General features: G+C 39.3%; 1 protein-coding gene across 1 annotated transcript; it reads right to left on the minus strand.

Annotated features, from left to right (window-relative positions):
• Positions 1-1,291: 1,291 nt before the first annotated feature.
• LOC149233870 (uncharacterized) lies at positions 1,292-2,296 on the minus strand. Its single transcript, XM_089382316.1, has 2 exons — positions 1,925-2,296; positions 1,292-1,753 (listed from the first exon to the last, which is right to left on the minus strand). Exons 1-2 carry the CDS (start codon positions 2,294-2,296, stop codon positions 1,292-1,294), a joined length of 834 nt encoding a protein of 277 aa, XP_089238442.1.
• Positions 2,297-144,179: the final 141,883 nt, after the last annotated feature.

The following is a 144,179-nucleotide window of genomic DNA, read 5'->3' on the forward strand; positions in this document are numbered from 1 at the left end:
TCAAAAACCAAAAAAATAAAGTCTCTTCGCAGAGAGAGTATAGTTCAGCTTAGTTCTGCATATATAGTGACATGAAGAAAACATAAATATTTACATATATTCAAAAAATTATTGGCTCATATTGAGCCCTCCAGTTATGCCTCAAGGTCTATGAATGGTCTATGATAGTGCTAATAGATAACACCATCCTTCTCTTCATGGATCATCCAAGTGCCATCATGCTTGTGCGCTGCCTCCTTAGATAGGAAATCGGAAGTTGTGTTGCGCTCCATGAAAATGTGATGGAAAACAAAAGCGTCAAATGTCAAGATGAGCCTGTGGATTTCATCCAAGATATGCCTCAATGTGTATGCATTGCAATTTGATTTTTTGTTTATCCAATTGTAGACTAATTTTGAGTCCCCGAAGAGTTGGAGGTTCGTGCATTGTTTGCTCAAAGCAAAATGGATGAGGAATTTGGTTGTTATGAGCTCTGCATAATTATTAGTGCCTCTACCCAATCCCAATTGGATTTTAAAGGTATGGGTTTCTGATATATGAAGTATGGCTCCCCCCCACAGCCTATCTCCTGAGCCGATCCATCAAAGTATGCCCACGGAATAGAGGTGTTTATGGTTTCTGGGCTGATGTTCCTATTGTGCTGTTGAGTGGTCTCTTCGGGAATGTAGTGGTAGTCAGCGAGTATTCTTGACAGAATGGAGGGCCAATGAGGAGCCTTATGTTGGAATATGATACGGTTCCTGGCTATCCATATAGCCCAGCATGTAAGTAATGGCAAGTTCCTCTCCTTTCCTGAGGTGGCCTTCCACCAGTTATTCCAGGCTTCTTTTATATTTTCACCATGCCACCGACATAATGTGGGGAACGATGTATGAATATTGTTCCATAGCTCCTGTGTGATAGGGAAATCCAGAAAAAGGTGATTATTGTCTTCACAGCAATTTCTACAGAGGTGGCACCAGAAAGGTCCTAGATAAGATCACTTCATCAGGTTTGCACCAGTCGGGGTTTTGTTGAAAAGTATTGACCACATTAGCAGCCTAGTTCTGGGAGCCGCTTTGAGCTTCCACATCAGGTTCCACCAAGGCTCAATGGTTTGAGGTTTATATGGTTCCATCAATGCCAGATATCCTTCTTTGGGTGAATATGAGCCATGTTTGGCATATGCCCATATGAGTTCGTCATCCCCTTCTATGATCCTGATATGGGCCTCCGTTAGTGCAGTAGTGTAGTCGTGCCAGTGCTGTTGCCAGTGCAGTGGAATATTTAAAGAGTTCCCCGATTTCCAGGCCTATTGTGTCATGGTAGAATGAGAATTGTCGGCTATATGGTAGATGTGGGTGATGCCTTGCTCAACGAGGTGTGTTTTCAACTCCGCGAGTATCCTGTGTGCATTGCCACAGCCAACCCAGGGGTCTTCCCCAATGCGAACTAGTGATCCAGATCGAATTCTCCAGGTCAGACCATTCCGAATAAGACTCATTGCGTTTGTAACAGCCTTCCAAATGATGGAGATGTTTGAGGTGTTCCCTTGTGCTTGTCTGATCCAATCTAGAGTGTTGTAAGGGGCAATGTATTTGGAGACTGCTACCTTTGTCCATATACTGTGAGTGTTGATCAATTGCCATCCTAGCTTTGCCGCCAACGCTTTGGAGAAGACATCTAGTCTTTTAATCCCCCATCCTCCCCACTGTTTGGGCAGAGCAAGGGTCTCCCATCTGGCCCATGCAAATATTCTCCCAGGTTGTTTCCCCTTCCATAAGAACCGACAGCAAATGTTTTGTAATCTTGCCAGTATCCCTCTAGGAATCCAAGCCAACATCATCCAATATACTGGTGTTGCTTCCAAAACAACCTTGATCAGGATCAATCTGCCAGCTCTTGACAAATATTTATGGTACCATACATTGAGTCATTTTTCTACCTTGGTAATTAGCCAGGTCCAATCAACAATTTTGTATCCATGAGGCTTGAGTCGATAACCAAGGTACCGCAGACCTTCTTCCAGGGGAAGGAGAGTGAATGAAAATCTCCTAAGCGCATACTGAATTTCATGTTGAGAGCATCCTGTAGCTGTAATAGTGGACTTTGCTTCATTCAAAACCATTCCCGTGGCCTTTTGAAATATTCCAAAAGCATTGTGCAGTGATGTTAAGTCTCCAATGCCCCCATTGAGGAAAATAAGTACATCATCGACGAAGAGCAGGTGTGTCAAGATACAAGTATCAGTGATCTTTATTCCTGCAATCTGTCCTTGCTTGTGTTCTTCTCCAATAAGTCTGCTAAGACCCTCCATGATAAGGAGAAATAAGAGAGGGGATAGTGGGCATCCCTACCTAAGCCCTCGTTCCGTATGAAAAAAAGGGATGTCGATCCATTGATAAGTACACTATATGTAACATTGGTTATACAGCACATGATCCATTTAGTGAAGGTGTAGGGGAAACCCAAGTGTGTTAACAACATTTAGATATAGAGCCAACTTACTCTGTCAAATGCTTTTGATAAATCAACCTTCATTATCATGCCTTTCAATTTTTTGAACTGTACAGTGTGAAGTAGTTCCTGAGTTGTGCCCACCGCCTCATGAATCTGTCTGTTCTGTAGAAAGGAAAATTGTTCTGGGGAGATATGCGAGGACAGGATTGGCCTTAGATGATTAGCAATAATCTTAGCATTGATTTTGTAGATACAGTTACACAATGATATAGGCCTGAAATCATCAAAGGTAGAGGGTTTATCAGCTTTGGGGATGAGGGTGATGAAGGTAGTGTTAAAGGCTTCAAACATCCTCCCGCGCCTTCAACAGTCTTCTATGATCCTTAATAGGTCTGCCCCTATGATGTCAAAAAATGCAATGTAAAATTCCACTGTCCAGCCATCCGGCCCCAGGCTCTTGTCCTTCTTGAGCCATTTTAAAGTTCCTTCAAGCTCATCTAAAGTGACTTCTCTTGTAAGTTCCAGTTCTGCCTCCTGATCCACAAATCTGGGGAAGAGCTGGGCAGTGCGCATCACTTCTGCCAAGGTGGAAATGGGGGGAGCCTTGTAAATACCCTTAAAATTTGAGTCATCCAATGCTACCAGCTCTTGAAAGGTTTGTACAACTTGTCCATGCTCATTTTTTAATTCCCATATTGTATTGATCGCCTTCCTCTCGTTGGAAAATTTGTGGTAGAATTTGGTATTGTCGTCCCCATCCTTAAGCCAAATTTCCCGACTCTGTAACCTCCAACTTTCTTCTTTGTCCTTCAAGATTTGTGTCCTCTTGTGCATTAGAGAGGTAATCTTATCCTTATGTTCTTGGGTGAAATAAATCCCTCCAATGTTCTCCTCGAATGTGTAGATTTCCTCCTCAGTTGTCCTAAGCATATGGTCTTCCAGCGTTCTTTTCCTGTGAGCCCAGGTTTTGGATAGGGATTTCAGCTCCCTCAGGTTGTGGGCAAAGTCTTCTATAATATTCCCGCCAACACCTGGTGGGTGAGCCTTCCAGTAGTCGGCCACCATCCTCATATAATCTGCATCCCTAAGCCAGGTGGAGTTAAATTTAAATGGGGCCTTTGGCTTATCAATGGCATCCTGCATTTCCAGATAGATGGGTCTGTGATCAGATAGTCCCCCAGATCCCACCCATTGTCTGATACAAGTGCCTCTATTGACCAAAGGTTCTTTGATTAGGAATCTATCAAGCCTTCTGGCAAGGCTAGCCTCGCCAGTTTTGTTGTTCCTCCAGGTGGCTGGATCTTTGCAGAGGGAATGTCAATAAGGTTATGGTCCTCCAAGAGATTTTCGAAAAATGTTGATAGCATATCCACCTATGCTTGATGGCCCCAAGACTCCGCAAACCCTATGGAAAAGTTCAGGTCCCCTCCCAAGATTATGTTGTCTTGCTGGAGTATGGATGAATTTAGTAGTTTTCTCTAGAAATCGGCCCTATCGTGACAGGGGCCGTATACATTGATAATTTTGTAATCAACTTCAAGGGTTGATGAGTATATATCAGCTTCCAAGAATCCATATCCTCCCCATACTCTGTCCAGCTTAATAGATCAATTGTTTATGCCCAAAGCTACCCCTCCTTATCTTCTCGTGGCGTCCAACAAATGAAATGACCATCCTGGTAACCATGTTTCAAGTAGAGGGGTAATAGTGCTAGCAGGGCCTAGGGTTTCTTGGAGAAAGAGTATATCTACGGCTTCAGAGGCAATCAATCTTCTCATGGCTAATTTTTTCCCAGGGCTAGCCAACCCTCGACAGTTAAAGGAGAGCATCTTCATGGGGGGGGGGGGTCAAGGGTTTGCTCTGCTCTAAGAACCCATTCTATAGTTTTTTGTTTTCCAGTGGCAATCTCCTCCCCTGCCAGATGTTTAGCTTTGGAGAGTGAGGAGGGGCGGCCCTGAGGTGGTTTAGGAAGCAAGGGGGTTGTGTCAATTCCAAATCCTATGGCGTCAAGACCTTGTGAGCGAGTCCTCGAGCGCAGGGGGTATCGTGGTTCGGTGCTCATGGGAGGATCAAGGGGAGGATGCAAAGGGGCCTCCAGGATGTGAGGCTGGGAGGTAGAGTAAACAGGAGGGGGGGACCTGATCGGGTAGTGCTGATTATTAGAGGATAACAGGTTGAAGCCAGGGGGCTGGTGAGAGCCAGATGCTCGTGCAATGCAATGAGATGCAGCTGTAGTGAAAACATGGGATATAGCAGGAGAGTGTGTAGAAGTATTACTAAGAGATACAGTAGAAATAAAAGTAGTGGAGAGTGTAGGAGTTGACATACCCATGGAAAATGCATCCCCTATAGCCGCCCAAGCTCTCATCAGAGGTGGAGAGGGTGGCCAGAGTGGTGCTTTCCCATGCTTCTTCTTTGTCTCTTTCTCGTGTACCTTGCCTGCTTCTTCTGATGCCTGTTGTGGCTACTCTTCTGCTTCCATTACAAACTGTTGCTAAGTTTGAGGGTTTGGTGCATCCATTTCCTTTTCATTTGACCTCTGACCCGCCTTATTATTCAGGGGGAAATCCCTGAATATGTGTCCCACCTTATGGCACCTTCGGCATCTGTAAGGTACTCCTTCATAATCCAGAAGTTGTTTCTGGGAGTATGACCTCCATTGTATAGTGATGTGTTCCTGTAATCCCCCTCTGGTATCCATGTGCACCAATATCCTGGCATAGGCCATCATGCCCGTGGATTGATAAGACTTGTCATACTCCATATACATGCCTAGAGAATTCCCAATGCGTCGGAAGATGTCTTCAGACCAGAACTGTAGCGGGAGCCCCGACAGTCTAATCCATATTGGGCCAACCCCAATCTGCTCTGTTTCCGGGTCAAATAATGGAGTCCATCTCTTCAGGAGGATAAGCACCAGGGAAAATTTTAAGAACCCCCCTAAATTTATAAATATAATAAATGGGCGAATCTCCATGGTATATAGGAAAAATGGAAGGCGATTTTATCAATAATATAATATGTATATATAATTTTTTGGCGAATCTCTCACCAGGCATGGCGAATATTTTACTCAATTATAAAATCTTGTAAGATCTTGGCGAGTCTTTCACTAAATAATAAAACTTTGTAAAGTCCTAGTGAATCTTAGCATAGGCTACATGCTGGTTTAATTCCCCCATTTAAATAGGCTACATTCCAGGTGAATACCATGGGTCAATACCATGTGCCATTTTTATTTTTATTAATTCTAATATTAGGGTTAATAATGGTTTTTTGCATGGTATTAATAACAATCTAGTCCATGGTATTTGTCCCATAGTATTTTGGCCATAGGTTTCACCTAAATATAACCCATTTTTTGAGTGTTCGTAAATATAAGGTGACTTATGGAGTAAATATAAAAAAATGTTTTATTTGTTTACCATACCTCTCGTTTATTTATATTTTTATTAATTTACCATACCTCTTTTACAAATATGGTATTTGGCCCATAGGATTCACTTAAATAAAACCTCTTTCTTGAGCCTTCATAAATAGAACGAGGGTTATGGACTAAATATAAAAAGAGGTTTTATTTATTTACGATACGTCTAGTTTATTTATATTTTTATTTATTTACCATACCTTTTGAGTAAGTATAAAAAAAGTTTTATTTATTTACCATACCTCCACTTTACTTATATTTTTATTTGTTTACACCCTTACATGTATATAAGGTGACTTATGGAGTAAATATAAAAAATGTTTTATTTATTTACCATACCTCTCATTTATTTATATTTTTATTAATTTACCATACCTCTTTTATAAATATGGTATTTGGCCCATAGGATTCACTTAAATAAAACCTATTCTTGAAAATGGGCGAATGGATTCACTTAAATAAAACCTATTCTTGAAAATGGGCGAATGGAAGGTTGTAAGTCCTAATTTCAAGGGCTAAATTTACCTTTTTTACCCTCTCCCTTAAAATAAGGTGGGCTATTTGAGGTGATTTCTAAAAACGTACTATGATACAAAATATTCGCCCACTAAAAATTTAAAACCCCTTAATTTCGCCAAAGGGCGAACATTCGCCCCTAAAATTATCCTTGATAGGCACATGCTCGAAGTGCCAAAATGAAGACAATACCCAATTCGTGTGATCAGGTCTGGCGAACCTTAACGCAAACCAGCCCCTCACAAAGGTTTGCACAAATGGTATGACGGTCAGGTGGTGTCCCCATACCTTGGAGTCCCATAACTTTAAACGGGTTGTAGAGTAGTTCTGCCCTCGGATTCTTCCAACCATTACTCTGTCTGCGAAATCCATGGTATCCCCTAGCTGTATGTCCTCCCCAAGCATGAGTATGATGTCTTCAGCTTTTGATCTATAGCATCTGGATTTCTTGCAAGGCCGCATTTCGGCTGTTGTATCCCTGCACCTATCAGAGTTATCCCCAGAGTCGATTGGATCCTCAGGGGGAGGGGGAGGGTTCGAAGGAAGGGCATCTGATAAGGGTGGGATGTTCAAATAGCTGCCAGATGGGGGAGCAGATGAGTGCGGCATGATCAGGGGTTCATAGACAGCAGCAGTAGAGAAGCTAGGTAAAGGGTTGTTGACACCGGAGGACGATGAGTGAGAGGGTAGGTCAGAGTTGTTATTCGCGAGGTTAGGGTTAATGCAACCCGAGGCAAACCCCAGTGAGGATGGTAACTGTGGGGGTTGGAAAGGGTCGGCCAGGTCAGGGGATCGTCCGGCAGGATCACCGAGGCATTTGAAGGGCCCGAAAACAGAGGTAAACCGGCAATGGTTTCTGTCAACATGCAGTTGAACGGGGTCATGCCTTCCATAATAACATGCGGGGTCGACCAAATAGAGCCTTCCATCAGCGGTTCTTACGAGTAGTCAATGAGGTCGAGGTCCATTGTTGTCGATTAGCACAGTTCGCCAGCTGCCTGTGGGTAACCGTCGAGGAAAGCAATGATTAGAGCGGGCAGTAGTTGAAACAAAGACCTGAATACCGGGTGCGGGAGAGGTAGGGTTACAGCACACAACGACTACTGTAAAAAACTCCAGTTACGATAGAAAAACAAGGGGTAAGGTTGGGCGCCCATCGCTTTCGAGAGTCCTACATGTGTTCCTTCTATTCGTTGCTAGCTGTAGTGACCCATACTGTAGACACGAAACCCTAACCGTAATCACCCTCGCGTCCCTTCTCCATCGCTCTGTGTTGTTCAACCAAATAGCAAAATCTCCATCCTATTTGCTGCATTTTACTATTATTTATCTTTAATATCAGCATAAGAAAATAAACACTTAAACAGTATAAACAAGGACATACACCTATTTCAAGTCCTTAATTCTGCATTTGTCAATCTAAGCTAGATCATAAATTTAGTAAGCTTTGGAGTGGGAGGTTCGTGTAAGTATGACAAGATGTTCAACCCCCATTTCAGATCAGTAGTTGATAGACTTACCAAGTATGCACACTTTTGTGCATTATCTCACCCATTTAAAGCGAGTACAGTTTCTACTACATTTATGGAAACAATTGAAAAGCTACATGGAAACCCAAAGATTATTGTAAGGGACAGAGATCCCATTTTCACTGGAAATTTTTGGACAAAATTATTTTCTTATCTTGGTACTCAGTTAGCTCATAGCTCATCTTATCATCCTTAATCAATGGGAAAACTGAGATAGTAAACAAATGTTTGGAAGGATATCTTCTTTGCTTTATATCTGATAAACAGACACAATGGGTCAAACGGTTGCCTCTAGCTTAATGGTGGTATAACACTTCCCTCCATACTGCAACAAAAATGACCCCATTTATGGCGCTTTATGGATATCATCCACCATCCATCACATCATATTTAAGAGAAAATTCTAAGGTTCAAGTAGTGGAAGATCACATCGAGCATCAGCAACAAGTTCTCCAACTCTTAAAGGATAACCTCACCTTGGTGCAGAATAGAATGAAACAGCGGGCAGATCAACATCGCAACAAAAGAAGTTTTGATGTAGGTGATTGGGTATTACTAAGGCTACAACCATATAAACAAATGTCCCTCAAGAAAGCTAAGAAGGATAATAAATTATCACCAAAGTATTATGGTTCGTACAAGGTGTTGCAAACGATAGGTACTATGGCATACAAATTGGAGCTTCCTACAGCTTCCCGAGTGCACCCAATTTTCCATGTTTCATGCTTAAAGAAGATGTTGTGCTGTACAACAACCCCCCATTTCATAAAAATTTTCGTTAAAAATCATAATATGAAATGGGTCCCTTTTAAACATAGATGTGTGAATAAATTGGTATTAACTCATCATTAGAAAAAACCCTCATCAAAAGGTCCAACTGAAATATGATATACCTTTCAAACAATGATAAAATAGGTCTTTTAAATAATCATAAAGCTTTTTATTATTACGATAAAGCGATCGCAAGATCGCATATCGCAATAATAAGAAAAACATATATAAAGATCCATTGAATTACTCCGATCCGAAAAGGGAAATCGCTATCGGATATCGGGGAAAGGTAAAGCACATCATATATATAAGGCACCCCCCCATTCCTCCGATGCGATAAAAGGTATCGCTATCAGCAATCGGTTGTAGCGATCAATTCATTAACTATAACACCTTCACATCTTCCGATGCGACAAGGCGTATCGCCATCGGCGATCGGCGATTTCGTAATAGTGTAAGTAATGTGACCCGAGCCCTTTCCTGATTGTGATACATTAAATCAAGGCGCGTGTTTCTAAGAATATTAAATATTGGCATGCATTATACCACCTTTGGCGAATGAACGATATTTTGGACTATTATTAAAACCCTCCCTTTCACGTCACCAATCATCAAATGTGATTATCCGCCAAAAATCTAAGCCACGCTTGAATCGATTATTCACCATATAGACGTTATGATTGATATTTAAAAGCTTCCTTATCATGATTGATAGGTGAAGCGGCCAATTAATGAAGCAGTTATGCCGAGATTTTCCACTTAGATTCTATTTGCGGCAATTACACTATGATCTTTGATTATTCGCTAATAGATATAACTCTTTCATATTGGCTCATGTTATCTATTGCTCTATATCACGTTGGTTTCATTCCTTGTGCATAATTTCGTCAAAATAACAAGTTTTAAGCAAATGAGAAAGAAATCCAAGAGATCCGCAGCAGCAGCGGCCCCTGCAGTAATAGTCCAGCCCACCAGTGACCCAAGACCAAGTAAAAAGGGCCTAATCTCAGACACTACATGTCTCGGCCTTGGAAATACAAGCTGGCAAAGCATATATAATTTAATTGAGGCAGAAGAACCGGAGGAAGTGTCGAAAGAAGCTACTGCAGGCTCAACCAATAAATCAGAAGCCTCCATGAAAGATTTAGCCGACTCATTTTTGCACAGGATAGCTGCTCGGGAGAAAATTATTCCATACACTGATGTAGTCAGATAGGTGGTCGAACAAATTCCAGGTTCAAATAGAACATTTTGCACAGTTGATGGAAGAGTTTTTGGTTCATTTCAGCCTGATGACTTAAGGAAAATGTATCATTTGCCGGAACCTGAAAAGAAATACAACAAAGCCTTTCTGGAAAAAATCGCAGAGGAGAATGAGACGGAATCAGCCCCGATTAGACAATGGAGACAGAATCCCACAAAGCACAAACATGAATCATCGGGTAAGTACTCCGTGGATTCCTTATCATCTCCTTACTGTTACGTTGGGGCAATGATGTGTGGGATATGGGGAATGCATGATTTAGCAAAATGTACTATCGAAATGGTTCCTTTAATGGAAGCGACTGTTAGTAGTTATGTCATGGATTAGGCGAATATATTGTCTGATAAATTGGCCTCTGCAATTCTTGATTTTTAGATTCAATTCACGCAAAACCACCAGGACTATTCCCCCCTTCTATTACAGTGCTTATGTTATGGATATGCTTTGCTTTAATTACGAATACCCGATACTTGGGTAGAGGTGGATGCCACAGGACCCTAAGCCAATCCACATTTATCATCAGATGTTATGGAAAGCACATTATAAAGACCACTTGTATCAAATTTGTAATGGTTTCATGTTGCCTATCTATTATGCCATTTTTTATAAGCCTGCCCCAAGGATTTCCGAGGAGGCAGAGATTGACTTGACTGTTGTAGAGAATTGGTTCGGGGAAGACAAGTTCACATATATAAGGGTGTATGGCAGCCTCACAAGACCCCATTTCCTCCCATTGTATGTACCTGATAAACTGTTGGCACGAGAGTTAACTTACCAAATAACAACAACTGGGACATCCAAAACTCTTAGGACTTCTAAAAAGCAGTCATGGACTATATTCCCTTTGAGATGCAGTGTTTTTACTCTACTTGATAACAAACATGCTGAGAAGGAGACAGGAAAAATAAATATGCTCAATCTTGCAACCATCCCTAACAGGGAATTCGATCCTCGGAAGGTTGCCTATAATATGCTTGAACAGGCCAAACTTACTAAGTTTGACCATGAAAAAGATGAATTTGACGACCTATTTTCTTCAGCAGAATCATTGTCTCAGGTTAAAACATTCGCCAAGATGAAATATAATGATGAAGGACTGGTGGAATTCAATAGGCTCAGAGAACAGAGGTTGCAAACTCTACCTCTGGACTTATTGGCTACTACACCAACAACTAAGTCAAGCGAGCCTGAACAGAAGATTATTGACGAGCCTCCTGCTACAGAGAAAATTCCCGAAAAGGGAAAAGAGCCAGAGAAAGGAAAAGAGCAGGAAACAGAGCAGGAGAAAGAGAAGAAGCAGGACAGTGAAGTTATTGATCTAGAGGCTCAAATTGATCCCAAACTCCTCAAAGAGTGGCAACAATTTGACTCTATTATAAGCAATCCCGAGACTTCACAAGGATTCGGCACACCCCAAGTAACAGTCGGTCAAGAAACAACCATGACTACGGTTCCAATTGAAGGGACCAGCAGCCTACCCATTAGCAAAGATGCGGAAATAATTCCTAAAGATCCATCCGATCAGATTGTTTTGCAGATAGAAGACATACCACCATTAGATGTCTTTTACAGTCCCAAACACAGGGCTGTGGTGAAAAGACAGAGGAAAAGGAGGAGACTTGATCAATCTTCCTTTTTACCAGACCAAACAAAGATGGCTAATGTGGTGTGGAAGGAGGAATTTAACCCTTCCGATGACCTTACAAAACTTTCTCAGTATGCCGGAGCTTATTCGGCAACCACCATGGATAAAGCCTCGGAAGTAAGCAACCTACTTAAGGAAAAAGATCAAATAATTGTTTCATTGCAGTCACAGGTGTCTGAAGCACAGCGAAAAATAGAACAGTTAGAACAACAACTATCAATACAGTGGCGGACAAACAGTCAATTAAATGAGCAATTGCTCAAAGAGAAATAGAGGATAGACTTGAGCGCAATATAGAAACAAAAGGAATTTTCTGAAGCATTGGCCAAATTAAAGGCGATAAATGAACAAATGAGCAAGACTAAGGATGAGCAAATCGCTCAACTGTCACAAGAAGTAGAAAAGTTCAAGAGTCTTCCTCAAGTAGCAGAGTTCAGAACCAAAGCTCTACAAATCAATAAGGCATTGATTACACAGCTAAAACTGCTATGTCATAACATTTCTCTGGTTGAGCCTCTTTGTGAGATTACTACATCAATAGTTGATAAATTAGTTGAAGCCAGGTAGGATTTGGAACAGGCCGATGAGACCTTAACCAGCTTTCTTTCTTGGCAAGACTCCAGTGAAGGACAAGCCGCGGATCTGCCCAAAATTCTAGAGTCACACAAAGACATCCTTTTCCTAGAATGGCAGTCACAACTGATGAAGGCAGAAAGAGAAACCTCAAGATGTCGATTATCTACTAGCAATTTAATTGAATTGGTCAATAACACTCTTTATTTGTCTAACATGATTTCACAGTGCAATCCAGGTAAATTGACATCGGCCAAAGCCTTGGAACAAACATGCAATCAGGAATTGGAAAAGAATGGAAGACTAATCGCTGGCATCCAAAGTTTAACTTGGGATGCATTTTGGTTTTTCTTAATTAAGCCATACAGTCAGAGGTCCGCACTCAAATGTTTAACTGATGCCATTAGTTGCATGATTCCCAAGATCCAAGATGCCACATATTCAACCCAACTGTATTCTCGTCTAAGTCGCCCTCCAGAATTGCAACCGATGCTAGCTATCTGCTAGCTCAAGCCGAAGGGAGATCATCTGAAACAATGAATCATGCTGCCGACTGAGGACAAGCCGATTTTGAGGAGATATTCATAATATAGTTGTACCAATTAAATAGCACTTTTATTTTGTAATTAGTTAGCTTAATTAGTATTTATAGGCCCTTTCATGCATTTAGAAAGGGTCCTCAGTTTTTGTATAAACTCAAATCAGTAAGTCAGACTATTGTGCTTCTGATCTATTTTTTATGAAGACTGGGCTAGTATTCTGAATTTGGACGAAGAAAGCTTTGATGACATGTGCACTATTGCCTTTTGTGGAAGTGTTTCTAAGTTAGAAGAAGGAATTTGAATGCAATTGATATCGAGAGTGATTCAAATAACATATGGTACTATTATCTATGCTCTTATGTCATTCTTTTATGTGAATCGGCATTTGTTTAAATCTTGCTATCATTGAATATATGTATGTGTTTTAAAAGCAATCCTTGTACTTTTCACTATTGAATGTCTAAGGACTGTTATTCTTTCAATCACATCTATGTCTATGATATATATGAGGAATAGTGTAATAATATTTGCTTGATTGCTTTGTTCAACTATTTGGGCTTAGTAATTATCATATGAATAAATATCTTTGTTTACCAATAGAGTCATCTATATGCCTGTTTGTGGATGAAGACCATCAAAAGTTACACTAAAAGTAGAAATTTCCCGGGATAGAATAGTTGTTTATAATTTTACTTTTAGATTAAATCATTCATCCATTATCATTAGATTAGAGAATCAACCATTTATCCATCCTACTTACCAATCATTGGGAAATTGGTCCCATTATTTCTAGTCGGAGCCACCACACCAAACAGAAAAGGAGCTGCTTTTAAGTTCCGAACCGGGTGGTTATCCCCGATGTTGTTGTAGTGATTTTCGAGGCATCAACATTTATGGCGCTAGAAGGAGGGCATGAACTATGAATGGCGAGCATACCCAAACCTATAACCCATTCTGAGAGTAAATCTCCCTCCACCTCACCTCGTACCTCATGTTTGCATGCTGAACTCCAGTATTCAAGCGAGAAGAAGAGGAGTCAACTACCACTGCTCAAACCCACCATACTTCAGAATGATTAAGTCCTCAGTCCCCTGAAGTTCAGTCTCTCATCCATAAACTTCAAGGCTTTTCGATATCACCACAAAAATCTGAGGTATCTCAAGGCAGTGACACTTCGCAATTCAATCTACCTCACCCTCTCACCAGACTTCAGAGTGGAAAGCTCGGTATTGAACCTACTGAGTTGCCTTTACCTAAAAGGAAAAGGGCAAAAAAGAATATTGAAGGATCTGACAGTGAAACTTTCTCATCATCATCTTCCATCTCATCTTCACCAGTGCGAAGTCAGCCATCCACTTCTCCATTACATATTGTTGTTCAACAGGGATCAGGAACTTCAACATCCCAACCCATTCAATCCCCAATATCAACTCCTTCCCAAACATCTGGAATTTCATCAGCAATATCATCCGCTACTGGTTCTTCAATAGCTCAGAATCCATGGAATAGTCCCGGTGCCGTCACCATGCCTGCACCATTACATCCATTGCCTGATTCTCCTGAAAAATGGTTACCCAAGTTTAATCCAGATGCTGGAACACAAGCCGAAGAACATATTAATAATTTCATGTTATCAGTTAATTTGAAAGGAGTGACAGAGGAAGATGTTGTCGTTAGGATTTTCCCTTATACCTTGCAAGGATCAGCTGGGTCTTGGTATTTTTCCCTGCCCTCTGGATCCATTACTAGTTGGAACATTTTCCAAGAACAGTTTCTTACTAAGTATGGCAATGATAGATCTTTAGCAACATTAATCAATGATCTTTCCAACCTTAGGATAGAGTCTAAAGAACCTATCAAGGAATTCAACTCACGATTTAATAAACTCTTGAATAAGATTCCAACCGCCTCCAAACCAAGTGAGAAAATCAAAAGCGAATGGTATAGAACAGCCCTACCTTCAAATATGGCTATTTTCGTAGACAGGGCTGCAAAACCAACTTTAGCTGAAAACATGAAAGAGGCGCTTTTTGTAGAGAAACGTATTATTGCTTTAGAAAAGAAAGCTGCTCTTGAAGATAGAAAATTCAAAAAAGTTTCTTTCAAGGATGATTCAAAGAAGAAAACCCCTAAAGATCCATATGATATGGAAGGTTTACAAAAATTCCTCAAGACTATGTCAAATGAAACGGACAAAATCAAGAAGCAAGTAGCTGAAACCTTAATAAAAAGGCCATTGAGAAATTTTAAGAAACCTGAATCAAAACCACCAAATGCTATATCCAACGCAGATTCAAATCCTGAAGAAGAAGAAGAATATGAAACAGTCTTGCCATCTGAGGAACCCGAAGAAGAGGAGACTGTCGAATGTCATGGAATGTGGGATTTTATTTTACCTAACTCCGATACAGAAAATGAACAAGAAGCTTTCCCTGTGACTACCAGAAATAAAGGTACTCCTGAACCTGTCCAGACAACTTCGAAGAAAAGGAATGCAGGTTCCACTACTACCAAAGAAAAGGTTCCCACAAAGAAAGCTACAGCGATATCATCCCAAAATCAACCATCATCTTCGAATCTACCTTCAACATCTAAGACATTGGTAGTGTCGGATTCTATGGACTACAATATCGTCGAAGATATGAAGAAGACTAAGGTGAATATTACTATGTTTGAACTTAGCAAACTCAAACATCAACAGAAATTACTTCTTAAGGAGTTAAATGCCATTCCTTCTTCACCTCTTCCTAATGCTGTATTGTCCAAAGCTGCTAATGATTTAGGCCAACCACCTCCTGGTAGAATGGAAGCTACTAATGCAGTCTTAATTGGGGATAGATCAAATTCTCATACTCCTCCTTTCCTCTTAACCTATGAGATCTATAATAGAAATATACACAACTGTTTGATTGACTCAGGGGCTTCCTCTAATATAATGCCAGCTTCAGTTTATTCAAAACTGAACATCGAACCCCAAAATTCTGCAATTCATATTGTATAGTTGGATAGAACTAAGGTCCAAGTTTTAGGGGAGATCAACTCAGTAACTATCAGGTTATCAGCTGATCCTAGAGTGGTTCAAAGGATTGATATTTTGATCGCTAATATACTTGAATTCTATGGGTTGATTTTAAGTAGAGATTGGTCTGAAAGACTACATGGTTATATTTCCACCGATTGGTCCCATATGTGGTTACCTTATAAAGGAAAGCCAAATCAGATCAAGATTGATCGGGAGAAACACATGACCCATACAGTTACCGAGTTTGAACAAGAAAAACAACCATTAGCATTCAATAACAATATTTTGGGGAATTATTCATCTGAATCATTCTTTGGCAATTTCACTGCCCAACCATCTCCTTTCCCAGTTAATAATTTCACATCTCAGATCGAAAACTTTTCACAAACAGATAGGTCAAGATGTGTTAATGTTGCTGAGGAAACTGTAAATAAAATTGTTGATAATTCTTTATTTTGGTCGCTATATTTTGACTGGTCTAAGTCTAGTGAAGGTTCAGGAGTAGGATGTATTTTAGTTAGTCCTCAGGGAGAAAAAACTATGTTATCATGCAGATTGGAATTTGAATGCACAAAAAACACAGCTAAGTATGAGGCCCTAGTTCAAGGACTTTACAAAGCAATTGGTCTCAAGGTTCAATATCTGAAAGTGTTTGGTGATTTAGAAATTGTTATTAAACGGGTTAGAAATTCAATTCATTGCCTTTCTGGTCATCTCAAACACTATCAGTCTCTGGTACAGGAACTCATCTCTCAATTTTTAGCATTCAATATTCTCCCATCCCTAGGTCCCAGAATGCAGCAGCAAACCTGCTAGCTAATGTCGCTTCCACACTCCTACCATCCGAAGATTACAGCCCGGATAGATTTTCAGTAGAGTTAATTTTTAGACCATCAATTCCCGATAATGTCACCAATTGGCGAGTGTTCAACCATGATGAAGACATTTTAAACTTCTTGACTTCTGACAAGTCCTATGATGACCAAATCATTGATGAAAGTGATCATGACCTTTAGATGAAAGAAAAGCAACAAGAAAACTCAATACCAAAACCAGTGGTCAAGCTTGAAGATCTTTATGATATTAAAGACAGGTTTAAACGAGTGACCAATTCAAAACTCCAGAGTTCCACTTTAAGATTTGAATTGATAAACCTAGGTACTGAGGAAAACCCTCAAAACATCAATTTGGGACTAGGACTTTCTTTAGAAGAAAGAACAGCATTCAATAGGCTATTAACAAAAAACAAATATGTCTTCGCTTGGAAATATGATGATTTGAAAACATACGATGCATCAATCATTCAACACACTATTCCAATGCTTTCTGAACAAAAACCAGTGCAACAGAAGTTAAGAAAGATTCATCCTAACCTAGAGAGTCAAATAAAGGCTGAATTAAATAAACTCTTGAAGCCTAAGATAATTTTTCCTGTGAGACATTCAAATTGGGTCTCCAACATGGTGCCTATTAGAAAGAAAAGTGGCGATATCAGGATTTGCATCGATTTCAGAAATCTTAATAAGGCAAGCCAAAATGATAACTTCCCTTTACCTACTATGGAGCAAACACTACATTCGGAAGCTGGTTCAGAACTAATGTCCTTTTTAGATGGTTTTTCAGGATATAACCAAATTCTAGTCCATCCTGATGACAGGCTTAAAACTAGCTTCAGAACTAAGTGGGGAACTTATGCCTACCAAAAAATTCCTTTTGGACTTATCAATGCAGGAGCTACATTTCAGAGAGCCATGGACATAGCATTTAAAGGATTGCTCAATAAATCAGTAGTTGTCTATTTAGATGATATTACTTTATTTTCCAAGAAAAGGTCTAATTGTTTACATGAATTAAAACAAATCTTTAAACGTTGTAGAAGGTATGGTATCTCTCTTAATCCAAAGAAGTCATTTTTTGCTCTTAATTAAGGAAAACTTTTAGGCTTCATTGTTTCAAAAGATGGTATCTATATTGATCCAGACAGAATTAAAGAGATTTCTGAAATTCCATTCCCTCATAATAAAAAATCCATGCAATCATTTTTGGGTCAAATTAACTTTGTTAAACGTTTTGTTCCAGATTTTTCCCAGATTATTTTACCATTGCAAATGATGATTAAGAAAAATTCGGTGTTTAAATGGGGATATGCAAAAAAAGAGGCATTTGATTCCATTAAACAATCAATAATTAATGTCCCTGCTTTAAGCACTCCCAATTTTTCTAGTCATTTCATACTATATACCCTCGCATCCACTTCGTCTTATGCAGCAGTGTTGACTCAAATTAATGATCAAAACTTGGAAGCACCAATTTCGTTTTACAGCTCAAATCTTCAAGGTGCTGAACTAAATTATTTGGAAGTTGAAAAACAAGCCTTTGTTGTGTACAAATCCATTAAACACTACAGGCCCTTCCTCTTAAAAGCTCACACAAAAGTTATAGTTCCTTTTTCAGCAGTAAGACAATTACTAGCTCAAAGGGAATTAGGAGAAAAGAGAGCAAATTGGGTCACAGCATTACAGGAATATGACTTGGAAATCAAGCCGGCAAAGATTGTCAAAGGCCAAGGTTTTTGCAGGTTGTTAGCAGGAGCATCCAACATTCAAGAACCTGAAAGTACAGAGGATACTGAAGAAATCAATCAGATAAGTACCACAGGTCCTGAATCGCAATATACAGATCTGATTTTCTATTTAAAAAATGGGTACGCTCCTTCTAATCTCTCCTATAAAAAAAAACGTGCCATTAGATTGAAAGAAAAAAACTTCACAATTGTAGATGATGTATTGTTTAGGCGAAATTATGATTCAATTTTATTAAGATGCTTAGAAAAACCTGAAGCACAAAAATTTTTGCAGGAACTACATGATGGACCAGCAGGAGGACATTTTGGAGCTGACACAACAGCTCACAAAATCATTCATGCTGGGTATTATTGGCCACCTTGTTCAGAGATACTCATTAATATGTAAGGAAATTCCAAAGTTGTCAAACATCCAGTGGAAGACAAAGAAAGCCAGCTTTCCCTTTGCAACCAGTCAACATTGAACAACCGTTTGAGCAATGGGGATTGGACATCATTGGAGAAATCACTCCACATTCATCCAAACAGTATAAGTATATCCTTACTGCCACTGATTACTTTACTAAGTGGGTTGAAGCAATTCCTTTAAAGACAACGAACTCTGAGGCAATTATGGAATTCGTAGACCAATTCATTATTACCAGGTTTGGTGTCCCGAACGCTCTTGTTTTTTATAATGCATCTTATTTCTCTGGAAATTCTATATTTGAGTTCGCTATCAAAAGGGGATTTAAATTGAGGTATTCTGCAAATTACTACCCTCAGGGTAATGGTTTGGCAGAATCCACCAATAAAAACCTTATTAGAATTATTAAGCGAACTATTGAACAGAATCATAAAAACTGGCATAAATCTTTGATATTTGCACTATGGGCTGATAGAATAACTCAAAAAGCCTCTATAGGCACTTCTCCATTTAATCTAGTGTATGGAAAGGAAGCTGTCATACCAACCAATTTAGTGCTTCCATCCCTAGCTTTAGTGCAATTTATTGAAGAAAGTCCCTCATCTTCTATTCAACTAAGACACAATCAAATTTTGATACTAGAAGAAGAAAGAGAAAAAGCCAGAAATATACATGCAAAACATTAGCAAATTATCAAGTCATCTTTTGATACAACTTCAACCAGTTCAAAACAATTACAAGTTGGTGATCTAGTTTTGAAATGGGACAAAGCCCATGAGGATAAAGGAAAACACACAAAGTTCCAAAAATGTGGCTCGGACCATTTCAAATCAATGAGAAGATAGGCCCTTCTACTTTCATATTGCAAGATCTATCAGGAAAGAGAGATTCTCTTCCTCTTAATGGCCTTATCTTGAAAAAATTCTTCAATTGAGGAGGTAACCCCTTCTCCCTTTGTAAATATTCAATTTTCAGCTATATTTTTGTACATAGCTTAGATTTTTAGGATTTTGGGAAAATAAAGTTAGCCTTCCATTGGTCTTTACTATATTGAAAAAGTTTCTCAAAAGAAATAGTTATGATATTTGCTTTTAAAATGGAAGCCTTAAACGAAAGGAAGATTTCTAAGAAATTAGGTATATTTAGATTCTGAAACCCCATTTTATTTTTGTGAACTCTTCTCAAGGATTAGAAGTACTGTAAACCATTTTAATGTTTTTAAGCAGCCTAAAAACGGTTATCAATACAAAACAGATACTGATTCAATCTTAGCATCTTCAACTCTTATCTTGTCATCCATCTTCTCTTAAGGAGAAAATTGTTCATCCCATTCATCAAGGGTTATAATTACTCAGAGTGTAATTCTAAAATATATTTGATATAAAAGATAAGAGGTCTTATTACAAGCCTTCTTACCATGATCATAGGGAAATAGTTCAACTGACATTACCAATACTGCATATCAAAACAAGGTAATGGCTTATAATTATAAGACAAGGGGTCTCATCACGAGCCAGCTTGTTCAGTTAAATTACAACCAGTGAATGGCATTGTCAAATAGCTGGCTACCAAACCAGGACAATGGATTTTTATCTTACAAAATAAGGAAAAAGAAAAAATGATACAAAAATATGAAAACATATTTCTGGATTCATTCTTTTTAATTATACTCTAAAATGGATGGGATAATGAACGATCAAATGGTTAAAAGGTATCCTTGTCGAGACTATAGACGTTTGTTGGTAGCAGAGGCTCTACCTATGACAGAGGAGTCATTATAAAGCTAAGTTGGAAAAGTTTTTGTTTTATCATTAGCAACCAATTAAGGCTAATTTAAAACATAGAATGTATTTAATTGTAACATGAGAAGAGAATAGCAGAAATAGTTATCATTACATTCAGAATTTATGTTTGCCTAGTTATATTAGAATTTTTCACTCAGATAAGATTTTCAAATAAAAAAAGTTTAAGTATTTTAACATTTCCTAGAGATAATTGTTTCTCCCAGTGAATTGCCAATTGTTGTGCTGTACAACAACCCCCAATTTCATAAATTTTTTCTTTAAAAATCATAATATGAAATGGGTCCCTTTTAAACATAGATGTGTGAATAAATTGGTATTAACTCATCATTAGAAAAAACCCTCATCAAAAGGTCTGACTGAAATATGATATACCTTTCAAACAATGATAAAATAGGTCTTTTAAATAATCATAAAGCTTTTTATTATTACAATAAAGCGGTCGCAAGATCGCATATCGCAATAATAAGAAAAACATATATAAAGACCCATACTCCGATCCGAAAAGGGAAATCGCTATCAGATATCGGGGAAAGGCAAAGAACATCATATATATAAGGCACCCCCCCCATTCCTCCGATGCGATAAAAGGTATCGCTATCGGCAATCGGCTGTAGCAATCAATTCATTAACTGTGACACCTTCAAATCTTCCGATGCGATAAGGCGTATCGCCATCGGCGATCGGCGATTTCGCAATAGCGTAAGTAATGTGACCCGAGCCCTTTCCCGATTGCGATACATTAAATCAAGGCGCGTGTTTCTAAGAATATTAAAGATTGGCATGCATTATACCACCTTTGGCGAATGAACAATATTTTTGACTATTATTAAAACCCTCCCTTTCACGTCACCAATCATCAAATGCGATTATCCGCCAAAAATCTAAGCCACACTTGAATCGATTATTCACCATATAGACGTTATGATGGATATTTAAAAGCTTCCTTATCATGATTGACAGGTGAAGCGGCCAATTAATGAAGCAGTTATGCCGAGATTTTCCACTTAGATTCTATTTGCGGCAATTACACTATGATCTTTGATTATTCGCTAATAGATATAACTCTTTCATATTGGCTCATGTTATCTATTTCTTTGTATCACGCTGGTTTCATTCCTTGTGCAAAATTTCGTCGAAATAACAAGTTTTAAGCAAATGAGAAAGAAATCCAAGAGATCCGCAGCAGCAGCGGCCCCTGCAGTAACAGTCCAGCCCACCAGCGACCCAGGACCAAGTAAAAAGGGCCTAATCTCAGACACTACATGTCTCGGCCTTGGAAATACAAGCTGGCAAAGCATCTATAATTTAATTGAGGCAGAAGAACCGGAGGAAGTGTCGGAAGAAGCTACTGCAGGCTCAACTAATAAATCAGAAGCCTCCTTGAAAGATTTAGCCGACTCATTTTTGCACAGGATAGCAGCTCGGGAGAAAATTCTTCCATACACTGATGTAGTCAGATGGGTGGTCGAACAAATTCCAGTTTCAAATAGAACATTTTGCACAGTTGACGGAAGAGTTTTTGGTTCATTTCAGCCTGATGACTTAAGGAAAATGTATCATTTGCCGGAACCTGAAAAGAAATACAACAAAGCCTTTCTGGAAAAATTCGCAGAGGAGAATGAGACGGAATCAACCCCGATTAGACAATGGAGACAGAATCCCACAAAGCACAAACATGAATCATCGGGTAAGTACTCCGTGGATTCCTTGTCATCTCCTTACTGTTACGTTGGGGCAATGATGTGTGGGATATGGGGAATGCATGATTTAGCAAAATGTACTATCGAAATGGTTCCTTTAATGGAAGCGGCTGTTAGTAGTTATGTCATGGATTGGGCGAATATATTGTCTGATAAATTAGCCTCTGCAATTCTTGATTTTAGATTCAATTCACGCAAAACCACCAGGACTATTCCCCCCTTCTATTACAGTGCTTATGTTATGGATATGCTTTGCTTTAATTCCGAATACCCGATACTTGGGTGGAGGTGGACGCCACAGGACCCTAAGCCAATCCACATTTATCATTAGATGTTATGGAAAGCACATTATAAAGACCACTTGTATCAAATTTGTAATGGTTTCATGTTGCCTATCTATTATGCCATTTTTGATAAGCCTGCCCCAAGGATTCTGAGGAGGCAGAGATTGACTTGACTGTTGTAGGGAATTGGTTCGGGGAAGACATGTTCACATATATAAGGGTGTATGGCAGCCTCACAAGACCCCATGTCCTCCCATTGTACCTGATAAACTGTTGGCATGAGAGTTAGCTTACCAAATAACAATGGTTGGGACATCCAAAACTCTTAGGACTTCTAAAAAGCAGTCATGGCCTATATTCCCTTTGAGATGCGGTGTTTATACTCTACTTGATTACAAACATGCTGAGAAGGAGACTGGAAAAATAAATATGCTCAATCTTGCAACCATCCCTAACAGGCAATTCGATCCCCGGAAGGTTGCCTATAATATGCTTGAACAAGCCAAACTTACTAAGTTTGACCATGAAAAAGATGAATTTGACGACCTATTTTCTTCAGCAGAATCATTGTCTCAGGTTAAAACATTCGCCAAGATGAAATATAATGATGAAGGACTGGTGGAATTCAATAGGCTCAGCGAACAGAGGTTGCAAACTCTGCCTCTGGACTTATTGGCTACTACACCAACAACTAAGTCAAGTGAGCCTAAATAGAAGATTATTGACGAGCCTCCTGCTACAGAGAAAATTCCCGAAAAGGGAAAAGAGCCAGAGAAAGGAAAAGAGCAGGAAACAGAGCAAGAGAAAGAGAAGAAGCGGGACAGTGAAGTTATTGATCTAGAGGCTCAAATTGATCCCAAACTCCTCAAAGAGTGGCAATAATTTGACTCTATTATAAGCAATCCTGAGACTTCACAAGGATTCGGCACACCCCAAGTAACAGTCGGTCAAGAAACAACCACGACTACGGTTCCAATTGAAGGGACTAGCGGCCTACCCATTAGCAAAGATGTGGAAATAATTCCTAAAGATCCATCCGATCAGATTGTTTTGCAGATAGAAGACATACCACCATTAGATGTCTTTTACAGTCCCAAACACAGGGCTATGGTGAAAAGACAGAGGAAAAGGAGGAGACTTGATCAATCTTCCCTTTTACCAGACCAAACAAAGATGGCTAATGTGGTGTGGAAGGAGGAATTTAACCCTTCCGATGACCTTACAAAACTTTCTCAGTATGTCGGAGCTTATTCGGTAGCCACCATGGATAAAGCCTCGGAAGTAAGCAATCTACTTAAGGAAAAAGATCAAATAATTGTTTCATTGCAGTCACAGGTGTCTGAAGCACAGCGAAAAATAGAACAGTTAGAACAACAACTATCAATACAGCGGCAGACAAACAGTCAATTAAATGAGCAATTGCTCAAAGAGAAACAGAGGATAGACTTGAGCGCAGTACAGAAACAAAAGGAATTGTCCGAAGCATTGGCCAGATTAAAGGCGATGAATGAACAAATGAGCAAGACTAAGGATGAGCAAATCGCTCAACTGTCACAAGAAGTAGAAAAGTTCAAGAGTCTTCCTCAAGTAGCAGAGTTCAAAACCGAAGCTCTACAAATCAATAAGGCATTGATTACACAGCTAAAACTGCTATGTCATAACATTTCTCTGGTTGAGCCTCTTTGTGAGATTACTACATCAATAGTTGATAAATCAATTGAAGCCAAGCAGGATTTAGAACAGGCCGATGAGACCTTAACCAGCTTTCTTGCTTGGCAAGACTCCAGTGAAGGACAAGCTGTGGATCTGCCCAAAATTCTAGAGTCACACAAAGACATCCTTTTCCTAGAATGGCAGTCACAACTGATGAAGGCAGAAAGAGAAACCTCAAGATGTCGATTATCTACTAGCAATTTAATTGAATTGGTCAATGACACTCTTTATCTGTCTAACATGATTTCACAGTGCAATCCAGGTAAATTGACATTGGCCAAAGCCTTGGAACAAACATGCAATCAGGAATTGGAAAAGAGTGGAAGACTAATCGCTGGCATCCAAAGTTTAACTTGGGATGCCTTTTGGTTTTTCTTAATTAAGCCATATAGTCAGAGGGCCGCACTTAAATGTTTAACTGATTCCATCAGTTGCATGATTCCCGAGATCCAAGATGCCACATATTCAGCCCAACTGTATTCTCGTCTAAATCGCCCTCCAGAATTGCAACCGATGCTAGCTATCTGCTAGCGCAAGCCAAAGGGAGATCATCTGAAACAATGAATCATGATGCCGATTGAGGACAAGCCGATTTTGAGGAGATATTCATAATATAGTTGTACCAATTAAATAGCACTTTTATTTTGTAATTAGTTAGCTTAATTAGTATTTATAGGCCCTTTCATGCATTTAGAAAGGGTCCTCAGTTTTTGTATAAACTCAAATCAGTAAGTCACACTATTGTGCTTCTGATCTATTTTTTATGAAGACTGGGCCAGTATTCTGAATTTTGACAAAGAAAGCTTTGATGACATGTGCACTATTGCCTTTTGTGGAAGTGTTTCTAAGTTAGAAGAAGGAATTTGAATGCGATTGATATCAGGAGTGATTCAAATAACATATGGTACTATTATCTATGCTCTTGTGTCATTCTTTTATGTGAATCAACATTTGTTTAAATCTTGCTATCATTGAATATATGTATGTGTTTTAACAGCAATCCTTGTACTTTTCACTATTGAATGTCTAAGGACTGTTATTCTTTCAATCATATCTATGTCTATGATATATATGAGGAATAGTGTAATAATATTTGCTTGATTGCTTTGTTCAACTATTTGGGCTTAGTAATTATCATATGAATAAATATCTTTGTTTACCAATAGAGTCATCTATATGCCTGTTTGTGGATGAAGACCATCAAAAGTTACACTAAAAGCAGAAATTTCCCGGGATAGGATAGTTGTTTATAATTTTACTTTTAGATTAAATCATTCATCCATTATCATTAGATATTAGAGAATCAACCATTTATCCATCCTATTTACCAATCATTGGGAAACTGGTCCCATTATTTCCAGTCAGAGCCACCACACCAAACGGAAAAGGAGCTGCTTTTAAGGTCCGGACCGGGTGGTTATCCCCGATGTTGTTGCAACGATTTTCGAGGCATCAACAGAAGGTTATAGGTGACAAGCTTCCAGTTCAAACAATATTTCCAGAACTTGATGAGGAAGGAAAAATCATATTGGAACCTAAAGCAGTCAAAGAAACAAGAACTCGACAGCTATGAAATCGATCAATTTCAGAGTATCTCATCAAGTGGAAGAACTTACCCGTCGAAGATTCCACATGGGAAGATGAGAATTTTATCCAGAAGCATCCAGAACTACTCAAGCGTTGAGGACAACACTTTTTTGAAGGAGAGGGGCATGTCAGGTCCCTATAATACTAATGATTCCCCCATTACTGTTGTTGTTGTATCCCTTATTTTTATTGTTGTGCCCCTATTGTCCCCATATTGTTATTATTGTGCCCCATAGAATCCCACTATTGTTATTTTTGTGCCTTTATATTATTATTGTTAGGTCGGCTTGGTTATATTGTGACCCCTTAGACTCCTATATATAGAAAGGACATTTTGTCATTTGAATCATCCAAAAATTGTTCATTTGTGTAATGTAAAGGAGGTTGCCCCCTCGAAGAGGCTAAATTCTAAGGCGTTGATCTATCTTTTCTATCTTTTTGTGAGATGGTTTCATAACACTAAAACAAGGAGTATTTAATTAGAACTCTTAAAGTTTCAAGCTGTTACAAAATACCATAGGTTGTGTTCCCAAAAGCCAACCCTTCTTCATTACAAATGAAACAATATATATAAAATTACAATCCTGAATTTTTTACAAGCTTTCAGCAATAAAATCCTAACAATAAACTAAAAATTAAAAGAATCTAAAATTAATTTGGAAGAAATGTGGAATTGATCTATCAACTATTGATTCTCGAACTTTAAATCTAAAGTTATATGTTGATCTTCCTCCTGAAATCTGGATCTGTTGGAATTATATCCTAAAAAATGGTCAACCTTACTTTAAGTAAGGTAAACTTTGCCACCTACGCTTAAACAACTATGATGCAACAACTCCTTCATACATTGGAAAAAGTATCCTTACTTGAGTAAAAATGACTCAAACTAAGACCTCGAGCATCTTGATTGTTTTCATCATCATTTTCGTTATCCTCACAAACCTATTTAGGAGCAAGTAAAAACCGCGGTTGATTTATTTCCATCCACTACTACCAATGCTTCAAAGTTTTAATAATCTAGAACTATTAATGCACCTTTTAATGTTGTAACCACTAGGTGTAGAAGCATGTCATTGTGAAGCCCTATTTGTGCATTGCAAGCCCATAAATAAAAGATATTTGATAAGTATAATTTGATTTTCTATTGTAGAAAATCATTCACTACTTCTAACAAAAAATCCCTTCCTATTGATGAGCCTATTTTGTCAGTATCTAAACCTCTTAATATATCACAATTCTTGAATTAGACTTTGGTCTTGCAGACTTATATCAATGAACATCATCTTCTTGACATGCCACAACATGAGTTTCTCTTTTAGTGATCCTCTGATGGAATGTTGGAAGATTGGTTACAAATTGTGTAAAAACTGTAACTAGTCATGTGACTGGTTCCATATGTCTAATTCTAATACACATAATGCTCATAATTCCCGACAACTTTTTCAAAATATAGTTCAGATTGCTTCCAACCTAAGGGAGTATATGATTTGTTGAGTTTATAGTTGGTGCCTTCTACAAGCAATGACCAATAAGGTAAGGTGGGGTTGTTTCTTCTGCCAAATGCTCTCGTCCAACTAATCTATGTAATCCAAGAGTTTAAATAAATTGTAGTTCACTTTATGTATGGTTTCAAACGCCTTGCCCCTTTGACTAAAGAGCATCTTGTATGGCAAGGCCCAAAGCACAGGAACAAACCACAATCTGATGGATATGCCAAATTGAAGTGCAAGCTTGAACTCGTCCATGGAAAAGTTTCCTGTAATAAACCATGCTAGATAGTTAATAAATGAGATCATAATAACCATTGTGAAGAATAACTTCGCTATTCTAAGATCAAACTCCTGCACTATCAATCCTTTCTTTACCATAAAATGTTAATATCCTTTACTAGATCCACTAATTTCTTCAAGAATAAACCTTAAAATATGTTTTGAAACTCCTAGATCCATGGTTTTTCTCCTGAAGATAATAACAAAATATGTGTGGACCAGTCAACTAACTTCTGCAAGTTGGCAGTCTATCTTCTTTGCAAAATTCACTTTTCACTATAACTAAGAACACAACACTCTGCTAAAAATTTTCATCAATGTTTTCTTGTTTACTTACGAGTAGGATAATCCCGAAGTTTAATTTGTATTGTACAAATATATTTGCATCTTGACGAGAACATTGCATTTTGCACCAGTGTTGTGATGAATTCAATTTGTGAAAACCTTCATGTCAAATATTCAAGCAATAAGGTTTGCTACAATTGGACAATTTGTCAAACAAATAACATATCTCCATGCATGTGTGATTCTCCTTTTCACAATTTGAATAACCACTTAAATTATTTTCCTGTAACTTGAAATTGAGAACCTGCATAAAAATCCCTTTTAATATATTTAATCACTAGTTCTTCAAATAATCAACCTTAAAGAATGATTGACATGCATATTAATATTTGTGCAAATAATAGAATAGAGGGGCTTTCTATAATTTCATCCTGATCTCTAGAGGAAATAAGAATATAACTAGGAAATCTTCATATGGCCCTTGACATAATGCAAAATTTTGGAAGTTATTGTCTTGCTAAGGATACTACTTTAGTGATGCAACAGATTTGCATTCCATTTCTCCAAATTGGTTGCTTAAGAGTAGAGACCGAATGTTCTTCTACTTTCTCAAAATTGCTTTCAACCAAGAAACTCATACCATATGGATTTCTAAATAGATTTCTAGGCTATTTTCAGCCTTCCATGTCCTGGTGCTATCTTGCATGGGTGTACTTGACCAAGTTGTATGGTCTATTGTAATAAGAATGGCACCAGAGGAAAAAATTGAACCAGCAGGTTCAAATTGAGATCTTTCATGGTCTTGTTTCAAATGTTTGACAATCTTAGTAATTCCATATAAATCAAATAAATTTATATCCAATAGACCTCCACATCGTTTATTCCAAGTTCCAGCATCGGGGGTTTACGTAAATTTGTCGAGGTTCCACAATTAATTATAGGGTTTTTATCTAGTGATCCTGAAATAAAATCGACTAAGGGTAGTGTAGGTTGTTTCCCGCCGAAGCTGTCCATCGCGAGTTCAAGAAATGGCATGAGCATTTTTTACACACTGTGCTCTTCCACTTGCGTTGACATGGAGTTGGTGCATACCCAAGGGTGAATACTTTTGGGTGATTAACATACATGGCCGAACAATAAACTCAGCCATCACAACTAAAAATTCCCTTAGATCTCGGTAGATCCTTTTTTGTCAAGATTCAATGCTTCGACCTTTCAAATTTAAGTTCGATGCACTATAACCTTTGTCAAGTTACTCGTTACCTAAAAAAGGATATTTGTTATAGGTAAAAATAAAGCAATAGCAGTGATGATACCATTACCCATTTTTTCCATAGTTTTCCTAATTATAATACTCAACAATAACTTGGGTCTTTTCATTTGGTCTCAAACAAGGGTAGGTTTCATTCTTTCTTCCTTTAGTTAGTCGTGCTCCAATCTTTGTTTCTAATGCATGAGTGAGAGGTATCAACTCTGGGATCTCATCTATAGCATACGCAAACATGTGGGCTTGATCTCATGCACCAATCTATTCGGGATTCTTAGTAAGATGGCCATGAACACACTGTGCAATGTCAGGGATTTGTTGTTCAATGTTTATTAGAACCTTACAATTATCTGCATCCAAGACAACATTCGCCGACACAAATCCAATTCCTCTACAGGTGTCCCTCATTGGCAGACTTTGATGTGAAGAGAAAGGTCTCTATCTCTAGTATTTGGATCGATTTTCTTCCTTCTATTGGCCTTGACGATCACTGGAAATGAAACAGTCCATTGTAATGTTGACTGGAAAAAACCACAAGTGGAATTGCGGGGAGGGGGTGTATAGCTTTAAGTGGTTTGGAATGAGGGTGGTCCAAATTTGACCTGAGCATACCATTAAACCAAAGGTGGTTTTGTTAAAACAATTGATTTCGGAACCCCCCATTGTTAAACGTCAAACAACCTTGGGGGTGCGAAATTGAATAACATTCATCGATCTTTAATTTTCGATACCCACCATTGCATTAAAATGTGCATCCCTTTGACTTGCCTTTGGACTTTATCCCACATGCACCGGCCAGATGTTTCTTAAATGGTTTATATGCATGAGTATCCACTTAATTTAGTCGTGGATTGTGCACAAAATATGCTCCTCTTCCCCGACCTTCCATCTGTGGCCGCTTTTAGTGTTTCACATGTTTTGTGGCTTCGTTTGACCATGGAGAGGATATAGAATAACATGTTTTATATGCCCTATTTTAAATAAACATTTTTACAAAAATTACATTTATTTAAAAATCAAAAATATTATTTAGTGTTTCACATGTTTTGTGGCTTCGTTTGACCCTGGAGAGGATATGGAATAACATGTTTTATATGCCCTATTTTAAATAAACATTTTTACAAAAATTGCATTTATAAATCAAAAATATTATTTAATGTTAAAACCCAGTCAAAAGTAAATTGGACATAATGAATAACATGTTTTATATGCCCTATTTTAAATAACCAATTTTACAAAACAAAAAAATAATTTTATTTAAAAATCAAAAATATTATTTAATGTTAAAACCCAGTCAAAAGTAAATTGGACATAATGAATAGGAACTTGGTCGATGGGAAAATTTCATCAATTTGCAAAGGCTTAAAATGTGAATAAGAAGGCTTAAAATGTGAATAAGAACGATAAACGGTTAGTACTTATTGGATTAAAGAATTGGACGATTAGCCTGTTGGTACTTATTTGGATCAAAGAATTGGACGATTAGCAAAAGGCTTGACGAGATTGACATAAAAATGATAACATTGTACATGAAATTCCTTTGATAAATACCCATCATGATCCACATTAAGCAATTTATGCAATGTTCTAAAATAACTAGGGGACATCCCTACCTAACCAATGCAAGGTTGATCAATTTTCACATCTTTCTCTTAATATGTTTGGGTTTCATTTTTAGTATAATCCTCATCCACTTGGCCATAAAAATCAATTGACAAAGTTCACAATTTTTGTGTGATATTTTGTCAATAATATGTTACAACATAGGCTCAATTATGGACTACTTCCCCCTGTGGGATGTAAGAGAAATGTAGACCATGTGCCTTGATGATCTGAATGGGAAAATTAGTTTTTGTGCTAAATTCCTCTTTAGAATATGTAAAAGTGCTTAAGGATTCATAAGGTTAATTGCAAGTTTTAGCATGAGTTTTTGAGTGTTTTTATGTAAATTTCATGTACAAATTAACATAAAAAATCACTGAACATCATATAATAGACATTAACATCACCAAAATAGTATCACAACAGCACATGATGAAGGAGTTCACCCCACTTGGGCTACGTCTCCTTGGTCCAGCTTCCAATCACTTGGCCCTCTCTATTATGCTCAAAAGTATGAATACATCATTTTACAATGCTCAAATAGCTCTGAAACTTGTTCCAATGGCTCCAGAATGCCCAAAAATGTCTATCTAAAATCTTTCTTCTCCTCAATTGGATCAAAACTGAAGAATTTATCGCTTCCCCAAGTCTTTCTGCTAGTCGCATCTCAATTTCCCCAAAATGCGGCACCATCCTACAAATTTGCCTCCAATTCTGCTAACCGAGCGTCGATTTCGCCTAATTTCGGGCAAAATTGTCAAATGGATTAAATGCCCTATAAGGCCTCAATCCCAGAGATTTTGAGCCACATGCCTGGGGCTAAGGCAAACAGTTTGCCCCCATCAGCGGGGCCCCCACTCCACTCAGTCGTGGTCGTTTGAATGGCACGTGCCCAAGGGCTGACCCCCGTGGGCTAGCCCTTTTTCTAGATGGCGCCGACTTCCACTTTAATTATATGTCGAACACCATATTCAATAAGAACTATTCATATGGTGTATTGGCAATGGATTGGACTTGGATTTTAGAGGTCGCAGGTTCAACCCCACCTGCTGTTTCTCGAACCTTAACCTGATTTTTGGTGGCCCTCAGGCTACCACGTGGTGGCCCCTGGCTGAGCCACGTGGCAGCTTGTGGTTGGCCACCAACCACCCAATGAAATTCATCCAAAACTCCACCTAGGAACTTGCCACTTGTCAACACACGATTCGTAAAAGGTCAAACAGTCACATGCACAGTCACCCTGCCACGTCAACAATACGAACTGCTGACTGGGATGGCTACATATTTTTAAAATTCGCATGTTTAGGAAAATGAACAGAACATGTTTCTGGGAGAATATGGAGTTTGTTTCGCATGAAACGAGTTGCGCTGGATTCAGGATGATGAGCACTATGCAATCGTTCAGGTTCCACATCGATCCGACAACTTTGAATTTTGAGCAAATTTTTAAGCATCTGATCATTCCTCCCCACTGGAAGCTTTTGGACCCCAAAATATCACTTTCAGTTGTTCAGCAAGTGAGAGTACAGTTCCCTCACCTTTCCAATCTCGATCCATTTGGATTTGGAAGGATTTATTCCTTTGAGCCCCCCTCGAAGGTAGTTCATACTCCCTCATTTTGAAGACCTTGTTCTTTTGTCAAGAATGGTGTCTTGATGTAGTTCATCAAGGTATTCAGGAGAAAAATCTTCAATGGAAGGAATTTGAACAGTCTCTCCTTGATCTTCAATCAAAGGAGGCTCATACAACATTAATTTTTCAACATTAACAATAGCCTAAATTTTCATATTTGAAGGCAAATCCAACCTGAAAGCATTTTCACCAATCTTTTGTAGAATTTTGAATGGACCATATCTAATTTGTTTCAGGTTTTTACCTTCTCCTTGGAGCCTCTCTTTGCTAATGTGAAGTCAAACTTCATCACTGACTTGGAACTTGTGATCTACATGATGCTTTTCGTGCCTTGACTTGTACTTGCCTTGGCTCTTTTCCAGTTGTTCTTGAACTCTTTGGTGTACCAATTGGATTTGTTAAATGAACCTTCTTGCTTTGTCTATATCACTATGACCATCAATAGCAACATCCTTTCCAAAAATGAAACCCAAATGAGATTTAGGCAAGAATGCTTGGCCCAGTTGTAAGCATGTTGAATGTAGTACAAATGTTCATCCCACAACTTAGGATGCTATCATGTTGACCACCTAGGTTTGACCATCTGTTTGCATATGAAATGTTGTACTCTTTTTCAATTTGGTGTCCATGGATCCCCACAAGCTTAACCAAAAGTTCCCAACAAAGCGAGAATCTCAATCAATAACAATGGATGTGAGCAATCCAAAATGCACCCATACATTCTGAAAGAATAACTGAGCATTTTGTTCAGTTGTAATTTTCTTTTTACAGGGCATCAAAATACGCATTTTTTTGAACATATCCACAACTACATACAAATAATCATGACCTCTTTTTGACAATGGAATACCTCCTACAAAATCCATAGAAACACTCTCCCATGGTCATGAAGGTATCGGAAGTGGTGTGTACAATCCTAACTTCCTATTGCTAGGCTTACTGACTTCACATATTGAAAATCCATTAATAAAATGTGACACGCTTTCAAGCATACGTGGCCAATAAAAATACCTTTGTAGATGTACCATTGTCTCACTTACACCGAAATGACCAGCAATAAGAGAAGTATGTGCCTCTCTTATGATGTTGACTCTTTCTCCCTGTGGAATACAAAGCTTACCAAGATGGTACAACAAGTTATCGTGCAAATGATAATCCAATTCCTCTACTTGGTTACCTTGACTCAAGCTTGCATAAACATCCTAAAATTCATTTTCTAATACATACTACTCAATAACTTTCATGCAAAACATAATTGTGCTTGACTAAAGTAGTTTCACTAATAATAGGCCTAGAAATCATATCAAAAACTTTATTGTAGATACCTTTCTTATACCTTATTACCAAGTGGAATTGTTGAAGAAAACCCATCCATCGGAGGTGCCTTGATCGCTGCAAATTAGATTGAGATTGTAAGTATTTCAATGGCTGATGATCAGTGTGAATGATTGCTTCCTTACCCATCAAGTAGTGTTTCCACTTTTTCACACTTTGCATCAATGCATATAATTCCTTGTCATATTTAGGATAATTAATCACTGCACCATTGAAAATTTCCGAATGAAAACTGATAGGCTTACCATGTTGCATGAGGATTGCACCCATGGCGTAGCCACTAGCATCAGTTTGGATCTCAAATGACTTTCTCAAGTCTGGAAGTGCAAGTACTGGGTCTGAACTGATATTTTCCTTTAATGCATCAAAGGCCTTTTGTTGTTTTCCTCCCCACTGAAAAATATTTTTCACACTAGTCAATTCTTGCAAAGGAGCTGCTATACAAGGAAAGTTAGCAATGAATTTCCTCCAATATTGGGCTGCTCCCAAAAAATTCTTACCTCAATAACCATCTTGGGCCTTGGCCAATTCAAAATTACATCAACCTTGGAGGGATCTATTTTCAAGTCACCTCCTCCAACAATATGACCCAAGTAAACTAAAGAACTTTTTCCAAACTCACACTTTGACATCTTTAAATACAAATGTTCTTTCTTTAAGACATCAAGTACTTTTCTCACATGCATGACATTTTCATCACGAGACTTACTGAAAATTAAGATGTCATCTAAGTAGACTATAACAAACTCATCAACAAATGGCCTCAACACATCATTCATCACATGCATGAAGGTAGCGGGAGCATTACATGAACCAAAAGGCATAACTAGCCATTCAAACAAGTCCTGTTTTGTCATGAATGTTGCCTTCCAAATGTGTCCTTCAGCAATTCTAATTTGATGGTAGCCACTCCTTAAGTCCAACTTAGTAAAACACTTTGCATATTTCAACTGATCAAGTAAATTATATATTCTAGGTGGTGGGTAATTGTTATTTACCGTAATCTTCTTCAATGCATGGAAGTCCACACACATGCGCCATGTTCCATCCTTCTTTGGCACCAAAACAATAGGTGACCCACATGGAAAAGAACTTGGCCTGATGATCCCTTTATCCAAAAACTCTTGAATTTTCTTTTTAATTTATGAACTTTCCATCACTGACATCATGTACATGCTAATGTTAAGAAGAGGACAATACTGTTGCAACTGTATTTCTTGTTGGATTCTTCTCTTGGGAGGCAATCCTTTTGGTTCCTGAAACATCTCATCATATTGGTTAACAACATCAACAAATTCAGATTTCAATCTTTATTCACAACCTTGAAAAGCTTCATTATCAATATCATTCTTGGGTTTGATCATTAGAAGCACAAAATTCTTGCTATAATTCACTATCCTTTTCATCTGCCCCGCATTTACAAGTGAAAGATTTAGTTTCTTTCTATGAGCTCTTACAATGTATTCTACTCCATCTTTGAAAAAATTGTATTTGCTTTCATGTATATGGAAGATAGCTTTTCTTTCATAGAGATATGAGTTTCCCAAAACTATACAACATATGTCTAATGGCACAACATCAAGTTCCACTTCATCTATGAAATTTGTAGCAATGGCGAATTTCAGTCTACACTTTCTAGTTAATTGCAATTTTGCATTGCCACACACCCATCCTGATGGATATGGATTATAGTGTGGAATGGTTTCCAAGTTTAAAATTTTGACAATGTTTGCAGAGATGAGATTGGATTGAGAGCCATTATCAAAAAGAGTATCAATTTTGCTATGTTTTGAGATTACCCTTATGTGAAAAAGTTCTATCCTCTTATTTCCATTTGGAGTTTCATTGTGTAAATTTGAATTACTAGTGCTAGCAATGGATTCTTTTCCTTTCATACCCATGGATGTAATTTTAGTTTCATCACCCAAATCAGATCCCAAATCCTGTTGATTGGTTGCAGTTGAGTTTTGTTTTCCCTTTTTGTTGAATTTCTTTGGTTTCATCTTAGGATGAAGCTTCCAATAATGAGCTTCATCGTGACCCTCTTTGGAACAATTCTTGCATGTTGGTTTTTCTTCTTCCTTATTAATGGATGCATTTTTCTTTCCTTTCCCTTTGAAACCCTTTTCTTTTCCTTTACCCTTAAATGGCTTTTTACTACCCTCTTCTGGAGTATTTTTCCCTCTTGCCTCAAGATGAGTGGCTTGCACACAAACCTCATCTAGATTATTGGGATTAAACATAAGGATAGTATGCCTAAGGTAATTGTGTAAACCCCCTATATACTTTAGCAATGTGTCTTGTGATTGCAAATCTACACCTAACATTAGAGACCTTCTTCTAAATTCTTAGGTGTAATATTGCACATTTTGACCTTTAAGTTGTCTAAAGTTCTGCCAATTCATGATGGCTTTCTACATATATGCTAGAGGGTAAAATTGTCTTTTAATTGCAACAATGAAATCAGACCAAGAAATTGAGATCTTACCATGTTTTTTTTATCTCTTCTTGTGTCTTGGCTTCCCACCATACTAATGTTGCACCCTCCAGTCTCAAGGAAGCTAGTTGAATCTTTATGTCATCATCTTGAAGGTTTTGAATTCTGCAATAGACCTCTAACTGAAAAACCCAACTATCAAGCTTCTCTGCATTCACTTCACCATTATACATGGGCAGTTCAAATTTAATATCAAGTTTTAACATGGGTGTTTTACCAATTCCTTTTGAGGTATGTTGATGAGTATGAGTAAGGGTTGTATTAGTGGAAGAGCGTGAAGATGCCTATGAAGATGAAGCTGAAGATGATGGTGGAGATGATGGAGGTTTACCTCCATTTCCATTACCTCTTCCTCCTGAAGAACCTTCTCCTTTTGGAGGCTTGGAGCTTTCACCTTGCAATATTGTATTCATCTCTTCATAGAGGACTTTCACCATCTTTGTCATGTCAAAGAAAGCCTTCCTAAAAGCCTTCTCATCCTCAGTCATATTCGCAGGCTCTCCTTCATGTGACATGCTTACTGAAGCTTCAACTGCAATTTAAGGTAGAACTGGAGGTGGAGATTGTGGAAATCTTGCACTCCTTCTCCTTGACCCAACTTCAGGACCTTCAACCATATTTCCTTCTCCTCTCTTGAGCTTCAACCTTGTAAGCATCACATTCACTTGTAAACAGTTACATCCTCCTTACACAAAGAAAACCAAGAGCTATGATACCAAACTTGATCTGAATGGGAAAATTAGTTTTGATGTGCTAAATTCGTCTTTAGAATATGTAAAAGTGCTTAAGGATTCATAAGGTTAATTGCAAGTTTTAACATGAGTTTTTGAGCATTTTTATGTAAATTTCATGTACAAATTAACATAAACAAATGACTAAAAAACAGCATATAATAGACATGAACATCACCAAAACAGTATCACAATAGTACATGATGAAGGAGTTCACCCTGCCTGGGCTACATCTCCTTGGTCTAGATTCTAATGGTTTGGCCCTCTCTATTATTCTAAAAAGTGTGAATACTTCATTTTACAATGCTCATATAGATCTAAAACCTATTCCAATGGCTCCAGAATGCCCAAAAATGTATGTCTAACCTCTTTCTACTCCTCAATTGGATCAAAATTGAAGAAGTTATGGCTTCCCCAAGTATTTCTGCTAATTGCACCTCAATTTCCCCAAAATTCGGCACCATCCTACAAATTCGCCTCCAATTCCACTAACCGAGCGTCAATTTCACCTAATTCCATGCGAAATTTTCGGATGGATTAAATGCCCTTTAAGGCCTTAATCTTGAAAATTTTGGGCTAAATGGGGGCCACATGCCCGGGCTAAGGCCAGCGACCCACCCCCACCAATCGGGCCCCCACTCCGCTCCGTCGTGGTCGTTTGAATGGCACACGCCCAAGGGCTGACCCTTTTTTTGAGTGGCGTTGACTTCCACTTTAATTATATGTCGAACACCATAGTTAATAAGAATTATTCGGATTGCGTATTGGCAATGGCTTGGACTTGGAGTTTGGAGATCATGGGTTCAACCCCCACCCTCTTCTTATCGAACCTTAACCAGATTTTTGGTGGCCCTCAAGCTACCATGTGGCAGCCCCTAGCTGGGCCACGTGGCAGCTTGTGGTTGGCCACCAACCACCCAATAAAATTCCTCCAAAACTCCACCTAGGCACCTGCCACTTGTCAACACACGATTTTCCAGAGTTCAACTAGTCACATGCACAGTCAATCATCCACATAGGCATGCCCAGTCAGTGCCACTTCAGCATTACGAACTACTGACCAGGTTGCCTACATATTTTTTTTAAATTCGCATGTTTAGGAAAAAGAATAGAACATGTTTTTGGGAGCATACGAATTCTGTTTCGCGCGAAATGAGTTGTGCCGGATTTAGGATGACGTGCACTACGCAGTCATTTAGGTTCCACATCGATCCAACAACTTTAAATTTTGAGCAAATTTTTGAGCACCTGATCACTTGAAACCTTTGGGTATGGAGTCACGTCATTGAAATAATTCTTATCATTTGATTTCCTCTCGTTTATCATGTAACCTACAAAATATGCTAATCTAAAACCACAATGCAACCTGCAACATGTGACCTACTCAGCTCTTATTAAAACAATCTATACACACACTTCAAACTGAAACTAAAGAATAACTACTCCATTTGAAAAGAAATTAGCAGCAATGTCTAATTCATTGGATTGTGGATTCACATAAATATCCAATAATGAATTCTTCTCCTTTCAATATCCTACAACTTATTGTACTAAAACTAAAGAAATCTAAACACTGGAACTGAAACTGTTGAAAACAAATTGACTTATTGCACACCAGATGCTTAGAAAATAAACTTTTTCAATCACACACCCCTGCCTTATTGAACTTAAACTTTTCACTGTTAAGTATAGTCATAGTTCCAGTGCAACCATGTGAGCATCTTATACTTACAACTGCAGATAAGTATATTGTTGAAAAATATATGAAGAACTCTAAGACCTCCTCCTCTGTTGATGTCTGAAAATTTTAGTCACTACAGAGAGGAAGAAAGATATACTGCTGAAATCAATCATTACCAAGCCTTGAACTATCACCACAACAAATGCATTTGATATTTTGAAAATAGTGGAGTCTTCAACCCATGGAATCGCCAAATAGAAACAAAGTGGAGTTTCTAGGTGAAAGAAATGTAGCCAATACCAAATGTCTAATATATGTTCACCATTAATGAATAGGTCTAGTCTTAATCATTCTCCCAAGGAAAGATCTCTTATTATTGTGCTGCCCATCAACATCGCCTAATGTTGCATCTATTTCTTGAAGGCGGTTTTTGGCTGAGAAACTGCACCAAGAAATTAACTCCACCAACTTTAGGCTCAAGTTAGCCCTTGAATCAAAGCAGGCTCCCCCAAGTGTTATAAGGCTAATGACTAGTCATGGCAATGAAAATCAACATTTTATGCACAGTAGGCAGATTTAGGATTTTTTGAGATGGGGTGGTTGCTAATGAGTCACAATTCCTTGCTTAACAAATATTTCCCTCTCTTTTAGAGGTATAACCAAAGTGCCAACATCTAATTATGATAGACTAATCAATAGCTTGAAGTCCTGGGTAGGAGACTCAAGATATTATCAGTTAACACTTGTACTCAGTATGAATACTTATGTTAGATGATAAGATTAGAACGCATGAATAAGTACCTTACATATCTCAACAAACAAACATATATCAGTTTAATGGATCAAGGCAACAATCAAATGATGCATAGGGGCTAATACAAACAGACAATCTACTTAGCCAGCTCAGTAATGACTATAAATTTGCAAGGGGATTTAAGGGAGGCTAATACTTAGCCTAAAATCTCTTATACGCCCACAAATCTTAATATATTCAAAGGAAAATAAATAATGAAACACAGAAAAAACATACATATGAAACAAAATTTGTCATAAGATAAAACCAAAAGTCTTTAATTAAAACTCTGAATGTTTCAACCAGTTACAAAATACCAAAGTTTGGGTTCCCAAATCCAACCCTTCTTCATTACAAATAGAACAATACAGAGAAAATTACAATCCAGAATATGTTACAAGACTTCAAGAAAAAATTCCTAACAATAAACTAAAAATAAAAAGAATCTCGAACTAATTTGCAAGAAATTTGGAGTTGATCCATTGATTGTTGATTCTCCTCCTTTAAATCTGAAGTTATATGTCAATCTTCCTCCTAAAATCAAGATTTGTTGGAACTATATCCTAAAAATTAGTCAACCTTCCTTTAAGTAAGGTAAACTCTACCACCTATGCTTAAATAATTGAGATACAAGAACTCCTTCATACACTGATAAAGGTATCCTTACTTGAGTAAGGATGACACAAACTAAGACCCCAATCATCTTGCATGTTTTCATCATTATTTCCATTATCCTCACAATCCTATTTAGGAGAAGGTGTTATCGTTGGGCTGGAAAGGGTTGGATTGTATCAACCTTCAACCAAGTGTAACTATTTCGAACCAACTTTTCACCAAAAGTTAATCCTTCCAATCTCAAAGGGCTCTCTCAAAATATTTATAAATGGTTGTGATAAACTCAAAATTCATATGACTAACTCTGATCCCTTTTTATGATTTTGTAGGTGAAGAAAAATGTGATGATTACCACCAATTGGCATGGAGTCAAATTAAAACAAATTGTCATCAATAATAACGTTTAATGGAAGTTGAGGCATCTATGGCTTTGAAAATGATACAAATAAACACCCATGGTCATACACAGTAAATGAAGGAAATTGGAGCAGTTTGATAGATTTCCAAGTAATCAAGATACTATGTAAAACTCCAAACAGTATGATAAAATCCCATAAAGCCATGACATGAATATCAGGTACAAAAACAAAGTTGTTGTAGATTTTCTATTAAAAGATCAAAATATAACATAATGTTTGTTCTTCACGTTCTCCATCCTTTCTCAAAGTCGAAAATCTCATTATTTATAGAGAAAAGATCTCTTTACATATCTTGCCACCTGGGCCAAATTTGATTCATTGTTCTAGAGACTTGTTCTTGCTTTTCTTCTAACTAAGAGAGTTTTCATAGGGATTTTATGTTTTAACAGAGTTTAAATACAAATAGGAGTGACATCTAAATAGAATTTATCTACTTGTTACAATAATTTAAGAAAAAATTGTAACTGTTTGTAATGTTGGCACTATATTTGTGGAAATTCAGAACATCAGGCCTTTCAAATCCTGCAGCGTTGTTTCTGGGCCTTCAAATGTGTAATGTTGTTTGTCCTGCTGGTAAGCATGTTATTTGTTGATTAAAAGGTGTTTGAAAGTGCCTTCGTTGTCCTTTGTGTCTCGTTGTCCTCATTTCTTTGTATTCTATTTGATGACCATGTTGTTGGATATATGCCGAAAAACCCTCGATGTCCCATTGACCGGAAGCGAAATGGATATTTTAATTTTCATTGATCTGGGTTGTTGTTCCGAGTTGATTCAATCCATGTTGTTGATCTGGGCTGTTGTTCCGATTTGATTCAATCCATGTTGTTGATCTGGGCTTGTTGCTATCGCAATCATAATACGAGAGGGTGCCCTGTCACCGTATTCCATAGTGTTCACCGACTGTCGGGACGTGAAACTTTAAGAAAGAATGACACATAGAATATCGCATTCAGAACCAGGACTTTGCATATCTCCATTGGGAAGGAAGAAGGAGTGTTAACATTGATTTGTGGTGATTTCCCAATATGTCGAACCTGAAATTTCACACAACCATAGTGCATAACTTTTTGGGTCCATCACAATCGCAAGTCGGAAAGGAGTTCAATGGAGGAGGGATTTATTACTGTGTGATCCTTGATTGTGACATCACAATCGGTGTGGGGAGGAGTTATCGCAATCGGTGAGCGAGACTTATCACAATCCGCGAGGGGAGATGACGGGACTTATGCGATATCGCAATCGACGAGGGGAGACAAAACTTTGCGATATCGACAGAGGAGTGGTGATGGGGCTTTGTGATATCGCAATCGGCGGGGAACTTTACGATATGAGATATCGCAATCGCAAAAGGGAAGGGGAGATGGGTGGTTGTTTATTGCAAAAAGGGAAGGGTCGATAGCAATATGTTTTGTGGGTCTCAGCCTTTTAAAAAGGACTGCGACATGTTTTTTATAAAAATTTTAAAGTATTTCAAAGGGGAATGGGGATACACAGCTAGAGTTGGAAATGGGTAACTGCGGCTAGAGTGATATACAAAGGGAAAAATGGGGTTTGTGAAAGAAATGTGTTTTTTAGAGAATATGGGAATTTCTCTAAAACAAATTAGACTGGACCTATCCTTCCTTCTTTAATCTCCAATTTGCAAAACACAACAACCTCTTTCGGAAAAGCAGTAGATAGATGCAAATGATTAATCAAACTAACAAATTATTTCTAGGGGTTATCATGGATAACAATGGCTCCAATGGGGATGTTGCGCTCCTGTGGTGCAGCAAAGAACCAGAAGACCATTTTCCTTATTGAAAACTGAAAATTGACGACATAATCTCCAAGTTTTTATGGCCTTCACTTCGAGCTCAAACTTGTCAAATATATCACCCACACCTGCAAATGAGAAAAACAAAAAATGGAATATATACAATGGTATTTCTTTCAAATGGATCAAGAGATATAATGTTTGAGAAACCTGCCATTGACAGGTCCTCCTGCATATAGTTGACCATCCATCTCTTGCAATATAAATGTATTATTTCCATGATAGGCTGAAATCTTATATGGCCCCTTCCAGAGATTTTCAAACTTGTCGTGTTTCCCTTTATCTTCAATCTTAGCCTCCCACTTCAAAACTACATCTTGAGGATTGAAATTTTCTTCTTTGGTCTTTTTGTCAAAAGTATTTTTAATTATGTTATGAGATTGTTGATGATTGTTGTAAACTTCTTCTCTTTTTTCTTGCAGAGAAATTAGTTGGTTGATCCTCCTTTGGATAGCATTTGGTTCTTCTTCTAGTCCCTGCAACAATTTCATGATCGGAACTCCAAGAGAACTAGGAAAAACAACTTCAATTCCATAAACTAACTCATAAGGAGAAACCCCAATAGATATTTTAGTACCAATTATGTCAGCCCATAGAGAAAATTTAAGTTTTAAATGCCATGACCTTTTATTTTCCTGCAAAATATTTTTTATGATTCTAACTAGGCTTTTGTTCGAAGATTCAACTAAGCCATTACCTTGGGGGTACTAAGCTGTAGAATGACCAAGAGTGATATTATACTAGTTACAAAAACTTGTCAGCCTTTTTTATTTGAAAGCCTAAGCATTGTCATTGATGATCTTCATGGGGCAGCCAAATCTTGACATGACGTTATTTTCTAGAAATTGAATAATCACTGCATCCGTAGCTTGTCTTGTCTTGTGGTAATTGCTTCAATCCATTTTGTGAAGTAATAAATGGTTGTTAAGATCCACTGATGTTGGCTTGAAGATGTAGGATGTATTTCGCCAATAAAATCTAACCCCCACTGTTGGAAATGGGCTTCCAATGAGAATAATTTTCTTTTTCCTTCAAATATTTGACATTCATGACAAGCAGCAACCTTTTTGTATATATCTTTGAACATCGAAAACAATAAAATCCTGCTTTGAGTATCTTATTCACTGTTTCTCTCCAGTAATTATGTCCTCCACAATCACCTTTATGAAATTCTTCAATCACTTTTTCAACTTCATCTTCCAATAGACAGTTAAGAAGTATTCCACCTTAATCTTTCCAATACAAACATTTATTCAAAATACAATATCATTTTGATTTCAACTTAACAAATCTAGATTTTGACTTTGTCGGTTCAGGAGGAGCTCTATGATTTTTTTATACAAAATAACATCTTTATACCAATCTGGCATTATAAACTTTTCTTCAACAGGGATCAGCGCTTCATTTTCAATTGTATTTGGATTTTATGATACAAAATTGATATCTAGACAGTCAAAATTTGATTGATTCATCAACTTTTCCAATCCTTGTCCTTTTACCAATTTTGTATGCCTAATTTCCAAATCATACTCCAGCAGCAATCCATTTACTCTTTTTACCATCTGGATCAGTTTGAGTTAATATGTCCTTTACTACAGCATTAGGTACGTAGGCAATAATGTGTGAATGAATGAAATACACCCTTAAATATTTGAGAGCTTTCACCAAAGCATAAGCTTTCTTCTGCATCATGTTATATTTCAATTCATAATTTCCAAGTGTTCTACTGAAAAATGAAATAGGTTGTTCATAACCTTTTTGTATTTTCTGCAACAATACTCCAGCAATTGTGTGTTCTGAAGCAAAAGTAAAAACCAGAAAATGCTTTGAAAAATCAGGATTTATGAGGATTAGAACCTCAGTAAGAGCCTTTTTTATTTCTTCAAATTAACATTTAGCCTTTGTTGTCCATTTAATATCACAATCTTTCCTACGGATCTTTGTGATGTGTTTCACAATTTCTGCAAATTTAGGAACAAATCTTCTCACAAAATTCAGTTTCCCTAAAAAAGATTGGATTTCTTTTGTATTTCTTCGTAGAGAAATTTTCTAGATAGTAGAAGCCCTACTTGGATCAATCTTAATTCCTTCCTTTGATATAATATGACATAAAAACTTTCCCTTTGTCAAAGAAAAAATACTCTTAGTAGGATTTAGAGAAATACCGAATTTTCTACATTTTTGAAAGACTCTCTCCAAGTGTTTGATATGTTCTTCTTCTTTTTTAGAAAACACAGTAACATCACCCAAATATACTACTACAGACCAGTTTATCTCATCTGTAAATTCAATTTCCATACCTCTCTGAAAAGTTGCCCCTGCATTCATATGTCCAAAAGGCATTTTTGCATACATAAATGTTTGCCAAGGTGTGGTAAAAGTTGTCTTCTCTTGGTCATCATGATGTACCAATATCTGATTATAGCCTGAGAAACCATCTAACATTGACATCTTTTGTGATCCTACAATGTTCTGCAAAATATGATCCATTTTGGTGGTAGAGGGAATTACTCCCCTAGGGCTTTTTGAGTGAAACCCTAGCAGACTGAAAGTTGTCTATTCAAAGAAACATGCATTCATACAGCCATTATGCTATTATAAGCAAATTCTATGATAAGGGTACGTACCTTCGGTCCTACGTTTGAGAAGGCCTTTAGGGTCCAAACCCTTCTTGAAGTTCCCTTCTTCTCTTTTGTCCTGCAAAACAAACAATTCAAAGAACACAACAGTACATGGACAAAAACTTATAAAGAAACTATCTTCATGTTATAAAGAAAGGTAGTTAGTTATGAAATCCAAACAACCATTTACACATGAATTCAAAACATGAATATCATTAACATAAAGAAGATTCATTTCGGGAACCAAGACATGTGTTTCTTTTATTATAGACAAATAAAGTACATAAAAAGGAATATGTTCACCTGAGTCACCTTCAGCAGGCTCCAAGCAAAGCTTCCTTCCGGATCCGTTCCAGCCTCAAGCCTCTAACAAAACTCCTTCCATGACTCTCTCCATGATGTCATAAATGGTGGATGAACATCAACACACAAGGAAACAAAGGTTTCCTGTACAAAATGGGGGAAGTGCAGAAGGCACAAGGGACTTCAGAACTGGTCAAGGGAAAAATCTCAGCATAATAACCTTTCTCTCTATTCTCCCCTTAGGCCTTCCCTTTGAGGTCTTTTTATACCATCTCCAAAGTAGTTTTTTAGTTAGGAGTTGGTTGGGAACAGTTGGGCCATGGGCACTAACAGGTGATTAGCAGGTAAAACCCGCGATCTCCGCCCGAAAAGAAGGAATTTTATATTTTTTTAAGTGTTTTAATACATACACGCGGGTTGGATATACACAGACCCGCGTATACACGTGTTTAACTCAGGGAAATGTCGCGTATAAGGGATAAAACACTGTTTTTTAAATTTTAGGACCAGGTCTGGAAGGAGGGGTTGCCCTAGGCCATGAGTACAGCATCACAAACCATAAGAGTGAGATTTGGAGCTATAACAGATGCCCCCTAATATATGAGGTCAGAAGGGGTACATGATGGCCGAAATATATTATGCGAGTACATGGAAAGGAAGTCTATCAAAAACCAAGGAGGACTTCACCAGAATTCAACCTGCCAAGCCACCAAAGGAGATCAGAAAGAAACACTGTCTGAGGCGGGCATACCCATGCTCAGAAAAAGTAAAGCATGTCCGCATATCAAGTACAAGCGGATCCACTAAGTATACAAGTATAAATGACTGAAAGATACATAATGGATCATCTGATCATAATGAACAAGTACATGTCTGAATATCACATATAAGACTGTCAATGATGCTGAAAGATGCAACGGATCACTGATATTAAAAACTTATCCCAAAAGGTACCAACTGAAAATGATGGAATAGGATGGTACTACACTACAAACTCAGGTGCCAGCATATAGAATGTCGCCATGACTGACTGCAACATATAAAGTGGAGTGGTATCAACTAGCAGCAACAGGAGCAACTGTCAAGTGAACCAATGAATGCTGATACAACCTGAGGTCTTCACCGACCGCCGTGGTACATTTCTACACCATGGGAATAAATGATCTGAAGTCGACCATGTGAGAAATCATTTGATTACCGGTCATTGATGTATACCATTAACAAACGTGAGACTACTCACCAATAATGATAATGAGCGTCAAGGTACCCAGTACAATCTAACAAGTGTGAATAGATGAGCTGGAGTCGAACACCTGTAAGAATCTATCGATCAGGAGACAATGATGGTTTCCCACTGTCGATAGCGAAGGATCTGCCACTAATGACTGCAAACCCCAAGGTACTGCCAAATGGACTCTAGATCTTTGCCCCAGAGCAATGAGTCGAAGTCGATAGGGAAAGATCCGCTAGAAGGAAGGCATTAAGGCATCCTTCATCAATTTAGCGCGAGTGTAACCTGTAGGCCAATAATGTGGAAGGAATCGGACGAAAAAGATGTAGTAACCCAACCGAAGTACGTTTCCGGCGTACACAAGATGTGACTAGCGCACGGCAAAAACCCTCTGAACCAACCAATAATGAAAGCTGACACAGAGGCGAGGTATCCACCAATAGGGTCAAATGGAAACCAAGGTACTGCACGAATCCCAATGTGTGATAATGTAAGTTGATGTCGAACACAAGGGAAACCACTCAGTCAAAGACCCATGATACTGATCGATGCTGAGCACAAGGTGACTATCAATAATGAAAATAGGGCCAGGGTGCGACTCTAGGCCTGTCCTCAGAGCAAGGTGTCATCGTCGATAAGGACAAGACCCACCAGCAAGAAGTCAATGGGGACCTTCTCAAACCGGCACGAGTAAAGGACCAATATAACTGATGTGATGATAGACATGATACTGACAACCAGGGATGGCCGACTGAAAAATGAGTCAAGAGACACCGCAGAGAGGCCGACTCAGGCTAACTTCCCTTGAACAAAAGCACGACTCAATGTGACTATGTGGCAGCATATGATGACTCTGTATATGTTCGCCATGCAGGAGGCACGAACGAACCCTCCATATGATTGGAAGAGATAACCAATCGGGGGAGAACTGACTCAATAACAAGGTTATGGCGTACCTAAGTCAAACTAAATCCCACCCATACGGAGGAGACTTTGTTTTGAGTGCTTTGTTCAAGGGCGACACAACTGACTCTAGATGCCAACAATAAATGGAAATAATGTCCCGTTCCCGCTCTTTTTGGAATATTTAATTTTTTTGTCTTTTTCTGTTAAGCCGGAAAAAGAATAAAAGAATGCTATGGTACAGTGGAAAGAACGAGTGTCGGTGAAACAGATGATCTAGTTCCTGGGAAAGGAACGTTCCTATGCTCAATGCAGGGAGGTGAAAACTGGTCAGTGACACTCAAAGGTATGTTCCTTCCACGGGTCAAGGTGTGTCAAGCTGCAGAAGTCAAGGGTATGCAAGGTTGATTTTGCAGATGTCATGGTCAAAAGTTGGCTTAAACACAAGTCCAAGTGAAGCCGGCTCTAGGCCAAAAGGTGCAGGAGGTCAACATGTAATGCAACAGTGCAACTCAACACAAAGGAGCCTCTAGGGTAAAAGGCCAGAACAAAGCGGAGAATCTAAGAGGAATGAGTCTTCAATGCATAAGTCATGGCGGGACTACAGAGGACTCCCGAGCCTAGGGATGAAAAATCAACATGAGTGCCAAGCAACAAAAAGGTACTAACTAGGGCACCCATGATAAGGTAGGCTCTACCACACAAGTCATGATACTTCTAAGCAATGAGAAGGTTCCGCACCATATCTTGGTGGGGTCGATCCTAAGGCAAAATGGAAACTGATAAGTGCACAATGCAGGTGGAAAAACCTAACCTATATGACAGTTTCGAGAACCAATACCCGTCAGAACGGACCAACCATAAACTTCCAAAGGAGACATCTTCCAAGTTCTGTGAACATAAATAGGAACACTAGACGAGAAGTTAATGCATCCCACGTATAAACTTCATATAAAATCTTTGTGTTATAGAATACAAGACTTGAAAATGCATACCTCATATATACAATATGGTACAGGGGACCATGCAGCCTTGCGGCTTACGCATAATAGTTCTTCTGGACAAACCCTTTGCAGGGATCGGACCAAGGACTCCTTTGGTAGTCATAACTCATGGCTTCAAAGAGTTCCTCCTGTGAAGGCAAAACAAGTTCTAAGAAATCATGAGAACTATAAGGATCAAAAGAGGGAATTAAGGGGTCCCATGTCCCTATAGAAAGAATCTCTCGGTCAACTGCCGGGACCAAGTCCCAAGAAGGAGAATAATAGGTCAAAGGATCCTTCTCAGAAGCGATTGAACATTGAGGATTCAATGCCACATAATTAACCCGTGGCGGGGTAGAGTCTACTTGAACACTTGGAACAAACCAAGGGGCATTCTGCAGTAAAGTCGAATTAGGGTGGTGATTATCAGATGCAAGCTGATCAATAGTGACAATATTCTCGTTATGAGGAAAGCACATTACTCGAAAGAGTGAAGACAACACAACATTCATAGCATAGACATAATCACGCCCAAGTAGAATATTAAAGTCTAAAGGGCTATCAACCACCATCATATCGATTAAAACAGTCTTCCCTCCTAAAGTGATAGGCAATTGAGGAAGAACACCCATAGATTCACCAGGTCTCCTATCATAGGCTAACAACTGACTCTGAGCTGTCAAAAACTTTGGGGAACCCAAAGCTTTCCAAGTCAAAGAGGATATAACACTTGCAGAGGATCCTTCATCCACCATACATCGATAGACATTTGTGGAAATAACCCTGACCTTTATTTGGAAAGGTGCAGTGGAAGGAAGACGAGGCTCAACAAGACTATCCCAATCAAAGGAAACACTCTTAGCACTTGGAGGGGGAACATTCGAAGTAACCGGAATGCCCCCTATACTAGAAGACTCTGTACTAGAGATCAAACAAACTCTTTTGTTAGGCACTTCACCCCCCAAAAGAGGAGTGTAATCGGCCAGCGATTGCACTGGCTCTACCACATTATCAACCAATGGGGATTGATGAGAAACCATATCAGGTTTAGGAGTAGAAGTAATTTCAGACTCAGACCATATCCTTTGAACCTCTGGAATACTAGGGCATAAATGAGTAAGATGGTCTCCCTTGCATATCTTACAAGGGAACTTAGGTTTAAAACTTCTACGTCTAGGTGTCTTATCAACATCCATTCCGCCAACATGACTAGCAGTGGTTTGCGGAGAGTCCTGAACATGACTTGCAGAGGTCGATGACTCTTTGCTAGTATGACTCATAGTGACTAGACCTATGCCCCCAGCATGACTTGCAGCGGCTGAAGACTCATCTTCAACATGACTCGCAGAGGTTGATGATGAAGTGCTAGTGTGACTCGCAGTGACTAGACTTGTGCCCCCAGCATGACTTGCAGCGGCTGAAGACTCATCTTCAACATGACTCGCAGAGGTTGATGATGAAGTGCTAGTGTGACTCGCAGTGACTAGACTTGTGCCCCCAGCATGACTTGCAGTGGCTAAAGACTCATCTTCAACATGACTCGCAGAGGTTGATGATGAAGTGCTAGTGTGACTCGCAGTGACTAGACTTGTGCCCCAAGCATGACTTGCAGCGGCTGAAGACTCATCTTCAACATGACTCGCAGAGGTTGATGATGAAGTGCTAGTGTGACTCACAGTGACTAGACTTGTGCCCCTAGCATGACTAGCAATGGCTGAAGGCTCATCTCCAACATGACTTGCAGAGGTTGAAGATGAAGGGATATAATTATTCTTCTTCTTTGACTTCCTCTTTCTCCTCTTTTTAGATTTCTTGTGACAAGAAGGAGCACAAGAAGGAACCCCATATTTCTCTTTGAGAGAAGATGAACAATGAGCACCCATGTGATGCCCTTGAAATAAAGCATTCAACTGAGAAGCTTCAAGAGCATTTGGAATATTCGGAGTGGACCACAGCCAAACGGGTAGTCCAACATTCAACCCAGGAATATTCAAAGTGGCCATCAAGGGAGTACCAACGTTTCCAAAGAAAATAAAAGCACAAGGATCCCCTTTTGGGAGGGCACCTTGGTTGGTTTCCACAGGAATATTGGCCATATCTAACTGTTCCAAAAGACCCTTTCCCTACGGGAATATAGAAATAACTTTTCAAGGAATATGGATAAGCAATCAAAACCTTTTCCCTTGAGGAGGAAACTCCACAACTTCTGAAAGAACGACCAAAAGTCTTTCAAGATCGGTAGAGTGGTAAGCCGGTCACTCAGAACACAAAGTCCAAACATGACTAGACAAAAATACCTAAAGCCAACTATATACAAGGAACAAAGAGCACACACTATAAAGTCCCTAAAGATATCAGCCAGTCAAACAACTTCCAAATATTTCCGCTCCGGGTGATGAGGACCAGACACCAAAATACAAGAAAGTGGAGTCAGGGGCCTTCCGAAGATAGTCTGGGATAATGACGGCCCAGTCCTATCAGCGGAGGTAACAGAGGAAGTTACGCTGACCTCCTAACAACAGCCTGCGCCGGTGCAAGCCCCCGAGCTTCGCAAGGGTGCCCTCCAGTAGTACTGTCGAGAGTGATGCAACGTCAACCTCAGGTGCCACGGGATTCCCCTTCGCAGCCACCTGTGTAGATCCCTAGGAGTAGAAACTATGGATACCAACTCGTCGCAGAAGCCAGGCGGAACAGTCGTGAGGTAAGTTCGGACAAGTAGGAGAGGGGGTATCTCTCTTCCCTGTCTTCACAGACCCTCGTGCTTAACTCCCAGATCCGGAGCTTTCCTGGTCTTCCTAACACTATTGGATTTTCTCTCGTTATTCAGACTCCTACGTTTGACGTTTATATGGCCTTGGAGAGTTAACTCTCCACTCGCCTAATCCAAGGCCCTAAAATCCTAATCTTGTTGGTGTGACTGACTAAAACAAAAGCTCTAGTGAATTTTAGTTAGCGCTTGATTTTATTAGGCTGTTCTTTAAGTCACAAGGTAACGGAAGTGAAACTAGTGGTGTTTTTTGACGCAAAAGAAATTAATAAAAACTTAACTACATGCACATGCACTTGTTTTCGTTTTTCGATGAAAAGTAATCTCTACAGGGTTCAGAGGAACTTCAAATAAACAAATTTTTCTTTTTCTTTTCAAACTCCACACTCACAAAAGTTAACAAAACTATGGATGCCTAAAAAGATATGCAAATCTATCCTAATGCAACAAATATATGTTGATGCAACAAAAAATGAAAGTTGCTTGCTTATCAATCTTTATCTTGCCACTTAAAATGCCTAGATGGAATATGAGATGTTACCATCCATTTCGTCTAAACACTAAAAACAAGTACTAAGACAAACATAAAGCACTTTCACTTCACTAAAAGGAAACCAAATGAAAAGCAAGTTCAAGAAAGCAAAACTAAGATTTTCAAAAGATTTTCTTCAAAGCAACAAACAAAAGAGTCTTTTCAAAAGATTCTCTCAACACTGAAACTTGTGATTGAAGAATAGGAAATCAAACACTTTTGCAAATTGACATCACTCAATGGATGAAAACTCAACAAAAATAAATGTGTTTAAAATCGCTCTTAACAATCAAAAGCAGCAATGAAAGCTTTGGCAATGAAAACCAAAAAGATCAAAAAGACAAATTCCAAGAAAGTGTCAAACAACAACTTTCGCGAAACAAAGAAGTGCATGGTCACAAAAAGCAATCTTGTCAAGCAAACAAAAAGTCACCAAAAGCAAGATTAACACAAAGATTGAATCCAATCTTCCTACCCTGATGAAATAGAGCAGCCAAGATTCCTAGCAAGAAATCTTGCGTGCTTTAGCCAAAAACGATGACGCTTGCAATCAACAAAAAAACAAGACCAATACTCCTCATAATCAGAGAGAATTCAAAACGAGATGCTCGCTGTAAAACAAATAACTGATACTGGAAAATGATTGTTTCAGACTGACTCAAACCACCAGACAAACCTTCAGAGGCCAAAAAGATTTACAAATATTGAAAATTGGAATATATACGCGACTGTACTGTAGTACAGATTGCGTGTATACGCAACTGTGTTTGAGGAAACCTTCGTATACGCGGGTTCACTCAAAGAAACAAGCGTATATACGCCTCTGTATCTAAGAAAAACAACATGTATGAAAAGCTTCAAGAAAAATAAAAAGACAAACTGAAGAAACTGGCAAAGCTTAAAGTTCAAGAACAGACCAGACAGTAACAGCAAGCAGATAAGGCAGCTGAGCCCTGATTGGCTTGAAAAACACCCAAACTAGGAACAACAAGAGTGTTGTCCCCAGTGGAGTCGCCAATTCTGGTAGAGGGAATTACTCCCCTAGGGCTTTTTGGGTGAAACCCTAGCAGACTGAAAGTTGTCTATTCAAAGAAACATGCATTCATACAACCATTATGCTATTATAAGCAAATTCTATGATAAGGGTACGTACCTTCGGTCCTACGTTTGAGAAGGCCTTTAGGTTCCAAACCCTTCTTGAAGTTCCCTTCTTCTCTTTTGTCCTGCAAAACAAACAATTCAAAGAACACAGCAGTACATGGACAAAAACTTATAAAGAAACTATCTTCATGTTATAAATAAAGGTAGTTAGTTATGAAATCCAAACAACCATTTACACATGAATTCAAAACATGAATATCATTAACATAAAGAAGATTCATTTCGGGAACCAAGACATGTTTTTCTTTTATTATAGACAAATAAAGTACATAAAAAGGAATATGTTCACCTGAGTCACCTTCAGCAGGCTCCAAGCAAAGCTTCCTTCCGGATCTGTTCCAGCCTCAAGCCTCTAACAAAACTCCTTCCATGACTCTCTCCATGATGTCATAAATGGTGGATGAACATCAACACACAAGGAAACAAAGGTTTCCTGTACAAAATGGGGGAAGTGCAGAAGGCACAAGGGACTTCAGACCTGGTCAAGGGAAAAATCTCAGCATAATAACCTTTCTCTCTATTCTCCCCTTAGGCCTTCCCTTTGAGGTCTTTTCATACCATCTCCAAAGTAGTTTTTTAGTTAGGAGTTGGTTGGGAACAGTTGGGCCACGGGCACTAACAGGTGATCAGCAGGTAAAACCCGCGATCTCCGCCCTAAAAGAAGGAATTTTATATTTTTTTAAGTGTTTTAATACATACACGCGGGTTGGATATACACAAACCCGCGTATACACGCGTTTAACTCAGGGCAATGTCGCGTATAAGGGATAAAACATTGTTTTTTTAAATTTTAGGACCAGGTCTGGAAGGAGGGGTTGCCCTAGGCCATGAGTACAGCATCACAAACCATAAGAGTGAGATTTGGAGCTATAACATTTGGGAAGTGGATAATTATCTTTTAATGAAGCTTTATTCAAGTTCCTGAAATCAATACATATCCTAATTTCCCCATTCTTCTTTCTCACAGGTACCAGGTTAGCTAGCCACTTGGAAAACATTAATGGCACTATGATATTTTCTTTTCAATCAATGGCAAAAGTAATGGATTTATCCTTCACAGTTTTTGCTTGAAAGGTTTTTCATTTTATTTTATTGGTATGGTATGTTGAATAATATTTGGATCATAGATTTTCAAATCAGCATACCTCCATGCAAGAATATCTATGTATTTCTTCATCAAATCTAGATATTTGTGTTTTTCATCAAGAGAAAGAAATTTGGATAACTTGACATTCTTTGGATTTTCTGCAGTACCAATATTATAAGTCTCAACCTCCTCATCATCAGATTTCATCTTAGGGTTTTTGGCCACATCATTCTGGTCAAATAACTTCTCAAGAGGAATCAGTCCCTTTGGAATACAATTATTTTTAAGCTGGACAACCTCAGTATTGGCTTTTGTTTCAGTAAAAATGTTTTGTTGGTCAACTTGAATAGATTGAAATTCTTCTTTCAATTCCAAGAAATTTCTAACTTGCTGATCATTATCAAACAATTGCCAGTTGATTGTGTTATCAGGTATAGCAGGTCTATGCATAATTTTGACTTCATATTTATTGTTGGAATGAATTGGAATTGTAAATAAACATGTTGAAACAGCCAAATAATCTACAATAATGTTCTGTTCTCTAGGCTTGATGGTGAAATTATACTCTTCAAAATTTTCTAGTAATTCAAGAATCAGATTTTTGTATTCTCTCATTCTAACATCCTTGGTTTGATAGGTGTTGTGAACTTGTTTGATGACCAATTCAAAAACACCAAAAGCAGATATTTTCTTAGCACCTAAATTCTTCAAGACTTCTAAACCCAAAACCAATGCTTCATACTCTACCATATTATTTGTGCAAATGAATTGAGTTTTTAAGAGAAAAACTTACTTTTATCTCCTGGGCTAATTATCCATATGCATGCACCAGCTCCATCTCTTCCTACAACACCATCAAATCTCATGTGCCACCACCCTTTCCTATCAATTTCTTCAACTTGTTGCTCCTTTTCTACATGTTGATTTTATGTGTTGTTGGTGATTTCATTGAAGAGTATAGATGAGCCCAATTCAGTCTCCAGTGCATATACTGGGAATTTTTAAGGTTTTTATTTACTGCTAGCCATATATGCCATCCTAGACTCTCTGAATAATCTCCTTTGTTCACCAAAAATTGGGATAGTAGCATAGGACATATCCATCTAAATGGTTCCTTTGACTTTGGCAGCCCATGATCTTGATAGCAACATGCCAAACTTTGGTGGAATATTAGCCACAATAATATCCATCAATATAGTCTTAGCAGGAATTTGACTTAAAGCAACAACCACATATTTGATTAGACCTATACATTTCACCCTTTTTTAATCAAATGAAAACAAGTCTTTGTATGGCCTGGTTATGTCTAGACCCAATATTTCCATGATGACCTTAGGCTTTAAATTGTGTGATTCCCCTTAACCTAGCATAACGCTATGTATTTTCATGTCATGTATGTTTAAACTCACATAGAAAGGTGGTACCTCTTCATTATGCTCATCTTCTACTCTTGGCCCTAGGAACACAGTAGGATGATCTTCTTGCAAATTTAGAATATCAAATGATCTAGCTTCAGCGTTAAGAATTCTAACATTTTGCTTTTTGTATTCTGTAACCCTTAATATTTCTCCAAAGGGGACAACAATCTTTATCTTTGAGATTTCATTCTCTAAGTTGAAAATTGGTTGTGTCTTCTCAACTTCCTTTGCAGGGGTTTCTTTCTTTTGTTCTGTAACCTTTGGAGAATCTTTCTTAGGTTGATTTTTATTTGCAACTATAGGAACCTTTTTGTTTCTCAAATTATATTGATTTTGCTTCTCTAGAATAGCATGATGATAGCCTTCTAAGTATTTTGATTGTGGTTCAGTTTCATCACCACCCAAGTCATTATTAGACTCATCATGTTCTTCTTTTGTTAAAAACATTCCTTTTTCATCTTCATCGAAAAAATGAATGGTATCTTCTCGGATATCTGGTTTAGGTTGATTTTTATTTGCAAGTATAGGAACCTTTTGTTTCTCAAATTATATTGATTTTTATTCTCTAGAATAGCATGATGATAGCCTTCTAAGTATTTTGATTGTGGTTCAGTTTCATCACCACCCAAGTCATTATTAGACTCATCATGTTCTTCTTTTGTTAAAAACGTTCCTTTTTCATCTTCATCGAAAAAATGAATGGTATCTTCTCGGATATCTGGTTTCATTTCCTCATCATCTACCATGTTTTGATGGAAAGGAGGCCTAACTCGTTGGTCATACGGATTTCTCTGTTCTCTTTGTCTCTTTTGAATTTGAACCCTTCTTAAATGTGGATTTCTAACTTGTGTTTCGGTTTTGCAACAGGAGTATTATTCCCAAGGGCCAGTCTATCCATGAGCCTTTCCATTGTTTTCATGATGGTATCAAATTTAACATCAGAAGATGTAGAAGGTTGTTCTTCCTCTCTTACTTTTCCTTTACCAATTTTAGACCTCTTTGTTGCAGCCATATTAACTTCCACTCTCACAGTATCATTATGCATGTCAACTAAGGTAGCAGACTCTCTCTCTCTCTTAATAGGATGGAAAACTCATAATCAAAGGCATCAGCATAATGTAACTGAGCAGCTTCTGGGGGAGGCTTAATGTGAGCAGGAATGGAATTATAGACTTTATTGAATCTTTTTGAAAAAACTTGTACTGATTCATGGCTTGCTTTCTTCAAATTTTTATATTCGGTGAAAGCTTGTACATGATTAACTTTACTTCCCCATTTCCTTAGGAAAGTGTCTTCTAATTCATTCCAATCATGTAAACTTCTAGGGTTTAAAGCTTTGAACCATTTTTCCACCTCACCAATGAAACTCTGTACAAATGGCCTCATTTTAACATCTTCATAATCTACCTCTTCCGGGTCTATAAAGTCATTGAACTGGTCAACTTGTTGTTCTACAGTTATCCCCTCCTCACTCCCAAAAGTTTTTATTCTAGTAGAGTACCCTTGAGGTAAGTCACGAAGTACAACTGGTAAAACAAGAGGATCATATCTAGCAAGGCCTGCCATAGTGGAAGTACTAACAGAAATTCCAACAGGAGGGATAAAAAGAAACTAGTAGGGGTAGTGATGAAAGTAGATGTGCTTGAATGGGCTTGAGTGACAAAGACTTTTGTTTTCGAAGTAAAGGTATGTTAGAAAATTATATATTACAGAGAAATGGAACACATAAAATATTGCAGAAATATAAACACAGAAAACACATAAAACCAGAGAGACAGAGATATACGTGGTTCACCCAGTTTGGGCTACGTCCACGAAGAAACAACCAGTCCTTTCTTTTATATTATCCAACAAACTGAAGAGATACAACCTACAGCAGATCCGCTGTAACACCCTCTTTGCTCTCAATCTCCTCTCTCTTCCTCACTCAGAATATAGATATGCATAGATGCAATACAATTACCTCATATATAGTGAGGGGTTGCCTTCTAGGGCGAAAAACCCTAAATTAAACATAACTTCTACCGTCAAATCATACGCCTAATGAACGGCCCATATTGACTAGAAATTACTAGACTTTTACAAGGCAATTTTACATCTATTTTTAGCTTCGGGGCCGCTGCCCCCGAACCCCCAGCTGGGGGGGGATTAGCCCCCGCCCACCACCACCCCCCCCACGTGGAGGGGTGTACAGTCTTCCTGGGGTATACATCCGGCGAAAACCTTTGAATACAAAAGATAATCAGGCTCCACACCCAACAATCTTCCACTTGGAGACTGATTATAGAAACTCCACTGCTGCTTCATTTGCTAGACAATAAATCCACTTTGGACCTGGCTGTTTCTCATCCTCTTCATCATACTTGAAGACCAACTGAAACTTAGCAGATTCTCAATTTCTCCCTGGTTACAACTTTTGTTAACATATCTGCAGGATTCTGGCTAGTGTGTATCTTTTCCAGCTTCAACTCTCCATCTTCTAATGTTGACCGTATGAAATGGTATTTGAGCTGTATATGTTTAGTCTTGGAATGAAATGTAGAGTTCTTTGCAAGATGTATGGCACTCTGGTTGTCACTGTATAACCTGCCCAACTCCTGCTTCTTGTCCAATTCATCCAGAAACCTTTGTAACCAAATCATTTCTTTACTAGCCTCTGTAGCAGCAACATACTCTGCTTCTATTGTTGAAAGTGAAACAACACTTTGGATTTTTTAAACCCAACTGACGTTCGTTCCACCTACAGTAAACACATACCCTGTTGTGCTCCTCCTGTTATCTCTATCACCTGCCATATCTGCATCAACATACCCCTATAGAGCAATGTTTGAACCACCAAAGCATAATGCTTGATTTGTGGTACCTCTCAAATACCTGAGAATCCACTTCACTACCATCCAATGTTCTTTTGCTGGATTGTTCATTTACCTGCTTTCAACTCCCATTGCATGTGAAATATCAGGCCTTGTGAAAATCATTGCATACATTAAGCTTCCAACTGCTGATGCATATGGAACTTTAGACATATGAGCCATTTCTTCCTGAGTCTTGGGACACGCCTCCTTACTTAATTTGAAATGGCTAGCCAAAGGTATACTAACTGGTTTTGCATTCTGCATATTAAACCTTTTCAACACCTTTTCTACGTACTCACTTTGAGACAATGTTAATTTGCGATTCTTCCTCTCTCTAGTTATTCTCATACCAAGGATTTGTTTTGCAGCACCCAAATCCTTCATTGCAAATGAGTTTGCCAATTTCCTTTTGAGCACGTTTATTTCCTGCATGTTAGAACCTGCAACAAGCATATCATCTACATGCAATAACAATATAATATAGCTTCCATCATTTTTCCTTTTGAGATAAACACAATGATCAAAGTGACATCTAGTATAACCTTGTTCAGACATAAACCTGTCAAATTTTAGATACCACTGCCTTGGAGCCTGTTTTAAGCCATACAAGCTCTTCTTCAACCTGCATACTAGTTTCTCCTTCCCTTTTACCTCATATCCTTGTGGTTGCATATATATCTCTTCCTCCAAATCCCCATGGAGAAAGGTTGTCTTTACATCTAACTACTCAAGATGAAAATCTTCAGCTGCTACTAGACTTAAAATAGTTCTGATTGAAGTCATTTTAACAACAGGAGAAAATATTTCATCAAAATAAATACCTTTCTTCTGTGCAAACCCCTTCACCACAAGTCTAGTTTTGTACCTTTGTTTTCCTCCATCTTCTTCCATCAGCCTATAAACCCATTTATTCTACAATGTTGTTTTACCTGCAGGCAACCTGACTAAGTCCCAAGTCTGGTTATGTGCTAAGGAGTCCATCTCTTCATTCATGGCTTTCTCCCACTTCTTCCTGGTTTCTACCTACACTGCTTCTTCATAACATTCTCGTTCACCAGAATCAGTCAACAATACATAATATAATGAAGGAGAGTATCGTTCAGGGGATCTACTTATCCTAGTAGATCTTATAACACCACTTTCAGGTGTTTGAAGTGCTTGTTGTTGTTCTGGTTGTTGTTCTGGTTGTTGATCATTATGATTTTCAGGCACCATCACTTTTCCTGTGATATCGTCAAGCACTGTGTATTCCAATTCTTATACAAGACCTTTTCATTGAATATTACATCTCTGCTCCTAATGATTTTGTGATTTTCATAATCATATTAGCGATAACCAAAATCATTAACACCATATCCAATAACGGTACATTTCTTTGATTTTGCCTCAAGATTTGTTCTATTTTCTTTGTTAATGTGGACAAAGGCTTCACAACCAAAAGTCTTTAAAAATGAGTAGTTTACCTTTTTACCTGTCCATGCCTCCTCTGGAATACCACCATCCAAGGAACTTGAAGGCCCTCTGTTTATTAGATAAACAGCAGTATCTACAACATCTACCCAAAATTGTAAAGGCAATCCTGCATGCAATCTCATGCACCTTGCACGCTCCATGATTGTCCTATTCATCCTTTCTAACACACCATTTTCTTGTGGTGTTCCTGGAACTGTCTTCTCTCTACGAATTCTATTCTCTGAATAGTACCTATAAAACTCTTTGCTGCAATATTCACCTCCATTATCTGATCTGAGACACTTCAACCTTTTCCATGTCTCATTTTCAACCAAAGCTTTCCATTTCTTGGAAGTATCAAATACATCAGATTTATTTCGAATACAATAAATCCAGGTTTTTCTGGTTGCATCATCAATAAAAGTAACATAATAACGAGAGCCAGCAAGAGATGATACCTGAGCAGGTCCCCATACATCGGTATGCACAAGCTCTAATATTTCTCTCTTCTTTTCTTTCCCAACTCTAAGGAATCTGACTCTCTTTTGTTTTCCATAAACACAATTCTCGCAGAATTTTAAATCAACATGCTTCAAACCTGGTAACAAATTTCTTGAGTGAAGAATATGCATTCCCTTCTTACTCATGTGCCCGAGCCTATGATGCCACAATGCCATATCTTCTCCTGTAGAGGTTAAAGCATTAACAGAATTAGAAATACCATTGCATAAATACAATGTACCAACCTTTTCTCCTTTCGCTATTACCAGGGATCCTTTAGTGGCGTTCCAGGTTTTATCTATGAAAGTAGTCACGCAACCTTTATCTCCCAACTACCCTATTGAAATCAGATTTTTCTTCAGATCTGGAACATGCCTTACCTTCTTCAATAGCCACTTATTTCCATTTTGTTGTTTTATGAAAACTGTACCCATTCCAACGATTTTACAGGGTTTATCATCACCCAATCGAAATTGTCCAAAATCTCCTTGAACATAATCATGAAAATGTTTCTTATCAAGTGTGGCATGGAATGAGGCCCTGAATCTATCACCCAGGCATCAATAATATTTTCTAATGAAAGAATCAAAGCATTTTGCAACACATAACATGTTACATTCGCTTCATGATTAGTTTCTTGTTGTGCATCTCCTTCTTTTCCCTTCCGAGACTTGTAGTCTTTCTTCAAGTGTCCTTTCGTCCCGCATTTCCAACACACTATCCCCGATCTAGACTTGGATCTACCTTTTCTTGACTTACTACGATATCCTGGGCTCTTTCCTCTTTCCATTTTTCTTACCCTAGTCTCTGTAGTCAAATCATTACCTAATGTCTCACCGGAGCTTTTCCATCGCATTTCCTCGCTAAGGATTGCACCAACAACATCATCAAACTTTAAAGTACTAGATCCAGAGACAGAGTTACTAACTGCCATAACTAAACCATTCCAACTTTCTGGCAATGAGCACAGAAATAATAGAGCCCTAACTTCATCATCAAAATTTACCCTATAGAACTTAACTGACTTGTAACTGTATTAAAATCATTTAAATGATCTGAAATAGATCCACCTTCTGACATCTTCATATTAAATAAATGCTTCATAAGAAATACCTTATTTGAGGCTGAGGGCTTTTCATACAGTTTGGTCAATGCCGACATTAAACCTTGTGTTGTCGTTTCCTTTGAAATATTAAACGCTACCGACGCCGCTAGGCACAGCCGTATTGTTCCAAGTGCCTTTCTGTCCAGAATATCCCATTCTTTGTATATCATACTCGTCGAATTCTTTTTCTTTCTGCTCAATGGTAGGTACAGATCTCTCTAATACAAATAATTTTCCATCTACATCTTCCATAGCTGGTAGTTTGGCTGTTGAATTTTTCGACCCTAAACCTACCATCTTCTGCCATTGCTCCCACTCAAAACAGGAACCCTTCTCTCCTGTGAGTTTATCAGCCAAATAGACCTTCGGCTCTGATACCAGTTGTTAGAAAATTATATATTACAGAGCAATGGAACACATAAAATATTGCATAAATATAAACACATAAAATGCATAAAACAAGAGAGACATAGATATACGTGGTTCGCCCAGTTTGGGCTACGTCCACGGAGAAACAACCAGTCCTTTCTTTTATATTATCCAGCAAACTAAAGAGATACAACCTACAGCAGATCCGCTATAACACCCTCTTTGCTCTCAACCTCCTCTCTCTTCCTCACTCAGAATATAGATATGCATAGACGCAATACAATTCCCTCATATATAGTGAGGGGTTTCCTTCTAGGGCAAAAAACCCTAAATTAAACATAACTTCTACCGTCAGATCATCCGCCTAATGAATGGCCCAGATTGACTAGAAATTACTAGACTTTTATAAGGCAATTTTACATCTATTTTTAGCTTTGGGGGACCACTGGCCCCCGGACCCCCGAGCTGGGTGGGATTAGCCCCCCCGCACCCCCCCTCCCCACGTGGAGGGGTGTACAATCTTCCTGGGGTATACGTCCGGCTGAAACCTTTGAATACAGAAGATAATCAGGCTCCACACCCAACAAGGTACTTCTTCCAGGCAAAGGGAAACCAATTTGTTTTCTTGAGAAAAATTCAAAAGGATCAAATTCTTTTAGTTTTTCTAAAGACTCTTGTTCAAGTGACAACTATGATGCAGCAATTCCCGAAAACCTATATTTAACTTCTTTAGGAACCTAAAAAATAGAATCTAACTCTAGTTTTGGTAAATCAATTTTTCATTTAATATTAGTAATATAGGCTTATGCTCTTCATCAAATCTAATACCTTCAATATCTTGAATATCTCTTCTCTAGAGGGTAATGAGGTAGATCTTAAGAGAAATGAAGTACCTAATTTTGATAAGCTAGCATCTTTTCTGAGATTTTTTTCTGGATCATCAACTATTTCTAGTGGATTAGGGTCTGGATTGCTCCTTGTATGAATCTTCTTGGAAGCCACCTTTAAGTTGAGAATACCAGTGAAGCCGCCAAGGAATAAATGCAGCCTCGAACAATCTAATCTCCTGGTATCTTCAAGAGCTTAGTTGTTGAAATGAAACATCCAGGATGATATAACTTTTGAACTCTCTGCAGATGCACCAAAATGTTATCACTGGGCTGGAAAGGGTTGGGCTATATCAACCTTCAACCAAGTGTAACTATTTCAAACCAACTTTTGACCGGAATTTAGTCCTTCCAATCTGAGAGGGATCTCTCAAAATATATATAAATTATTGTGATAAACTCAAAATTTAGATGACTAACTCTGATCTCTTTTTATGATATTTTAGGTGAAGAAAAATGTGATGATTGCCACCATTGGGCATGGAGTCAAATTAAAACAAATTATGATCAACAACAGGGTTTAATGGAAGCTAAGGCATCTATGGATTTCAAAATAATACAAATAAACACCCACAGTCATACACAGTAAATGAAGGAAATTGGAGCAGTTTGACAGATTTCCAAGTAATCAAGATACTATGTAAAACTCCAAACAATATTATAAAAAACCCATAGAAGCCATGACATGAATCTCAGGTACAAAAATAGATCTGCTTCTGATTTTCTATTAAAATATCAAAAATATAACAGAAGGTTAGTTCTTCACATTCTCCATCCTTTCTCACAGTCGAAAATCTCATTATTTATAGAGAAAATATCTCTCGACATATCTTGCCACCTGAGCCAAATTCAATTCATTGTTCTAGAGACATGTTCCTGCTTTTCTTCTAACTAATAGAGTTTTCATAGGGATTTTATCTTTAACAGAGTTTGAATACAAGTAAAATTCACATCTAAATAGAATTTATCTAACTATTACAGTAATTTAGGGAAAAATTGCAACTGTTTGTAATGTTGACACTATATTTGTGGAAATTCAGAACATTCGGCCTTTCAAATCCTGCAGTGTTGTTTTTGGGCCTTTAAATGAGAAATATTGTTTTTCCTGCTGGTAGGCGTGTTGTTTTCCGATTAAAACGTGTTTGAAAGTGCCTTCACTGTCCTTTGTGTCTCGCTATCCTCTTTTCTTTTCATTCTATTTGATGACCATGTTGTTGGATATATGCCGAAAAACACCCTCGCTGTCCCACTGAGCAGAAGCGAAATGGATATTTTAATTTTCGTTGATCTGGGTCATTGTTCTGAGCTAATTCAATCTGGGTTGTTGATCCGGGCTTGTTGTTATCGCAATCGCAATACAGGTGGGGGGCATGTTACCATATTCCATAGTGTTCACCGATTGTCCGGACGTGAAACTTTAATAAAGCATGACACATAGAATATTGCATCTGGAACTAGGACTTCACATATTGCCATTGCGAAGGAAGAAGAAGTGTTAACACTGATTTATGGTGATTTCCCAATATGTCAGACCTGAAATTTCACACAACCATAATGCATAACTTTTCGGGTCCATCGCAATCGCAAGTCGAAAAGGAGTTTGACAGAGGATGGATTTATGATTGTGCGACCCCCGATTGCGAAATCACAATCGGTGGGGGGAGGAGTTATCGCAATTGGCGAGTGTGACTTATCGCAATCGGAGAGGGGAGATGACGGAACTTATGCGATATCGCAATCGGCGAGGGTAGTCAGAACTTTGCGATATGTGATATCACAATCGCAAAAGTGAAGGAGAGACGGATGGTTGTTTATTGAAAAAAGGGAAGGGTCAATAGCGATATGTTTTGTAGGTCTCAACCCTTTAAAAACGACTTCAACCTTTTTTTATAAATGTTTTAAAGTATTTCAAAGGGCAATGGGGAAAATATTATAAAATTATATATTACAGAGAAATGGAACACATAAAACATATTGCAGAAATATAAACACAGAAAACACATAAAACAAGAGAGACACAGATATACATGGTTCACTCAATTTTGGCTCCGTCCATGGAGAAACAGCGAGTCCTTCCTTTTATATTATCTAGCAAATTGAAGAGATACAACCTATAGCAGATCCGTTGTCATTCCGTCTTCACTCTCAAGCAATCTCCTCTCTCTTTCTCACTCAGAATACATATCTACATAGACGCAATACAGTTCCCTCATATATAGCGAAGGGTTACCTTCTAGGGAAAAAACCCTAAATTAAACATAACTTCTACCGTCAGATCTCCGCCTAATGAACAGCCCAGATTGACTACGAAATTACAACATTTTACAAGGCAATTTTACATCTATTTTTAGCTTCGGGAGTGCTACCCATGATCCCCCACCGGGGGGGGCTCCTAAAGATCACAGTCACCCCCCCTGGACCCCCCTTGCAGTGTACATTTTATGGGCGGTGTCACCGCCACATTACGAACTGGGGTCCAATGTGGCGATACTTCTAAATAAAGAAGATAATCAGGCTCCACACCCAACAATCTCCCACTTGGAGACTGATTATAGCAACTCCACCACTACTTCATTTGTTGGACAATAACTCCACTTTGGACTTGGTTGTTTCTCATCTTCTTCATCATACTTGAATACCAATTAAACTAAGCAGAACCTCAATTTCTCCCTGGTTACAACTTTTGTTAACATATCTGCAGGATTCTAGCTAGTGTGTATCTTTTCCAGCTTCAACTGTCCATCTTCCAATGCTGACCGTATGAAATGGTACTTGAGTTGTATATTTTTAGTCTTGGAATGAAATGCAGAGTTCTTTGCAAGATGTATGGCACTCTGGTTGTCACTGTATATCCTGCCCAACTCTTACTTCTTAGCCAATTCATCCAGAAACCTTTGTAACCAAATCATTTATTTACTAGCCTCTATAGCAGCAATATACTCTTCTTCCATTGTTGAGAGTGCAACAACACTTTGCAGTTTTGAGACCCAACTGACAGTTGTTCCACCTACAGTAAACACATACTCTATGGTGCTCCTCCCGTTATCTCTATCACCCACCATATCTGCATCAGCATATCCCTATAGAGCAATGATTGAACCACCAAAGCATAATGCTTGATTTGTGGTACCTCTCAAATACCTGAGAATCCACTTCATTGCCATCCAATGTTCTTTTGTTGGATCGTTCATGTACCTACTTACAACTCCCATTGCATGTGCAATATCAAGCCTTGTGCAAACCCTTGCATACATTAAGCTTCCAACTGCTGATGCATATGGAACTTTAGACATATATGCCATTTCTTCTTGAGTCTTGGGACACACCTCTTTACTTAGTTTGAAATGGATAGCCAAAGTTATACTAACTGGTTTTTCATTCTGCATATTAAATATTTTCACAACTTTTCTATGTACTCACTCTGAGACAATGTTAATTTTCGATTCTTCGTGTCTCTAGTTATTCTCATACCAAGGATTTGTTTTGCAGCACCCAAATCCTTTATTGAAAATGAGTTTTCCATTTTTATTTTGAGCACATTTATTTCCTGCATGTCAGAACCTGCAACAAGCATGTCATCTATATACAATAACAATATAATATAACTGCTATCATTTTTCCTTTTGAGATAAACATAATGATCAGAGTGACATCTAGTATAACCTTGTTCAGACATAAACTTGTCAAATTTTCGATACCACTGCCTTGGAACCTGTTTTAATCCATACAAGCTCTTCTTCAACCTGCACACTAGTTTCTCCTTCCCTTTTACCTCATATCCTTGTGGTTGTTGCATATATATCTCTTCCTCCAAATCCCCATGGAGAAAGGTTGTCTTTACATCTAGTTGCTCAAGATGCAAATCTTCAGCTGCTAGTAGACTTAAAATAGTTTTGATTGAAGTCATTTTAACAATAGGATAAAATATCTCATCAAATTCTATACCCTTTTTATGTGCAAACCCCTTCACCACAAGTCTAGCTTTATACATTTTTCTACCTCCATCTTCTTCCTTCAACCTGTAAACCCATTTATTCTGCAATTTTGTTTTACCTGCAGGAAACCTGACTAAGTCCCAAGTCTGGTTATGTGCTAAGGAGTCCATCTCTTCTTTCATGGCTTGCTCCCACTTCTTCTTGGTTTCTACCTGCACTGCTTCTTCATAACATTTTGGTTCACCAAAATCAGTCAACAATACATAATATAATGAAGGAGAGTATCGTTCAGGGGGTCTACTTATCCTGGTAGATCTTCTAACACCACTTTCAGGTGTTTGAGGTGCTTGTTTTTGTTGTGGTTGTTGTATTTGTTCTTGTTGTTGATCATTATGATTTTCAGGCACCTTCACTTTTTCTGTGATCTCATCAAGCACTGTGTATTCTCTGTTTTCTTTTTCTTGTTTCTTTTCCTGCAATTGATCCTTATACAAAACCTTTTCATTGAATATGACATCTATGCTCCTAATGATTTTGTGTTTTTCATAATTATAAAAGCAATAACCAAAATTATTAACACCATATCCAATAAAGGTACATTTCTTTGATTTTTCCTCAAGATTTGTTCTGTTTTCTTTATTAGTGTGGACAAAGGCTTCACAACCAAAAGTCTTTAAAAATGAGTAGTTTACCTTTTTACCTGTCCATGCCTCCTCTAGAATACCATCATCCAAGGAACTTGAAGGCCCTCTGTTTATTATATAAACAGTAGTATCTACAGCATCTGCCTACAATTGTAAAGGCAATCCTGCTTGAAATCTCATGCACCTTGCACGCTCCGTGATTGTCATGTTCATCCTTTCTGACACACCATTTTATTGCGGTGTTCCTAGAAATATCTTCTCTCTGTGAATTCCATTCTCTGAACAATACTTATCAAACTCTTTGCTGCAATATTCACCTCCATTGTCTGATCTGAGACACTTCAACCTTTTTCCTGTCTCATTTTCAATCAAATCTTTCCATTTCTTGAAAGTATCAAATACATCAGATTTATTTCGAATACTATAAATCCAGGTTTTTCTGGTTGCATCATCAATAAAAGTAACATAATAGTGAGAGCCACTGAGAGATGATAACTGAGTAGGTCCCCATACATTTGTATGCACAAGTTCTAATTTTTGTCTCTTCTTTTCTTTCCCAACTCTGAGGAATCTGACTCTCTTCTGCTTTCCATAAACACAATTCTCACATAATTTTAAATCAACATGCTTCAAACCTAGCAACAAATTTCTTGAGTGAAGAATCTGCATCCCCTTCTCACTCCTGTGCCCAAGCCTATGATGCCACAATTCTGTATCTTCTCCTGTAGAGGTTAAAGCATTAACAGAGTTAGAAATATCATTGCCTAAATACAATGTACAAACCTTTTCTCCTTTTGCTATTACCAGGGCTCCTTTAGTGACCTTCCAGGTTTTATCTATAAAAGTATTCCAACAACCTTCACCTCCAAACTTCCCTGTTGAAATAAGATTTTTCTTCAGATCTGGAACATGCCTTGTCTCCTTCAATAGCCATTGATTTCCATTCTGCTGTTTTATGAAAACTATACCCATTCCAATGATTTTACAGGGTTTATCATCACCCAATAAAACCTGTCCAAAATCTCCTTGAACATAATCATGAAAATGTTTCCTATCAGGTGTGGCATGGAATGAGGCCCCTAAATCTACCACCCAAGCATCAATAATATTTTCTAATGAAATAATCAAATCATCTTGCAACACATCACCTATCACATTCGCTTCATGATTGTTTTCTTGTTGCACATCTCCTTCTTTTCCCTTCTGAGACTTGTAGTCTTTCTTAAAGTGTCCTTTCTTCCCACATTTCCAGCACATTATCCCCGACCTGAACTTGGATCAGCCTTTCCTTGAATCACTGTGATATCCTGGGCTCTTTCCTCTTGCCATTTTTCTTCCCCTAGTCTATGCAATCAAATCATTACTTGATATCTCATCGAAGCTTTTCCGTCGCATTTCCTCGCTAAGGATTTCACTAACAACATCATCAAATTTTAAAGTACTAGATCCAGAGACAGAGTTACTAATGGCCATATATAAACCATTCAAACTTTCTGGCAATGAGCATAGAAATAATAGAGCCCTAACTTCCTCATCGAAAGTTACCCCTACAGAACTTAACTAACTGGTAATTGTATTAAATTCATTTAAATGATCAGCAACAGATCCACCTTCTGACATCTTCATATTAAATAAATGCTTCATAAGAAATACCTTATTTGAGGTTGAGGGTTTTTTGTATAGTTTGGCCAATGCTGACATTAAACCCTTCGTTGTCGTTTCCTTTGAAATATTAAAAGGTACCGATGCCGCTAGACACAGTCATATTGTTCCAAGTGCCTTTCTGTCGAGAATATCCCATTCTGTGTTTGTCATACTTGTTGCCTTCTTTGTCTTTTCGCTCAATGGTAGGTATAGATCTTTCTGATACAGGTAATCTTCCATTTCTATCTTCCATAGCTGGTAGTTTTGGTCGTTAAATTTTTCAACCCTAAACCTACCATCTTTCGCCATTGCTCCCACTCAAACTAGGAACCCTTATCTCCTGCGATTTTATCAGCCAAATAGACCTTCGGCTCTGATACCAATTGTTAGAAAATTATATATTACAGAGCAATGGAACACATAAAATATATTGTAGAAATATAAACACAAAAAACACATAAAGCAAGAGAGACATAGATATACATGGTTTACCCAATTTGGGCTACGTCCATGGAGAAACAGCGAGTCCTTCCTTTTATATTATCCAGAAAACGAATAGACACAACCTACAACAGATCCGTTGTAATTCCCTCTTCACTCTCACACAATCTCCTCTCTCTTTCTCACTCAGAATATAGATCTACATAGACGCAATACAATTCCCTCATATATAGTGAGGGGTTGCCTTCTAGGTCAAAAAACCCTAAATTAAACATAACTTCTATCGTCATATCTCTGCTTAATGAACGACCCAGATTGACTACGAAATTACAACATTTTACAAGGCAATTTTACATCTATTTTTAGCTTTGGGGGCGCTGCCCCTGATCCCCAGCCAGGGGGGGCTCCCAAAGATCACAGTCGCCCCCCTATACCCCCCTTGCAGCGTACATTTTACGGGCGGCATTTCCGTGGAATTACGAGCTAGGGTCCAATGTGGCGATACCTCTAAATAAAGAAGATAATCAGGCTCCAAACCCAACAAAAACATGGCTAGAGTTGGAAATGGGTAACTGTGGCTAGAGTGATATACAAATGGAAAAATGAGGTTTGTGAAAGAAATGGGTTTTTTAGAGAATATGAGAATTTCTCTAGAACAAATTAGACTGGACCTGTCCTTCCTTATTTAATCTCCAATTTTCAAAACACAAAAACCTCTTTCAGAAAAGCAGCAAATAGATGCAAATGATTAATCAAACTAACAAATTATTTCTAGGTGTTATCATGGATAACAACAGGTAAAATCGATGGTTGATTTATTTGCATCTACTACTACCAATACTTCAAAGGTTTAATAATCTATAACTATTAATGCCCCTTTGAATCATGTAACTACTTGGTGTAGAATAATGTCGTTGTGACGCCCTGTTTGTGCATTTCAAGCCCGCAAAGAAAATAAATTTGATAGGTATATTATGATTTTCTATTGTGGAAAATCATTCACTACTTCTAACAAAAATACCCTTCCTGTTGATGAACATGTTATGTCAGTATCTTAACCTCTTAATATATCACAATTCTTGAATTATAATTTGGTCATGGAGACTTATATCATTGAACAACATATTCTTGATATGCCACGACAGGAGTTTCTCTTTTAGTGATCCTCTGATGGAGTCTTGGAAGATTGGTTACAAATTGTGTAAAAATTGTAAGTAGTCTTGTGAATAGCTCCATATGTGTAATTCTAAGACACAAAATGCGCATAATCCCCAACATATTTTTCAAAACATAGTTCAAATTGCTTCCAGCCTCAGGGAGAAAACGATCTGTTAATGTTATATTTTATGCCTCCTACAAGCAATGACCAAGAAGTTAGGGTGAGATTTTTTCTTCTACTAAATCCTTCAAGCACAGCTACTCTATGTAATCCAAGAGTTTAACAAACCAGGACTTGTGATTTAATCTAAAAGATGATAATAACCCTACTCTCGAAATCCATATGGAGAATCTAGTGTCTCTATCTTATCAAATATATTGTGGTTCACTTTATGTGTGATTTCAAATTTGTTGCCCCTTTTACCGAGAGCATATTTTGCAGCAAGGCCCAAAGCATAGGAACAAAATATAATCAAACATGTTATAGGAAATTTTGTCACATCTTATCACTAATCCTACTAATGGGATCAATCAACATTATATTCCCCCTTGACACCATCTTACACAAATCCCTAAGCATGTACCTTTCATTTCCCAGATTTTGAGCCCTAAACTGCTTCATCTGACCCAATTTAAGGACCAACACTCCCTGTAAGCCTACTGGGGTGCGTTCACGACGAGATTGCTCCATTGTGGCCTGCGTTGGTCACCAGTAGGTTGCTCCCCTTTTCACCTGCGTTGGTTCTATAAATCGAGGAGAATGATTGGGATTCTAGAAGCTTCACCTTCTAGGAGTTTCCAGAAGTTGTTATAACTACTTACCTTGGATAAATCATTCAGATCCTATCCATCCCTACATTAGAGTTCTCACCACTTATCCTTTGATCATATCCCTCCATCAAAGGTGGATCTCTTACCCTAGAATGGTAATTGGATAAGAACTCCTAACTTACCTTGCTTCTCTATATATTTCTAGCCTGCTATGAGGTTGGGGGTTGGCTTTTGGAGAATAATTTTTCCCTTATGTTGTTGTAATGAGTGGTCATCATTCCGTGCATTTAGGGTGATTGGAGGTGCATATTGTGACAAGGAAAGGAGAAGTCAACAAATTGGAGGAGCTCTTCTACAAGATCAACTTCTACTTATGGTTGTAATCTCCTTCCATTTATAGTAATGCATTGAAATCATTGTTTTCTTCTATGTAATATTGTTTCACTTATTTCAAACCATGTTGATCTATTGAATGAATTGCTTAGATGATATTGCATACATCTTGTAGTTTCTTAGCTTGTGTTATCTGACTGTGAAGGTTCTAATTTTGGCAATTGGAGCTGGGATTGGAGCTTCCAACCTGAAGAAGGAGCGAAGCATGCGAGGGATGCCAGGTAGGCCTCACTCCATCATCTATTTACTTTAAGGGAAAAATTTGTGTTCTTTGTCTCTCTGTTGTTCTAGGTTAGCCACCGACCTAGGGGAGATACTTTTGTCTGCAATCGTAAATCTCGTATAACAAATTGGAAACTCTACTAGGGAACGGAGGATTCCCTCGGTGGTATCCTTGTCCATTATGTTTTGTTACCTCCTTGACACACCTTTTTTGTACTATCCAACCAAGAACAGACCTAGGAGGTCCTTTCATTGAGCCATTTTTTCAATTTTTGTTTTGTAAACCTCTTTCCTGGCCCAACTCACCCCTTATGCCTTAGACAGAGAATTGCACCTCACCCTGGCCCACTCTACACCAGAGTTGTAATGCACTGGTGCCTTTTCTGCACTAGCATTGGCCCTTATTTTTGCATGAATTTTGCCTTGTTTCTTGAGCCTCTTTGTGGTCAGCCTACTTCCATCTAAACTTCCCTAAGTTTTCGGTGTCTTGTGGTCTATCTAAAGCCTCCATTTGGTTTTCATTTGTGTTGTTTGCCTTTGATAATAATTTGTGTTGTTTTCCTTGAAAACTGATTTCGTTTGATTGTTAATTGCTTAGATGAATAGTTGTTCTAGTATTCATTCTAAAAAGTGAAATTGAATTAGTAATTGAACATTTGCATCTTAGTTTTCTCAATTTTGAAAATTAAGTGTGGTGAAAAGAAAAATTTTGCATCGACATTTATGGTTTTTCTTGCGCATTAGCATAGGAAGAGTTGCATTGGAAAGGAAATTGCATCATGCATCTTGTTTGCTTCATATTGTGTATTGTATCTTGATTTTTTCTTCCCTTCCTTAGCTAGATTTTCATTAAAAGAGAAAGATTTATATTTTCTCAAGCTAGATTTGCATTTTAGGATATTCAAGTGACATTCACTGTGAGCCCTAAAACTAAAATCTAATCAAAGATAAAGAGCCAAATTTATTGAATCAACCTAAGGAGCATTTGTAACATTAACACAAACATTTATAGGTCTAGGCTAGAGACGTGTTCTAACATCATTAAACGTAGGAGTTATTGTTGTTTGTCATTGTTGCATCCAGCGAGTGAAATATCGTTCCATGTATGTGAGTGTACATGACCGTACTCTACGTGCCTTCAGGTATATTGGTGCTGCTCCATGCACGTAAAGTATATGGGAATGCTCTCATCGAATGGTTATGCATTAGACAACACTACTACGGACTTCACACCCACATATTGTCGCATATATTTTGGGAGTCCCCAATAGGTTGTTATCTATCCATAGGTAACTGAGTTTGTCACCTTGTATACCATGATACACCAAACACGACATTCGGGGAGATTGGTTGTCATACATTAAGCCCTTGGTTCACCAAGGTGTATATTCCAATCCATGATTGCTTGGTAATCCTTTATGCCTAGATTATCCTCTTTTTTATTTATTTCTTTTTGTGTTAATAAAATTTATTTCCCAACGTGGAAGAACAAAATCCCCCTCCCCGTCATTCTCATAGAATGAAAAGCAAGCCTCCACTTCTTCGAGAGGCTACTCCTAACCATCATCCTAGACATAGGTAAACACAAACTACCAAATCAAGAACATCGAGAACTACTTATGGACCTCCAACTGATATTGATTAGTCAGAATCATCTATCCCTTTGAGTTTTGAACCTGAGATTACATCTATTCCTGTTGGTGACACTGACACAATTGAAATAGAAGTCACTGAAACTTTGTTACCTAAGATCATTGAATCTTATCTCCCTGAGTCAAAAACTTTATTTCTTGGGGTTATTAAACCTGGGGAGACTCAACCATATTTACCTGAGTCTTTGGGACCTTCCTCCTATCTTCCTTTTTCTCAGAAAAAACCAATATATCTTGGGCCTAATGGTGAACCTCTTCTATACGGATTTATGAGTATTGAAGATATCCCTCAAGAAGAGCATCATCCTTCTACTTTTGTTCATAGGGAAGGACTTCATTTTTATGAAACCGAGCCTCTTCCACCTCCTCAACCTCAGACATAATCTCCTTTTCTTGATTCTTTGGGATTACCCAGCCTGTGTCCACCATTATGGTTGAGACATCAAGCATCACATCATCATCTATGTTTGTAACATCACCATAAGTGCATTTATATGGTGGCCCGTCTGTCCCACCTGGCTATCAACCATTATCTGGTACCTTTTCTGGTGCAACTTCTAGACCTTGGACCTTTCCCATGACATCCAATTCGGGAATAATGTTTGGTACCTCTCTTGAATGCCACACAATCTAATCCTCTTCCTCCATATACACCTACAATAGAGTAGTAGACTAGCCCTTATGTTAGTGGGAAAAACTACCCTCAACAACCCAACCCTCTTTATGTTGGGTACCCTCCATCTAGATCACAGTTGCCTCCATCATCCTCTTCTCCCATGGTAGGGGGGGACCCTGTTTTTGGTATACCTCAATATGGTAATATGCCTAGTTACATTCCTCCTCATCTTGGAATGGCTTCCATTGTTTGGAAACCTACTTTACCCACACAACCTGGTTCATATTGGGATCAACTGTTAAATTCTCAAATTATGCCATCTTCATCGTAAGTTCCTACCTATCTTTCAGCACCTCAACAAGATCAAATACATGTGAGCCAACCTTTACAACCTATTCCAGTGGTGTTTGGTTCTCCCCAAATCCTGATTTGTCAACATGTACAAGGTCCCTCACCTTCTCAATCACTTACAGAAGGTACTCCTCAAGTTCAAGTAGGCCAAATTATTCAGAATTTCGCGCAATCTCAATCGAACCCGTACCGGGGGCAATGCAAACCCTGGTTAGGCAACAATATGGATCACATAAAGTTCCTTTTCAAGGCCTAAAAATCCAAACCCAACCATTACAGTAGCTTTATCACCATCCTAGGACAAGACAAAAGACTTACTTGTATGTTGATTATTAAAACCCTCCATTTTCTGGTAACCAGGTTCCTTGTTATTAGAACCCTCCTTATCTAGGAATGCAAGTGCCTATTTCCCAAGCTATCCCTTAATATCTCGGTCATATACCTCCATACTTTAACAGGTAGTAGCCTTTTGTGGTTACTCTTGAGTTACTAGATTTAACTCGGCTTACTAACAACCCCATTTCTCATTCGCCATGGTGGTTGATTATTCCCACTAAGTTGCCTTATGATATCCTAAAATACAATGGGAATCCTAGAGAAGACCCATCGATGCATGTCATGACATATCATCTATGGTGTTCATCCAATTCACTTAATGATGATTCCATTTGACTTTGTCTTTTCCAACGAACGCTTATGGGTATCACAACCAAATGGTATATTGAATTGCCTAGAGCATCATTTCACAACTTCTGCACTTAAGCCACTACCTTCCTGACACATTTCTAGTTTCCCATCAAATACGAAAATGGAAAGGAAATATTGACTAACTTTAAACAATCAAACTCCACTCACATTTCAGATCATATTCATGAGTGGAGACGTCATCGTCAGTTGGTTAAGACTTATGTTCCCGATCAGTTGTTAGTAGAATGCTTTGTCAAATCTATGTTAGCCCCCATAACATAAGATGTGGCCAAAGGTGGATTCATGACCGAAGAGAATGTTATTGCTCGTGCTCAAAATTTAGATCTGGTCTACACCCAATCAGGCACACTCTATGATAAGATACCAAACACTTTGAGACCCTCAAATATTTTTCCTCCTCCACCTAGTAAAGAATCTCATGATCCTAATGGAATTATAGGTTCTTCCAGCTCGTAGTCGGTGAGCAAACCATCTGGTATTTCTCTTATTGCTCTTGCACAAAACCCTCCATCTCATTCTCCTGAAGCTTCTGCTTCCAAGATAAATTCCATCTCATCTAATAAAGGCAAGTCCCAATAACAACTTAGAAACAAGAAGAAAGGTAAAGGTAAGAAAAAGAAAGACTCCTCACTATAGGATAAACAAACAAATCAGTCTTCCGATGAGAAATGAAATCCATAATACCCATGTTTGATTTGTAACAAGGATCACTTTACACATGAATTTCCATACCATGCTAAAGTGAATCAGTTCCTTAAATCATCCACTTCTCCAGTTGTGCTGACCGACCCATTTCCCAATCAGGAGAGCCATATGGTTGCCTTGGATGCATCTTCCTCTAACATAGTTTTGATTCTTTCCTCCTCAAAGCAGAAATCCAATGTCATGGTGGCCACTCAGAATAAGGACTATGGTAATGCGAATCCACAGAATATTCAGGCTACTAATCAACCTACTAGTTCAAAACCACCTTCATTTAATCTTGTTCCACCTCTGGTTCCTACGGAATTGACTATTAAGCCTCCAAAGGGTGTTATCCATAAGTCTACTTTCAACCCTCGTTCAAGAGCCACTCAAAATTATAACGTATTTGAAGACTTGGTTCAGTCCCCTTCAGCTATGTCAACTCTTGAGGTGTTGCAAAATTTCCCCACCCAAAAGAAGGCCTTATTATCAGCTATCGGATGTGTGGATCCATTAAATTCCAACCTAGCGGTTTTCTCTCATGAAAACTATACCCCTCGACTTCTGCCTCAGTTATATTTTATGATCCAAGTCATTATCCATGGTAAGAAGATCCATCATTGTAGTGTGGACTAGGGTGCCTCGAAATGCATCGTCTCCTTGTCTTTTTGGAAGGCGATTGGTTCACCCCAACTGAGTCCATCGACCACCACATTAAAAGCTTTTGGTGGAAGGACATACAAACCGTGTTGGATTTTGAACTCCCTCCAAGTGGAATTAAGGGGAAAATTTGTCTCTGTTGAAGTAGAAATTATCAACAGACCTTTGGATTACAATCTTCTACTGGGAAACACATGGGTTTATGCTATAGTTTATGTTGTTTCAACTTACTTTAATATGAATTTATTTCCTCATAAATGCGGGATCATGGCCATAGATCAACTCACCTTTATCACCTCTAATTCCAATGTTATTGGAAGTGTCCCTCTTGTAAGGAAAGCCCTACATTCCTATTAGCATGTTGGAGTTGGTTTATTGAAGGATTCATCACATATGGGAACCTTTTCACTCCCTCCCCCTCCCCTTTCCATCTCCTCCACTTTGGTTGCTTATATCAACATGATATCATCATATACGACCCTGACCGATCCATGCATTGTCCCTGATGAAACTGGCATCAAAAGTTTTGGTGACTAGATGTCGCTTAGCCCCGTTGAGAAATATTACGAAGCCATCTTCTCATCTTGTGCGGCCCATACTATTTCCTCGATTAATTGGGTAGATCGATCATTAGATTATGGTTCACCCTCTAATCCTTTCTCGCGTACATTCTCTACTGACAAAAGCATCATGGAGATCATGATGTGAGATGACGTGTCGTGGGACAAACATCATCACCATTCCTCCTTCCCAGATACCATTAAAGATAACCTTAGTGGTTTATACCTACCTAATTTTGTGAACACCTTATGAATTGTGTTTCCATTCATGAGATCAACTTTGAAAATAACCTTTCAAATATCGAAGAAACCATTCCTCTCGATATTTCTATTAAACTAGGAGAAATCAAAAATTTATACATCGTAGCATCTTGCACTTCGTCTGAAGTTGAGATTTATTGAGCCCTTTTTCATGATTTCAGAGATGTCTTTTCCTGGACATAAAAGAAAATGTCAGGTATTGACCCAACATCGTAGCGCACGAAATGAAAACGTACCCTGATGCCAAACTCATTCGGTAGTGCCTCCGTCCAGTCCATCCCAAGAAGGTTGCTTGTATAAAAGCTAAAATCAAAAAAAAAAATCAATCTAGCTTTATATAACCCATTCCCTTAACCGATTGGGTATCAAAGGTTGTATGTATCACTTATCAGAACATAAATCGAGATTTTCCAAAGGACAACTACCCAACCCCGTTTAATGACCAAATTATTGATGACTACGCTAGTTGCAAGATTTATTCATTTATGGATCGATTCTCAGGCTATAATGAAATCAACATTCTCTTGGCGGACCAACCTAAACTTCCTTTATTTGTCCCTGGGGCACTTTTTCTTATAAAAACACCCTTTCAGTTTAAAGAATGCAGGGGCCATGTTTCAACGTGTTATGGACTACGCTTTCCATGATATCAAGCATATCGTGCAACCCTATTTGGACGATCTTCCTGCTCACCCTAAGTGTCGAGTTGATCAGCCCATGCATTTATGGCCATATTCCTCCATTGTCGAAATTATAATATTCAACTCAACCCACACAAATGTGTGTTCTATTTCAATTATGGTTGACTCCTTGGCTATGTAGCTTTGAAACAAGGAATTCGTATTGATCCTTTAAATGTCCAAGAAATCATCAACTTGCCTGCACCTGCCACTCTTGTTTAGTTACAAAGACTCCAAGGGAAAGACAACTTCCTAAGGAGGTTTGTCCCTAAATAAGTTGAAATGACCAAAGATTTTAATCGCTTGCTGAAAAAGTGGATTCCCTTCCTTTGGGATGACATTGAACAGAAATCGTTTTAATGCCTTGAAAGATGCTTTGGTTCAAGCATCTCTTCTATATCCTCCCGATTATCAGCGCAATTAGTTCTTGTACCTTGTTGCCACCATCTCTACTATATCTATGGTGTTGGTCCAAGAATATGATATGGGGACTAAACATCCCATATATTATCTGATTCAAAACCTTAGCAATACTGAGATCTGATATACTCATTGTTGGGATAGGGTCCCCCAGGTCTAAGTTTTGTCTAAACTTTGAATAAATTTTGATGTAATATTGTAAAGTCTCTGCATTTTGAGGATTGGAGCACGAATATTGCAGAATATTAAGAGTCAAAGGGGATTTTAGGCAGGTCAAAGACCCTTATTTTGTAAAGGGATGGGTTGTTTTCATTAAGTAATGAGCTTCACCCATGGTTCTCAGACCATGGTAATGTAATGTAAAAGCTATAAAAGGAAGTCATTTAGGAGTCATTAGGCAGTTCATGAAGGGGATTTTGAGTCTATTTTATCTTTAATTTTGTATTCAGGCGAAGGGGAAGGCTCCTGCAGCTAAGCATGCGACCTTGGCAAGTCTGTAGCTGAGTGTGCATGCCCCTGCAGTTGTGTGCGCAGGGTCAAAAGAAGTGTATTCATTGAATATCTGAAGTAATAAAGCCTATTTGAAGCAATTTTGTGCATTCTCTGTATATTTATATGCTTCTGTGTTTATGCCCAATTATGATTTGATTCTCTGCAATATTGTTTTAATTGCATCGCGAAGGTCCAGATCTACTTTTGTATGATAACTTATGCATGTTAGAACAATTATGCGAAGCTCATAGATATATTTAAGTAGAAATCGCTTAAGTCTGTGATTTTGAAGATAAGGGTTCGCGAAGGTCGGATCGAGCCCTAGATTAAATAAATTCCTTGTTGCTACATCACATAGCCTTCTGGATGCAGAAACCTAGTTCTAGCATCCCCCAATACTGTCTCGGGTGAGACTGTAGTCTGCGCTAAGCAGACTGTTGCCGAAAGGGCTGGTAGTGTGTGGTTTGTTGGTTAGCATAGCTAACTCTAAACCTAGGTCCAAGCCCCATCAAAACAACAAATGGTTATGTTGTCGGGACTGGGATCTATCTGAGGGATGTGTGATGTGGCGTCCATGGAGACCAACTAAGAAAGAACTCCAGAATTGGGTAGATCGAAAGTTGCACGAGTTTGTAGCTTAGGAAAATCAAAATTTGCGCTGGTCAAAAGATAGGTGGTTACAGAGATATATCTACACAGAAGAGCATGAAGTTTTCTTTGCATCATTCTCTTACGAATTACACGAGTGGATGTCTAAATTAGCAACAATCCAACCTACCTGGAAACACGATGAACATCCGGTGTGGACTCCTGAATTGATCAAGCGTCTTGAAGAGTCTGATCATAAGGTTGCAAGGGTTGTTGACTATTGGATCGATAGTATTTTGGGTGGTTTCATCACTAAATTTGCAATTGACACATTTTTATCCTATAGCGAAGTTGAACATTGCTTCTTTAATATTCCGAGAGGTAAGTACCTAAAATCACTAAAAACTTGGATTAAAATGTTGTTGTATGAAAAGGGTGTTATGCCTTTGAATTAATGATCAAAAGAGGCTAGACAGGATCTACGCGAAGTGGAAAAAGGTTCTGAGTAGATCGTGAAAGATACGTTGAAGGTGAATACAGTCTGTTGTTAGGGGATTTAGAAATTGTTGAAGAGGGAAACCCTAACACACTTGGAGGTGCACAACAGACAGAAGGTCAGGGCACTTATCAGATTATGCATCCATCCACTCCACCTCCACCACCACCTCATACACCTATGCCTACACCTCCACCTTCATTATTTAGTATGGTGAATATAGTGAAAATGTTTGTATTCAAGGGTGAGGGATCATAAGATCCTGATCAGTTTTGGTTCGTAGCAGAAGTTGTGTGGAAGGAACGGTAGGTCAATGATGATGACATGAAGAAAGTGAAACTGGTTACAACGTTACAGGATAGAGCGCTTACATGGTATATCAAATATGTTACAACCAATCTAAATGCTACGTTGGCTGAGAAAAATACTGCGTTGAAAGTAGAATTTAGAAATCCAAAATCACAAGCTCAGTGTGTTACTGAAATAAAGGAGATCAAGCAAACATTTAACGAGTCGGTGTGGGATATAGATCAGAGGTTGAAGTGCCTACAAAGGCAAGCTAATCTTCAGATTTCAGACAAACAACATAAGGAATGGTACATAGCTACATTATTCCCACACTTAAGATTTCCTTTGTCTCAACAGAAGATTGGATCTCGGGCCGAAGCATTCAAAGAAAATAATGATGCTAGAGGCTTCACTGATCCAAGACAAGAATACAGGAGTCCAACAAATCTAGTCACGGTTAGAAATCCTACATATGGAGTTGCAGGATCTAAAGAAGGGAAAGGAGGTTCAGTTGGGAATATGCCTTGAAGTTGGGTGCACGAAGTTCAAGGCTGAAAGCCACTATAAGGATCAGTTACCTGTGTACCGGGACTATATAGCTGCGGGAGGTCCCAACCCGTTGAAACTAGAGTCTCCTGCTAGATCAAGCGTCGGTTCAAATGTCTAGTGTAGTATTTTCCAAGCGTCAGGACTGAATCTAACAAACAATTGTTCTTTGTTGCAAAATTTTGTACAGTCACCAAAGCAACTATTTTAGAAATTTTGTAAATCGATTGGCCATGATGAAAGATATTGTCGAAGCTATGACTTGATGCTAGACAGAACCCCAATGTATAAGATGCAGGTTGAAACCTGTGCATAGAACAATCAAGGCTCACCTACAGCTCGTGGAGGATTCCAAAGATGGGAAAGAGGATGAGGAGGAGGCACTAGAAAAATTCAGGACCAGATCATCTACTACAACTGTGGAGAACCAAGACATTTTGCGCACGGTAGTCAAAATCCAACCCACCCTTCTTGTCAATACTGTAAGAAATTTAATCATGTTATAGAATATTGTCCTATATTAATAGCAAAGATGTAGAAAAAGAATAACCAACAATCAACGAAGAACATTCGAATCATTAGATTTGAGCCACGTGAATACAATCCTAGTGTCAATATAGTCACGTGAAGCGGTATATCCACTGGTGAAGACAAGATAGAAGGCAAGTAGTCTGTATCAGATACATGGGTTTTTAGGGCTGGCGATAAGAATGTTGGATTTTGAATTATAAAGATAAAATGAGACGTTTATGGAGACAAGAAAAAAATTTATGGATCCAGGTGTTTGTACGTCTAAAACTAGATAAAAATAGTCCCACAAAAAGAGAAATCACTGCGACGGAGGACTCTGATCCCACGGTGCTGAAGTTGTTTCTCCAGACATGCATGAAGCTACTTAGGGATCAGAAGGTAGTTGAAGGACTATAAGAACTAATAGATAACTACACTAGAAAGGACAAGTTGTTACCAGAACAACGTGTAGTGAATAAGGTGAACCGAAGCAAGAAGAGGACTGGTAGAGAGATGCGGTTGACAACACAAATTGGTGATTTTGACATGGACCATGTATTATTCTAGACTTAGGATATGATGCTTATGTAATGAAAAAGCAGACTTGGGAACGTATGGTGAAACCTAAGTTGCAATGGTCACCAACCCAGCTACGCATAGAAAACCAACAAAAGATAATTATGATGGGTCGCTTGCATGGAGTGATTGTAGATATTGAGGGATCCAGTTTCCCACAGATTTTGAAGTTATTAAAATAATAGATGACAATAATCCATACCCAACATTGCTTCGGATTGATTGGGCTTTTGACATTAATGCTATTATTAATTTGAATAAGCGAAGCATGGTGTTTGAAAAGAACAGCCTTAGAGTGGTTGCTCCACTGGATCCAGCTGAAGGTGTGCGATACACAGAGCCAGTCAATGATGACTATGATGATGAAGACATTGATCACATATATAAGTTCACTACGCGATACAAAGATTGGATTAATCCCACTGTGAATGGACAAATCATTTGGGAGAAGGATAGTTCATGCCAATCAGACTCAGTTGAAGAAGTAGAAAACTGGAAGAATCAGTTACATGAGGTCTCTGCACTATGATGCGGTAGGGTTACAAAGTCTCTACGTTGTATATCAACTAAGGTACGTAAATTGCCTTATTATCATGGGCTAGATGATTTCAATATTTTTCTTGGCCATTTTGAAAGAGACGTATCAAAGGAGCACAGGTTTCAGGTTCTAGATTTGGCTTTAAGAGATATGCTTGAAAGATGGTGGGGAATCCAAAAGGATAATATGGTTGATTGGAAGGAATATCGTAGACTGATGAGATTAAGATTTGGCTACAAAAAAACGTAGCTAAGTGAAAAGTACACAGGTAAGGATGACCCCCGCGAGCATCTAGATCGATGGACTAAGGCTCTGAGTGAAGTACCTCAACCGAAATGGGTACATATCTTTATTCATATCTTAGACATTATACCAATGAACTGGAATTTGGAGATGGAGCTGCGACACTGGATTGGTGATTGGGATGAAATGAAGAAGATTTTCCTGCTGACATTCAGCTTTGAAGATGGGTTTGAATGCATTGATGAGGCACTTCAAGAGATTATCACCTCTCTAGGATCGAAAACGACGAAGAAACCACTAATATTGATGAAGGGCTACTTGACGCGCAACTCTTCGCTGTCAAAGTTGTTGATGAACATTTTGTATACATTTTTTATTTTCTTTCTACTAGCGTAGCTCCTGAAGGATACACAATGCAGCAAAAGAAGGAACTAGTAGTCAGGGCTGCAGATTTTTCAGTGATTGTAGGACACTTATATAAGATGGGACCAGATGAAGTACTGCGTCGATATGTACCTGAGCATGAACGACACAATATTCTAGCTGAAGCGCATGGTGGTCTCGCGAGAGGAAACTATGCAAGTAAGGAAATTATGCAGAAGATTCTGCGAGAATGATTATGCTGGCCTAAGGTACATAAAGATTCTAAGGAGTACTACAGCACGTGCGATGTGTGTCAGAGGACTCTAAGACCATCGTGAAGGGATGAATTTCCCTTAATCCAGAGGTCATGCTGCAAGCATTTTATAAATGGGCAATTAACTTAGTTGGACCAATTAATCCACCAAGGAAGAAGACAGGTACACGTTATATTATCACTGATACAGATTACTTGACCAGATAGGCCAAGGCACAGCCTGTGAAGGATTGCAGTGTGGAAACTGCTGCGAAGTTTATATTCGAGTATATTTTGCCACGATTTGGATGCCCAAAGATCCTTATGAGTGACCGAGGTTCGCACTTATTGAATGAAACAATTGAGGCATTGACAGAATAGTTCCAAGTGAACCATCAGAATAGTACACCATATCATCCCCAGGTGAATGGAATTGTTGAAGCTTTTAACAAAATATTGGAGAATTCCTTAATGAAGATATGTAATGTTAATAGGAATGATTGGGATGTGCACATACCGGCAGTTCTATGGGCATATAGGACGACTTGTAAGAAAATGACAGGGGCAAACACTGTTTAGAATGGTATACGGACAAGAAGTAGTGATGCCAATGGAGTATATAGTACCCATCCTAAGGATCGCAAAAGTAACTGAGATGGCAGATCACGAATTCATGGAGGAATGCTTAACGCAATTGCTTGCGTTGAAGGAGGACCGATTTTTGGTTGGTTTTCATCAGTAGGTGCGGAAAGCTAGGGAAAAGGCGTGGTATTATCACCACATTAAGCAGTGAACTTTTAAGAATGGAGATTTGGTCTTGATGTATGACAACAAGTTCACAAAATTTCCTAGGAAGTTTTAGATGCATTGGCTAGGACCTGATGTGACTAAGGATATTTCAGATGGTGGCGCAATTCAACTCGCAAAGTTGAATGGGGAGTTGTTTCCTGGAAGGATTAATGGGAGCAAATTGAAGGTATACGGGGACGATCTCGCCTCTGCAAGGATGCAATGTCTATATGATAACAAGAAAGTCTTAGTGCTTCAGGTAGTTGGAAGGAAGCACAGGATTATAAACTAATCCGCCGAGGAAGGGTTTCATTAAATAAGGAGGGTTGTGCAATGTTTAGGCAGATGGTGCAGGTGGAGAAATTTGCGACAATGTAGTTGCACGCTAAGGGAGGGTCCAGCGCAGCCTGCCCAAAATGTGACCATTGGAAAATCTACAGTTGATTTGACAGTGATTTTGTCGTTAAAGGGAGCGGGGGAAGTGCATTTAAGGAGCATATCTATGGAAATATACCGCCAAATTCACATTTATGAGGAGGATCTGAAGGCATTCAAGGCATTCAAATTTAAATTTGGTTATAAATATGGAATCCCACTCTACATTCAGACTCTTTACCTCTTAAAGAAATCTTGTGAGCTTTTACACCTAAGTCTGAGCTAGGAGAAGTGTTTCATGTTTGGTGAGGATTGGTAGGAAGTCTACTGGGAATTTCTGGAACTAGGATTAACAAACATCATGACTAATACACCTTCCACACACACCATTGCTCCTAGATCACCAAGGATTTATCCCACAACTTCAATAGCGGTAGAACTAGCAGAAACAATAGCGGTAAAGAAGAAGAAGAAACCGCAAAAGTCACCACTAAGGTAGTCGCCTAAGAAGGTGCTTGTTGAGCAGAGGAGCAAGGAAAAGATGGAAAAAGGGAAAAAGAAGCAACAAATGAAGCCGGTTGACTTAAAGCATGAAGAACTTGAGGTAGGAATTGAAGACATAAGTGTCGATGAGACCAACCCAATCTCACGGTTACCTCCCTATATGCCTTCGAGAAAGTCAACTGCTAAGGTGACAAAGGACCCTGATGTAGTAAAATTTGTCATTTTTACACCTTTCCTGCTAGAATATGTTCCCTTTGATGGAGAGTTGCTGGCGGAGGTGCCACAACTGCGCATGGAGGATTGGGATTTGGCAAACAGGGCCAAATTCCCTCATTTTGAGTCGAGTAAATACCTGAAGATGGTATACTATGAGGATTCTGATGTAAAGAGAGTAGAACCAATGAAGTGGGTGGCTGGGATTCAGCACGTTGGTTTATTGAACATGTTGTATGTGCCTCATTTTGGGCACAACAACATCAATACAATATGTGTGTGCGAGTTTCCGGCTTTGGTGTACGATTGAGCCTTATGGCTTCGGACGAGGATCCCAATTGATGATATGTTGATCAGGAGGATCACCACATTGCTATGTGTAGGAAAAGACCCTGCCAATCCTTTTGTTGGCAAGTCTCAAGAAAAGAAGCTCGCAAACCAAGTAAAGAAGATTTCAATGTCATCAAGAAGTCACAAAGCTATGTTGTAAGCCCGATTTCTGATAAGGTTGTCACCTTTGTTGCATCCATTCTAGCAAGTTAGATTATCAAGAAGTTTAGGGGTAGACGAGGTGCGAGCCCCAATAATTCAGTTGGATGTGTAGTGCAGCCAAGGGGTGCATTTTAATTGGGCAGGATAACTCTGCCAGGATTTTTTGGATGATATTTGCGAGACCCAAGAAGAGGGGAAACTCTTCCATTATGGATGGTTGTTAATTTTGATTGCTTTGATAGCTTTGACAACCCCCGACGAGTTGTAATTCCCTATTGTCTAACCTGACTTGTGCGAAGCTGTGAGGTACGCTTCATTGTGGGCATCGAAGGATCCAACTTGAGTGGTAGATAATAAATTAGTTTGGGTGTTGTTTGAGATGGATCTACAACCATGATCGGCCAAAAGCCACGGCTCTCACTGGTGTTACTTAATGAATATCATGGAGTTGTGAACTTCAAAGCAGACTTTCACAACATATACATACATGAGAAGAAAGATACAGAGGGCATATGGTATGAGTTTCCCTATTTGGTCACAGAGCGGGACATTTTTTTTGGTAATATCTAACTAGTCAAGCATGTGGTTGGATCCTAGCGAGGAAGCTGAAGGAGATCAGACAGGTACCAGCAAAACAATGAAGGCCATAGGAGGTACGTCGACTGTGAAATTTGTGCTAAAGGAAGACACAAATAAGGTGCCTCAAAAGGTCACTGTGGACCTCGAGAAGAATATCGCACAGGAACTAGAGCGCATAGAAGAAGAGGAGTTAGAAACGGAGGAACCAGAATAGTATGGATCACACCCTTTTGAGGGGACATAATATATTGAGTCTCATTTCATCATAAATAAGAGGAAGAAAACCACCACTGGAGGTACGCAAAAGAAGCCGAAGTCTGACAAAACCTCCAGCACTGAGCTGACAGTCCTCACTAAGGGGGACATCGACAAGATCAGTGACACTATGCGATCAATCACTGAGGACATGTGGGGAAATATAGAGGATCAGTACAAGTCAGTACTAACGTAGGTCTAGCAGGGCCTCAAAGAGCTACAGGTACAAGAGAATGTGATTCAAGCAAGCGTGATTCAGGTGAGCGAGAATCAAGCGAGTGTGGGAACGTCCAGTGTGAAATCAAAATTACCTTCGACGTTGGTGGTAACCACAGAAGTCCGCGCAGTGCCCATTCCAGGAGGGTCGTTGCATTTTACTATCAAGGCAGATCAAGCAGCAACACCATATGGGAGGAATTCAATGCTAAACTTAGTGGCGCTACCCATTCAAGCATTGCATGAACTCCACCAGGGAGTGTTTGAAGAACTGAAAATACGGAAAGACCAAGCGCTCTTCATGATCAAATACATAAAGAGCCACAATGAGAATCTAACTGAGGAAGCTGCGAGGTCCATCCAGGATAGAGACGCAACTGTTGCACATAGGTAGCAGCTAGAGGACGCCATTACCTAGACTTTCATTGAGCTGCCAGAGCTCCTCGTACAGACTAAAGCAACTTCCAAAGAGAAGTCCACAATCTGGAAATTGTGGTAAATGAGTCCAAAGCGAAGGTTGAAAGAGTAAAGTTTAAGATGCAGATGCAGGTCGCAGAGCTGCAGATGAAGCTATAGCCAACAACACCTCCAGAAGTTTGAGAGTGACACGAGGTTGCTATTAAGGCAAACATGGATGTATTAGCTATTGCAATTGAGGACTGCAGCCAGATTTTTAGAACACCATGGAGATGTGGACCTCACTGCAAGAGAACCCACATGTATAGAATATTGAAGCTGACATAAGATAAAAACAACTGCAGTTCAATGAAATTAGGGCAACAGCACGGACCTTAGCACCTATGCAATGGTTCTCCAAACTCCAGGAATGGAAGGCTATTCAGACTTAGATAGATGAGTTGCAACGCAAAGCATCAATCATTTCAACGAGAACGCAGCCTTGGGCCGATGAAGCTAGTCAACTATCTCAGGCTATAGAGAGTAAAATGAAAGGTATGCAACAGACGTAGAGGACCATTGGATTAGCAGTATAGGGACCAACTACTAAGAAATTGGTCCAGGAGGTTCAGCAGGGCGCCGCACAGTGCATAGCAGAGATTCAAGTATTGAAGACAGAGTTTAGTGGCCTTAAAGTGCGTGTCAAGGACGTACTTATAGAGTGACTCAGGACGAGTCACGTCTTTGTATTGGGGGCATGTTGGGATGGGGTCCCCAAGTCTAAGTTTTGTCTAAATTTTGAACCAATTTTGACGTAATACTATAAAGTCTCCACATTTTGAGGAGAAGATCGTGAATAGTGCAGAATTTAAGAGTCAAAGGGGCTTTTAGGCAGGTCAAATCCCCTTATTTTGTAAACAGATGGTCTATTTTGAATAAGTAATGAGCTTTGCCCATGGTTCACGGACCATGGTAATGTAATGTAAAAGCTATAAAAGGAAGTCATTTAGGAGTCATTTGGCAGTTCATGAAGGGGATTTTGAGTCTATTTTGTCTCTAATTTTCTATTTTGACGAAGGGGAAGGCTCCTACAGCTGAATGCATAGAGACCTTGCCAAGTCCGCAATTGAGTGCACATGCCCCTACAGTTGTGTGTGCAAGGTCAGAAGAAGTGTACTCATTGAATACCTGAAGTAATAAAGCCTATTTGAAGCAATTATGTGCATTCTTTGTATTCTCAGTTATAATTCGATTCTCTGTAATATTGTTTTAATTGTATCGTGAAGATCCAGATCTACTTTTGTATGATAACTTATGCATGTTAGAACAATTAGGCGAAGCTCATAGATCTATTTAAGTAGAAATCGCTTTTTGATTCTGAATATAAGGGTTCATGAAGGTCAAATCGGGCTCTGGATTAAAGACACACCTTGTTACTACATCACATAGCCCTCTATATGCAGAAACTTGGTTCTAGCATCCCCCAATATGGCCTCGGGTGAGACTGTGGTCTGTGTTAAGTGGACTGTTTCCGAAAGGTCCGGTAGTGTAGGATTTGTTGGTTAGCATAGCTAACTCGAAACCTAGGTATAAGCCCCCCCAAACCAACACTCATGTGGAAAAGTTAGCTTTGGGAGTTGTTCAATCCGTTAGGATATTTCACCATTACATCTTGCTTCGTAAAACTGCATTCATTTCAAATTGCAACCCTATGACATACATATTGTAGCGTCAATTACTGGGGGGTAAATACTTTAAGTGGACCGTTACTCTCCAAGATTTTGACCTAGGATTCATCAAGTCCAAGTCAAAGAAATCCTTAGTTTTTGTCGAGCTTATGTGCAATCTCCCTTCCCTTGATGTTGAATCCATATATGAATATTCCATCCCAGAAGATTCATTGTGACTGATCTCTTCATCTGAACCATGGTATGGATATTTTCTTCTATCTCCAGACCCAAATTTCTCTCCTAATACCTCTTGCTCAAAGCATTGACGTATTTGGTACCAATCTCGAAACTATGTGATTATCGACGACACCCTTTTTGTCATGGTATCAATACAATTTTATGGAGGTGCCTCACTCTTCAGTAGGTCGAGAAAGTTTGGAATGAATTCTACTCGAGGGCATGTGGTGGAAATTTATCTGGTTATGCCACTGCACAACAAATCTTATACGTCAATTACTTTTGGCCCACCATTTTCCGCTATTATATCCATGCAGTCTAGAAATGTTATGCATGCTAGATCTATGATCAAAAATTTTGTGCTCCACCTACTCCTTTGCATCCCATCATCGTCGTTGGTCCCTTTGCGAAATGGGGCATTGAATTTATTACATCTAACCCTCACTCGTCTGGGGGCATGACTATTTATTTTTGTTGTTGACTGCTTTACTAAGTGGGCTTAAGTGATGCCTACATTCAATAATATCGGTGAAACGACTGCGTAATTTTTCTTTAACCACGTGATTTCTAGGTTTGGTGTTCCACAATAAATAGTAACCGATCACAGGTAGCATTTTCGAAATCATATGATTATCGAATTAGCTGCTAAATTGGGACTTTCACATGAAAATTCCACTCCGTATTATCCTCAAGCTAACGAACAAGTTGAGGTGAATAATAAAATTCTTAAGACTATGCTTCAACGTATGATAGGGGTCCACAAATCAGATTAGCACATGCTTATGTTTGTTTCCTCATGGGTAATATCGAACCTCAGGTAGGACTACTACTAAATTCACACCCTTCTAGTTGGTGTATGGTCTTAAAGCGATCCTCCCCATCGAATGTGAAATTCCATCATTGAAACTATTTATCAAACTTCTTCCTGTTACTTTTGTAGAGGAGGAGCGTCTTTTACATCTAACTCATTTGGATGAAACCCAACGTGATGTCGCATTAGCCAATGAAGCCCATAAAAGATGCATTAAAGTGAAATATGACAAAAGTGTCAAGCCTAGAATCTTCTCAGAAGGAGATATGGTTCTCTTATATGACTAAGAGGTCGACAAGTTAGGTCAAGGAAAGTTCCAGCCTATGTGGTTGGGTCCATACATTGTCAAGAGAGTCCTTACAAAAGGGGTTTACGAGTTTATGGATCTCGATGGAATTCCATAGGCACAGCCTAGAAATGGATTGTACCTCAAAAAATACTATGCTTGATCCCATGCATGGTACATTGTGTACATACTATCTATAGGTGTGTTGAGTGTGTTTGTAGTGTGTTTTTCATAGTTTTGCATGGTTTTTGTTTATTCTATTTACTTTTGGATTGCAGATGTCAACCTCTCTCAAACCATATATTGGTTATGCTAAGGGTGCTAGCTATAGTACTCGGAGCTTATCTTTCACAGCGTGGCCTATTTTTGCTCCGAATGGCGATCTAGTGAGTATGCAAGGGATTTGCATTGGTCGCTCGACTAATAACATCATTGAGTATAGTGCAGTGGTTGAGCTACGTTTTGATGATATTTCACATGGTATCCATTGTATAGTCGTCAAGCTTGATTCGCAACTCATAATACTACAACTCGCGAACATCTATTGAGTGGGAAACCCCACCATCATTCGCATGGTTTTGAGAATGGGTCTTCTGGAAAGACATTTTGAATTCATATGATATGTTTCTAGAAATATGAACACATTAGCAGATGCCCTAGCTAATTTTGTTTTAGATCGACATTTTCAAATAATGTAAATAACTTTCAATTCGCATCACATCATATTGAAAGCAGGATAGGAACTAGGAAAAACTTTATATATATATATACATATATGAAGTTTAGTTTTACAAAATGTGTCCCCTGATACACATACGGCCACATTGTCCATATAAAAACTACATGCAAAACATATAAGTAGACAAACCAATGTTACTAGCTCATGATAAAACGACATTGCATGAGCTATCTTGCACAGTAATCGACCAATACGACTAAGCACTCTGATTGTGTGTCACTGAAGTCAGAATGGAAGTTGATCAACCACGATCTCATCAATCCCATGTGTTAGTCCTTCCATATGTCGCTCTGCCTCTCATAGGATCTCTGCTACATCTGAATCACGTAGTGCATCTCGTCCTATTGCAGCAACCTATATTGGTCCCACTGCCTCCTCCTGTGGTTTTCTATTTGTGCGACGGAGATATGTAGCACCCATTGGTCGAACAATTCCAATGTATGCATGAAAACATCAAATAGTTTAGTCCTAGTAACATCAAAAAACACAACAAAAAAATCGTATAACTTTCAAAAACTTAATGGTCAATGTATCTTCCCTGAAGTATACCATTGTTCACCCTTAGGTAACTTGAGCTCCGAATCATCATGGAAATCCATCCCTACATAAGGATAATCATAAATGATGATGAACTACTTGCGTAGCCACCAAAAGAAGGTTGGTGAAAAGTTGATCGTTCATGGGCCTTCTTGTTGGCTCATATGGTTTATTCACCTCCTCATCCGTGGGGTCCTCAGATCGATGGGCTCAAGTAAAATCTGTTGAGGCTGCAATAGTGGCACCCGCTCTAGAGCAAAAGAGATTGAGATTTCTCCATAACCGAATTTTTTCAACATCCCCTCCTTTGCTTTAGTAAGTTGTTCCTTCAAATTGACCAAGACACCTTTGCTCCAGTTGAATACTATCGGCTCTAGATATTCTATCCCATAGTGCATGTAACATCTGCTCGCTACATGTATTGTTGAGCTACCTGCTAATCTTGTGATGATGAACAAGATCGTTCCCAGAGGTAATTGGGTTACATCCTTTATGTTGATCTTCCCATCTCTAGTAGGAAGGGCTCAATTTCTGCAATAGTTAGCAATATAGTCTTTCACTGTCTCACCGCTAGTTCTTCCACCTATAAGAGAGACGGGGGCACCTAGCTTCGACGATCCTTTCAGAAAGTAAATATCCTCTATCTATATCTCGAGAAGATTCTCCCTAAACCTGAATGTCAATGCCTTTATATCCCATGAACAGACAATGTACTTCAGCAACTGCATTTATTACCTCATACCTGGAAGCCAAAAGAATTTAAATAACCCGCAATTTTTTAGCGCTTGGACGGTAATCCGGTCATTTGCTGCATTCAAATATTGTTCTTTGTGTTCTCTTTCTCGCCAGATGAATGCCATTTTGTACTAATGGGTACCTAAAACATCAACAAGGGGTCCATTAGGATCTTTCCAATGCAAAAAACTTAACAAAAATTAAGGCAAAACTGAGAAACAACTTAGGAAAATGCACCCAACGCACCCCAGCAGTGTCTACCAATGTGTTGCACCTCTTCCTGCAGTGTATCCATGCCTAGGTACAATGCAAGTTTTGACATGGTGGGGGTGCATTGGTCCCAAGTGTTAGTGTGAAAATTCTTGGAAGGTGTACCAAAAATACTTCACTTAAGTAACTAGGTGATAAGTGACCCTAACAACAAGTTGATGGTTGTTGGCATCTTAGATCTGAAACAAAAATAGAAAACCTGCAGTAAAAAAAGATATAATCCAAAACAGAAAGCAGCAAAATAAAGTATCGGGTATAATAACCCAATTGGAAAGACAACTTTAAATGAATAAATCTTTTATTGATAACACCTGATGAAGGAGATCTACATATTGGTCTATAAGTCCACCTCTATGGGATGGGTCCGTTGATATCCTTGATCCTTTAGAAACTGATTTTCTCTCTCAATGTGTGAAAAACCCAAACAAATATGAAGAACTCAAAATGGGAGCTCAAGAAAAATTACGATAATGTTGACGATGATAATTATCGTGGTGAAGAATGAATGAAAAACACTCCTTTATATAGAAAAGTATGGAGTTAATCTCGAAAATGGAGAATAATAAAATATTATTAACCAAATTCAGATCTAACTACTTGGAATACTTAATTATATTTATTGGAGAGGGAAAAGATATTTGAAATGGTTAAATACCTTTATTTAGAAATAATTAACAAATAAAATGATTTATTAATTATTTCATGTGAAACAAGAAAGGTGTGAAATCAAAATAACTATTAAAAAGTGATTTAATAATTATTTTAATAACATAAATAAGGAAATTTAAATAAATAATAATTTATTTAAATATTCCTAAGGGATTTAGTCAAATGTGACAAGGAATAATTATTTAAATAATGATTTAATAATTATTCCTAGAGAAAATTAAAAAAATAATGACTTGTCTAATTATTTCCACGGGGTTTTTTAATTTAAATCAGAAAATAACTTAACAAATGTGGTTTACTAAATTATTTTCCACAATGAAAGTGATTTTACTATGGTAAAATTAAATCTACATGGTGTATTTCGATCCACCTAGTGAGAAATGGCTACGTGATCATTTTTTGGTGACAACACCAAGGCATTTTTTATGAACCCCGGGGCCTCAAAACCATAAAAAATCTTGGAAAATCACAAAAATGGACCATGGAAAGATAGAGAAAGGTTTCAATTCCTAGCTGGAAGCGACGACACTTCAAATGGTTCCTTGGATTAGCCGCAATCAGCTGCAGAAGATCGCGGGAAAAAAGTCTCCAAATACTCACTGTTGAAGATAAAATGTGAATTGGTAAAAATGACAAGTCATTTTGAATATTCATGGTCATTTTCTCATTGTTTTATCATTTTTACTGTTTTGAGCTAGATATGCTTCATTTTGAGAATGAAACAAGTATATTTAACCCTTATTATGGTGTTTTGAGCAGGTCGACAGTGGTTAGCAAGTTTTCATTGTGTTTTGAACAAGTTACTTTCACCACAGAGCATATGTTTATCTCTTTTTCGGGCTCTATAAACCAACAAAAAAGGAACCCCCATGGAGTATTCTTTCAACTCTTTTCAGACTCCCAAAACATGGAATTATTGTCGAGCACTTATCTTTTCAAACACGTAAAAGAAAATGAAAATACTTCTACTCAGTATAAGTCTAACCCTTTTCCAGACTAAGATAGACTAGCTACGAAAAAGGAATACCTTAGTTGAACATGGCTAAGAGGTTCTCTTGGGTATTGTTTTCTACCTTTTCATATCTAAGGGACTATCTACGAAAAGAGACATCTGGAGTTTTATTTTTTGCCTCTTTTTCAAACTCTCTAAACATGAAAAAGATGTCGATTTTTACCTTCGTTGGACTCATTAAAACAACAAATAACGATGGACTTGTCTAACATGACAAGGCCGAACCACTCCTTCTCAGGGTTCGTTAAATATACTCGAAGGGATTTATCTAAAGGATGAACTTAAAAATCAAGCATATCTCGAAGGGATTTATCTAAAGGATGAACTTACAAATCAAGCATATGTTATCCTCCTCATGTTTGTTAAAAGCTAAAGAGGTACTGAATAGTATGTTTTGGAAAATTAGGAAAATAGGGGATTCCATTTTTCTAATGGAAGTGATTCGCTCTTGAACATGACACTATTCCACTTCATCTTCATGGTTTTTGGGTTGGGTAATTTTCTTGTCTTTTGGTTAGCATACCATTTTCAAAACCTCCATCTTGGTTTTGGGGAAATGTTGCCAACTCCATTCAATGTCATCGGTATGTTTAAGAGAAGTCATTCAGTTGATCTCTGCTACAATAATCTTAAGCCTTCATTTCATGTCCATCTTTCCTGATCCAGTTCCATGTTAGCATCATTTTGATCATTCTGTCTCAATCATTATACCAATTTCATGTTGTTGATGGGGGATACATCAAGGCCCTCCTGCGGCGCGTTGCTTCTTGTCGACGTTAGCACATCATCCAGGAAGTTGACCTAGAAACACCCCTTGGTACCTTGGTGCTTGCATACATCAATGGCAAGTTTCCTTGCTCTCGGCGACAGGTTTACTTCAATGATCTTCAACTGAGATATTTTATGTGGTGTTCAACATCAACTCATTCATTCACACCATACAGACTGTATTATAGTACCTTGAGAGCCATTAACATCATCATTGGTTTCTCTCATGTCTATTAACGACTTACATCATTGGCTAATAATCATATGTTGTATGCCATGTTTGACTCCAACTCATTGTTTCACATGGTTAGACTCGTACATTAATTGGTCATGTGAACGAAATAGAAGAATTCAAATCTAGTTTCATCCATCCAAGCTATGATTTTAGGATTATATAAAGATCACAACGTGTGATGGCTATGATCATATTGACAGTCATCCAGTCATGGGTCCACCATTTGCATCTGTGGATGCATCATTTGATCATTGCAAATGTTATGTTAGCTTATGAGCTGAGTATGGGTATGCCTCCCCCAACGTATGAAGATGTCATGTTGTAAATGTATTGTAACAGATGAAGCTTGTTAGTTTTCCTTGATCTCTACTTATCACAAGGTAAATCATTTTAGTCATCATCTTTGACTTTGTGCTTTAGGGGGCATTCTGTTATAGGCCATTTTGTCACATCCGATCAATGAGCCTCCTAATGGTATCAATCAACATCATATTCCCCCTTGTCACCATATTGCACAAAGCCTTAGGCATGTACCTTTCATTTCCCAGAGTTTGAGCCCTAAACTCCTTTATATGACCTAGTTTGAAGGACCAACGCTCCCTGTAAGCCTTCTAGGGTGCATTCACCAGTAGCATGCTCCACTGTGGCCTTCGTTGGTCACCATCAGGTTGCTCCCCTTTTCACCTGTGTTAGTTCTAGAAATGTGGGAGAATGATCGGGATTCCGGAAGCTTCACCTTCCACGAGTTTCCAGAATTTGTTAGAACTACTGACCTTGGATAAATCATTCTGATCCTATCCAACCTTGCATTGGAGTTTTCACCACTTATCCTTTGATCCTATCCCTCCATCAAAGGTGGATCTCTTACCCTAGAATGGCAATTTGATAAGAACTCCTAACCTACCTTGCTTCTCTATATATTTCCAACCTGCTATGAGGTTAGGGGTTGGTTTTTGGAGAATAATTATGCCCTTATGTTTTTGTTACAGTGAGTGGTCATCATTCCATGCATTTAGGGTGATTAGAGGTGCATATTGTGACAAGCAATGGACAAGTCAACAACTTGGAGGAGCTCTTCTACAAGATCATCTGCTACTTATGGTTGTAATTTCCTTCCATTTATAGTAATGCAATGAATTCATTGTTTTCCTATATGTGATGTTGTTTCACTTATTTCAATATCATGTTGATCTATTGAATGAAGTACGTAGATGATATTGCATACATATTGTAGTTTCTTGACTTATGTTATATGACTGTGCAGGTTCTAATTTTGGCAATCAGTGCTGGGATTGGATCTTCCAAGTTGTAGAAGGGGCGAAGCGTGTGAGGGATTCCAGGTAGGCCTCACTCCATCATCTATTTACTTTAAGAAAAACATTGTGTTCTTTGTCTCTCTGTTGTTCTAGGTTAGCCACCGACCTAGGGGAGATAATTTTGTCTGCAATCGTAAATCCCATATAACATGACAGATATGTCAAACCGAAGTGAAAGCTCAAACTTGTCTATGGAAAAATTGCATGCAATAAACCATGTTAGATAGGTAATAAAGGCAATCACAATAACCACTGCGACTGAAAGAAATTCACAATTATGAGAGAAAACTTATATGATAACATTCCTTTCTTTACCCTAAAATGTTAATAGCCTTTACTATATCCACTAATTTCTTCAATAATCAACCTTAAAATATGTTTGGCAACACATAGATCTATGGTTTTTCTCCTGCAAATAATAAAAAATTATGTGTGGACCAGTCATCTAACTTCTTCAAGTTGGCAGTTTCTCTTCTTTACAAAATTTGCTTTTCCTTTTAATTAAGAACACCACTCTACTAAAAAAAATTGTCAATCTTTCTGTTTACTTAGGATCAGGATGATCCCCAAGTTTAATTTGTATTGTACAAAAATCTTTACAGCTTGACGAGAACATTACATATTGTTGACACCTAATCATAGGGATTGGGTGAACAATTGTAATTAGTGTAAATACATAAGAAAGGAAATGAAGAGAAAATAGGAGATGAACTTAGCAGTCACTCCCTATTGTATATAATAATGAAAAACCTGAATGAATAATACAATTACATTTGAGGAGTTACCTCATGGTCTGACATGGTATCAAAGCCAGTGTCATTTTTGGCTTCCCTCTCTGCTTTGTAACTCCTCTCTCGCAACAGTTGCCCCTCTCTGGCAACTGTTGCCCCTCTCTGGAAACTGCTGCAGACATTTGGCTGGTTATGTGAGGCAACTACTCCATAAGCCCAGTTGAGGGATCACTCTCCTGGTTTCATAGTGTTAAACACAGGTGCGATGAATGAAATTCTCTTATGACTGTGTATTGGCATTCTATCGGGTATTTTTCTCTGTTCATACAATTTATTTATAAATCACAGTCAATTAGAGCGTTAATACTGAGTTTAAACATTTCCTTAAGTGCCTTTATTAAAAAGTATGAATTAAACACGTGGGTGGTATTCAGCAAGTGGTAAGCAATATCTCGTGTGCCTTGAAGGTTGGAAGTGCTATTCCTAAAATTCATGCAATTAACCTTAGCAGGCGACACGTAGCATGAGAAAACCACTTTTCTCGCGCGCTCTCGATTTGTTATGCATCGTGAAAGTTTTCATGCAAGATTATGTGATAGTTGTTGGATCAAGTGGGATTGATCGACGGTGGAGATTGGCCAAGCTAGTTGGCGAGCAGGTGAAGCGATAGCCATTCGATTAGATGGGTCAGATCTGACAGTGATCACATCAGAAGATGCATGTGAGTTAATTTAAATTTTGGATGCGATAAGGTTTTATACAACAGGATTAAAACCTTGTTGAGTTCTAGCCATCAAGACCATTTGTTGGTCGAAAGTACACGCAAGTTAACGTTAGAAATGGACGCGATAAGGTTATGAATTGGGGTTTAATTCCTTTTGGTTCCGTTGGACGTGATATCCGTTGGATCTGGAGAAGTGAGATCAACGGCGTGGTTTGTAGCGTTTGATAAAAGGAGAAGTCAACGAGTGACCGATAGTGATTGGTCAGATAAGAGGGACCCTCAAGGGAAAAATCCACGTACATAATCGGGTTTAAATGCAACTGATTGGTTACAAAGTTAACCAACAGTCGAATTACACAGTGCACATTTTTGAAATGCATTCATTGATATCTATTTTGGGAGTGGTTCTCACCGAGAAGGAGAACTATCTTGAATGGTCGCGGAAAGTCAAACACACTCTCATTTATAATGAGTTGTGGAAAGGGGCGTGTGTTGGGGATGGAGACAAAGAGCTAGAATAGCCTACCTCAAACAAGGAATTCGCCATTTGGGAAATAAGAACAGCAAGGCTTATGCATTGATTGCAGCATCAGTAAATGAAGAGGTGAGTTGCCATCTTTCACCATTTTCAAATGTTTTTGAAGCCTTACAAAAACTGAAGGAACTCTATGAATCACACTCTGCACTTGAATTTGTTCAACTCATGATTAAATTGTTCACCCTTGAATTATATAATGATGATCCTCTTGCTCTGGCATCAGAGGTAAAATCTATTATGTATGATATCAAAGTCACTAATGTTGAACTGGACATTATCTGATAGCTTTTCTCAAGGCATTTTATCCCACTTACTCAAATTATCTTGAGTCATTGCAAGCAAATGGAAACCTCAAAGATATTACCTTTGACTCTCTTGTGAAAAAAATTGTTGAAAGAGAGAAAGCTTTTGGGAAGAAGACAGCTGCTCAATCTTCTGAAGAGGTTGTGTGCCTTGCACATAGAGAGAAGAATCTTGCTCAAGATTCTTCGAGAGGAAGAGGTGGTCGAAGAGGAAGAGGAAGATATTTCAGAGGCAGGGGGGCAGACACTCTCAAGGAGAAAATTCAGATTTGCACTGCATACGCTGCAAAAGCGATGATCACATGATGCATCCACATGCAATTTTCCTTGGGACAGAATTGAACATGAAAGAAACCAACCCAAAGGTAAAACTAATGACAAAGACAAAGGTAAAGCACCTGAATTCGCTCACTACATTGTGGCACACTGTAATATTGGAGTAAATGAAGACTTATTTAATGCTTCACTTGCTTCTTGGAAAAATGATTGGTTGCTTGATTCAGGAGAAACTTGACACATGACTTTTAGAAGAGATTTTTTTGAAGAATTTACTAAAAATGTTGATGGAGCAGTATAATTTGGAGACAAATCAAAACTCAAGCCATCAGGGCTTGGTACAATTAGGCTTAAATTGCCTGGTCATCCAGACTTTCTTCTACATCATGTTTTATATCTCCCACAGATGAGGAGAAACTTGTTGTCCTTGGTCCACATCCACCAAAAAAGACACTCCATTCATATTTTTGACGGCAAGCTTGAGGTGAGAAAAGCATCAGATCACTCATCTGTCATGATGGGGATAGAAGAAGAAAGGTTTCTCAAGCTGCAGGGTACCTCTGCTTGTGCACAAAATTTATCATACAATTCTCATTATGAAGAAGGTACATTTCCATCAATTTTATTATGGCATGCTAGATTTGGACACTTGAACTATGACATCCTCTGCTTGTTGAAGCAAAATGGTGTTACTGGTTTGCCTACAATTCCTAGGAAGCTTAAGCAATATGATGCTTGCATTCTAGGAAAGCAATGCAAACAGTCTTTTCCTAATTCACATTTCAGAGCAAATAGAAAACTTGAACTCATTCATTCAGATTTATGTGGTCCAATGCTTGTTCCTTCTGCAAATGGAAATAAATATATGATGATATTTATTGGTGACTACACCAGAATGAGTTGGGTTTATTTATTGAAGAACAAATCTGATGCTTTTCAAACATTCAAGAACTTTCATGCATGGATTGAAAATGATGCACAATCTCATATTGGCTCTATTCGCATTGATAATGGAAAAGGATACACTTCAAATGAATTTGAAAACTATCTTCGCCAACATGGGATCAAACATCAAACAATTGTTCCTTATAATCCCCAACAGAGCGGAGTAGCTGAAAGAATGAATAGGACAATCTTAAATATGGTGCGCTCCATGATGTTTTTCAAAAATGTAAAAATGATGTTTTGGGCTGATGTAGTTTTATGTGTTGTATATGTAAAGAATAGATGTCCATCTAATGCTATTAGAAACAAGACTCCTTATGAAATGTGGTATGGGCACATTCCTTCGGTAAATCATCTCAAGGTCTTTGGTTCCACATGTTATGCCTTGATACCAAAATTACATAGAAACAAACTTGGTGCAAGAAGTCGTAAGTGTATCTTCCTAGGGTATTCAAACACCTCCAAAGCATATTGTCTCAATGATGAAGCCAATAAAAAGTATGTTGTATCTAGAGAGGTAATCTTTCTTGAATCATCCAAAACTGACAATGTTGTTGAGCAGCGACTTGATCGCTTGGATAGATTCATAAATGCAAAATCATTTCAAGAATTTGATAACCAGATTCCACATCTTGAAGGGGGGATTCCTATACTAGATCAACCTTGGAATCTTCTTCTAAAGCAATCTCTCCCCCGCATGAAACTCCAACAATGGATGATACTTTGAGTGATGTGATTGACAGAATCGAGAGACTCAATCTTGATTCAGTCCCAACTCAATCAACGGAGCAGCCTGGACCATCTCAGAAAGGTCCCCCAAAGTGGCTAACAAAGATACTTGAAAGTGTTCATCCTAATGAGGTTGGAAAGACAGGAACTAGAAATTCAACCCGGAAAAATGGAGGTGATGTAGATGACTCTGATTCACCTATTGATATGGATGTTTCTTATGATTGTGAATTGAATTTGTCTACAGATTTTGAACCAACTTCCTTCGAAGAAGCTACTTCTCATGATGAATGGAAAGAAGCAATGCAAAAGGAGTATGATGCCTAAATAAATAATGGAACTTGGAAGCTGGTTCATCCTCCATTGGGAACCAAACCAATTGGCTACAAGTGGGTCTACAAGAACAAGTATAAAGTTGATGGCTCACTTGACAAGCACAAATCCAGGATTGTGGCAAAAGGTTTTGCACAGAACGAAGGGGTCAATTATGAGGAGATTTTTTCCCCCACACTGAAATGGGCTACCATCCGAACACTCTTTGCTCTAGCAGCTCAGAATGGTTAGAAAGTCCATCAAATGGATGTAACAACTGCTTTCTTGAATGGATATCTAAAAGAGAATGTTTTTATGTCCCAGCCTGAAGGATTTGCTGTAAAAAGAAAATGAACATAAAGTATGCAAACTTGTGAAATCCTTGTATGGCCTTAAACAAGCACCATGAGACTGGTATGAAAAGCTAACTAAGCATCTTCTGAAACTCAATTTCGAACATTATGATCTTGATGATGCAATTTTGCTTGTCAAGAAGGTTGGCAAAACAGTTGTATAGCTTGTGGTATATGTAGATGATCTTTTGATGACGGGAACAATGAGAGCTACATTGCATCCATAAATAAGGAATTGAGGAAAGATTTTGAAATGACTGATTTGGGTTATGTTCATTACTATCTTGGTATTGAAGTAACTCAACATCCAAAGTCCATATTCCTTTCTCAAAAGAAGTACATTGGAGATCTGTTGAACAGGTTTGGCATGACTGAATGCAATCCTCTGACTAATCCAATGGAAAAAAACTTAAAGCTCACATCCATTGAAGAAAAATAATTTTAGGATGCAACAAAGTATAAACAGCTTGTAGGAAGTCTCAACTACCTAACTACTACCAGACCAGACATTTCTTTTGCTATTGGAATCCTCTCCAGGTTTATGCAAAAGCCTTGTGAGGGACATTGGTCTGCTGCAAAAAGAGTTCTAAAGTACTTGAAGAGGACTCAATAATTTGGAATCAAGTATACACATGTGGACGACTTCATCTTGATTGGATACTCTGATTCAGACTTTGACGGAGACAAAGAAACTAGGGTACCAAAGCACTTGGAAGAGAAAAGCTTGAAAAATTCAGAATGATGCTTGCACTCACCAACATCCCTTCAGATTAAGATGGGGGGGGGATGTTGACACCTAATCATAAGGATTGGGTGAACAATTGTAATTAGTGTAAATACATAATAAAGGAAATGAAGAGTCATCGGGAGATAAACTGAATAGTCACTCCCTATTGTATATAATAATGAACAACCTGAATGAATAATACGATTACATTTGAGGAGTTACCTCCTGGTCTGACACATCTTGCACCAACGTTGTGATGAATTGAATTTGTGAAAACCTTCATGTCAAATATTCAAGCAAAAAGGTTTTCTACAATTAGACATTTTGTCAAATAAAGAACATATCTCCATACATGTAGATTTTCCTTTTTACAATTTGAATAACCACTTAGATTATTTTCCCATAACTGGAAATTGAGAACCTACAAAAAAATCCATTTTGATATGTTTAATCGTTGGTTCTTGAAATAATAAACATTAAAGAATGATTGAGATGCATATTAATATCTACTCATAGAATAAAATAGAGGAGTTTTCTATAATTTCATCTTTGATCTTTAGAGGAAGTAAATGTAGGACTATAGGAAATATTCATATGGCCCTTGACATATTGCAAAATTTTGAAAGCAATTGTCTTACTGAGGATACCATTGTAGTGATGCAACATATATGCATTCCATTTATTTAGTTGGTTTCTTAAGAATAGAGATTGAATGTTCTTCTACTTTCTTAAAATTGCTTTCAACCAAGAAACTCATACCATCTAGATTTCTAAGCTTTTCAGTGTTCCATGTCTTGGTGCTATCCTACATGGGTGCACTTGACCGAATTTCATGGTCTATTGTAGCAAGAATTGCACCAGGGGGGAAAATTGAACTAGCGGGTTCAAATTGAGATCTTTCATGGACTTGTTTCAAATGTCTAATAGTCTTAGTAATTTTGTAACAAACCTAGGTTAAAATTCCATGTAATAAAAGTTAATAAAGGAAAAATAAGACCACGGGAAATGGACACTTATTTCAAGCTGAATGTTGGGCAAAATATCCTAGTGGGCATCACTTGATGTGTTTATGGCTAAATGGAAATTGACAAAGGCAATCACCAAGGCTTTGGAAAGGCAAAAAGGTATTTTTGGCACATTATATATGAAAATAATGGAAATTAGGAGAAAAGGAAGGTGAAAGGTTGCAGGTTGCATGTGAGGAGGAAATTGAAGAAAATAGAGGTATCAATGATAAAAAGGATGTTGAGGATTAGTTCATAGCCTTTTGTCAGTTTAGTGCTATAATTTGTCTCAGAGGAGAGAAAGTGCCAAGAGGAGAAAGAAAGTAAGCAAGCAGGGAAAAGGAAAGGAAAAGTAAAGAAGGACAAGGAAAGCAAAGGAAGGAAAGGATCAAGCAACTTCAACTGGAATACTTGCAGGTAACATGTTGCATGTATGATTTCCTAGCTAGTTTTGACATGCATTGTATATGCATGTTGGTATATGGTTCTTTTGTTGTCATTGGCATGGATTTTGTCAGGATTCGACAGATGATTTTAGCCTAGCCTTGCCATTTTTGGATAGCCATGGTATGATGGGATTGTTCTCGGTATGAACTTTGGATTACTGGATGGTTTCAGAATTCCAAGGTGAGGTGGTCTCATGAAAATTCCCAAAGGCCTAGGAACCTCTTGACCCGTAATGGCAGGATACATGGTAAATCTTGAGGTTGGAAACAGGAAAATTCCTCAAGGATGGTGAAGAAATTCTGAGGCATCCAAGCTCAGTTCAGTTTTGTGATCTTAGAACCGGTTTAGGTGTGATCACAGTATGGAGAGGGTGGCAAGTAGTTTAACATTTGGATTCCCTTGGTTGTCTTTGGATTGTTTTATCCAATGAGATCCCACATTCATGCTTGGAATATGGGACGGGGGTGATTGGATGAAAGAAAGAATTGGTTCAACCAATCTATGGTCGAGTGGAACGTGGAAATCCTGAATCGGGTTGATATTTACCTATGTTTAATAAATTCTAAGTTTATCTTGATTTTGGTAAGGAAACGTGCTTGTTATTATGTGGCTTTAATGGTTGTTTTCTTATGGTTATTTATTAGGTTATATGCTAGTTATAAGCATGGTCATATGATAGTTCTTAGTCATGGCTCTTTTCATGTTTTTACTTGTAACTGAACGGATAAATGATAGCTATGGTGAGAAGGTATTGGCCCTTCTTATTAAGCCTCGGATAAGTTTTCAGCCCCTTATGTTCAAACTTGCATTCATGACCTATAGGTTCCATGTTCATCATGTGTTTGGCATAATGACTATCATGGTTGGGCTTGGTTAGGTTAATTCCTTGATCAAGTTTTGTGTTAGAGGCTTTGTCTTTATGTCACCAATTGTCCTGGAAAGTCTCATCAAGTTTTGGGTAGTGGTTTGGAGACTAGCCCTGAAAAATGGCTTAAATATCACAGTATCTCGCACAGAACTAGCTGAAAAAGACTGCAGTATCTCCCTTGCAAGAATTGTGGGAGTGATTGGACGATTCCAGTCACATGCATGCCTTGTCATGGGAGAAACTGGGGGTTTAATTCATTTAAAGGCTAGGTTAACTCAGGGGTTCATCTCCTTGAGTAGTGGATTAACTCCCGAGGGTCCTGCAGTGCCTGAGGGAGGTCTATAAGGTCTTATTTTTTCAACTCCATTTCCTTAAGGTTATATATGAGTTTGAGTCTTATCATAGTATCCCCTCATCTCATGTTTACCCTGGATAAGTCAGTGAAAGTGGGTAGATGTGAGAGGAGGCATGTTACAGGGTGGTATCAGAGCATGGCTTCGTTCTCTTTGGGTAATATCTGATACCACAGGGTGGTATCAGAGCATGGTTGAACACTTGGACTGGATGGGTTGGATGCATGTTGTTATGCATGGATTTTGATGGTTAAGGTTGTCATGCATGAGGTCATTGCATGTAGTGTATGTCATCATGATGGTTGTGAGTTATGATGTTGTTGTGTTGGCCGAGATAGAGCAGGAGATGTAGATCATTAGAGCGAGGTTGCACCACTAGAATTTGAGGTAAGAGCAGATTGTCATACAAGTATTGTATGTTTGCATGCAAGTATGTTGGTTAATGATTGTTATAAGCATTAGGGTTGTGTACATGTTTGTGAGTCTATGGTTGTTGTGGTTACATGTATGATGGATGTTAGTTAATCAGTATGGCCATATCTACCTGTGTCGGTTAGTCATGAAGGATAGTAACTTCTTATTATATGCATTGTGGTTGTATGCATGATGTTTATGGTCATTGTACTTAGGATATTGATGTTATATGTATCATGCTAATTCGGATTGGCCTATGTGGATGTTGAGGGTTATGACATTTAGGTATGAGTCGATATGCTTGTGATATTGTGTCATAATAATCTAGATTGGTTGTGCATATGTGACTATTATGCATGAATGACAATTGCTTATGAGTTTATGATGTGAACATGTTAGCCAATTAGTGTTATGGATATCATGACCTTAATTATGTTTGGAATGATATGTTGTGAAGCTATATCATGCTAATCTAGATTGATTGTGCAGCCAAGATAGCCTCCCCTCAAATACATTGAGGTATGAGTTTTATTATGTCATCTATTTGGTGTTTGAGTGTTTGATTATGTTTCCTATTTGGTATGAGTTTGATTATGCCATCTATTTGGTTCTTAAATGTTTGATTATGTCATCTATTTGGTGTTGAGTGTTTGATTTTTATTATGTCATCTATTTGTTGTTTGAATGTTTGTCTAGTTGCATGATATGAGTTTGTATCTATAAGATTGCATAAAGGAATGATCTTTTTTGAGATGGTTACACTAACACATATGTGTTGAGCAACTTATATGTACTTGAGTGTAAGTAGGTGATAGTTGTATCATTATGTATTATGAATGATGAATGTGAGTTGATTGTTCATTATGACATGGTTGTTAGACTTGGTAAAGGTTGATTTCAAATTAATAGATATGACGTCGTGATATTTGGAACATGTGGTCGCATGTGTGTTTAGTTACAAGGCAGCGTGCTTGGCACAAGGTAAGATAACTGGTATATTGTTATATTTATTTATACATTGATAGTTATGTGTTTATGGTAGTATGATACAAGGAATTGCATGGCAAAGAGACTACCATGAAATCTTGGAGAAGGCTCAGGTTGAGCTTTCCTTTGGAAGTATTGGGAAGCCATGGGGATTGAGTCATGGTGTTTGTTGCTAGTCTTGTGCTTTTGGTCTTTTGTGATTTGTTGTGCTTGATTGTGGTTTTTTTTATGTCTAGTGTATGGCCATACCACTTTGTTTGTGGTGTCATATTGTTATTAGTTTTCATGGGTTTCTTCTTGGTTGATTTTGGTTCTTTCCCTTTATGTTTTGAGGGTCTTGGGGATTGGTTGGGGAAAGAGGAAAGTTAGTGGAGCTGGGGGCGATCTGAATGAATTCCAACAAGTAATATAACACCTGGATGAATCCCGGTACATGTATAAGGGCAGCTGAAGGCAAGAGTATGACGGTTAGTTGGATTGGTGGGGCCCATTGGAGTAAATGGACGATGGCAGGATAATCGTGAGAAAGGTAATAGGAAAGGTAAGGTAAATGGATTTGAGGTGTCAAATGCCTTGGCTATGTTGGGAACTATTGTTTTCAATGTTGTGCATGCATTGCACGAATAAAGGGAGTTCTCTTAACCTAGACCTTATGATATCTGATAACTATGTGGTGATCATGATTATGATAATGTATATATATGTATTAGTATGTATGTATGTATGTCATTGTCTGACTGGGTCATAAGGGATCATGATTGTTTTATACTAATGATTATATATATGTATGTATCTATGTATCTATGTCACTGTCTAACAAGGTTGTCATGGATCATTCTTCTAGAGGAATGATTGCTTATGCAGGTGAATGGTGTGAAGAGGTTACTGGTTTATGAGGAATCAAGTGAGAAGAGTAGCCCTGACATATCTATGAGGTCAGTATCATGTGGATGTGAATTGATATTATGTGATTATCCTATGTTTATGTTTATGTTATGGACAGGTAATATTGAGGGATACATCAGCATAATGAAAGCAATATGATCCGTGTCATGATGGGACAAGCATGGATAAGACACTAGAAGAAAGGTTGCTTGGTAGGGATAGTGTGGTCTTAAGATGTGCAATATCGATGTTGTGTACATATAGCATATGCAGTATTGTGTACATATGATGTTGTGTGCATGTTGCATATATGATGTCGTGTGAATGTTGCATATATAGTGTTGTGTGCCTATTGCATATGTGGTATTGTGTACGTATAGTGTTGCGTACATGTTACATATATGGTATTGTGATGTATTGTATAACGGTGCTATGTACCTATGGTGTTGTGTATGTGTTGTATATATGTGGTGATCTGTACATATGGTGTTATGTACATATTGTGAATGTGGTGTTATGTACATTTGTTGCAGTATACATGTTGTATATGTGGTGCTATGTCCATATGGTGTAGTGTACAGGTTGTACATGTGGTGTTGTGTACATATGGTGCGGTGTGCATGATTGTACATGTGGTGTTGTGTGCATGTGGTGTTATGTACATGTGGCACATGTGGTGTTGAGTGCATGTGTTTATGTGTACATGTTGTGAAGATGGTGTTGTGTACATGTGGTGCTATGTACACATCGTACAACTGGTGTAATGTACACGTGGTGTTGTGTACACATTGTGCAGGTAGTGCGGTGTACATGTGGTGTTGTGCACACATTGTGTAGGTGGTGTTGTGTACACATTGTGCAAGTGGCATTGTGTATAGGTGGTACTGTGTACATGTTATACATATGGTATTGTTGTGCATGTGGTATTGTATACACATTGTATATGTTTTGTTGTGTATATTTGATATGGTGTTACAGGGATTGTGCAGTCGTTGTATCGCAACATGTGTATTCGTGGTATTGTACAATGTGTATGTATATGTGTTGTGTTGTCCACCGGGTGTGGGTGTATCTGTTGTGTTGTACACCGGGTGCAAGTGTATGTGTTGTGTTGTACACCAAGTGTGGGTGTACGTGTTGTGTTGTACACCATGTGTGGGTATATGTGTCATCTTGTACCCTAGGTGTATGTGTATGGTTGCATTATATATTGTGTATGCGTATATGTTGTATAGTGTGATGAGACAGGCAGGTATGGGACTATCTGGTCCTTGTTTTTGTTATTTAGGGTTGAGGTGGTTTAGTCTCTGGATACCCTTATTGATTGATATTGAGAATTGAGGCGGTTTAGTCTCTATATGCCCTTGTTGTTGATATTGAGGGTTGAGACGATTTAATCTCTGGATGCCCTTGTTGTTTCTATTGAGGGTTGATATGGTTTAGTATTAGGATACCCTTATTTTTTATATTGAGAGAGGAGGTGGTTCAGTCTCTGGACTCCCTTGTTGCTTAAATAAAAGGCACAAGATGCTCGCCAAGTTTGGAAACCGATTCAGTGTGTGTGCATTAAGGAGAAAGAATAAAGGCAAAAGCAAAGAACCATTTGAAAGATAAGTATCAGCATTTTATTTTAGTTTCAATTATGCATTTGATCTAGATTATTATTTATGATGGTTGTGTTTTGAGCTAACCAGATGTGATATGTTTATACGTGGTGATTTGGTCAAATATTTGGTTTGACTTGTTGTGATAGGAAGTAAACATAATTGCAAGTATATCTTATTGATGGGCCACCAATGAGGTATGATTTGAATTTATTTCAAACTAATGGAAATTATGTGCTTAGTACAGGAAAGCATGGAAATGTCTCGTGGGTGGTTGAAACTGATTGCAAGGATTAGCAGCAGTGGCAAAAGTAATTGGAACATGCAGCAGTATGTTGATAAAGCACTTCAAGAGCAAGGCCATTGTGAGACACTGGTACCCAATAGTGTCCATTGATTGTAAATAGCATGCTATGACTAGTATGATGATTTTGAGGCAAGTATATGCCTTGGTTGTTTGTCCTTCTGATGCGAGGAATCCTTGCCAAGGGATGGATCGCCTAGGATAGGGGATGTCAGGGAACTTGGAAGGTGAGTGACTACATGGAAGGGGATGACCAGATTTCCCAAGGGATTGTGTAGTAGAGAAGGTAAGGCTAGGGAATGGAATTTTTTTTGTCATTAGCATTGTTAGATGGAATCAAATGTGCATTGGGAGTGTGCCCTGGAACAATGAGCTGGCAACTATTCACTGAGAGGACAAGTGGCGCAAAATTGTTGCGTTGGACATTGGATGCAAGTTGGACTTTGGCGATGGATTATGGACTTCCTGAGAAGGAGGTGAATCTTGGTATTTCTTTGAGGATGGAGGTGTGGACCTCTAGACTCCCTTGTTGTGGATGCATGCATCATATCCTTTTATTTGTTGGTTGAGCAAATGTGCATATGGTTATATGTGTATACTATTGTAAATATTATATCAAGTTGGATTTATAAATCTCCATAGACAGTATGGTTATTTTCTTGTTGAATAAAATGTGCATAAATATATGCAGTTGTTATTATAAATACTATAATGAGTTGTGTTATAAAGCTCGAGTACACATTACGATTTTCATGTATTCAACAGGTTGTTCATTTTAAATATTGCAACGAGCTGGGTTTAAAAGCTCCAAAGGTAGTATGTTTTTTCCTTTTTAGTTGTTTTTCTGAGTATAGGTGTGTTTTAACACTGAGGACAGTGTTCCCCTAAGAGGGAGGGGTTTGTAGCACTTGCAGGTTAAAAGTCCATGTAATAAAAGTTAACAAAGGAAAAATAAGAACATGGGCAAGGAACACTTATTCCAATATGAATGTTGGGAAAAATATCCTAGTGGGCATCACTTGATGTGTTTATGGATAAGGAGAAATTGGGAAAGGCAATGACTAAGGCTTTGGAAAGGAAAAAAGGTATTTTTGGCACATTATTTATGAAAATAATGGAAATTAGGAGAAAAGGAAGGTGAAAGGTCACAAGTTGCATGCGAGGAGAAACTTGAAGGAAAATAAAGGAAATTGAAGAAAGTAGAGGCATCAATGATAAAAAAGATGTTGAGGATCAGTTCACAACCTTTTGTCAATTAAGTGTTATAATTTGTCTCAAAGAGGAGAAAGAAATTAAGCAAGCAAGGAAAAGGAGAGGAAAATCAAACAAGGACAAGGAAAGAAAAGGAAGGTAAGGATCAAGCAACTTCAGCAGGAATACTTGTAGGTAACAGGTTACATGTATGATTTCATAGTTGGTTTTGAAATGCATGGTATATGGTTATTTTTCTATCATTGGCATGGATTTTGCAGGTATTCGACACTCGATTTTAGCCTAGCCTTGCCATTTCCAGATAGCCATGGTGTGATGGGATTGTTCTCGGTTTGAGCTTGGATTATCAAATGGTTTCAGAATCCGAGGTGAGGTGGTCTCAGGAAAATTCCCAAAGGCCTAGGAATCCCTTGACCAGTAATGGAGGGATACATGGTAAAGCCTGAGGGTGGAGACAAGAAAATTCCTCAAGGATGGTGAAGAAATTCTGAGGCATCCAAGGTTGGTTCGGTTCGGTTTTGGAATGATAACTCTATATATGAAATTCCTTTGATATATACCCATCATGACCTACATTGAGAAATATATCCAATACTTTAAAAAAATTAGGGTACAACGCTACTTAACCAATGCAAGGTTGATCAATTTTCACATCTTTCTAAGTTGGGGTTGCCTTTTCAGTATGACCTTGATTTGCTTGGCCATTAAAATCAGTTCAAAAAGTTCAAAATGTGTGACATTTTGCTAAGAATATGTTTGATCCATATTTAAATAGGAACGCAACAAATTATCTATATAACCATACATATAGAGATGCATCAGAAATAATACTTCATTTCATTATTGTAAAAGACTAAAATATGCTTACAAGCAGAAATGGAAATAAACTAGCTAGGGCGATGGTAGCTTATCTCTGAGAAGATATGTGGCGGCTACATGCCTCTAAACTGTGTTACAATGAGGCTTGAAGGTCTATTTATTGTTGAGAAACAATGGAAAACCCTAAACATCCAAAAACCTAACCCTAGAAGATGAAACGCCAAATTGTGGGCCACATTTGGGTAAATTGGTACATTAACTTCCCGAGGTCGTAACTTTGGCATACGATCTCCGTTTGATGCACACAATATCTCGTTACAAAGATCTATCCAAGAAATACAACTTTGGGAAGAGAAACATCATTTCATTGACCCATGTTGCTCCCATTTTTCCCAAAAAAACGTCGTTTAGGTCTTCAAAACAGTTTTGGAAGTTTAGGAACCGAAAAACTGCTAAAAATAGTAAATTGTGCCACAATTAAGGAAACTGAAAAGCTGAAAGAAACAATGGTGGGGGTCCAAGTGGACTTGGCAGGTGGCCACCAATATCCACCTGGATCATTCCTCCCCCCTTAGGAAGCAATGTTCCCCATTGCGTTGAGTTCCTCCATGAGATGAGGAAACTTCTATTAAACTTGGTCCCTGGTGAGCCACTTGCCCTAGTGAAGGAGTTAGCCTGCTTTGACAATTTGATATAGTTGGATATTCTGCTAGCAAGTGTGCTTGATCTATGTGTCCATGATCTGATCAATTGTAGCTTGTTCCATGCAATCTGGATTTAACTCTGTGGGTGTGAGCTATTCTGCAATGTCGAACGTGTCTAGTAATGGTGGAAGGTATGGCCGAAGGCGGTCCACATTGAACACTGGGTGCAGGCCAAGGAATGGGAGAATGCTGAGCTCAAATGCATGGTCTCCCATAGCCTTGGTAATAGTGTAAGGACCATATCGGAGTGGTCTGAGTTTTCGATAGGCTCTGGTAAGGCGTTCCTTTTGCAAATGCAACCAGACTTTGTCGCCCACATGAAACTTGTGTGGCACCCAATGTTGATCATGCTGCTGCTTGTACTCGGCATTTGATTTCTCCAAAATGCCATTGACCTGTTGGCGAATATGTTGGATGTGCTCAATGAAGTTGTTTGCCTTATCTGTTTCAGACTGGACATGAGCCAAATCTGCGTGAGTAGCTGCAAATGGCATGGCCATATCAATGTGACATAGTGGCTCAAATCCCAAGCCCACCTGAAATGGGTTGTGGCCAGTCGAACAGTGGAGAGCCCAGTTGTAGCTATGTTGAACATAGGGGAGGCTCTCATCCCATGTGCGTGGATGCTTTGAGTTGTACATATGCAGAATGTGTATGATCATCCTATTGACAACCTTTGTCTAGCCATCAGTTTAAGGATGGAAGGTTGTGGAATTAGTGAGTTTGGTGTCCAGCATCAACTAGAGACTGGACCAAAATGTACTAAGGAACCTGTTGTCCCGATCCGAGATGATAGACTATGGGATCCCAAAGTGTAACCACACTCATTCAAAGAAGAGTTTAGCAGTGGATTCTGCTGTGATATTCTTCTTGCAGGCAGCCATAATGGCCATCTTCGAGAACCTATTGATGACCACAAAAACACAGTCATTTCCATGCTTAGTAGAAGGAAGGCCTGACATGTAATCCATGGAGATGGATTCCCAAGGTCGACTAGGGGTAGGTAGTTGGGTATAGAGGCATTGCTTCTTGATGTTCAGTTTGGCAATGGTGTAGGCAGTGCATGATCTAATGTACTTCCTGACATCTTGTCAAATATTCGGCCAATAGAAATACTTCCGCAGTATTGCCACCATTTTCTCAGCCCCAAAATGCCTAGCAGCTCGACTGTAGTGTGCTTCACAAATCATCTTGGCACGCTCGCTTAAGGAACACAAAGGTCACCCAGGTGGCATAACAAGGCATCCTGGAGCTGAAAATCTGGAACATGCTGACCCTCTAAGAGTGTCTAGTATGTTTGGCCAAATTTTGGGTCACTTTTGTATAGAAGTGGCCAATTAGAAGTCTTGTGCCCACAAGAGTTGAGCACGGTGATTAACGCCATGATCAGTGGTCGACTTAGGCAATCTGCAACATTATTGGTGTTGCCCTTCTTATACTTGATATTCAAATGGAACTGTTGCAGGTACGTGGACCACTTCTGATGGCAATAATTTTGCACTTTCCCTTGGGTCTGTATGAACTGCAAGGGTCAGTGGTCTGTGTGGATGACCGTTTCCTTGCCCAAAATGTAATGTGTCCATTGTTGGCAGGCCTCCATAATGGAATACATCTCTTTGTCATAAGTGGGATACTTCCGGACTGTGTCTGAAAGTGTCTCACTGTGATATGCCACTAGATGCCCGTGTTGAGTAAGGACTGCCCCAAGAGCATAGTCAAAGACATCTGTCTCAACCTCAAATGGTTGTTACAAGTCTGGTAATGTGAGCACTGGTGCCGAGAAGAGGCAATCTTTCAACTTCGTGAATGCCTTATGTTGAGATTCAAACCAAAATAATTTTTCTTTTTCTCCTCCCTTGGTGACTTGACTCAAGGGCCAAATGATATGAGAAAATCCCAACACAAACCTGCGGTAGAAGTTGGCAAGACCTAGAAAGCTGCGGAGCTCTGTCAAAATAGTTGGAGATGGCCAATCCCGAATGACTTGGATTTTGGCTGGATCCACATGCACCCGCCATTCATCAATAATGTATCCTAGATACTGAACTTGGGTCATGCCAAAAGTGCATTTCTCCAAATTGGCACATAACTTGTGTTGCCGCAGTGTTTGGAGAACCTATCGGATGTGGTGGAGGTGCTCTTCCCAACTCTTACTGAAGATCAGGATTTCATCCAAGTATACCACTACAAATGAGTTGGTGAATGGCCGCAAGATGTCATCCATTAGCCTCATGAAGGTTGCAGGAGCATTCATCAATCTGAAAGGCATAACCAAGCATTCAAAAAGGCCCTCCTTGGCTTTGAAATTAGTCTTCCACACATCGGAGGGTTCGATTGGTACCTGGTGATATCTTGACTTCAAATTGATCTTACTGAAATATTTTGCCTCCTTTAGTTGGTCCAGGGGGCCATCAATCCGTGGGATCGGGTACCTATTACAGATAGTGATCTTGTTCAGATCCCAATAGTCAATACAAAGTCTCCAAGTCCCATCCTTCTTTTGTACCAACACGATCAAGCTCCCACAAGGCGATGAACTCGAATGGATGTGACCTTTCTGCAACAGCTCTTGAATCTGCCTCTTGATTTCATTTCTCTCTAAAATGAAGCACCGATAGATTTGTCCATTGGGTAGCAGTGCACTTGGGGTTATATCGATGGAGTGCTTGACCTGACAGTGCAAAGGAACCCCTGCGGGGGAGGTGAATATGTCCTCGTACTCCTCCATGACCTTGTCCATCTGTACTTGTCGTGCGTAGGGGCCCTGTCTCGAGGTCATGGCCACCATCTTCTTCTTTCCTTAAGGGTGTATCATCAGGAAAACAAATTTCCCAGTTTTGGAAATGAGCTTACTGCATTGTTTTGTCGTAACCAAAGAGATGGCGGTTGGCGGTGCTACCTCTGGTATCCTGTACAAATTATTTCCCAAAGTAACAATAATAGCACGGGGCCTTGATTCATATGCAACATGTCACTTCCACAAGTATGGTTGTCCTAATAGTACATCACAAACATCAAGGGGAGCAACGTCACACAATACCTCATCTGTGAAGGACTTGATGTTGTATGGAAGGCGACACTGCTAGCTTACGTGAAGATCCCGTCCTTGGTGAAGCCACCCGATGGTGTACGGTTGTGGATGTGTTGTGGTTGGTAAGCCCAGCCGCTTCACAACCTATGCCAAAATAAGGTTCTTTTGGCTCTCACTGTCGAAAATGAACTGTAGTGGGGAGCCCTTTACCCACATCTGGGAGTGGAAGAGACGCTCCTCCTCCACTAGATCTTCAAGTTCCTCATTCTAGATCTAAGTGGTGGCAACGGTGGCATTGGGCTCCGCATCGATAATCTACTTCCCTTTGTCATTCCCCTTGTCGAGTTCTAACTCAGAGTCGGAACATAAATCTGATTCTGAAACCCTTAGCTCGGCCACCAGTGACTGCTTGGCCCGACACTCACTTGTGTTGTGAGTGGAGCTCTTATGGAACTCACACCACTTTCCTGTGTCCTTTTTTAGCTTCGCGACGATGTTCTTTACTTGTATCTTTGGCGGGTTGTCTTGGGTCGCCCTGCTTTGGCTTTGTCCTTTGTTCTGCTGTTTGGGGGCACCCTTTCCCTTGCTTCATATTCGAATATCCAAAGTCTCGCTTCTTCTGTTTAAACTTTTGCTCGACCTTGACGGCATATCGGTATGCCATGCCGAGTGAGGAGATGTTCAAGAATTCTACTTCTTCCTGTATGTACTTGTGCAGGCAGCCGTGGTATTTGAGTACCAAATGATGTTATGTATCCTTAATACCCAACCTTGTGCAAAGGGTATGGAAAATATTGGTAAACTTTGGCACGTCTTGGTCCCTTCCCTGTCGCAGCGTGGTCCACTTTATGTATTGATCCTCATAGCTTCCGACAAGGTAGTACTTCTCCTTGATGGCAGTTCGGAATGAATTCCAAGTGGGTGTGGCTGAAAATAGTGAGGTCGTATTTTCATCCTTCAGCTCACAGTAGGTTTCCCACTAGTCCTTGACATGGGGGGTGGCTTTGAGAAGAGTGAAAGTAATATTTTCCCGACCGAAAGAAAAAAATAAAAATAAAAAATAAATAAAAATAAAATAAAATAAAATAAAATAAATATATAAAAATAAAAATAAAAATAAATGAAAAAATATAAAAATAAAAATAAAAATCATTAACAGAAAAATACCCTTCTAGCAGATTTAACCATTTATCTATGGCATCTGCATCTATCTGACCCTCAAATATGGGAATGTCAAAGTTAACTTGTACCTTTAAGGGTGTGGCAATTTTAGAGTAGCCGCTGGAAGTAGATGTGTCACCCCTAGGTAGCCCCTGAAGGATCTGGGCAAAGCTATCCATCACCGCGTTCCTTTGTCGCTCGAAGGCCTCTTCGAGCAAGATTTTGATAGGATATCCTTCCCCCTCATCTTTCTTTTCATCCGCCATGGGAGGCCATTAGGATTTGTGAAGTTGGTCTTGCAAAGGTTCGACCAGTTCAAGCCCTAACTCCTTATATCCCGACCTCATTGGGGACATGCAAAGAAAGACAGAGAAAGAGCAGACCGCTCTGATACCACTAATCTAGATTTAAATAGGAATGCAACAAATTACATATATAACCATACATATAGAGATGCAGCAGAAATAATACTTCATTTCATTACTGTAAAATATTGAAATATGCTTACAAATAGAAATGGAAATAAACTAGCTAGGGTGATGGTAGCTTATCTCTAAGAAGAGATGTGGTGGCTACATGCCTCTGAACTATGTTACAATGAGGCTCGAAGGCCTATTTATTGTTGAGAAACAATGGAAAACCCTAAACATCCAAAAACCTAACCCTAGAAGATGAAACGCCAAATTGTGGGCCCCGTTTGGGTAAATTGGTACATCAACTTCCCGGGGTCGTAACTTTGGCATATGATCTTCGTTTGACGTGCAAAATATCTCATTAGAAAGATATATCCGAGAACTACAACTTTGGGAAGAATAACATCAGTCCATGGACCCATGTTGCTTCTAGTTTTCCCAAAAAACGTCGTTTAGGGCCTCAAAACGACTCCGGAAGTTCAGGACCCTAAAAATTGCTAAAAATAGTAAACTATCCCACAATTAAGGAAATTGAAAAGCTGAAAGAAACAATGGTGGGTGTCCAAGTGGACTTGTTGGGTGGCCACCGATATCCACCTGGATCATTCCTCCCCCCTTAGGAAGCAATGGTCCCCATTGCGTTGAGTTCCTCCATGAGATGAAGAAACTTCTGCTGAACTTGGGCCCTGGTGAGTCACTTGCCCTCGTGAAGGAGTTGGCGTGCTTTGACAATTCGATACAGTTGGATATTCAGCTAGTGAGTGTGCTTGATCTGTGTGTCCATGATTCCTGTTAGCGCTTGAAATTTCACCTCAGGCTGAGAAAGGTAAACTTCAAGGCAACATCAAACCACTTAGCCTCGTAGCTAGCCCTACGGGGCAGGAGAGGGCTCTCTCCAGTCTATCTCAGTAAAGATCTTCAATGGGCGATATGACCAATAGGGAAACACTGATTTTAGGCTAGTAAACTGATCAAAAGGTTTAAATTTAGGATTTTTAAAGTTTTGGTGGAAAATTGGGGAATGGCAATTTCGGGTGCGGGGATTGGACACAGTTTTCGCAGGGGGTTCTTTGGGGCAAGGTAGGAAACAGTATTGATGCCTTTGATAGAGATGGATGGATGAGAATGACCGGTGAGGAGTTAAGGAGAGCAAGCAATAACCTTGAATTCCCCTTAAACAGTTGAAAACATTGATATTAAGCAAACTTAAAAGTAGAGCATGACAGTCATGAATTCTACTTTAACACTTCATTTGCCTAATTTGCAGAAGTAAAAGTAAGGAAATGATTCACATAACACACTTACAAGTACAAAAAGAAACACACCATCAATACATGTGACCACAAGAATCCCAAAAAGGACTGCAAAACCCTGGTCTTCCTTTGCCAAAAATTGCAGAGATACAGTGAGTAATACAATAAGAGCTTCTCCCTCAAGAGTCCAACCATGAAAATGAGCAAGAAAGTACATAATATAGGCCATCTAACATCTTTCCCTGCCTCTAGGGGTCGATCTCACTATCCTAGGAGCTGTTTCAACCAATTCTAAACTAAGCACTGAAAACTAGGCAATCAAAACAACTTGCCTCTATAAGCTAGGAAACCAATTCATTCATTACATTTTACCTATCTGATGAATGAATCTTCTAGAAGAGATAAATAAGTGCCTAAACATCATAAAATTACATCATTTACAACAAAGAGAATGAAAATCAACTCCAAAAAGTCAAATCCAGTCAAAACTGCGTTTTGCTGAGCTGTAGATTGAATTCCTGTACAAACTGCCTGATGGGTCGCGCGCAATTCCTGGACAGGTCGCACGCCTTTGGAGGTACTTTTGAGGCACTTTCAGGTGCCCAAATGAGGCACGAGTGGGCTGGTTGGAAAGGTCTAGATGTCTACTTTCCAACCCAAGTGGAATTTCTGAATTTGGTTGTCATTTGCCCCTCCAAAATTGCAATCTCCCAAGACTGCTCTCTATGTGTCAAAAATGTGGCAAAAAGTCATTTTTTGCTTGTTTTTTGACTTTCTGGAGACCCAAAACTTGGTGAAATTTCCTAGTAATGGCTGAGCAAGTGTAACTTTCCATGAAAAATCCAAAAATATTGAGTTTTTCCAAAATGGAGTTTCCAAACGAAAGGGTCGCGCGCCGTCAGGGAGGAAAACCTGTTTTTTGCCAGAAAAATCAAAAATGACCCAAAATACTCAAAATTTTTTGGAATTTGTGCTGGAGTTTGAGTTATCTAGTATCATGCTCCTTCAAAGAAGCCTCAGCCAAGATGTGGAGGGGGTCGGGCCTTTTCCTTCGTTTTTTTGCTTTGGCCAACTTCCTTCGGAGCACTTTCATTTTCGCCTTGCATACATGCATCTGCGCCCAATAATGATTTTTCATGTTCCTGAGCAAGTCCTTATCCTGGTTGGCCTTGGCCAGTAACCTCTCCAAATGAGCATTGACCTGAAGAAGCATAGCCTCTCACTCAACAGGTACCAAATCGTCGGGTCTCTTTCGAGCCAAGTTGCGGTCCTCATGGATCCTCCGCAACTCATCTAGAGTGTGCTCCTCCTCAAGCTGCTTGTTGCGCTGCTCCAAGTAGGTGATGTTCCATTGTGCCCCTTCCAATCTCTTCTGCAATGCATCATTTTCAGCTCTAAGGTGCTGAATGATCTCCTTTGACTCTAGGCTAGGAGAACTGATATCAAGATCAACAAGCTCTATATCTGGAACACCTGATGGCCCCACATCAATCCTAGGCTGTTTTCCCCTCTCTGATACCTGTGCTGCTGTCGGAGACAAGGCCCCTTCCACCTGGTGTGGAGATAACACTCGTGGTGCTGATGAAGAAGGCGAGACCCCTTCCAACTGATGTGGAGAAAATACTCGCCTAGCTGCTGCAAATAGGGCCCTGTGGCCTCTCTGATAAGTGACCAATGGAGGAGAACTGACATGTCTAGCCTCAGGGATATCATGCTGCTGTGATGGTCCTCCCTCCTCATGAAAAATCTCAGGATGTGGTGGTGGTGCCCTGAAGAACTCACGAGAGATAAACTCCTCCCATGGGATGCCATGCTGAGCCAACTAATGTATGACCACAAGCTGAATAAAACCATAATGATAGAGGCTCCTATATTGTTGTGTTGGGCTCTTCCTCTGCATCAAAGGCACCATCCTCTCAATATTCTCGCACAAGAAAACCGGGATGTTCATCATCCGTACCCGTGTGAAATGCATCAATAAGCGAATATGGTATGAATACACAAGTGAAAATCTGCCCTCACGGGTGAAATAGCGCATGATAAGCCTCATCAAAGGAGCATACTCATTCCTCAAAAATCTGAAAGGAAATACACCCGTCACTTGTCTCATAAATGCAGGTTTGATGTAAGGCTCAAACTGAACACTGTCCAATATTTTGCGCTTGTTCCACACTTCTCCTACATTTGGTATCCCTGTTGCTTGAGCAATCATCTCAGGTGTCAATGTAAAATCCACCCCTGCAAGGTTCACATGCCCATCATGCAAATGCAAAACAAACAAGCGAGCCAACTCCCTGTGATGCTGAATCTGAGAGATCCTCTCGCAAAACTCATAACAAGACATATAACGGAAACATGAGACTGCAATTGGACAAGCCTGCAAATTGGTCAAATAGGTGGGCTCCTCTCTCCTATGATGACCGCTCTTTCCACCCTTGTGAGGTCTCCTCTGTACCTCAAACTCTGAAGCTGACTCATGGTCATCACTTTGCTCATAATTGGTTTCGGTTTCTGACATTGTTTTAGGAGCAAAGTGGCTGAAATGTACTGTTGTTTCTGCTTTGAAAACTGTTGATTAAAATGTTGTTTTAAGGGGACAAGTAGCACAAGGGAAATGTTAGGGAAGGGATACTTTAAAGGGAAATCGGGAATAATAATGAAACAGGGAGTTTAGGGGAAAAATCATTGCATATACTCATTATACACTTTTACTTACAAGGATGTTATGGGAGGTAGGGTTAGGGTTTTAATTTTTTGATTTCTTAGGGAGAGGGGTAGGGTTTAAGGCTCTTAGCAAATTTGGAAGGGAAATTTAAATAAAATGATAAGGAATATGTAATGGGAGGTGGACAATAGGAAAGAAAAGGGATACCTCAAAACAGCATAATAAACCCTAGCAATTTTGACAATTTCAAGCCCAAAAGCACAATGGAGACTTTTACTTGCAAAATGAAGACCTTTAAAAATACAATCATGATCTTCTTGAACTGTAGCAAGCAATAATTTTTCATGATTTGAGGGCCTACCTTGCAAAATTTAGCAACTTGTGGTTCCTTGACAGCTTGCTGGCGGTTTTGTGTAGAGGGAACGCTGATGGGTCGCGCGCCTCACCCAACAGGTCGCGTGCGCCTGACGGGTCGCGCCCGTATAAAATTTGCACTGGCGGAGGTGCCCTGACGGGTCGCGCTCGTCTGACGGGTCGCGCGCCAGTCTCGACGGGTCGCGCGTCTCCCAAACTCACCGAATTCACTCAAACGCTCTTGCAACTGATTTCTCTATCACTTGGATGCACAATGAAGCTTGATGGAGGGAAATAGAGCCTTTATAGCCTTGCTTTGAATAAATTTCATGTCACAACCCACATTCTAATGTTTTTCATGACACTTTTTAAACTTTGAATGCTGTTGACTTTTTGGTTTCCTTTTATCCTGAAATTGGTTGAATTGATGTTTTCCTTGATAATTTTTTGCAGGGATAGCTTCTGAGGGGTCCTGGAAAGGGAGCCAGGGTTGTATGCTGTCCTTTGAATCATTTTGAATTTTTACAAAATTTTGAGAAATGACCTTGGCTTTAAAAACAGGATTTTTAAATCCAAGGTGAAAATTAGCTGCACAAGATAGAATCTTTCGAAGAAACACTTTGAAAATCATCCCTCTGGCTTGCTGGGAAATTATTGACCTTCAGAGACATGACCTTGAAGACAAATTTGACCTAAACCCTAGACCTAGAAATTTTGACCTCAAGACAAGACAAGTAACCTTGAAAAAGTTTAATGACTGAAACAACTTGATCCAGCAGTGCCAAGAGGGGAATAAAGACACCAGCTCCTCCATCAGGGTTATGGCATGCCTAATGGAATGCAATAAGATGACACTGATGAGACACCTATTTATGCAAATTCAAAGAGCTTTGATCGCTGATGGAGGGCTACTAGACCGACTCTAACATTGGCTCCAATGGGGATGGTAGCTCCTTGGAGGTACCAAGAACCTTAGACCTCTGGGAGAGCATACCAGTGCTTTATAATCATTGGGCAATGGAGTCATTATTTGACAAACAATACAAGACTTTGACTCATTTATTGACTGAAACTTGATTCAAACCGACTCAATTATGAAACCTACATGACTGAAAACTGACTCACAAATGACTCATGACTGACTTAACTAAAACAAGATCTTACAAAGCTTATTGAATGGCAGCAGTCCATCAAGATTTGAAATCATGATGACAACCACCTGTGTTTCTTACAAGACAATATACATCAAACTATATCAAAATGCCAATGCAACCAATCAAGCTGATGCCTTCTTGATTGATTCTCCTGATTATATCTTTTGGTCAACAATACAAACCTATCACTGGGCATCCAAAAACATAGTTGACCATATTCTCCTTCATCACTGAATACTGCAATAATCACCTTCATTGTTGACTGCAAGAGATCTGCCATTGGATCTTGGAAAACATGAAGACTTGACATTGCCACCAACTGCTGAAAGAACAAGGTATCCTTTGTTTCAAATTCTGATCTGCCTTCATCATGTGCTTCAGAAAGAGTATGTTCCTGGTCCTCAAAAAATTCTGAACAAGTAGATGAGCAGATCTCCTCTTGAAAAAACATTTCAAAACATGAGACATATGAGGAAGAATCTGAAATGGAATCCTGAATGGTCTGATCTTCTATGGTGTGAATGTGCTGTAGGTCATCTTCATATGATATCACAACCAAATTATCAAGTTCCTTATTACATTCTTCAATATTATCAAGCACAGTGTTATCATTTAGATCGTTTGCCACAAATTCACTCAAAGAAACTTTTTCACTTGCTTGAGCAAAGATCTCACCTTGTTGTTCATGAGCTGACTGAATGACCTCCTCATGAAGACTCCGTTCTGATGAAATGGGAGCAGTTAGATTTGTAACTTTGTTTTCTTCATGCCAAATGATCTCAACAGCCAAGTTTTTCTTTATAGGATTCGGCACAAGGTATTCTTGGTCATCATGATCTGAATGTTGATCTAAAATAGTTGACTTGACTGCATCACATGAATCTTGACTACCCTGCACGCTGTCTTCTTCTGTGGGCAGATTTGAAATAGAACCCTCTCTTTCATCATTTTCAGCCATATGGCCATCTTCAAGCTGTTGATCTTGATTCTGCTGCAAAACTTCCTGATCATCTTGATGGGTATCCACTAGGTTCTCTTCATGTTGCTGAAATGGATTCTCATACAGAGCCTCCATGATCTCAACATCCATAAAATTATCATCTTCATAATATTTCTCAAGACTTTCAATAAAACTATAAGCATGCTTGCAACAATCATGAACCAAATTTAATGATGGATAAGATGCTTGATATCTTTCAATAAACAAGGCATGAAAATCCTTTAAACAGTAAATACAAGCAGGCGGCAAACTTTCATACCAAGATTGGGCTTTACCTTCCAGAGTGGCCATGAATATCTTCATCAAGCAATATTCAGGAAAATCAACCTTCAACTTTCGAATATGCATGTGAAATCTAACCAAATGTAGAGCAGCATCCTTCTTACCATCATCTTTAAATGTAGGCAGATTCCTTGACCAATCTACCTTCGGAATTTTATTTGGAAAACCTGGAATGTGATCTCGGCTCAAGGGAGCATATCTTCTTGCAATCTGATCCATCTTGAAAATCTCAAAGCCACTGATCTTCCTGCAGTGAAGTCACCATGAAGCATTGATCTTTGGAGTTTTCAGTGAAGGAGTCGCCAGTGAATGATTTCAGCCTTTCAAGTGTCTGATCGTTGTCCACCATCAACAATCAAATCTGAACTTGATACATGTACTGGGGTGAAATGCAAATGAAGTGTCGTATTCACAAGCTCACGGAGATGGACTGAAGCAGCGTTTATCTACTTCCGCTAATGCAAAGCAAAAGCGTTTCGAAGGCTACCTGGCATAACTTCAGGCTCCGTCTAAGACTTATGAAACAAACACATCAACCCACAAACAAGTTTGTTCTCCCCAGTATGGTCGCCAATATGTTAGCGCTTGAAATTTCACCTCAGGCTGAGAAAGGTAAACTTCAAGGCAACATCAAACCACTTAGCCTCGTAGCTAGCCCTACGGCGCAGGAGAGGGCTCTCTCCGGTCTATCTCAGTAAAGATCTTCAACGGGCGAGATGACCAATAGGGAAACATTGATTTTAGGCTAGTAAACTGATCAAAAGGTTTAAATTTAGGATTTTTAAAGTTTTGGTGGAAAATTGGGGAATGGCAATTTCGGGTGCGGGGATTGGACACAGTTTTCGCAGGGGGTTCTTTGGGGCAAGGTAGGAAACAGTATTGATGCCTTTGATAGAGATGGATGGATGAGAATGACCGGTGAGGAGTTAAGGAGAGCAAGCAATAACCTTGAATTCCCCTTAAACAGTTGAAAACATTGATATTAAGCAAACTTAAAAGTAGAGCATGACAGTCATGAATTCTTCTTTAACACTTCATTTGCCTAATTTGCAGAAGGAAAAGTAAGGAAATGATTCACATAACACACTTACAAGTACAAAAAGACACACACCATCAATACATGTGACCACAAGAATCCCAAAAAGGACTGCAAAACCCTGGTCTTCCTTTGCCAAAAATTGCAGAGATACAGTGAGTAATACAATAAGAGCTTCTCCCTCAAGAGTCCAACCATGAAAATGAGAAATAAAGTACATAATATAGGCCATCTAACATCTTTCCCTGCCTCTAGGGGTCGAGATCACTATCCTAGGAGCTGTTTCAACCAATTCTAAACTAAGCACTGAAAACTAGGCAATCAAAACAACTTGCCTCTATAAGCTAGGAAACCAATTCATTCATTACATTTTACCTATCTGATGAATGAATCTTCTAGAAGAGATAAATAAGTGCCTAAACATCATAAAATTACATCATTTACAACAAAGAGGATGAAAATCAACTCCAAAAAGTCAAATCCAGTCAAAACTGCGTTTTGCTGAGCTGTAGGTTGAATTCCTGTACAAACTGCCTGATGGGTCGCGCGCAATTCCTAGACGGGTCGCGCGCCTTTGGAGGTACTTTTGAGGCACTTCCAGGTGTCCAAATGAGGAAAGAGTGGGCTTGTTGGAAATATCTGTATGTCTACTTTCCAACCCAAGTGGAATTTCTGAATTTGGTTGTGATTTGCCACTCCAAAATTGCAATCTCCCAAGACTGCTTTCTGTGTGTCAAAAATGTGGCAGAAAGTCATTTTTTGCTTGTTTTTTGACTTTCTGGAGACCCAAAACTTGGTGAAATTTCATAGTAATGGCTGAGCAAGTGTAACTTTCCATGACAAATCCAGAAATGCTGAGTTTTTCCAAAATGGAGTTGCCAAACGAAAGGGTCGCGCGCAGCGCGCGATCCGTCAGGGAGGAAAACCTGTTTTTGCCAGAAAAATCAAAAATGACCCAAAATACTCAAAAAATTTTGGAATTTGTGCTGGAGTTTGAGTTATCTAGTATCATGCTCCTTCAAAGAAGCCTCAGCCAAGATGTGGAGGGGGTCGGGCCTTTTCCTTCGTTTTTGTGCTTTGGCCAACTTCCTTTGGAGCACTTTCATTTTCGCCTTGCATACATGCATCCGCGCCCAATAATGATTTTTCATGTTCCTGAGCAAGTCCTTATCTTGGTTGGCCTTGGCCAGTAACCTCTCCAAATGAGCATTGACCTGAAGAAGCATAGCCTCTCGCTCAACGGGTACCAAATCGCCGGGTCTCTTTCGAGCCAAGTTGCGGTCCTCATGGATCCTCCGCAACTCATCTAGAGTGTGCTCCTCCTCAAGCTGCTTGTTGCGCTGCTCCAAGTAGGTGATGGTCCATTGTGCCCCTTCTAATCTCTTCTGCAATGCATCATTTTCAGCTCTAAGGTGCTGAATGATCTCCTTTGACTCTAGGCTAGGAGAACTGATATCAAGATCAACAAGCTCTATATCTGGAACACCTGATGGCCCCTCATCAATCCTGGGTTGTTTGCCCCTCTCTGATACCTGTGCTACTGTCGGAGACGAGGCCCCTTCCACCTGGTGTGGAGATAACACTCGTGGTGCTGATGAAGAAGGCAATACCCCTTCCACCTGGTGTGGAGAAAATACTCGCCTAGCTGTTGCAAATAGGGACCTGTGGCCTCTCTGATAAGTGACCAATGGAGGAGAACTGACATGTCTAGCCTCAGGGATATCATGCTGCTGTGATGGTCCTCCCTCCTCATGAACAATCTCAGGATGTGGTGGTGGTGCCCTGAAGAACTCACGAGAGATAAACTCCTCCCATGGGATGCCATGCTGAGCCAACTGATGTATGACCACAAGCTGAATCAAACCATAATGATAGAGGCTCCTATATTGTTGTGCTGGGTTCTTCCTCTACATCAAAGGCACCATCCTCTCAATATTCTGGCACAAGAAAATCGAGATGTTCATCATTCGTACCCATGTGAAATGCATCAATAAGCGAATATGGTATGAATACACAAGTGAAAATCTGCCCTCAGAGGTGAAATAGCGCATGATAAGCCTCATCAAAGGAGCATACTCATTCCTCAAAAATCTGAAAGGAAATACACCTGTCACTTGTCTCATAAATGCAGGTTTGATGTAAGGCTCAAACTGAACACTGTCCAATATTTTGCGCTTGTTCCACACTTCTACATTTGGTATCCCTGTTGCTTGAGCAATCATCTTAGGTGTCAATGTAAAATCCACCCCTGAAAGGTTCACATGCCCATCATGCAAATGCAAAACAAACAAGTGAGCCAACTCCCTGTGATGTTGAATCTGAGAGATCCTCTCGCAAAACTCATAACAAGACATATAACGGAAACATGAGACTGCAATTGGACAAGCCTGCAAATCGGTCAAAGAGGTGGGCTCCTCTCTCCTATGATGACCGCTCTTTCCACCCTTGTGAGGTCTCCTCTGTACCTCAAACTCTGAAGCTGACTCATGGTCATCACTTTTCTCATAATTGGTTTCAGTTTCTGACATTGTTTTAGGAGCAAAGTGGCTGAAATGTACTGTTGTTTCTGCTTTGAAAACTGCTGATTAAAATGTTGTTTTAAGGGGACAAGTAGCACAAGGGAAATGTTAGGGAAGGGATACTTTAAAGGGAAATCGGGAATAATAATGAAACAGGGAGTTTAGGGGAAAAATCATTGCATATACTCATTATACACTTTTACTTACAAGGATGTTATGGGAGGTAGGGTTAGGGTTTTAATTTTTTGATTTCTTAGGGAGAGGGGTAGGGTTTAAGGCTCTTAGCAAATTTGGAAGGGAAATTTAAATAAAATGATAAGGAATATGTAATGGGAGGTGGACAATAGGAAAGAAAAGGGATACCTCAAAACAGCATAATAAACCCTAGCAATTTTGACAATTTCAAGCCCAAAAGCACAATGGAGACTTTTACTTGCAAAATGAAAACCTTTAAAAATACAATCATGATCTTCTTGAACTGTAGCAAGCAATAATTTTTCATGATTTAAGGGCCTACCTTGCAAAATTTAGCAACTTGTGGTTCCTTGACAGCTTGCTGGCAGTTTTGTGTAGAGGGAACGCTGACGGGTCGCGCGCCTCACCCAATAGGTCGCGTGCGCCTGACGGGTCGCGCCCGTATAAAATTTGCACTGGCGGAGGTGCCCTGACGGGTCGCGCGCCAGTCTCGACAGGTCGCGCATCTCCCAAACTCACTGAATTCACTCAAACGCTCTTGCAACTGATTTCTCTATTACTTGGATGCACAATGAAGCTTGATGGAGGGAAATAGAGCCTTTATAGCCTTGCTTTGAATAAATTTCATGTCACAACCCACATTCTAATGTTTTTCATGACACTTTTTAAACTTTGAATGCTGCTGACTTTTTGGTTTCCTTTTATCCTGAAATTGGTTGAATTGATGTTTTCCTTGATAATTTTTTGCAGGGATAGCTTTTGAGGGGTCCTGGCAAGGGAGCCAGGGTTGTATGTTGTCCTTTGAATCATTTTGAATTTTTACAATTTTTACAAAATTTTGAGAAATGACCTTGGCTTTAAAAACAGGGTTTTTAAATCCAAGGTGAAAATTAGTTGCACAAGATAGAATCTTTCGAAGAAACACTTTGAAAATCATCCCTCTGGCTTGCTCGGCACTTATTGACCTTCAGAGACATGACCTTGAAGACAAATTTGACCTAAACCCTAGACCTAGAAATTTTGACCTCAAGACAAGATAAGTAACCTTGAAAAAGTTTAATGACTGAAACAACTTGATCCAGCAGTGCCAAGAGGGGAATAAAGACACCAGCTCCTCCATCAGGGTTATGGCATGCCTAATGGAATGCAATAAGATGACACTGATGAGACACCTATTTATGCAAATGCAAAGAGCTTTGATCGTTGATGGAGGGCTACTAGACCGACTCTAACAATCCCATCAATTGTAGCTTGTTCAATGCAATCTGGATTTAACTCTGTGGGTGTGAGCTATTCTGCAATGTCAGATGTGTCTAATAATGGTGGAAAGTATGGCTAAAGGCAGTCCACATTTAACACTGGGTATAGACCAAGGAATGGGAGAATGTTGAGCTCAAATGCATTGTCTCCCATAGCCTTGGTAATAGTGTAAGGACCATATCGGAGTGGTCTGAGTTTTGGATAGAATCTGGTAAGGTGTTCCTTTCGCAAATGCAACCAGACTTTTTCGCCCACCTGAAACTTGTGTGGCACTTGATGTTGATCATGTCGTTTCTTGTACTTGGCATTTTATTTATCTAGAATGTTGTGGACCTGCTAGAAAAATTGTTGGATGTGCTCAATGAAGTTGTTTTCCTTGTCTGTTTCGGACTGGACATGAGCCGAATCTGTTTGAGTAGTTGCAAATGGCATGGCCACATCAATCAGACATAGTGGCTGGAATCCCAAGCCCACCTAAAAAGGGTTGTGTCCAGTCGAGTTGTTGAGAGCCCAGTTGTAGCTGTGCTGAACATAGGGGAGGCTCTCATCCCATGTGCGTGGATGCTTTGAGTTGTATATGTGCAGAATGTGTACGATCATCATGTTCACAACCTCTGTCTAGCCATCAGTTTGAGGATGGAAGGCTATGGACTTAGTGAGTTTGGTGTCCAGCATTGACCAGAGACTGGACCAAAATGTACTCAGGAACCTGCTATACCGATCTGAGATGATAGACCATGGGATCCCAAAGTGTAACCACACTCATCCAAAGAAGAGTTTAGCAGTGGCTTATGTTGTGATGTTCTTCTTGCAGACCTCCATAATGGCCATCTTCGAGAACTTGTCGATGACCACAAAAACACAGTCGTTTCCATGCTTAGTAGAAGGAAGGCTTGAAATGTAATCCATGGAGATGGAATCCCAAAGTCGACTAGGAGTAGGCAGCGGGGTATAGAGGCCTTGCTTCTTGATGGTAGGTTTGGCAATGGCGGAGGCAACGCATGATCTGATGTAGTTCCCAACATCCTATTGAATATTCTACCAATAGAAATACTTCTACAGTACTGCCACCATTTTCTCAACCCGAAAATGCCTAGCAACCCGACTGTACTATGCTTCCCAAATCATCTTGGCACGCTTTCTTGAAGGAACACAAAGCTGACCCAGGTGGCATAACAGGGCATCCTGGAGGTGAAAATCTAGAACATGCTAACCCTCCAAGAGTGTCTGGTATGTGTGACCAAATTCTAGGTCGCTTTTGTAGAGAAGTGGCCAATCAGAAGTCTCGTGCCCACAAGAATTGAGCACGGTGGTTAACGCCATAATCAGTGGTCGACTGAGGAAATATGCAACATTATTGGTGCTGACCTTCTTATACTTGATATTCAAATGGAACTGATGCAGGTATGCAGACCACTCCTGATGGCGATCATTCTACAATTTCCCTTGGGTTTGTATGAACTACAGGGGTCGGTGGTCTGTGTGGATGACCATTTCCTTCCCCAAAATGTAATGCTTCCATTGTCCTCGGGCCTATACAATGGAATACATCTCTTTGTCATAAGTGGGATAATTCCAGACTGTGTCTGAAAGTGTCTCACTGTGATATGCCATTGGATGCCCGTGTTGAGTAAGGACTGCCCCAATAGCATAGTTAGAGGCATATGTCTCAAACTCAAATGGTTGTTTCAAGTCTGGTAATGCGACCACTGGTGCCAAGCAGAGGCAATATTTCAACTCTATGAATGCCTTCTGTTGAGATTTAGACCAAAAGAATTTTGCTTTTGCTCCTCCCTTGGTGACTTGACTCAAGGGCCAAGTGATATGAGAAAATCCCAACACGAACCTGCGGTAGAAGTTTCCAAGACCAAGAAAGTTGTGGAGCTCTTTCAGAGTTGTTGGAGGTGGCCAATGCCGAATGACTTGGATTTTGGTTGGATCCACATGTAGCCCCCGTTCATCAATAATGTATCCTAGATACTAAACTTGGGTCATGCCAAAAGTGCATTTCTCCAAATTGGCACATAACTTGTGTTGCCGCAGTGTTTGGAGAACCTGTCGGATGTGGTGGAGGTGCTCTTCATAACACTGGCTGAAGATCAAGATGTCATCCAAGTATACCACTACAAATGAGTTGGTGAATGGCCACAAGATTTCATCCATTAGCCTCATGAAGGTTGCAGGAGCATTCGTCAATCCGAAAGCCATAACCAACCATTTGAAAAGGCCCTCCTTCACTTTGAAGGTAGTCTTCCACACATCGGAGGGTTCGATTGGTACCTGGTGATATCCTAACTTCAAATCAATCTTGCTGAAATATTTTCCCCCTTGAATTGGTCCAGGAGGTCATCAGTCCATGGGATCGGGTGCCTATTACGGACAGTGAACTTGTTCAGTTCTCGATAGTCAATACAGAGTCTCCAAGTCCCATCCTTCTTCTGTACCAACACGATCGAGCTCCCAAAAGGCAATGAACTCGGATGGATGTGACCTTTCTACAACAGCTCCTGAATCTACCTCTTGATTTCATCATTCTCCAAAACGGAGCACCGATAGATTGGTCCATTAGGAAGCGACGCATCTGGGGTCAGATCGATGCAGTGCTTGACCTGACAGTGTAGAGGAACCCCTGCGGGGCAGGTGAAGATGTCCTCGTACTCCTCCACGACTTTTTCCATTTGTAGTTGTCATGTGGAGGGGCCCTGTCTGGAGGTCATGGCCACTGTCTTCTTCTTTCCTTGAGGGTGTATCATCATGAAAACAAATTTCCTGGTTTTGGAAATGAGCTGACTGCATTGTTTTGCAGTAACCAAAGAAATGGAGATAGACAGTGCTACCTCTAGTATCCTGTACAACTTATTTCCCAAACTAACAATGACATCACGAGGCCTTGATTCATACACAGCATGTCACTTCCACAAGTATGGTTGTCCTAATAATACATCACAAACATCAAGGGGAGCAACATCACACAATACCTCATTCATGAAGGGCTTGATGTTGTATGGAAGGCGACACTGTTGTCTTACGCGAAGATCTCGTCCTTGGTGAAGCCACCCGATGGTGTATGGTTGTGGATGTGTTGTGGTTTGTAAACCCAACCCCTTCATGACCTCTGCTGAAATGAGGTTCTTTTGGCTCCCACTTTCGATAATGCACTATAGCGGGGAGCCCTTTACCCACATCTGGGAGTGGAAGAGACACTCCTCCTCTGGATCTTCGGGTTCCTCCTTCTGGATCTTCGTGGTGGCAACGGTGGTGTTGGGCTCTGCATCAATAATCTGCTTCCCTTTTTCATTCCCCTTGTTGGGTTCTGACTCAGAGTTGGAACATGTATCTGATTCTAAAACCCTTAGCTCGGCCACTAGTGACTGCTTGGCCCGACACTCACTTGTGTTGTGAGTGGATCTCTTATGGAACTCACACCACTTTCCTTTGTCCTTTTTCGACTTCGCAATGCTATTCTTTGCTTGCAACTTTGGCGGGTTGTCTTGGGCTGCCCCGCCTTGGCTTTGTCATTTGTTTTACGGTTTGGGGGCACCTTTCCCTTGCTTCAGATTCACAGATCCAAAGTCTCGCTTTTTCTGTTTAAACTTTTTCTCGACCTTTACGGCATATCGGTATGTCCTGTCGAGCGAGGAGATCTTCAGGAATTCTATTTCTTCCTAGATGTACTTGTGCAGGCAACCGCGGTATTTGAGTACCAAATGATGCTATGAATCCTTGATACCCAACTTTGTGCGAAGGGTATGGAAAATATTGGTAAACTCTGACACGTCTTGGTCCCTTCCCTGTCGCAGCATGGTCCACTTTATGTATTGATCCTCATAGCTTCCGACAGGGTAGTACTGCTCCTTGATGGCAGTCCAAAATGAATTCCAAATGGGTGCTGCTGAAAATAGTGAGGTTGTATTTTCATCCTTCTGCTCGCAATAGGTTTCCCACCAGTCCTTGACGTGTGGGGAAACTTTGAGAAGAGTGAAGGTAATATTTTCCCGACAGAAAAATCATGAACAGAAAAATACCCTTCTAGCAGATTTAACCATTTATCTATGGTGTCTGCATCTATCTAACCCTCAAATATGGGAATGTCAAAGTTAACTTGTACCTTAAATGGTGTGGCGCTTCCAGAGTAGTTGTTGGAAGTAGACGTGTCGCCCCTGGGTAGCCGTTGAAGGATCTAGGCAAAGTTGTCCATCATCGCGTTCCTTTGTCGCTCGAGGGCCTCTTCGAGCAAGATTTTGATAGGATCTCATGCCCCCTTGTGTTTCTTTTCATTCACCATGGGAGGTCGTCAGGATTTGTGAGGCTGGTCTTGCAAAGGTTCAACCAGTTCAAGCCCTAACTCCTTATATCCTGACCTCGTTGGGGACATGCAAAGAAAGACAGAGAAAGAGAAAACCACTCTGATACCACTGATCCAGATTTAAACAAGAACGCAACAAATTACAGATATAACCATACCTATAGAGATGCAGCGGAAATAATACTTCATTTCATTACTATAAAATACTGAAATATGCTTACAAACAAAAATGGAAATAAACTAGATAGGGCGATGGTAGCTTATCTCTGAGAAGAGATGTGGTGGATACATGCCTCTGAAATGTGTTACAATGGGGCTTGAAGGCCTATTTATTGTTGAGAAACAATGGAAAACCCTAAACATCCAAAAACCTGACACTAAAAGATGAAACGCCAAACTGTGGGCCCCATTTTGGTAAATTGGTACATCAACTTCCCGAGGTCGTAACTTTGGCATACAATCTTCGTTTGACGCGCACAATATCTCGTTAGAAAGATCTATCCAAGAAATACAACTTTGGGAAGAGAAACATCAGTCCATGGACCCATGTTGTTCCCAGTTTTCACAAAAAAAACATCTTTTAGGGCCTTGAAACAACTCTGAAGTTCAGGACCCAAAAAACTGCTAAAAATAGTAAATTGTGCCACAATTAAGGAAACTGAAAAGCTAAAAGAAACAGTGGTGGGGGTCAAATTGGACTTGGCAAGTGGCCACCAATACCTACCTGGATCATTCCTCCCCCCTTAGGAAGCAATGGTCCCCATTGCATTGAGTTCCTCCATGAGATTAGGAAACTTCTGCTGAACTTGGTCCCTGGTGAGCCACTTGCCTTGGTGAAGGAGTTGGCCTGCTTTGCCAATTCGATACAGTTGGATATTCTACTAGTGAGTGTGCTTGATATGTGTGTCCATGATCTGATCAGTTGCAGCTTGTTCCATGCAATATGGATTTAACTATGTGGGTGTGAGTTGTTCTGCAATGTCGGATGTGTCTAGTAATGGTGGAAAGTATGGTCGAAGGCAGTCCACATTGAACATTGGGTGCAGGACAAGGAATGGCGGAATACTAAGCTCAAATTCATTGTCTCCCATAGCCTTGGTAATGGTGTAAGGACCATATCAGAGTGGTCTAAGTTTCTGATAGGCTCTGATAAGGCGTTCCTTTTGCAAATGCAAACAGACTTTGTCGCCCACCTAAAACTTATGTGGCACCCTATGTTGATCATGTCATTTCTTGTACTTGGCATTTGATTTCTCCAGAATGTCATGGACCTCCTGGAAAATATGTTGGATGTGCTCAATGAAGTTGTTTTCCTTATCTGTTTCAGACTAGATATGAGCTGAATCTGCGTGAGTAGTCGCAAATGGCATGGCCACATCAATGGGACATAGTGGCTGGAATCCCAAGCCCACCTGAAAAGGGTTGTGGCCAGTCAAGTTGTGGAGAGCCTGGTTATAGCTATGCTGAACATAGGGTAGGCTCTCATCCCATGTGTGTGGATGCTTTGAGTTGTACATGCGCAAAATGTGTACAATCATCTTGTTCACAACCTCTGTCTGGCCATTATTTTGAGGATGGAAGATTGTGGACTTAGTGAGTTTGGTGTCCAGCATCGACCAGAGACTGGACCAAAATGTACTAAGGAACCTGCTATCCCGATCTGAGCTGATAGACTGTGGGATCCCAAGTTGTACCCACACTCATTCAAAGAAGAGTTTAGCAGTGGCTTCTGCTCTGGTATTCTTCTTGCAGTCTGCCATAATGGCCATCTTCAAGGGCCTGTCGATGACCACAAAAACACAATCGTTTCCATGCTTAGTAGAAGGAAGGCCTGACATGTAATCCATGGAGATGGATTCTCAAGGTCAACTCGGGGTAGGCAGTGAGGTGTAGAGGCCTTGCTTCTTTATGTTTGTTTTGGCAATGGCGCAGGCAGTGCATGATCTAATTTACTTCCCGACATTCTGTTGAAGATTCGGCCAATAGAGATACTTATGCAGCACTGCCACCATTTTCTCAACCCTGAAATGCCCAGCAGCCCGACTGTAGTGTGCTTCCCAAATCATCTTGGCACGCTCACTTGAAGGAACACAAAGGTGACCCAGGTGGCATAACAGGGCATCCTTGAGGTGAAAATCTAGAACATGTTGACCCTCTAAGAGTGTCTAGTATGCGGGGTTGAATTCTGGGTCGCTTTTGTAGAGAAGTGGCCAATCAAAAGTATCGTGCCCACAAGAGTTGAGCACGGTGGTTAAAGCCATGATCGGTGGTCGACTGAGGCAACCTGCAACATTATTGGTGTTTCCCTTCTTATACTTGATATTCAATGGAACTGAGCAGGTATGTGGACCACTTCTAATGGCGATCATTTTGCGATTTCCCTTGGGTCTGTATGAACTGCAGGGGTCGATGGTCTGTGTGGATGACTGTTTCCTTCCCCAAAATGTAATGCATCCATTGTTGGCAGACCTGCACAATGGAATACATCTCTTTGTCATAAGTGGGATACTTCCAGACTGTGTCTAAAGGTGTCTCACTGTGATATGCCATTGGATGCCCATGTTGAGTAAGGATTTCCCCAATAGCATAGTCAGAGGCATCTTTCTTGACCTCAAATGGTTGTTGCAAGTCTGGTAATGTGAGCACTAGTGCTGAGCAGAGGAAATATTTCAACTCTGTGAATGCCTTTTGTTGAGATTCTGAGATTCAAACCAAAAGAATTTTTCTTTCACTCCTCCCTTGGTGACTTGACTCAAGGGCCAAGTGATATGAGAAAATCCCAACACGAACCTGCGGTAGAAGTTGGGAAGACCCAAAAAGCTACGGAGCTCTATTAGTGATCCAGGTGGATATTGGTGGCTACCCTCCAATTCCACTTGGACCCCCCCATTGCTTCTTTCTGTTTTTCAGTTTCCTTAATTGTAGCACAATTTACTAATTTAGTAGTTTTTCAAGTCCTAAACTTTCGGAGCCGTTTTTAGGCCCTAAAAGACGTTTTTTGGGAAATCTACCACCATCAATTTTTTGTCTAAAATCGTCTTTTTTGTCATAGTCCTCGGAGAGATCTTTCCAATGAGCTATCATGCACGTCAAACGGAGATAATATGACCAAGTCGCAACCCCAGGAAGTTGGCTGTCCCACTCACCCCAATGGGGCCCATAAACTCTTGGTGTTACATCTGCTCAGGTTACGGTTTTGGTTGTTTAGGGTTTTCTCTTATTGTTCAATAACAAAAAGGCCCTTAAGCCTCATTGTAAGGCAGTTCAGAGGCATGTAGCTGCCACATCTCTTCTCAAAGATAAGCTACCATCGCCCTAGCTAGTTTATTTTCATTTTTGTTTGTAAGCATATTTCAGTATTTTACATTAATGAAATTAAGTATTATTTCCGCTGCATCTCTGTGTTTATGGTTATCTTTGTAATTTGTTGTGTTCCTGTTTAAATCTAAATCAGTCAGAGTGGTTGGAGATGGCCAATGCCGAATGACTTGGATTTTGGCTGGATCCACATGCGCCCCTCGTTCATCAATAATGTATCCCTGATACTAAACCTGGGTCATGCCAAAAGTGAATTTCTCCAAATTGGCACATAACTTGTGTTGCCGCAGTGTTTGGAGAACTTGTCGGATGTGGTGGAGGTGCTCTTCCCAACTCTGGCTGAAGATCAGGATGTGATCCAAGTATACCACTACAAATGAGTTGGTGAATGGCCACAAGATTTCATCCATTAGCCTCATGAAGGTTGCAGGAGCATTCGTCAATCCGAAAGCCATAACCAACCATTTGAAAAGGCCCTCCTTCGCTTTGAAGGTAGTCTTCCACACATCGGAGGGTTCGATTGGTACCTGGTGATATCCTAACTTCAAATCAATCTTGCTGAAATATTTTCCCCCTTCAATTGGTCCAGGAGGTCATCAGTCCGTGGCATCGGGTACCTATTACGGACAGTGCTCTTATTCAGCGCCTGATAGTCAATACAGAGTCTCCAAGTCCCATCCTTCTTTTGTACCAACACAATCGAGCTCCCAAAAGGCGATGAACTCGGACGGATGTGACCTTTCTACAACAGCTCCTGAATCTGCCTCTTGATTTCATCGTTCTCCATAACGGATCACTGATAGATTGGTCCATTGGGAAGCGACGCACCTAGGGTCAGATCGATGGAGTGCTTGACCTAACAGTTCAGAGGAACCCCTGTGGGGGAGGTGAAGATGCCCTCGTACCCCTCCATGACCTTGTCCATCTGTAGTTGTCGTGCGGAGGGGCCCTATCTGGAGGGAGTGGCCACCGTCTTCTTCTTTCCTTGAGGGCATATCATTAGGAAAACAAATTTCCCAGTTTTGGAAATGAGCTTACTACTTTTTTTTGTAATAACTAAAGAGATGGCGGTAGGCAGTGCTACCTTTGGTATCTTGTACAACTTATTTCCCAAAGTAGCAATAACAGCACGAGGCATTGAGTCACACACAGCGTGTCGCTTCCACAAGTATGGTTGTCCTAATAATACATCACAAACATCAAGGGGAGCAACTTCACACAATACCTCATCCATGAAGGGCTTGATGTTGTATGGAAGGCGACATTGCTGGCTTATGCGAAGATCTCGTCCTCAGTGAAGCCACCTGATGGTGTACGATTATGGATGTGTTGTGGTCTATAAGCCCAGCCGCTTCACAACCTCTACTGAAATGTGTTCTTTTGGATCTCGCTATTGACAATGAACTATAGTGGGGAGCCCTTTACCCACATCTGGGAGTGGAAGAGACGCTCCTCCTCCTCTGGGTCTTTGGGTTCCTCCTTCTGGATCTTCGTGGTGGCAACGGTGGCATTGGGCTCCGCATCGATAATTTTCTTCCCTTTGGCATTCCCCTTGTCGAGTTATAACTCAAAGTCGGAACATGCATCTGGTTATGAAACCCTTAGCTCGGCCACCAGTGACTGCTTGGCCTGACACTCACTTGTGTTGTTAGTGGAACTCTTATGGAACTCACACCACTTTCCGGTGTCCTTTTTCGACTTCGCGGCGTTGTTCTTTGCTTGCATCTTTGGCGGGTTGTCTTGGGCCACCCTGCCTTGGCTTTTTCCTTTGTTCTGCAGTTTGCGAGCACCTTTCCCTTACTTCAGATTCGCAGATCCAAAGTCTCACTTCTTCTGTTTAAACTTTTGCTCGACCTTGACGGCATATCAGAATGTAAGTGTCGAGCAAGGAGATGTTCACGAATTCTATTTCTTCCTAGATGTACTTGTGCAAGCAGCCGTAGTATTTGAGTACCAAATGATGCTCCAAATCATTGATATCCAACTTTGTGCGAAGGGTATTGAAAATATTGGTAAACTTGGGCACGTCTTGGTCCCTTCCCTGCTGCAGCGTGGTCCACTTTATGTATTGATCCTCATAGCGTCCGACAGGGTAGTACTGCTCCTTGATGGCAGTCCGGAATGAATTCCAAGTGGGTGCGGTTGAAAATAGTGAGGTTGTACTTACTTCCTTTTTCTCGCAGTAGGTTTCCCACCAGTCCTTGACGTGGGGGGCGGCTTTGAGAAGAGAGAAAGTAATCTTTTCCGGCCGGAAAAATCATGAACAGAAAAATACCCTTCTAGCATATTTAACCATTTATCTATGGCATCTACATCTATCTGACCCTCAAATATGGGAATGTCAAAGTTCACTTGTACCTTAAAGGGTGTGGCGCTTCCAGAGTAGCTGTTGGAAGTAGATGTGTCGCCCCTGGGTAGCCATTGAAGGATCTGGGAAAATTTTTCTATCATCGCATTCATTTGTCGCTCAAGGCCCTCTTCGAGCAATATTTTGATAGGATCTCCTGCCCCCTCATCTTTCTTTCCTTCCGCCATGGGAGGCCGTCAGGATTTGTGAGGCTGGTCTTGCAAAGGTTCGACCAGTTCAAGCCCTAACTCCTTATATCCCAACCTCGTTGGGGACATGTTGGGTCCCTATAATAATAGTGAGTGCCCCATTACTATTGTAGTTGTATCCCTTATTAATATTTTTGTGCCCCTATTGTCCCCATATTGTTATTACTGTGCCCCATAGAATCCCTCTATTGTTATTTTTGTTGCTTTATATTATTATTGTTAGGTCGGCTGGGTTATATTGTGACTCCTTAGACTCCTATATATAGAAATGAGATTTTGTCATTTGAATCATCCAAGAATTGCTCATTTATGTAATGTAAAGGAGGTTGCCCCCTCGAAGAGGCTGAATTCTAAGGCGCAGATCTCTCTTTTCTATCTTTTTGTGAGCTAGTTTCATAACATTTGGTATCAGAGCTTTGGATTTTAGGGTTTTGCTGCTCCAAACAGGTCATCGTGGCATTTTCGTTATAACTTTTTTTCTGCGACATTTCAAAAGCTAAAAAAAAAACCATTTGAGAAGAAATCACGTTAAATCTTGGATCTGAATTTCAGAGCTTTTATCGCTATATTTGCGGAGATATGATCTGAGGAAGTTGGTCTTTTTGCAGACTCCTGAATTACATTCCAAACAGGTGACCTGAGGAAAATCGTCATAACTTTCTCTCTAAGCATCGGATTGAAATTTCATAAGAAGGTGCAAAAAGAGAACAGATTGTAGTTTCTTGTATATCGTTTTCTGATCCAAAGGTCGAAACAGTGACTTGTGGCACGTCATACAAGTTCTCTCTACTGAACTAGTCTATAATCAGGTCATCTTGGGAGATTGTGCATAACTATTCCTTGGAGAATCCAACTTGGATCAGACTGGTGGCATTGGAAAGAGGACACAGAGGGCTACTACAGGTCGCAATTTTAGAATTGGATGATCCAAAATCGCAGAGATACATCAGATTCAATATCAAGCTTCTACAAAGTGAAAAAAGGTGTGTAGTTTTTTTTTAATTTTTGCATAAGCTTGGTTTGAAAAATTAGTTTGAATCGGTAATTGGTGCCCTAAGGAAAGAAAATGAAAACACCTAGTAAGAAACCTGAAAGCTCTAGGATGACTTATGAAGAAGAGGAGGAAATGCAACATGATATATCAAAATTACGAGATCAAGTGCAACAAGTGTCACTTGCACAAAAAGCAACAGAATCTAAGATGGATGGCTTAAGGAAAGATGTATAAGCTAAGATGGATGGTTTAAAGAAAGGTGTAGAAGCTAAAATGGATTGTTTAAAGAAAGTTGTAGAAGCTAAGATGGATGGCATGGAAGCTAAGATGAATGGCATAGATGCTAAAATTGATGGCATGGATGATAAGATGGAAGAATTGAAGATAAACATGAATAAGTTGCTACAAGAAATGGTCACTAATGGTGAAAGGGTAGTAAAGGAAACTCATGATGAGAACAAAAGAAATGTTAATCATGATTCCATAGACTCTAATGTTGGATCCAAGACCTGCCATATTCCAAAAATCGATATGAGGAAGTTTGATGGCAAGGATCCCGCAACATGGATATTACAGATGGAGCAATTTTTCGATCTCAATATTGTGCAAAACACACAAAAGGTACGTATTGCAACTTTATATTTGGAACCAAATCAGTTTGTATGGCATCAATGGCTTTGCTCTCGTAAACAAATTATCACTTGGGCAATTTTTACGGAAGAATTGACAGCACATTATGAGGATACAAAAAGCAACAATTTTTTTAGCCAATTGATAAGTCTCAAACAAAAGGGTTCAATAATGGAGCACATTGAGGAGTTCCAAAAATTGAACATAAGGGTAAAAAATATTCCATAGGTGCATAGGATTGATGTGTTCATAGGGACTTTAAAGGATAATGTCCAACATGATGTTCGCCTTTGGGAACTTGATTCATTAGAGAAGGCATTCAGGTTAGCAAGAAAAATGGAAAGCAAAATTATGGCAACCAGGAAGCATACCACTCACAACTATAAAGATGGAAGTATTGTTGCCCCTATTCTTCCACAACCTATAAGGTTGACACCACAACAATTGGAAGAAAAAAGAGCAAAAGGGATTTGTTATAGTTGTGATAGCAAATACACTAAAGGTCATAAGTGTGCTGAGAAGAAATTATTCTACATAGATTGTGAAGAGGAAGAAGAAAAGGAGCAAGAAAGGTCAAAAGAAGAGGATATACTCCAGGAATAAAGCCTAGATAAAGAAGAAATGAATCCAACCATATCTTGTAATGCATTGGCGGGAATTACCACTCCTCAAACCATCAAGATAGAAGGACAAATCAAGAAGAAAAGGTAATAGTGTTGATTGATTCAGGAAGTACCCACAATTTTATTCATTGTAAGGTAGCAAAAGAATTGAATTGCTTCTTATATCCAGCACTAGAGTGTCGAGTGATGGTTGCAAATGGAGGAACTGTTAGAAAATTATATATTATGGAGCAATGGAACACATAAAATATTGCAGAAATATAAACACAGAAAGCGCATAAAACAAGAGAGACATAGATATACGTGGTTCACCCAATTTGGGCTACATCCACCCCGAACAGCCAGTCCTTCCTTTCTATTATCCAGCAAAATGAAGAGACACAACCTACAGCAGATCCGCTGTAATATCCTCTGTTTTCTCTCACAGTCTCACCTCTCTATTTCCCGCTCACAGAATACACATCTATCACACAGCCTCAAATACAATGCCCTCATACAAAGAGAGGGGTTTCCTTCTAGGGCAAAAACCCTAAACTAAACATAAGTTCTACCTTCAGATCATCTGCCTAATGAACGGCCCAGATTGACTAGAAATTACTATACTTTTACAAGGCAATTTACAGCTGTTTTTAGCTTCGGGGGCGCTGCCCCCAAAACCCCCCGCCAGGGGGGGGCTCCCAAAGGTTTCATCCGCCCCCGCCCCTGGACCCCCCCTGCAGCGAATATTTTACGGGCGGCGTTGCTGCCCCCATTTCAAGTTGGGGTCCAATGTGGCGATACCTTTGAATATAGAAGATAATCAGGCTCCACACCCAACAATCTCCCACTTGGAGACTGATTGTAGCAACTCCACTGCTGCTCCATTTGCTGGAAAATGACTCCTCTTTGGACCTGGTTGTTTCTCATCTTCATCGTCATCCTTGAAGACCAATTGAAACTGAGCATATTCTCAGTTTCTCCCTGGTTACAACTTTTGTTAGCATATCTGCAGGATTCTGGCTAGTGTGTATCTTTTCCAGCTTCAACTCTCCATCTTCCAACACTGATCGTATGAAATGGTACTTGAGCTGTATGTGTTTAGTCCTGGAATGAAATGTTGAGTTCTTTGCAAGATGAATGGCACTTTGGCTATCATTGTATAACGTGCCCATATCATGCTCCTTACCCAATTCACCCATAAACCTTTGTAACCAAATCATTTCTTTACTAGCCTCTGTAGCAGCAACATACTCTGCTTCTGTTGTTGAAAGTGCAACAACACTTTGGATTTTTGAAACCCAACTGATAGTTGTTCCTCCAACAGTAAATACATATCCTATAGTGCTCCTCCTGTTATCTCTGTCACCTACCATATCTGCATCAACATATCCTTGTAGGGAGATGTTTGAACCACCAAAGCATAATGCTTGATTTGTGGTACCTTTCAAATATCTGAGAATCCATTTCACTGCCATCCAATGTTCCTTTCCTGGATTGTTCATGTACCTTCTTACAACTCCCACTGCATGTGCAATATCGGGCCTTGTGCAGACCATTGCATACATTAAGCTTCCAACAGCTGATGCATATGGAACTTTAGACATATAATCCATGTCTTCTTGGGTCTTTGGGCACATTTCCTTGCTAAGTTTGAAATGGCTAGCAAAAGGTGTACTAACTGGTTTTGCATTGTGCATGTTAAATATTTTCAACACCTTTTGTATGTACTCATTCTGAGACAATGTTAATTTACGATTTTTCCTGTCTCTAGTTATTCTCATACCAAGGATTTGTTTTGCAGCTTCCAAATCCTTCATTGCAAATGAATTTGCCAATTTTCTTTTGAGCACATTTATTTCTTGCATGTTAGATCCTGCAACAAGCATGTCATCTACATACAATAACAATATAATATAGCTGCCATCATTTTGCTTTTTCAAATAAACACAATGATCAGAGTGACATCTAGTATAACCTTGTTCAAACATAAACTTGTCAAATTTTAGATACCACTGCCTTGGAGCTTGTTTTAAGCCATACAAGCTCTTCTTCAACCTGCACACTAGTTTCTCCTTCCCTTTCACCTCATATCCTTGTGGCTGTTGCATATATATCTCTTCCTCCAAATCCCCATGGAGAAAGGTTGTCTTTACATCTAACTGCTCAAGATGAAAATCTTCAGCTGCTACAAGACTTAAAATAGTTCTGATTGAAGTCATTTTAACAACAGGAGAAAATATTTCATCAAAATCAATACCTTTCTTCTGTGCAAACCCCTTCACCACAAGTCTAGCTTTATACCTCTGTTTTCCTCCATCGTCTTCCTTCAGCCTGTAAACCCATTTATTCTTCAATGTAATTTTTCCTACAGGCAACCTAACTAAATCCCAAGTCTGGTTATGCATTAAGGAGTCCATCTCTTCTTCCATGGATACCTCCCACTTCTTCTTGCTTTCAACCTGCATTGCTTCTTCATAACATTCGGGTTCACCAGAATCAGTCAACAATAAATAATATAATGAAGGAGAGTATCGTTCAGGGGGTCTACTTATCCTGGTAGATCTTCTAACACCACTTTCAGGTGTTTGGGGTGCCTGTTGTTGTTGTGGTGGTTGTTGTTGTTGTGGTTGTTGATTATTATTATTTTCAGGCACCTTTACTTTTTTAGTGATTTCATCAAAACCTGCATATTCCTTGTTTTCCTTTTCCTGTTTCTTTTCCTGCAACTGATTCTTATACAATACCTTTTCATTGAATATTACATCTCTTCTTCTAATGATTTTGTGACTTTCGTAATCATATAAGCGATAACCAAAATCATTAACACCATATCCAGTAAAGGTACATTTCTTTGACTTTGCCTCAATCTTTGTTCTATTTTCTTTATCAATATGGACAAAGGCCTCACAACCAAAAGGCTTTAAAATAGAGTAGTTTACCTTTTTACCTGTCCATGCTTCCTATGGAACACCACCATCCAAGGAACTTGAAGGCCCTCTGTTTATTAGATAAACAGCAGTATCTACAACATCTGCCCAAAACTGTAAAGACAATCCTGCATGCAATCTCATGCACCTTGCACGCTCCATGATTGTTCTCTTCATCCTTTCTGACACACCATTTTCTTGTGGTGTTCTTGGAACTGTCTTCTCTCTGTGAATTCCATGCTCTGAACAGTACCTATCAAACTCTTTGCTGCAATATTCACCTCCATTGTCTGATCTAAGAAACTTCAATTTCTTTCCTGTCTCAATCTCAACCAAAGCTTTCCATTTCTTGAAAGTATCAAATACATCAGATTTATTCTTAATACAATAAATCAATTTTTTCTAGTTGCATCATCAATAAAAGTAACATAATAACGAGAGCCACCGAGAGATGATACCTGAGAAGGTCCCCATACATTTGTATGCACAAGCTCTAATTTTTCATTCTTCTTTTCTTTCCCAACTCTGAGAAATTTGACTCTCTTCTGTTTTCCATAAATGCAATTCTCACAGAAGTCCAAATCAACATTCTTCAAACCCGGCAACAAATTCCTTGAGTGAAGAATCTTCATCCCCTTTTCACTCATGTGTCCGAGCCTATGATTCCATAATGCTGCATCTGCTCCTTTGGAAGTTAAAGCATTAACAGAGTTAGAAATACCATTGCATAAATACAATGTACCAACCTTTTCGCCTTTTGCTATTACCAAGGCTCCTTTGGTGACCTTCCAAGCTTTATCTGTGAAAGTTGTCACACAACCTTCACCGCCTAACTGCCCTGTTGAAATCAGATTTTTCTTTAGATCTGGAACATGCCTTACCTCCTTTAATAGCCATTGGTTTCCATTCTGCTATTTTACAAGAACCTTACCCATTCCAACGATTTTACAGGGTTTATCATCACCCAGACGAACTTGTCCAAAATCTCCTTGAACATAGTCATGAAAGTATTTCTTATCAGGTGTGGCATGGAATGAAGCCCCTGAATCTACCACCCAGGAATC

Source organism: Pinus tabuliformis, chromosome J (assembly GCF_031772625.1).
Source record: "Pinus tabuliformis cultivar Carrire ecotype Pingquan chromosome J, CPIR1, whole genome shotgun sequence".
Lineage (NCBI taxonomy): Eukaryota > Viridiplantae > Streptophyta > Pinopsida > Pinales > Pinaceae > Pinus > Pinus tabuliformis.

Coding starts and splice junctions, on each gene's coding strand:
- LOC149233870 (XM_089382316.1), bottom strand. CDS start 2,296: ATGGAGGGTCTTAGCAGACTTATTGGAGAAGAACACAAGCAAGGACAG. Junction 1,754..1,924: donor GGACCTGGCTAATTACCAAG/GTAGAAAAATGA, acceptor TTCTTATGGAAG/GGGAAACAACCTGGGAGAAT.